The sequence below is a fragment of the Phyllostomus hastatus genome, unplaced genomic scaffold, assembly GCF_019186645.2.
Source record: "Phyllostomus hastatus isolate PE091 unplaced genomic scaffold, TTU_PhHast_1.1 phas_scaffold_46, whole genome shotgun sequence".
Classification (NCBI taxonomy): domain Eukaryota; kingdom Metazoa; phylum Chordata; class Mammalia; order Chiroptera; family Phyllostomidae; genus Phyllostomus; species Phyllostomus hastatus.
Window position 1 is genome coordinate 31,162,001 of NW_025334032.1, and position 142,938 is coordinate 31,304,938.

The window sequence follows — 142,938 nt, forward strand, 5'->3', positions numbered from 1 at the left end:
TGGGAATCAAACCAGTGACCCTTTGGTTTGCAGGCTGGCACTCAGTCCCCTGACCTACACCAGGCAGGGCAGTTTGCTGTATCCTGAAATGTTGTTTTAACACAGCCAAAGATATTTTGAAATTTGAATGTGGAAGTTGATTTGATTTGTGAAAACTTTAATGCTTTTTTAGAAGAGCCTTATAGTATAAATCTGAAGTAGATTCTGGTGAGTTAGGGTGTATGTTGTTAAGACTTAGAGCACTCTTTAAGAAAATAATTCAAAAATGTATTTAAGAAATTGAAGGAATTAAAATGTTAAACTAGAAAATACCTGCTTAATACAAGTGTAGGCAATACAGGAGGAACAGAGAAACAAAAAATGTAGGAGACACGGAGAACAAAAGCCAGTATGGCAGATGTAAATCTAACCGTATCATTAAAAACATTCAATGTGAGTGGGTTGCCCTGGCCCGTGTGGCTTAGTTGGTTGGGTGTCATCCCACAGGGCGAAGAGTGGCCAGTTCAGTCCCTGGTCAGGGCGCATGCCTGGGCTGTGGGTTCAGTCCAAGGTTGGGGTGCATACAGGAGGCAACCAATCAATATTTCTCTTCTCTTTCTCCCACCCTTCCTCTCTCTCTAAAAATAAATAAATAAAATCTTTTAAAAAATGTGAATGGGTTAAACTAAACCAAAAGACCGGGGTTGAGTGATTGGATTAAAAATTACGCTGTCCACGGGAGGCAGATTTTAATCCAATAACACACAGAGATGGGAAGTTACAGGTTGCACAGAGGCACGCCAGGCAAAAATCCCACCGTAATGGAGCGGGAGCGGCTGTGCTAATACTAGACAAAGCAGACATTACAAAGACAAAATGTGACGTGACGAAGAGGGACATGTCATTATGAAAAAGGGCATTCCATCGGGAAGAACAGGGAGTTTAGGACATGCACGAAAACGTACAGATTCAACAGCACACAGAACTCAGTCACCCGTGGGTCAAAGGAGAAAACAAACGGTGGTTAGAAAATACGAGGGGAATGCAAACCAACTCTTCAGTGAAACGCCGCTTCGCGCTCACTGGGGTGGCCACTGTGACAACACAGAGGGGCCATACGAGGGTTGACAAGGACGCAAAGAAATTGGAACTCTTGTATATTGCCGCTAAAATGGTAAAGGTGTTTTGGCAAACAGTTTGGCACTTCTTCAAAATGTTAAACGTTTGACTCCTGCACTCCAAGTCCGTGCCCGAGAGAAATGAAGGTCCCTGTCTATCTCAACAACTTGTCGATGAGTGCTCATGGCAGCACGATTCACAGCGGCTGGAAAGTGGAAACAAACCCCATGTGCCTCTACCAGGGGACGGAGAACTAAAATATCGGTATGTTCATACCGTGGAATGCTATCTGGCCATAAAAAGGATTAAAGTAGTGATACATGCTATCACTTGGAGAAGTCTTAGAACCACTATTGTGGGTGAAAGAAGCCAGTCACAGAAGACCACACAGTGTATGGTTCCACTTCTGTGAAATTTCTGGAGTAAGCAAACCCAGAGCGCTTGCCGAGGCTGGAGGGGAGGGGTTGGGAGTGACTGCTGGTGGGCGCAGGGTTTCTCTCAGGGGAGTGTGTCAGGCTGGGTTCTCCAGAGAACCAGAGCCCATAGCATGCACTGGGGAGAGATTTGTTGTAAGGAGTTGGCTCATTGACTGGGGAGGGTAGCACGTCCAGAATCTGCAGAGCTGATGTCCCGGTTTGAAGGCTGTTTGGCAGGTGAATTCTCTCCTACCAGGGGAAGGGTCAGCCTTTCCTTCTGTTCATGCTTTCAACTGATTGGACGAGGCCCACCTGCAGTTATGGAGCTGAGGGCACAGCTTCTGTTAGAAAGCCTCACAGAACAAGGGCAGAGTGATGTGGCCAAATTGAGAAAGGAGTGATGAGTTTTTCGAGTGAAAAGACTCATCAAGGTATTGATTACCAAACTACAATAAAGGAGACTATTGGGGGCGATGAGGTGTTCGGCTGCTGGCCGATGTCACAGGAGACTCTGAGGACATGGAAGGAGGTAGCACCAGCAGCCCCGATGAAAGCCTGTCGCCATGTGCCTCCTGCATGCAGGCCAATTCCTGGGTCATTTGGCATAAATCTAACTGAAGTCTGTTCCCTCTCCAGGGGTACTTGAGACTGTGCGTGCACCCACACCCAAGTCTAAGGGCGACGCCCTTGCTCCAGCTCCCAGTGCCCTTCTGCCAGCGCCACTTCCCTGGCTAACGTAGGCGTGCGCACCGGGTGACCCGGTGTGCAAAAGTTGTCCCGGCAGCAAGTTCCCCACTCCTAGGAACAGACATGGGAAGGACGGGGGCAACCGACAGCAGAAGTAGGAAGAGCGTGGTGATGCGCAGAGAGGGGTCAGGGTGGCCCTTAGGGCCACTTCAGATGGACAGAACCAAAGTTCAGATGGACAGAAACCTGGATGCAGCCGAGGAAGCTGGGGAGGGGCGGAGGGCTTGACCATGCAGAAAAGTGCCCTGGAGACCTCCCCGCCGTGAGTCTGCCTGGAAACAGATCCCTAGAGCTGCCGCCATTGTTCCAGTCCAAATACTTTCCTAAAGCGACTCAGCTCCCCTGAGCCCCACACACCGCTTGAGGGGCCCTGAAGGGATCCCTGCATTTGCACCAAAAATACCCAACTGAAGCAGCGCCCCTTTCCCAGGAATTCCTTCCCCAGGAATTCCTTCCCTCGATTATTGGGCTCTGGAGATGCGGTAGGAGATGAGATGCAGCACTAGTGGCCGGAGACCATAAAGTGCGCCGCTCCCACGGGATTACTCACCCCCAGCCCGTGCCCTGCCCTTGCACGCCCCTATCTACGTGCCTGTGACTCCATCCGTGCAGAGTTCCCATAGAATTCTCTTTCCCTGCTAAGCATGTTCCTCCTTGCAGGCCCTCTCAGGCAAAACTTCTCTCTCTCCTGTGCAAGTTAGCACTTCACCATTCTGGTACACGTTCCGTGTGGCGCCTCTTTGGTGCATATTGGTTAAGCGGAGCTGAACTCACCCTCTGGGGAGCCAGGGAGGGAGAAATGCGGAGGACACTCACCCCTTACCCTTATTCCCAGCTTCCACACCCAAGTCAAAGGGCATGAGTTTCCCATTATCACCCTGTCTCCTGGAGTAAAGTAGAAATGATGACATACAGCTAAAGGCTTTGGTCCAGCTGCCTTCTTACAAGTCCAAAATGTCAGCAGTTGATGGGCAAGCTAGTTGTTTTTTTCAGCCTTGGCATGTGGTCTGGGTTGTCCTGCTAGGAAGAAGGCAAAATGAAATACTTCCAAGTGCTTTGAAGTGGCAAAACTGTGTTTATACAATTACGTGAAAACCCGCTAATGGGGTGGTTTGATGAGGTTTAATGATGTTGAGGTCAGGAAATTACAGTCCCCTGGTTACATGTTTCACTGCAGACTGGTTTGCGTCTCATCGGGAAAGAATCTTGATTTGGAGTGGTTCCTTCGTGCGTAAGGGGCTTGCTATACATAAGGGGCTGCAAAAATGAGTTCTTAAAGGAATTTTATTTCCTCCTAAGAGATGCAAACGAAGGCAAGTGGATAACCTTCCCTGTCTGGACTGCACCAGAAAATGCCACTACTTACGTACAGGTGGTAGCAACATAGTAAATACAAAGCAATGTCTTCTCACACGTCCAGGCCTCCCACTCCACCAGTTCTGCCAAGCGCCATTGACCTTACCGAGTCTCCGTGGACAGGGCCCGGAGACACTGCTACTGCGGCACTTGAAAGAGCGCTGAGCTTGCCATCGGATGACCTGGGTAGAGACTCAGCCTCTGACTAGCCATGGCATCTTGCCCACGCTGCCAGACTCCAGCAGGCCACAGACTGCTCCTCTGTGTACCCAGCGATGGCTCAAGGTCCCTTCCGCACGCAGTTTGATAGAATGTACGTCGGTTCATACGGCCATTGTCCCACGTCTGCAAAACTGCTGGAGCTGACCTCTCAACATTAGGGTCGTTTTTCTAATTGCACTGGTCCACACGCATGTTCTGACCTGGTTCTCCTTGGGACTAACCCTGTGTCTGTCATGCAGTAATGGGAGATTTGGATGGGGACGGGGCACTGGTTCCTCTTATTCACACGTGAGTCTGGGAGAGCCCCTAGGGGTGGTCTCCTTCGCCACAGAGGCCTGCAGATAATTAGTGAGCCGATCCGTGGGATCACTGGCCTTCAAGGATTTTATCACAGCATTCTTTTTAAAGGCAAGCACAGAGAACTAAATGTTCAAGTTCTCAAGCGGACAAGTTGGGTGATGATGCATTTTCTGTGCAAGGGATGTTGACTCCCTAGGGCGCCTGGAGGGTGCTGCTCTGGGAGCCCACGCTTTTAAACATGGCCCGTGAGGTGTCTCTGAGGCCAAACTCCCCAGATGGACCCAGACGGAACTGTGTTTATTTATCAGCACTAAGAGGGGGCGTGTCAGTAAACCACCTTATTTTTTGACGTCTTGTGCCGTCTAGCACTAGAACCTTCCCAGATAACGCACCCTTCGATTTTGCCTTGTTCACACTCATGTGCTGATACCGAGGCACCACCGGGGCGAGGGACCAGTGAGGAACGGCCACCGAAAGCTGCTGGCATGTCCAGATTTAACCCCACTCCCAGGAGTCTATCCCAGTGTCGCTGAGTCATGGTCAGAGATAAGCATATTTCTCATAAACATGTAAGGCAACAATCAGAAAATCATAAAGTATAAGTCTGTGATAGGAAACATCATTAAAATAATGCTCCTGGAGAATGGTTAATAATAATATACTGGAATCTTTGTTACAATTTTAGGAGAAAAACGAAGTTGCAAGGTGTATAGCTAATGTATTTTCAACACGCGAGGACAAATGCACAGAATGGGAGTGTCACTGAAGCCCCCCCCCCCACCCCGCTCTGCAGGGAGCAGGCAGAGGGCAGGGGAGCAGGCACTGCAGGGACAGGACGGAGGCTTGGACCCCATCACACAGCTCTCTGGAATGCAGCTGCGAGCAAGCCTCTCCAGGTGAGACGGCAGGTCAGCGTCCTCAAGGGCAAACTTCCCAGCCTCCCTGTAAACACTCACATGTGAAAAAAGTGTTCTGTGTAGGAAGACACACGCAAGTGTCCTGCATGAACACTTGGCTGAAAAGACAGCACCAGATGTGAGGTCTGCTCCAAGCAGACCTGTGGCTGCGATTTTTCAAGATTAGGGTAAGATACTTATCTTGGTTTAAATGTGGTTTTAGTTTAGTTTGGATGGGTGACCTCTGTTTCCTCCTCTTTCATGCTACACTCTGCTTTTCAAATCACCTATAATAAGCCTTACTTTGAAGTTACAATGTCATTACAAGAAAACCGAGTGTCCCTTAGATAATCCCCCCTCCCTCACTTGAGATGGCTTTGTCTCCCTGCTCATTACCGCCAGTCACTTCTCCCCGCAGACACTCCGCAAATGAGAAAACCCAGGCACGGAGTGCACTGCTGTGATGGTTGCAGATGTGGTGATATCCACACCATCAGCTCCCGCAGAGCCTTCCACATGCGGGCGTGGGCGGAGGAAGAGGACCAGTAGCCACAGGGCTGGACATGCTAATAAAGCTGGTCACGTGCAGTAGTGCCTTTGTGACAGGGGCAGTGACCCTGTTTGTGACTGTTTTATAAGGGCCTAGTGTAACCAGTGGTTTTCCAAGCCTGTGATCATAAAATGTCATAAAGGGCTCCTATATTATTAAGGCAGTAAGACCACAAACCAAACACTCTCTGGATGAAGGTCAAAAAGATGATCACAGTGTTCCCTGGGGAGACGTTCAACTGTGTGTAGACTACAAGCCAAACAATGACATGAACTTCATTATCTGCATCCTTGAACATGGCATTGGGTCGGCTGGGTCAGAGTTTAAATGTATCAGGAGAACTAACTCTTTGCAAAGATCCTTAGAGTACATAATTTCAGTAGCATACTTACTTCCTGACTTATATTTTAAATAAACCTGAAAGTTTACATTTTAGGTGCTAGAGGTTATAGCTGCAATGTTTAATAAATCTGTAAAGGTCAGTACATCACTACATCATTTAAAAAAATCAAATGTGTGTGTTTAAGGAATAAACAGGAGAATAGTATGCAGAGGGGAAATCGAGTCAAATTCATGCAGGGGAAATCATTCATAGGTTTCTTTTTCAACCTGGTGAATTTTACTACGCACTTCCTTCTGGTGCTCTCCTTGTCTTGCAGCTGACCAGGTGTATCTTCCTCTGCGTCCGATGAATGGTCAGTCCGCCCAGGGCCTGGAAAGGAGAAGAACAAGATGCTCAGGAATGACATCGACAGTGCCACCAGTGCGAACATCGTCCCCAGTGAGCTTCATTTGGCTCCAGATGGATCGCAGATATAGTTGATTTAAGCCCTTGTTGGTACCTTAATTCAGGGCATCGGGGTTTCGTTTCCTCTTCTCCAAATGCTCGGCTTGCCTGTAAGGACTAAGAGCCTGGTAGGACATGGGCTGATGTTTTCCATGTCTGATGCAAGGACGAGATGGTCATCCTTACACCAAGCTTACAGATAGGACAACCAGAACATTATAAATGGGAAGCCTTATTTTTAGTGCCTATTTATTCTTTAGAAATATCACCAAAATGGAAATATGTTTTACTACTTGTGGGGGGGTGTTAGATGATTTCTTCTTAGCATACACTTAAATGAATTCCAGAGGGGAATAAGGAGATTCAATGTAAAAGCTTAAAATTAAACCAACAGTAAGAAAACAGTGAATATTTACTTGATTTCGGAACTGGGTTGGATTTTCTAACAAGGGCCATGAAGGAGATCACCACATTTGATTATATGCATCTTTAAATGTTCTGTCCACCTAAAAATGCCACAGACAAAATAAAAAAGCGAAAGTCAAATTTAAAGAAATATCTACAACACACAAAAATGAAGAGACGACATACTACAAAAAGAAATCTTAAAAGTTAATTAAATTTAGCAAAATGATCAATGAGCTTGGATAATTTACACAAGAAGAGATGCAAGTGGCAAGTTCACCTACAAAAAATGTCAGACTGCATTGTTAATACAGTGCACGTTAGAACGATCTTACGATTGTGCAAACCACACTAGCAATGACCGTGGAAAATCACCTCTACACCCAAACTATACACAGTGCACGGTGGTCCAGCTGGCCTGGTGGGCAATGGCAATAGGTATCAAGGGTCTGCCTGTCCTTTTTTTTTCCCCTCCAGGTCCACTTGGCCTTCTAACTTTTTGGTTTTACAGTTCTATTGAGGGTATCATTAGCATACAGTAAATTGCACATATGTGAAGTGCACAATTTGGTAGGTTTGACACACGTACACACCCATGAAGCCATCAGCACGATCAAGAGGATGACCCCAAAGCCCCCTCGTGTCCCTGCATAAGCTACTCACCTCTCCACCCCCGCCCCCAAGTAACCTCGGCTGGGCTCTCTGTCACTAGAGATCGATTTCTATCTTTAGAATTTTATGTAAGTTAAATCATACAGTATATTCTCTCTCTCTCTTTTTTCAGGGCTCTATTTTTTCACTCGACATAATTATTGTGAGGTTTACCCACGTTGTCGTATGTCTGAGTGCTGCTCCCTGGTGGGGGTGCCATCGCTTCCTGCCCGTTCACCTGTCACGGGCAGGAGCGTGCCTGCTGCCTTCTAGACATGTGTTCTAAGGAAACCATCAGAGACTTGGTCAAAGATTTATGCATAAAGGTGTCACTATAGCATTATTTACGTTAGCAAAACATGAGAAGCTATTCATGTGGATTCCTGTGAATTATAGTCAATCCACTTAAAGAAAAGGCAGTATTTTAAAACCATATTTTAAAGAATTTTTGTTAATACAGGAAAGCCTTCATATATAGTGTTGCCTTTAGAAAACAGGATACAAAATTTATTTTATTTGAATTTTGTAAAAATAAAATCATTGATGTACTATAAGAAAGCTGAGGTAAATTCTATTGTAACATGCATGCAAAGAAAGGTTTTTTTAAGACTCAACATACAAAAGCAAAAAAAAAGAAAAGATTGACAAAGATAAAAAAAAATATTTTGCCAAAAAAATAGAACAAATCAAACTGTACCTGATAAACTGGGAGAAAATATTTGCAACATTTATTACAGATAAAGGGATAATGCCCCTAATGTATAACAACTTTTTAAAAATTAAGGGAGGAAAGATCAAAAACGAAATAAAAAAGATTGATCAAAAAGATTTAATCAAATGATTAAAAGGTCCAAATAGTTTATCAAAAAGCCTTAAAAGAGGCTAAATGTGAAAAATATTCAACCCCCCTCAAAATTAGGGAAATGCAAATTACACTTCACTGGGTTGTCATGTCTCACCTGTGAGAGCAATGGGAAGTAAGAAGTGTGGCCACACATGCTGCTGGAGAACTTGCGGGAAGCGGGCATCCTCATGCCTGGCTGGGCGGGTGGAACAGGCGAAACACCTTTGGAAGGGATCTTGCCAGTAAACACTACCTCCCTCTCTCTGTGTAAAACTATCATTTGACCCAGCAATTCCACTTCTAAGAATTTACCCTGAAGATACAAAACAAAAATACATATGTCCAAGTTTATTCATTGCAGTCTTGTTTGTAATTTCAAAATACTGGAAATCACCTGAATGTCCATGATGGGAGAGACGTTGAATTAATGATGGTACACCCACATGATGGAGTACTATGCAGCTATGAAAAAGATACTCAAAGAATAAATAAAAGCATTAATAAGTAAAATCAATGACAATGTGGCATAAAAACTGCAAATATAAATAAGAAACAAACAATCCTAACACTATTTAAATAAACAACAACCACACAGGGAGCATAGGGAACCAATCATGTAATTTCTGAACACAGTAATTTGGTTTTATATCCTCAGGCTAAAGACAAAAACTATTGGCAATTGTAATTATTAAGTTTGTTTTTTCTGTGTAATTACTGTGGTAATTGCAAATACACGAAGGAGGTGCTGTGTTGGAATTTGAAGCATGAGTATAAAGGCATGGTTTCTAAATATATAGATACAGAAATCAATGTGAATCTCAGGACACAAACATATATTCCTAGCTGTTTGCTGAGAGTGAGTAAAAGCAATGATATCCCAGTAGCAATGAACCAGGTTTTTAAATATTGTGCTCTGCTAAAAAGAGATAGAGTTCTTTGGAGAATTGGCTGATGTCAGGGGCTGGAGCAGCTTCCTATGCAAATAAGTAAGGACGAGCTCAAAGGCTAAAGACATACCCCAAAGACATAGGAGCCCAGATGGATGGGGCCCCCACTGACCAGGTCTGGGACAACTTGAGAATCAAGAAAAAGAGAGAGGCCAATAGCTTATAACTCAAATTAAAACAAGAACCCTTGGATATCAATACTAACATAAGTAAGTGAGTAAATAGACGGAAAAGAGGGGGAGCACTTTCTCACAGTAGAATGCAACCTGATGCACAAGGAATGACGAAATTAGAAAGTCACCCGGTTGGAATTATTATAATAATAATCGATTCCGGCAGACAGCATCAAAGATGGTAAAAGTAATAGGTAAAAATTGGACAATGAATCGGATGCTTCATAGGATTCACATCATCTCCCTGCAGGACAGTTTTAATCAGAAAGGGTAAACCGTCTCATTTACACCAGAGCACGTTGGTGGGCAGGGCTCTAAGCGGCTGGTCACTGGTCAAAGTTAAGGTCACCGGTTGTGGGCTCCTGTGGACGCTGCCTTTCTTCTGCAGAGTGCATGCCAAAGGTGTTCAGCCTGACTCCAGTCGTGGAGAAGCAATGAACTCAAAACTGCCCTACAAGGTAACTGGCCCACTTGCTTCCACAATGTGCAAGACGGATCAGAAGGCTGAAGAGCAGCCAGAATGAAAGGGTGACGGTGCGGCTGAGGAGGGACTGCCTCCTGAGCCAGAACTGTTCTGCTTAGTTAGCTAGAAGAGCAAAGTGAAGTAAGCCAGAGACATGAGCCCGAGAAAAGTGTCCTCATCTGGATGCGGCACCTAAAACAACAAACCCATAAACACAGAGTAGGGGAGGGTTGCCGCGGCTGGCGGTGGGGGGATGGGAGGATGCTGTGGGAAGGCGGAGACTTCCAGTGACCAGGTGAGTAAGTTCTCGGGACCTAGCGCGCAGCAGGGTGACAATAACGAACCAGTATTGTGGACTCGAGAGTCGCTAGGACAGGAGATCGTAAGATGCTCTCACCACCACCACCACCACCACCACCACCACAAAGGGAAGCATGCGAGGCGAGGGCACGTCCACTAACCTGACTTGGTAAACATTTCACAACATACACTTGTATCAAACCGTTCTGTTGTTAAGCACGTACAATGTTCAACGTCAATCACGTCTCCATCAAGCTGGGAGGAAAATTTAAAAATAAAATCAACTCTTATGCTTTTATATTTCACACATACTCAGCCGTGAGCATGTATTTATTTTTATAATATATGTATATTTAAAACCTTAGGAGCACCAGCCGGGCGGTGGCCCCCAGGCGGTTAGGATGGCACCTCGCCAGGGCCAGCTGGCAGGCCCTTATCGCGCCTCTCCCCCTGGGCAGGGTCACGCCCTCCGGGCGGTACCCGCAGCTGCGGCAGAGCCAAAATAGTCCCGAATGGGATGGTGACTGCAGGACAGCTGTAGTCTGGGTGGCTTCGGATGGGAGCTGTTTCCCCCGGAGGCGATGAGGACATCACAGGACAGATGGAATTCTAAAAACGGCCATGTGCACACCCTGTCGTTTTTGGGGGGCATTGGCGTTCCAGAGCGATGAGTTTGGGGAAGTCTGACTGCCTTGTCTAAGTGCCATTGATTATTTTTAAGGCAAATATTATTTGGTACAGATTCATGGGCCATCCTGGGTGCTTGGGGAAGTATTCTTTTCTATGTAGTTATAGTTATTAAAAATAAAATTTGAAACAGCACTTCTCACAGTGCCAGGCATCAATACTAGAGCCAAAAAATACCAGTGTCACGAGCTAATCAAAGACTGGGTCAGAAAGGTGGGAGGGGCCAGTGCGAACAGAAAACCCCGCCCTCCGGGGTTTTTCCAGCTCTGACCTTTGGAGTGTGCAACGGTCTGACAGCCTCCGACCGAGCCACCTCGCAGCCCCTGCCCGAGGGACGTGACCTCCGTGGGTCTCTGGGTTTTCCTCTGGCCTCAGACGGGACGTGCTCGCAGGTCGGGCTCTCGGCTGCGCTCCGACGCGCTCCAAAGGGATTTCTCAACTGCGGGCCCGCAGATGTCCTCAATTTTGTGTCGCTGTGACCCAGATTCCCTGATGGGGCTCATCCTGGCCCAAAACCGAGTGTGTGGTTGTGTGTGTTTATTTAGTCTAGATGCTTCTCATTCCCTCCGGTCACTCGGAGAGAGGAGTCCCTGAATTCACTCCCAAAGCCTGCCACACTCGACTGTGGAGAGAAATTCTTGATCCCTCGTTTAGGGGAATAAGACAAAAAGTGTGCAGTCACCCAGTTTCTGAGCCGCCTTTCTGCTGGACTCAGACAGCGCAAAACAAACGCGTGTCAAATGGCACGCTCTTTGGGAAAGCCCAACCGATTTTCTGATGTTTACAAAATATTTAAGAAAGCAGGTTAAAAGCCTTTTAGAACTGAAACCGTGGGGATTTTGAATTTACTTCCCACCTATTAAAAAGAGAATGTATGATAGCAAGTATTTATTGTTCTGTATTGAAATCTGGCGTTGTCTTTCATCTCTTTCCAGAAAGTAAACTGAAGTTATGATATGAAATGACATCATATGTCATGACATAAATGTAAAAATGTAACACGATTGGTAAGTGGCTTTCAGATCTTCGAATTCAAGCAGCTTGTGTTGTCTGCATCATTTCTTCCATTGCTTTTAGCAGTAATAAGAGCCTTATTAACACGTTTTAAGGTGACTCGTATGTAGCAGGTGCTTTTTAGATCGTTTTCACAAAGAGCCACGCACCAGGAGTCAATGACCCAAGGTCCACAGCACAGAAATGACATAGCACAGACGCAAAACCTCTTTCTGACCACGCAGCAAACGGTTCAGCCATGGCGGGGGTGTCAAACTCATGTTCACCGGGGGTCACATCAGCCTTGCCGTTGCCTTCAAAGGGCCGGATGTAATTTTAGGGCTGTATAAATGTAACTACTCCTTAACGGTTAAGCGAGAACTGGCACTGCCACCGGGGAGAAACAAGGTGCCGGGCGGGATAAAACAAGGTGGAGGGCCGGATTCAGCCCGAGGGCCTGGTGTTTGCCACCTGTGAGCTACAGTGGCATCAGCAACCTGTTGTGTCTGAACTACTATCGGAAGCAACTTGTCGGGCCAAACTGCTTTCCCCTGCTTCCCAGCACTGTCTATGGGTGGCTTCCCTCCCCCTCACTCAGCAGTATTTGATAAACGTTTAACAACCAGCCCCCAAGAGCTGACTCACAGCATTTGGCAATTTCCATGGCCAGGTTTGAAGTGGCCAATTTCAGATTTTCAGCTTGAGGCCCCTGGGTGGGGGGCTGGGAGGTGATAGGCAGTAGCACCCACTACACAGGATTTGTATTGTGTGGCTACGGAGGATGTATAAGTAACCGCAAGAGCACAGGGAATAATAAAACGTAATCAAATGAGTTTCAAGTATTTATTATCTTTGGTTTAGATGTCATAGAGGTCATTATACATGTATATAATCTGATTCTAATTTGAAAAATTTGCTTTAATTCCTGAAAAGACAATAATTGGCTCTCAAGAGCCAGTTCTCTCAGATAATACCTTTCCCGAGAGTACTTGTTAGTGTAAAGTTGAGAGAAGGGTGAAATCAAGGTATTGGGTTACTCTCTCAATGTCGCCTGACTTTGAATTCTTCTGCGGACAAATTTCTGGAGTTACCAAACTTCGAGATTAACAGCCCAGGAAGGGGTTAGCTGGCTACTGCTGAGAATTTTGCGGTCTGCTCCGCCATCTAGTGGTTGCAACTAGAAATAGCTACATCCCCTGCAGCTGTTTGCGCTCAAGTCAAAGGGCTCTTCTCAGGTGGAGAGCATTTTTTACCGACTGGAATTTTCAGCTACTAATTAGGCTTCAGTGGGTAATTTAACTCCTGTAGTACCAAGGCCTTTAGGATAAATTCCCAGGCATTGGGCCAAGGGGCACTCAACTAACAAGTTAGCAAGGTTTTTGTCCTCCACGGAGATCCGTACCCCAACTTTTGACTAGTGGGGAGGATTTCCAGGTTTGGCTTCTAAACGTTCATCAGAATATTGGTGCCCTAACAAGTAGCCCCTTGGTCTCGTGAATACACAATTTTCTATTTCTTGGCTATGCTATAGTTTACTTTTCTCTCATGTAATGTACCCATATTCTAATTTATTATTGTTATTAGATATAAAGTGCCCCACATCTCAACGTTTGGAAAGCCTTTCTATAAACCTTTTTTACTTATTCAAAAACTATTTATTGATGTCTGCCAGGTGGAAGGCAGTGAGTGGCCCAGGTAACTCAGGTCTCCTAAGAATGGATCGCGATGAGGCAGCGCCCTGAGTCTGTGGTTTGTCAGGGAGCCGGTCGGCGGCCTGCGGGTGGGGGCTGTGCTCTATCACCCGGTAACAAGGGCCCAGTGAGCTGGGCAAGGCAGGCGTGGTCTCTCTATGGTCGTCACTGGTGGGAGCCCGGGGCCACACAGCACTGCCCTGAGCCTCACACTTGACTGATTGTTCGGCTGGGCCTTGATTTCTGGTGAAAGGTCACCGTAATTCAGACATTTAATGGCATTGTTCTACTGTTTTCCTGTTTCCAGGGTCTGAGGTTAAGAAGCCTGACACCATTTGGATTCCTGTTTTTTTTCCTTACTGATCGACATCCTGTTGTTTTTTTTTTCTGGAAATATTTAGCTTTTCTTTTTATCCCCAGTTCTGAAATTTACGGGGGATGTGTCCTGTTGTGAGTCTTTATTGTCACAGGGGCTCCGTGGGCCCGAAATCGGGAGAACTGTGTCTTCAGTCTGGGGAGGCTTTCTTCTGTCTGCTGTTGATCATTTTCTTTGCACAGTTTCTCTCTCTCTCTCCCCTTCCTTCTTTCCTTCCTCCCCTCCCCCCACCAATTATTTTGCTGTTGCACCTCCTGCAATGGTCCTCTAATTTATTTATCCATCACCTCCTGTTGTCTTGAAAAAAAAAATCTGAGAATTTTTTTCAACTCTTATAAAAAACATTGGCTGGCAGATTTTTAATTTCTAAAGTTTTCCTTGTTTTTTTTTTCTTTTAACGGACAGTATTCTCGTTTCAGCGAAGCCACGTTTGCTTATCTGTCTCAGCACGTTCATTCCTTTCCCTTCTGCTCCCTGCACAGTCTCCGTTTCTTCTGAATTTCTGGCTCCATGCGTTTGGTTTGGTCTCTTTTGTTCTCCTTTTATGTTAGATCTTCTCAAATACCTGGCCAGCCGTGCCAGGCACTTATGAGCGAGGCCTATGTCTGAGCTGATTGTAAGTTGTGTGTCTTAGGAGGCTGGTGTCGGGTCGGCGTTACTGTAGCTTGATTGACAAGGGACCTCACTGCTTTGTGGGGCGACCCCTTGATGTCACTGCCCCCCAGAGAAGGATGCACGTCTGTGGTTTCCCGCCAGAGGGCGTAGATAAGTCTGCCTGCAGGTGGACAGAGCGGGCAGAGGAAGGGGCGGGGTGACGCGTGTTTCGTGGTTTAATGTATGGATTTTCACTTCCTTTTATTCTTCGACCTGGCACCTCATTCTGCCCATTGCGGGGATCCTGATGATCATCTCTAAAGACGCACGTGGCCGTTCTGAGGGTTTCCTGACGACTTACGAAGATGCCAGCCTGAGCCTGTCTACATCGCTGCCCCGCATCCCCTTGTAGGCGCCGCGCGTGGGAGCGTCAGGGGCAGCCGCGGGCGCTGCGGCCTTCCACCAGGCACCCGCGAGCTCCCGCGCCTTTCAGGCTTCCACTCTGAGCTCCTACCTTTCAGTCATGAGGTTCGCGAGATCAATAAAGCGCCCATCTTACTGACAACTGCTCAAATACTCGTCAATATAAACTGTCAACCGCAATGATTTACAGCTGATGAAATGGAAAGGCTCATAGGACAAGAAAGACAAATTTGTTTATAAATCTGTTTTGGTGATGGGATGTCAGGAATTGGCCGAGTAAGGCCAGGCCCGCGTCTCCAGGTATGGAAAGGAGAGTGTGAAGGGAGACCGCCACTCCCGCTTCAGAAGCCCCCACCCCAGGAGAAGCGTAGGGGGGTGGGGCTGGGCGGGTCTCAGCGCGCCCTGGTCTCCCCTCGCTTATCAGCTCCGTGTCCTCAAACTAAGGCCCAGAGTGGGGAACATGTCGGGCTCCTCTCCCCAATTAAACCTCACCGGCTTTTTACATTACAGGTTGTTTTTTAAGCAGGGTGTCTCTGTGGCCATGACACTTTCGTGTGTCTGGGATCAGCCTTCGGTTATAGGGTGTGACAAGATATCTTTCCAGGAACACTTGCTGAAGCGTAGATTCCTGTGACAGAAGGCACGGGTTTTGCACGGCAAGGCGAAAGGCAAAGCTGGCGGAGCGAGCTTCCTGAGCTCCTTCACCCCCTCCCCTTCCTCTGGCACAAGCCCCCCAGCGGGGCCCCCACTGACAGCTCCAGATCGCCCAGCCTCTTCGCCTGCTCGTGAGGGGATGGTCCAGAGCCCCACCCGGAGCTGCTCTGCAGGTGACACACGGGTCCTCGGGACTCCCGGTGCCGCACCCGTTGGCCAGCGACATCTCTTTCCCCCGAGCCATCTATGTCCTTTCTGGCCCACAGTGGCCCTTACGTCAGGTGGGGGCCTGTGAGGAGTAGACACCGAGCTAGGAGTCGATGTGCAAGAGACTTGGGGGGGGGGGCGGATGTGTGAAGGACGGGCGAGCTGGGGTGGGCGGGGAGCCTGCAGACCAGATGCGGTCCAGACTCCCGGGGAGAGGGAGGGAGGGGGGAGGGCAGGGGAGGAGGGGCCGCCTTTGCCAAGTGCCTTGACATATTATCTCACCTCCTGGGACAGAAAGTCTGTAACATGGACACAGCGGGGCAGAGAGGCGAAGCGGCTGGGTCCCTGCCACACAGTCGGCAGGTGCGGCGCCGGCAGGTGCGGGGCCGGCACTGGAAAGTTCCGGGTGAGGTTTCAGAGCCTGGGCCGCTGCCACCACCTGAGTCCCCCTGGAGTTAACAAGGAGTTACTTTCTGCTTGAGGACAGGCTTTGTTTTCTCAAGTAAGCTTTACGGAGTTTAAGAACAGAGGATCCAGTAAATATTTATTCTGTAAAATGGGTTTTAAAAGGAGTGAGAGAGATGTAGATACAAGAACACATCTTTGTACCTGTCCTAGCAGTCCTGTTCTGTATCTTTACAGAACTATTTTAGATCGCCCAGGGCTGCCACTGCGTCTTTGATCCTGGAGGATCCTTAGGAGGAGAGTGATCTCACCAGAGGCCTTTGTCAGGCTCTTGCCCAGGGGCAGGGGTTAAGGCAGGTGGGGTTTGGACCCTCCCAGCCAATAGTCTTGGATGCGGAGTGTGCAAAGGGTGAAAACAAACGCCAGCCTGAAAACTGTATAGGTACACACACAAAGAAGTTTTTCTCCCCCAAAAGGTGTGTATATGTATATACACCCCCACACGTGACTGTAACAACAGGGGCGCGGAACGCCACATTTGTAATTAACTGGGGCTGTTGGGAAGGACGCGCAGGAGCAGGTGGACAGCGTGAAGCCAAACGAAGGAGAAGACGGAGGAAAGCTGCCGGGAAAAGTCCCTCACCAGTGCATGACGTAATCACATGAACACAGCTACAATTATACAATGTGAATGGAAAAAATAAGGAAACGTGAACTCTGAAACAAAGAGCAATAAAAAGAAAGGTCTGCATCATCACTGATACGTTCTTTGTAGTTTGGGGGAGACGTCAGACAGGTTTGATGAAGGAGGGTCTGAAGAGGGAGGGGCAGCCGCTGACGTCAGACCAGCGGTGTTCGGTTATGACGCATCCCGCTGAGCCTCGGGGCGCCTGTGTCCACGTAGCCTCTGCTCTGTATTGCGTCTGCCCTTGCCGGCTAACAAGGCGCGCGAAAGAGGGAGGGAACGGGGTGTGGAAGGGTGCTGTTCCCAGGCCGAGACTGTAGGGGGCAGCAGAAGCTCAGGAATGAAGGAAAAGCCGGCTCACAAACCCTCTGCAGAACCACCAATCCTTCCGAGGAGCCCTGCGCTAGGGTCTCCTCCGCTTGGTTTCAGCGACTTGCAGAAAGACCTGGAAGATGTTAGCAACCCTAGTGTTAGTGGAGTCAACACACCACTTGAGACCATCCTGTCTGTCTTCAGCACGAAGATATCTGATATCACGAGTACAAACTCTAAAGAATCATACAGGCACGTTTCTTCATGTAAAAAAATACAATGTCCCTCTCAGTATTAGGACACTATTGTTAACACGTAATGAGAGAGAGCTTTGAAATGATAGCCTGTGGCAGCCATCATCAATCATTAATGTTATTTATTCTGGAACAGATTCTCCCCTTTTGACTGTGTTGCCAAGGAAACGGGGTCGACCCCCCTAGAGGGGAACAGAAGCCAGGAGCTGTAAAAGGGCTCCTCGTCACTGCGAACCCGATGGCCCTCCTAGAGATGACAGACACCGAACCCATTGCTTCTGACTCTCATTTCCTCGGATATTATTCGGTTTGCATAGGCCTGATTTATTTCACTATCTCTTCATTTTTAAACTTGCTGTGAGATTTTTAAAACCACGCGCCTTGTAGAGAGCACGCAGCTCGCTAGCTGAGAGTCCTCGCCCTGTGGAGCCGAGCGCAGCTGGGGCACGTTCCTCCTGACAGGTCTGACTTCTGCCTGCCCTCCTGCTTTCTTCCTGCTTGCTGTGTACCGGAGCCATTGATCGGTGCTCGCGCCTTTTCCCTTTCCCAGTTGCTTCCAATTAATCAGGATGTTCCCTTAGAAATTCTTCTCCCTGCCCGCCTTCCTCTCAGCCATACATAGTTTACTATGTCGCCCTTATATTTTCACTCGTGTTTAAAGTTAGAAGCCTGTTTCAGTAAAGATCGTTTAGTCACTTAACTCCCTGAACATTCAATGTCGTTGACCCTCCCTCCCGCCACCCTGAGACTCAGCGATGCTTTCTTTCTGACTCATTTTCCACCCCAATACCTATATTTTCTTCATAAAGTCAGTATTTGTAGTCATGACTATAAACAAAATGTTGAAAACAATTTGACAATTAGAAAAATAAAAATAGTACAAAGAACGTTTGTAATGCCCTTTACTCAGATTTATGTGTTGTTAACATTTCACCCCGATTCCTCCTATCATTTGCTTTCTCTCTCTGTGTGTACACCCGTACACACACACAGATGTAATCTGAAGGTAAGTCGTATATGTACCCTTACACTGACTGATCCCTAAACACTCTAGAGCATGTTTCCTAAGAGGAAGGATATTCTCTTGCATATCCACAGCATAGTGACGTTTAACAAGTGGATGTTGTTACAGCGTTTCAAGCTAATGGGCAGTCCATTGCCCGGTTTTTGTCGTTGACTTAATGTCGTTCACAGCACCCTCCACCCCTCTCCCACTTAGGATGCCGTCTAGGGGTGGGTGTGCCATACGGCTGTGTTTCTCCAGCCTGCTTCAGTCTGCCTGCTCACAGCCTTGCTTGGTATTTTATGACATTAACATTTTTTGAGCAGTAAAGTCCCCCTGACATTTAACAAATAGAACGTCATTTATTTCCTGTTTTCTGATGAGCCTGCTGTGATCAGATTCAGCTCTTGCACGCTCCGCTCACTGCTGTCCACTGAGCCTGCTGCCCTCGGGAGACTGCCCCTGCCCTGGGGCGATGTCCGTGTGCAGCTGGGGGCGATGCTGACTTCGATCCCCCGCACAGGCTGCTGTTGGCCCTCCACCGTGTGACGATGGTTTCCTTCTTCTCCCTTGCAGCTAAGAAGCAACTATAGTGACGCACCTTCCTGTCAAGCAACTGTCCTGCTCCCTATCATCCCCGATAGGTGTACGATATCAGCCACTGATGATTCTCCCCGGATCCGGTCATTACTTATGATGTTTGCAGAACAGTGGTTTCCCTGCTCTTTCACTCCCTACATGTTTGCCAGTCGGCTCCTGGCGTTTTATTGTGAGCAAGAGCCCTCCCTTGTCACCCATATCTATCTGTCCATCATCTATCTTCCTACCTACCATCAATCTGTTGGCTCATTAAGCCCCGTTTGCAGTGGTTTGTACTTCAGTGCAATGTACTGCACTGTAATTCAGTTAATGATGTCGGTGCTCAAACTGTCCCAGACTCGACAGTGAAAGTCACGTTTGCCTGTCCCTGCTTCCACAGTGAGAATGTGGCTGAGACAACATCAGCGTGTTTAGTGATCTGCTCGGGGCTTTGCTATATATAAGATCATTTCAGATTCACTCTGTCTATGCTGCTGCTAAAGTAAGCAAACCAGTAAAAAGTGTTCAGGTTTTGTTTTCAATTCTCCCTAGAAGATCTGAAAGAAGACACATTTTTCTACCTTCTGAGTTTATATGTGAAGTCCAGAGAGCTTAATAAAAAAGCTTATTATTAAAAAGCTTAGTAAATGTTATAGAGCTAATAAGTAGGAAAGCAAGAAAAATAACCCAGATCTCCTCATTTCTAGACTCTGCGTTATTCCCCCCTTCACTGCTCAGGTCTTACCGGGCAGTGACTCTTGTTACTGTTCTATAAACAAATGCGCACTGTGCTCAAATATTACCAGGACACACCTAAACCAGAACAAGTCAAGACAACAAAAATGACCACCACAAAAGAAATAAAGAGAAGGAGAAAAGAAAGGGGGCAGGATAGTGGGAATGAAGGAAGGAAAAATCTGGCAAATAAGTTATCCATCATGCTTTCAAAAGTCGGACAAAATCAGACAGTTCGATCTTCTCTTAGGCACGATCTTGCAGTATTTGGTTAAAAGAAGCAGAGAAAGATTATCACTGAGCAAACTGGGAGGTATCCTTAGAGCAAACCGGGAGGTATCCTCAACTGGGTATGAGGGAATAAAAGACAACTTGCACCCACATCAGAGAGCAGCGGCAGAGAAATGAACGGCTCAGGAACATTTTGCTGCTGAGCCCCAACTGCTGCAGCAGGCGTGTGAGGTCTGAGGGCTGGCGCTGGGGGTGGGGGGTGGGGGGGGGGTGGGCAGCGGGTGGGGGGAGGGGGGCCTGTGAGAGAGAGGAAGCAGGTGGAAAGTGAGATCGCAGGTGAACATCTGATTAAACAAGTGGTAATAAACAGAACACCTGGACACAGACACTGTCCCCAAACATTGGGCTGCGTCTTCCTAGATCTGTTCCTTCTGTGGCCCCTGCTGGTGACGATTTCATGCTGACCTTTGCCCTCCTCTGTTAAAAGTAGGGACTAACCGTGAAACACTAATAAGGTTCTCACTATTTTTTCTGCTCTTTTAATAGAAAAAAAAATAGCAAGATCTTTTACTCCGAATCTCAGATCAGGTCCTGGGACACACTCTTTGGAGAAACACACCAAAAAGAGTTAGATGACTCATTTTAACGGCTCTGGAGAAATGGAAAGTGAAATATTTTAAACTGAAATCGTAAGTGACACAAATTTGAGCAAGGAGCGAAAACAAATGACTCCACGAAGCGGAGACTCCCCAAGACACATGGCTACCGTCATTGGTGACGAAGCGGGTTGTCACTTAGGAGAGGACAAGCCCAGCAGTTTTCTAAATGTCTCCTGTCACACCAGAGGATATTAGCAATCTGTGCACAGGTGGCCCAGACGGACACCAGCAAGGGAGGCCTGGGAAAGGGGCTCTCTGGTATCACACTCACACAGATGGGTCCTCCCAAAGAGATCAGGTTGCCACGTGGTCAGAGCAACAGCGAGGAAAATGAACGCAGAGTTGACTTGCTACCCAAATGATCTTCTGCAGCATTTTTCTTTCCAATTGTTGCTGAAATTCTACCTCTTCTGTGAAATCTTTCCTGGCTAGTATCTCTTGGCATGCCGCCATCCTGCACTGATTCCCTTCAGCACCGCACACGGGCGCCCACACGGTCCTCTGCTATCCTGCCCGACACAGAATGCGTGTTGGTGAATCCGCTCACTCATGGAGACTCGTGATGCTTAAACACACACAAATGAGCAGATTTACAGAGCTAGCAAATAAAGTACATACAACACCAAAAAACAATTTTAGTGTCTATCATTGGCATAAAGCTTTATAGCACTTTACCCCATCGTTTATTAGCTTATCTATTGTGAATTGCAGGGTCTCGAACCTCTGCCCGCACACGGCATCCAGAGGGGCCACAGGATTCATCACTGTTCGATGCATGGACCATGCTGCCTACGCTCTCCTGTGCTCACGAGCCAGTTGTGCACTTCATTAGCCACACTCTGTTTCTTTAGTGCAAATTTGTGTTTATGACCAAGGGGGATGCATTTATCTCAGGAATGCAAGGTTGGTTGTACTGTAAATCCCTGACAATTAACTTTTTTAAAAAATTGTAAGTGCCTGACATGAAGCTTTTGGTTGCCGAGGTATCCATTTCAAAGACATTTATCTAGGGGAAAAAACAAAAACCAACACATTTGCAGCTACACAGTGAGGTAAAGGCCTAGGCTGCCCCACCCACGAAGATCCTCCTTTTAGAAAGCTCCGGCCGAGCTGCACAACTGCCTGCTTTCCCTTCCCATGCTTCAATTCCCACTCTTACGTGCTCAGTTCACCGAGAGAGGCTGGACCCGACGAACCCTAAGAGCTCCACTCACGACTCCAATAGGAGCGGAACTTTCTTTGTTCTTGCCTCCTTTCTCCCTCTCCTCTCTCCCTCTCTCTCATTCTCTCTCTCCCCACCCTGCCCCTGGCCCCCACTCCCTTGTGTGGGCCCCAGTCTGGAAACCGCCTTCCGGCCGAAAGTCTGGCCAATCATAGGGCTCCTCTCATTGGTTCTCTTCTCCTTGTGAATTTGCCTGTTGTCCAGTGTCTCGAATAATTCTTTCTCACATTTCATGCAACTTTCCAGCAGTCTATGGTGGATGGGTGTTTCCAAACTCCGTCATTCCATTATGGTCAAAGTTTTTGTCTTTCTGCTTTAAACCTTCGCTCATGACAGCACTCTAAAATGGTCACTCTTCCCCCGCCCTCACCAGCACCCCATGTTTCTCTTTTCGGCCTTATTTTCCTCCGTGTGAGCCAGTGGTTCATGAGAGTTAGTTACCACTTTGTTACAAACTAGGAGGTATACTAGCTCATGTTGTTGACCATATGTCTTCCCCGACACATTCCCCAACTACCATGACTAGAAGGTTAGCTCTCTGAAGGTACGTAGTTTTGACTGTCTTGTTTTCCGATGTTCCCTCGGTTCCTGGAACAGTGCTTAGAACATAGCCCGTGTTCGATAACTTGTTGAGTGAATTAAAGGAGGTGAATTTTTATGCTTGTCATTGAAGGACCTGTATGGCGACATTCGACTACGAGAATGTAGGAAATACACAGGAGGTATGTGGGGTATATGATACTTGCCACGCTCACGAAGTCTCAGGTGAGAAATTAACAGACCCATTCCTGTTACACCCAGGGTCCAAGGCCCAGTCTCAGTGCTGGGATGTGGGGCGCAGGCAAGGCCTGCGGCGGAGGCTCCAGGGCGGAGGTGAGATGGGCCGGGTCTTGCAAGGACGACAAGGCTTTGTTAGGTGCGGGGGTGGGGGGCCAGGACAAGCACTCTGAACAGGTTTTTTTTTTCCTTTTGACAATCCCGTAAACACACACATTTCCATGACCCTTCTGCTGCTGATGAGTGTGATGGACAGCGGAGGGCACAACAAGCTGGAGAAGGACGTGAACCAGGCCGCAGGGATCCGTACAGTGTCCTGTTGCTGCTGGAACGGTGACCAAAACAGCAGCTTAAAACAACAGGTTCATCACCTTACAGCTCTGGAGCTCGGGCGTCTGAAAGGGGCAGTACGGGGCAAAATCCAGGTGTTTGGGGGCCTCTGTTCTTCCCGGGGGCTGGCTGGAGGGGAGAATTTGTTTCTTTGCTCTTTCCAGCTTCTAGAAGCTCCCCACGGTCTTCAGCTCCTGACCTCCAGCCAACGACTGCATCACTCCGACCTTTGCTTTCACACGACAGTTTCTCCACCGACTCTTGCCTTCCACTTTCCCTCATAAGGATACTTGTGGCCACATTCAGTCCACTTGAACGACCCAGCAGACTCTCCCCAGGTCAAGAGTCTGACTTTACTCATGCCCACGAAGTGCCTTTTGCCCTGTAAGGTAACAACACAGTCACGGGCTCTGGGAATTAGAATGCGACCTCTCGGGTGTGGGGGGGGCGGCATTACCCTGCTTGTCAATGGGCTGACAAAGGCAATTTAAAAGACAAAATGTCAAATGTGGGGAGGGACAGAGAGCACATGTCACTAAGAAAGAATAAAGTCAAACATTATTTGAATTAGTTATTATTTATATAAGTCATGTCTGTAGATTCTTCAGGTGGCATGAGTCATTAAGCACTAACATTGAGCGCCTGGCTGGCGTAGCTCAGTGGATTGAGCGCGGGCTGCGAATCAAAGTGTCACAGGTTTGATTCCCAGTCAGGCCATATACCTGGGTTGCAGGCCACGGCCCCCAGCAACTGCACATTGATGTTTCTCTCTCTTTCTCCCTCCCTTCCCTCTCTAAAAATAAATAAATAAAATCTTTAAAAAAAGAACTGACATTGATAGTTTTTAAAAATTTGTTTTCAATTACAGTCAACGTACAATATTGTATTAGTTTCAGAAGTACGACGCTGTGGTTAGACATACAACATGTGAAGCGATAAATCCCATCTGACACATGCATATTGATGCTGCCTGTGCATGACAGTGTAAAGCTGCCATTGGTATGTCCATATAAAACCTCGCTTTGCTGAGATTTGAACCCAGGTCTCTCATAGCCCACACCCAGGTACGTACCACGGGCTTCCGTGCCTCCCTCTGAGGAAAACCAGCCCATGTTCTTATAACACAGAATCACTCCATCTGTGTCCCTGAGCACCACTGAAGAGCTGAAATGTCGTGGTTCCAAAGCAACGTCATTTCAGCAGAAATCAACATGCTCTCTCGGGAGAGGGCTGCTAGAAGCAGAAGGCCTTCTGCGGCTCGCGCAGAGCAGACGGGGATCTGAAGGCAGCTCCGGAGCATATGGCCTTCCGGCGCCTTCCCAGGGTGGGGAGACGGGACCAGCGGTGAACGCGGAGAGGAGGCACGATTTCAGAGGAAGCTGTTGGAGTCTTGTGTTGCAAATACAGTCTCAGAAGGCACTCGCGATTCCTGTCTCTGTTTCTATTTCCCCCTGGTGTTCTATTGCTGCCTGTCACTCCCAAACACTATAAATGTTCCTTGCCAGATTTACACGCTAAATTCTGACTCCATCATGTTCTCTCCAAGAATCTGACACTTCCTTCTCCTGGTGTACGGGACAGAAGGCATGTCACAGCTCAGCTAAGTGAGGGTGTGGGAGGGTGGCCTGCGCCTGTGCAAATGTGTCACAGGCTCGTTTTCGTCCACCATCTCATCCCTAAACGGCAGCATTTGGACAGCACAACCTCTACATTCTAAGGGTCCCACAAGTCCACAGCCCTGCAGGGGTTATGTGGGATTCCTGTTTGGGCCGGTCAGATTCCCCGCACGTCCAGGTCCAGTTGTTCATTAAAGCAGTCCAGGCCTGGCGGTGATTCGGCCCGAAACGGCAAAGGTGTTTTCAGGGCTTTGGCGACGTTATCCATTGTGGTTGCGGTTTGCGGATCGCCAAGTGAAGAGGACTGATGTCCAGGCGCTGGCGTTGCAGACCCAGGACCAGGAAGGCCGAATTCTGCCGAGGTTGCTGGGAGGGCAGGAGGCAGAGGTCCCGGCGACCTCGCAGGCGCACACAGTGATGCGCTGGGCTTGGGAGCAACTAAGCCCTTGCTTTTCACAGTGAGGCCTGAGGACCAGCACCCAAGGCATCACCTACGAAGTTGCTAGGCGCTCAGACCCTGCCCTAGATCTGCATGGGCGCAGCCTGCCTGTTAAGGTTTCTAGGTGATTCCGAGGCACCTACGTGTTTGAGAAGCCTAAGGGTAAGTGTCGCTGACCACCCCTACCTTGCCCCTAAGTGTGGCAAGGGCCAGCCTCTGAATTACCTGCGAGTCTGCTGTCCCATGGCAGGAGGGACCCGGCGTCCCTGCCCCTCCTCGTCATCGAGAGCCTGGGAGAGACCGACGGGGAATCACAGCGCTGTCCCTGCAGCCCCCGCTCCTTCCCCGGCGACGCTCGCCCGGGAGCTGCGGCGCCAGCAACCCCCCCCGCCCCCACCCAGCGGTCCCCAATGAGCGGCAGGAGCGGTGATAAAGCCCGCCTCGGGCGCCCACGGGCTCCTCCCTGGCTGGGATTTCCTCCAGCGCGCTCGGCTCCTGCCCGGAGGCGCCGGAACCCAGCGAGGGGTCCCCTGCGTCCTGTCCTCTCCCCGGCCATGGGTCGCCGGGCGCTCCTTCTGTTCCTGCCGCCCGTGCTGGCCGCGCTGGGTGGCCTCGAGGGCTCCGGGGCAGGTAAGTGGGGACCTCGCGCTCCGAGGCGCCCTGGAGCGGCACCGCACCCCTCTCTGCAGGGGGCAGGGGCTGCAGGTTGCGGGGCGCAGCAGGGGCGGAGGCAGAGGTGAGCTTGGGGGACCCTCTGTGTGTGTGCGCCCCCGCCCCTATCCGCTGTGACCTTTTATCAAGGAGCCGAGGCTGGCCTTCGGAGGGGCCGCCAGGTGAGTCTCGTGGCCTGTCTCTCAGCTCTCGATTCCTTCGCGGGCCTGCCCCGCGGACGCGAGGCTGGGGTGCTCAGCGCAGGAATTGCGTCTCTCCCCTCCCGCGCTCGAGCGGTGGGAAAGGGCGCTCACGCCACGCCTGAGTGGGGGCGCCCCGTCCCTCGTACGCTCTCCCTGTCCCCAGTGTCCAAGCCCAGTGGGATTCGCTCTCTATCCCTGGTCTCTGAAGGGTCCGCCGCTTGGGGTCTCCCAGGCAGCAAACTGGCCCCTGGGAGCCGGGGACCTCGGGAAGCGGGGCCTCACTCAGGAATACTCTGGGGAGAGGTGCGCTTAGGAAGTCCCTCCCTACGGCGCTTGATCCCTATCAGGTTTAGGCGGAGCCCAAAGCAGAGGGGAGCCGAGCCGGAGTCCCAGGATGGCTGAGACGCCCCCAGTTCCCGAAGGCTGGTGACTTAGCCAAGTGTAGGGGGCACCCGGCACTGGTCACACCGCCTGACCCGCCGCCTTGCCCAGTGCCCCTGGCGGGTGCTCCGGGTTGGCCCCAGGGCTGGAAGGCCGGGTGTAGTGTAGCTTATGCAGGCCCTTTCTTAGCCAAGGTGCTGTGAAGTAGTTTGGAGGAAGGGCCACTTAGCACCCGAGTCCTTTGTTTCCCAGGAGGGGTGCTAACTAACCGTCGTTGGCTGGACGCCCTTGCTCTGGGGGTCCGTCAGCACCATGTCTGAAATCGGATTAAAGTCACTCATGTTTTTTACTAAGCAGTGCATTCCAATGTCTTCTGGTACGAAGACATCTTTATATACTGTCTAATTTGGAACAGCCCATGCTTTGACAGGCTATGAGAAAGCCACCATAAATTTGATACATAAATAACTATGTTCATAACTAAGTGTCTTGTTTATTCACAGCAAGCATCTCCAAATTTGGAATGTAGTATTTGAGACCCATCTGCAGATAATGTATAGAATATATATATGTATTATATATATGCACACTTGGTCTCCGGACTGAGAATCGCCAGGGTGTTCAAGGTGTGGCTCGCCTGCCGAGTGAGTGTTTGAGGGGTGATTGCAATCCTTCTGGAAGGATCTTCTGGAAAAGGAAGCGGCAGAATTAAGGCTTTATGAGCATCTGTGTGGCAGATACTGCGTCCAGTGGCTTTGTGCTCATTTAACCCCCGAACCTTCCTGTTGATGGGATTCATTTACCAGCCTCATTTTATAGACAAGGAAACCGCAGTCCAGAGAGAGGAAGGCAGTACCCGAGGCCATGCTGTTAGTGAAGTGGTCTGGCCAGAAGCCCACCCTGATGGGGGGCCTGGTGACTGGGCCAGCGCCCCCACGTCAGTGGTCGGTAACACCATCAGCTCTCAGTCTAATGGTTTTGGTCACGTTAAGTGAGGTTGCCTGGGTGGTATGTGAGAAGATGTCAGAGTTATTAGGTACCCATGAATAACCCATACATCCTGACTATTTTATTTAAAAGGTTTTTATAAGCCTTTAAAAAGTTAAACATTGAGCCCTGGCTGGTGTGGTTCAGTGGATTAAAGGACTGCCTGTGAACTAAAAGGTCTCTGGTTCAATTCCCAGTCAGGGCACATGCCTGGGTTGCGGGCCAGGTGCCCAGTTGGGGCGCATATAAGAGGCAACTGATTGACATTTTTCTCACACATCTATGTTTTCTCTTCCTCTCTTTCTCCCTCCCCTCCCCTCTCTCTAGAATTGAATAAGTAAAATCTTTCTTAAAAAGTTAAACGTGGAGTACGTATGCTTAAAGCACTATCTTACAGGGATACAGGTAAGACTCAGATGTGGTTTGTTACCCAAGAGAGTATATCTGGTTGACAATAGACTCCCATTGTCAATTCCCACTATGCACCTTTGCAGATGGCTTTGCATTCCCTACACACAAATTATCTCCGGGAGCAGGACTGCCGGGTCTTCACTGCGCCTTGCAGAGACTTCCACTAGTGTGGGCCTCTGCCCTGTGTTTTCTAGGAACCAAGGATTGTTTTTTCCTCTTTGGAAGTGAGGACAGTATAGTAAATTATGTATAATCAGGCTTTCCTGGGGCTTCTCTTAGAGGGTCATATTCCATAACAGGCCTATTTTTGACCATTAATCATTCAAGGTTGATAAACCTAGGTTCACAACCTGAATAAAACTGATAGTGTAAATCAATCCCATGCAAATATCTGGAAACTTACAAATACTGTAACCAGGCTACAAAGATGTACCTACCATCTTATAAAGATGGTATGCAGGACCCAAAACCCTAATCTCCTTTTAAGATGCATCTGCACATGTCTTAAAGTAAGCTAGAGTCAAGTACTTTGAACTTAGGGCCCTAAACTTGCAACTGTTCATACTTGGAGTCTTTAAGACTACATGAGAGCAGGAAGAAGTATGTCTCTTTAAACACAAGTGTAAGTCTGCCCATTCTAGTAGGAAAATGGAGGCAAATGGCCATTCTCAGCAACAACACCAAAGCACCAGAAAACATGGTTCCCAAGGATCCTCACGTGGATTTTAGGGTGCTGAGCCCTCTTATTGCTCTCCTGGGTATTAGCTCAAGGAAGATCCTCCAAAACAACCTTCGACTGCAGAACATCACGAACAGGTGCTTTCCTATACCCAAGCACGCCAGGAGCTCTCACAGCTCTGCTCTTGGTCGCCCCCTGCAGACGAAGCCCAGTGTAACCGGACGAGGCAAGCCGCGTGCGGGGACAGATGCATCCCCGTGGCCTGGCTCTGCAACGGAGAGCGAGAGTGCCCGGACGGGACTGACGAGCAGTGTGGTGAGCACTTCCTCTGCCGCATCAGGGACTCCTTCATGTCTGGCCCCGACTGCCATGCACTTGGCCGACAGGGACACTGTCAGTTCTTGTGGTTTTAGCCTCCTAAGGGAATCCAGAAATAGCGAGTGCTCTGGGTTGTTGCAGGCATTCAGTGGGTGAGGCCAGGATGTCTCTTTAAGTGTCGGTACCACTGTTAAAGAAAGGATTAGAAGGCTGGTTGGGATGGAAAATCCAGCAAAAATGTGCCTGCTTACCTTAAATTCGTGCTCACACGCCTGTGGCAGCTCCTCACACTGGGATATCGTAGACATTGCTTTATAGGAAACCCTTGCCCATCCCAGGGCACACCAGTGCCGTCATGTACGACAAACTAGTTCAGCTTTTATATGCTTAGACATTTTACACCATGAAAACACAACTTTGCAAAATGACTACAAAGAAAGCTACAGCATCATGGGAGACTTGGTAAGTGTCCTGAGGGAATGAGGCTCAAGTACCCCTGTGCAGGAAGCGCTCAGAGCCCCAGGAGGGCCACGTGCACTCCGGCGTACGAGGGCAGCCTCCTACCGGGTGCCTCACAGCCTGTGCCGTGAACATGGAGGGAGAAAACTCCTCATTAAAGGAGGACACCCCCAAAGTGCTTGGTGAGGGTTACATTCCTTTGCTATGCCCCATGTACATATTCCTGATGGTCACTTACCGTAACTAATTGAACACGAAACCTTTGATATTGAAATGAGTAACAGTACCGGTTAGAGTAAAAGTATTTCATACTTGCAGGAATGCCTTGTGCTGTGCCGCCCCATACACTTCACCCCAGTTCCCCAAGTTTATATTTATGTTACTTATTTATATTTATATCCCAGCTTTTGCCAGTAGGCATACTTCGGTAGAAATAGTTGAGGGTCTAATTAACCCAAAAACTAATAGTTCCCAAGTTGTCTTAGATCTTAATATAATCCCAAACATCAAAGGAGTCAAAGAAATCAACCTATATAAGGTGGCCCCTAGCCACACGAGATGACTCAAATTTATGTAACTAAATAAAATCGTACACATTTGGCTCTTTTGTCATCTGAGCCACATTTCAAGGGCTCAGTAGCCCAGTGTGACTAGTGGCCACCACTTTGGACGGCACAGATATAAAATGCTTCCATGGTCACCAAAGATTTCGTTGGACGACGGTGTTCTGGGAGAAGGAGGGGGAGGATGAGCTTTGCTGGACTGCTAGGTGTTCTGACTGTCCCCTGGCACGGTAAGTGTGCTGTGACAGTGTCAGGGGTAACAGGAAAGGGAGAGGCCAGTACGGGGTTGACTCCTGTGGCAAATCGGGAATTAATTACTCCATGGCTGGTGTCATTAATAGCTAATAGCTATTAGACACAGCTATGCTAATAGCTAATGGCCATAGGAAAGAGCTGAGATGAAGCCCAAATCGAAAAGCTGCTGGTGTCCTGACGAGCACCTCTTCTGTTCTCCATTCTGTCCGACAGAGGAGGCGTGTCACGGGCATCCCCGAGCCTGGCGGTGCGACGACGGCGGGTGCATTTCTCTCAGCTGGCTCTGTGATGGCGCTGGCGACTGCCTAGACGGCTCCGACGAGGTCGGCTGTGGTAGGTACAGCGCTTACCTTCGGTCTCGCTCTCTGTTTTCATGAGCGCTGAGTAGTGTCCGCAGCGTTAGGCGAAACAAGCAAGCCACTAAACAGCCTTACGTCACATGTGTGAAACCCAGAGGCTCAACTGTCTCTGGTGTTACAGGCGACTTTTCTGCCCACTTCTCCATTGTTTCAGAATTAGCTAAAATTAAAAAAAGATGATTAGTTTTATTGATTTTTTTCTCTAACTTCTTTGGGGTGAAACGTCAGTATACAAAGTTGGGTCTGTATCTCCAATGACCACCATTGGTTCCAGGTCTTGACTTCCTATCGACAAAGCCCCTGAGCAAACCATAAGTCCCCAGTAAACAGGGCTGTGGTGTGTTGTTCCTGTCTCACCGAGCCAACCCCTGTCTCTCAGAGACAGTGACAGCATGTCCAGACCACAAGGTCCAGTGTCCAGGAAGTCCTGAGTGCTGCGATGGTTGGGAACTCTGTGATGGCTGCGGGGACTGTGAGGACGGGCTGGACAATGCCCGCTGCCCCCAGGACCACTGCCTGGCCGGGCAGTGGCGGTGCGAGAACAAGGTGTGTGTCATGGAGAGCTCGAAGTGCGACGGCATCGATGACTGTGGTGACGCCTCCGACGAGGACCTCTGCGGTGAGTCTTGCCCTCCCCTGAGCATTTAAAGGGAAGGTCGCCAGGCAGTGAAAGACACATACCATATGGTCTCACCTATAAGAGGAACCTAATGGAAAAAAACACTAATGAGCAAAAATAGAACCAGAGGCAGGGAAACAAGGAGCAGACTGACAGCGACCAGAGGGGAGGGAGGAGGAAGATAAGGGTGGAAAGAAGGGGAAGGGTGTAATCAACAAGCAGGTGTAAATGACCATGGACATGGACAACAGGGCGGGGACTGAGTGTGGGAGCTGGGGGGTGGACGGAGCAGGGGAAAGCAATGGTTGGGGGGGAGGGAATTGGGGCGATGTCATAGAACAACAACAAAAAAAGGGAAGGTTGTTCCATGGGAGCTGCTTTCTGCAAGTTGCTATTTAATTCTTGTGCCTGAGACTAACACCCTATGTCTAAAAACAGGGTGTTTCCTAGCAATTGCCAAGAGTTAGTTACCCGTGGAAACATACAGCAGGGCTCAGAGAGGAACTCTGCAGTGGCCACTCGGAGCGGGCCCTGCAGTGCATGGTTTAGTCACGGCCAGTGCCCAGAGCCTCGTAACAGATGCCTCCCATCCTGTGCAGTAGATTAGGGGAGGGGGAAATCCCTCATTAAAGATGGAATCCCCTGAAGAACTTGGCGAGCGCCACATTTCTTCCCATCGCCCACACCCATAATATGGAGGAATCTCCAGCTTCCTGGTGGACCTCACCCCCATCCAGTCTTTCCTTCCTAGAGTTAATTCTGCAATATCAACTACGTCCGGATTCTAACATTTCTATAGTAAAGTATAAACTGGGTTTCTCGAGAGAATACGTATATGTCTTAGGGCCAGTGTTGACTGATTTTAATTCCGTTTTAATTAGATCTATTTAATACTAGCTCCATCGGTGTTAATACCATTTCAATCTGGTGCCTCGAGGTCTCAACATCTTTGTCATTAAGTCTTAAGTCCCAATTCCCTGGAAACTCTGCTTAAAAAAAATAAAACTTTCTTTCCTACCTAGACCGGCTGTGGGTTGCAGAAATTGAGTTGCCCCCTCACCCATTGTAAGGGCTGTCTGTTTCCATGCCCCGCGTAATTTAACAAGAACGAACACGCATGCTTCCTTCCCGCACAGCTCCCTGTCCAGAAGGCACAGTCAGATGTGACGGAGGAAAGTGCGTCCGGGAATCCCTGATGTGTGATGGGGAAGCGGACTGCGCGGATGGAACGGACGAGCCCGGCACCTGTGGTAAGAAGCCAGTGGCTTGGTGGCTTGGCTTTACGAGGGAGGAGGGAGAGTGAGGTTCAATGACTCGGGGCCTTTGTTATCATCCGGGGCCCGCTCTGCGAGAGAACGCTGGGGCTCCTGCACAAGCCATTATCCTTCAGGGATGGGTCCCGGACATGTTACAAGCTCCCCTGTTGGCTTCGGTCTCCTGCGTGTGACCAAATGGCGCCTGAGCTGTAAAACGTTGACAGTTATTCCCATGGTGTAGCTTTAGGGAGACAGACTAGCTAAACACCTCGAATTCTGTTGCTCCTCAAATTCTGGAATAAAGAACAAAGACTTAGCCGCTGAGAAGCAAATGATTTATTCAAGACAAAATGGCAAATGCTCTAAGGAGTTAACAAAGGAAAGACCGAGGGAGACCATTTCCCAGTCAGGAGGCTACTGAGCCAGCGTCTCTGGCTTCTACATGCGTGGTTCCCACTGTAAAAATCACCCCCGCTTCGGGCTGAGGCAAAGGGAGAGTGGGTATTTGTCCCTCTGTCATTGTGTCATTTTTTCCATATATCCCTCAGTCCCCCCAAATTTTGTCTTAGACATGGGTGGTGCAGCCCCGTTAGTGCTCTTGAAGGCTGCAAAGGAAGCTTTTTACTGAAGGAACAAAGACATGCTAGGAACATAACCAATGAAATAGAGTTCAGGTTTTTGGTCCTGCACAGACAGTTCACTGGTCTTAGTAAATGGTCGTAGCCCTTCCCAAGGGAAGGGGTTCCCGTCGCCCATGAACTCTAGAGAAAATAGAGAAGAGCTCGCTGGCCCCTCCGTGGGTGGACAGTATACCAACACTGGACATTGTCCAGACTGTCGGCCTAGGAAGAAAGTCCTCCCTCCTGCTTCATGATTCCCAATGTTCCCTTTCTTGTAGTCTTCCCTCAATGCCTCCACACTCCTGGGTCAGAGGTCAAGGTCAGAAGTTATTCTTAATTGGTCTCTGTTCCTCATACAAGTGTAGAGGGTTATGACACAATAATGTGTATAGAACGTTTGATCCTCACTGCGTTCACCTGTACTGATCGCTGTCCTCTCTCTCCCAGGTAAACACTGCTCTCTGGCCAATGGGGGCTGTGAGGGGCCATGCAGTGACACCCGCTGGGGGGTCCGGTGTTCGTGCGCGGCTGGGTGGCAGCTGCAGCCCGACGGTCGGAGCTGTGGAGGTCCGGTTTCATTGGGCTCATCTAGTTTAATAAAGTCTGTATTGCATGAAATACACTTAACATGAATGAGATTCACCATTTTAATCATTTTTAAGTGTACAATTCCGTGCCATCTTGTACATTCATAATGTTGTGCGACCATCTCCAGTATCCATTTCCAGAGCTTTTTCGTCATCCCCAAGAGAAACTCTGTGCTCACTAACCAATGACTCCCCAGGCCCCGCTTCTCCATCCCCCGATTACCTCCACAGACCACGTCCTGCCTCTGTGAATCTGCTTATATTCTAGGACCACGTATAAGCAGAATCGATATTTGTCCTGTTGTGTCTTGCTTCTTTCCCTTAGCATGTCTTTGAATTCACCCATGTTGTAACATATACCAGAGCTTCCTTTCTCTTTAAGGCCAGATAATATCCCATCGTTTGAACACTTCACGTTTTGCCTACCCATTCACCTTCATGGACTCGTGGGCTGTTGTGGATAATGCTGCTGTGAACCCTGGTGCACAAGTATCTGAGTTCACAGCTCTCGGGAGTATGCCAGAAAGGGAACTGCTGGATTGTGTAGTGAATTCTGTGTTCAGTTGAACTTTTTGAGGGACGACCAGGCTGCTTCCCACAGCGACCCGTACCGTGCGACATTTCTACTAGCAATGCACAAGGGTCTCGATTTTTCCATCCTTGCCGATGCTTGTTATCATTCTCTTTTGGGGGAAATTACAGGAGTTGACTAATGAGAAAATGTTAAATTTAGCACGTTCCTTGTATGGGGCTGAAGGGTTTCTGCCATGGAGTAAATACACCTGTCGGTTCGTGGCCACGCCTGGGTTCCGTGGCAGGGGTGGCAGAACCAGTTCCGAAGTGAGAACCATTTTGTGTTCACCCTTTCTCGTTCCTTCCAGCTGACCTAAGTTACTCAGTCCTTCATGGGTCATTGTTGCCCTTTGTGAGTGGGATTATGATGCCAGAGTGAGTAAAATAAATGTCACGTTATCTTCACGACTCAGTAATAATTTGAAAAGGTTATGATGGTTATTTCATAGCACTTTTCCTTAAAAATATAAGACACTATTTTAGGCTAAAGTGTGATTAGGAGGGTAGACATTAATTGTCTTGATGCTTTGTCCTAAAGAGTAGGATTTCCCTTTGTTAAATCCCTTTCCCTTTTAAATCCCACCACCCTGACCCCTGTTCAATAGCTCCCTCTCCCCTCATGGGTTCCACCTGTGATCCTAGCCACTTAGGCAGAAAGGATACAAGAGGAGAGGCCCAGGCTTATTAGGTAGAATTGGTGTTACATTAAACAATTACTCTTACATTAAGAATTCATCAGGAATTGCAATGAGCCCATTTTAGGTAACACAACTAAATTATTAATTCTTCATTAGAAGTATGAAGCCAGTTATCTGGTCATGACCTTGGGGGGTCTTGGTTTTTCACACACACCCAGGCTCCTACAGCATCCTTCTTGGGTTACAGCTTGTTGTAGTGGTTGATTAGCCACTGAGCTTGACTTATAGTCATAATTGGATTATTCTCCTTCTGGGCTAGCAAATGTGTGCTTCTACTTTAAGATGCTGTGGTTTTGGAGGAACAACATTGGAATGCCTTCAAGGAACCATATTCCTTCCTGATTAAAACAAAAGAAAGCTCTTCTAGTCCCATGACGCATATGCTAGGGGTTCCTGCCATCTGGCTTTGAGGAAGTAGCAGCACCTCGTTTAAATTCTGCCAGTCACACCTGTGAGGCGTAAGCCTTTGTTGTCATCATGCAGGAGATGTCTCATGACACAGGAGGCCCTAACACTTGTCATTCTGAACTAGGTTGTGGCTGGCCTGACCAGTGACACATCCCCAAGAATGTTGCTAGGGTAACATAGATCAGTATTCTGTACTAAGGTCCCTATATTGGCATGTCTGCTGAACTGTATCCATGTGCATGGGGATTCTGTGGAGGCAGGAGCTGAGGGGGTTCTATTCCAGCACATGGCAGAGCTTTCTGCATAAGGAATGTCCAGTGAGCTTCTGAAAAGTGGCCCAAAGGAACAGAAATCCTCAAGTGGGTTTCGGGGCTTTCTCTAACTTTTGGCTCTCTGTCACTAGATGTAGATGAGTGCTCTACGGCGTACAGTCCCTGTGACCAGCTGTGTCATAATACGCCAGGCTCTTACTCCTGCGGGTGTATTCAAGGTTACCAGCTTTTCAACGGCACCAACTGTCGAGTTATAGGTGAGTTCCATTACCCAAAGCAAAGCCTATCCCCTGTGCCATTCTTAGCAGTAATTATAGGTAAAAGTGATGCAGATGGTTCACTTTAAGGTCTAGCGATGGAGATGACTTTATTCTTCCCATAAAAAAGCTGCTCTTATAATATTCCTTGGCCAATCTGAGTGTCCGTTGCTATGAAGTGTCTTTAAAATGACTTAGTTATTGTATCCGCTGTACCCCCAGGCATTCCAGAAACCCAGTCCGTGCAATCTTACTCTGGCCCGTGCTTCTTTAACGATGGGACCTTTACTTACTTTGGTTGTTGTGTATAAAGCTTAGAGCAGACTTCTGTCTAGGTGAGGAGGAGGGCTGAATCTGAAATGAAATAAGGCAGAAGGTTCCAAAGGTTTGTTTTAATGTTCAGAGGAGGGGCTGAGACTTGCGGTGGTCAATGGGACCTCTTCTGGATGTGCCTTAGTCCAGACCTCAGGGATAAATAGATGCTGGCCTGGGAAATGGGGCATCTTTAGCTAAAGAGAACAGTGAGAAAGAGAGTGTCAAGGTAATGTGTCCTTTTCTCTTCTACGTCTACTGCAGATGGCGCTGTTAGAATTCTGATAGCAGCAGATCGAGAGCTGGGTATCCTGGATCGGACAACAGGCACCTATGAGACTCTAATACCTATAAAGTCAAGGCCTACTTCTGTTGCCTATGACCTTGAGCGAAGCATGTACTTTTGGGTAGATGAAGTCTTAAATGTGTTTGTCCCTGGAAAACCAAACTTTGTTCCTCTCTATCCAGGTATATATCTTGATGTTAAGAGCCTTAACTTCTTAAAGCTACTTAAACATAGTGTAAGAAACCTATGTATTCATCTGGATACCTTCCTCTGTGTTTCACTTATCATGAGTCATGGCAGTACCTAAAATCCCAATTTAAGATAAGACTTTGTTGTTTGTATGCTCTCTTTGAGAGCTTTGTAGAATTAAATGCAGTTTTGGAACATGGACTCAGGCCAAGGTTGGGCTCAGGCCAAGGTTAGGCTCAGCCCCATCACTAGTTTGATGACCTTGAGTAAGTGGTTAACCCCTTTGAATCACCCTCATAAGGTGAGGCCGATAGCACTGGCCTCACTGTGTAAGTGTGGGGGTCAAACTAGACAGTGCGTGTGAAGAACTGTTTAGCATAGTCCTGGGCATGTGGAAGTCCTGTGATAGCCATGAGGAGGTAGAGTTTGTGACAATTTACCTGAGACTTTTGTAATAAATATCGCCCCAACCTGAAATCGAATTCTCTTGGGTCCCTTGGTTAGGCTTCTGCTGAGGTCTTTCTCTTTCCCTACTGCCCGGTGTGCACGGGAAGAACTGCAGTCACTCCCTGAGTGTCCTCTGGGCCTCACTGAATAGCTTGAAATCAGAAGCTGTAGAAAAGTCCTGTCCAAGTCTCATTTTTCAAGCTAAGATGGGTGTAGAAGAGTGCAGGCACATAACACTGTCTCCTGTGTCCCCAGAACTTAAAACAGTGAACAGTGTCTCTTTGGACTGGTACACGGGTCAGTTGTACTGGGCTAGCAGCTTTGCAAGGGTCATCTGTGCTGGTTTAAGCGACGGCAGAGGCTACGTCAGGATCTTGGAAAAGGATCTCGTGCCAGAGCAGCTAATTGTGTTTCCTGCAAAGAAGTAAGTAGTGTTTCTTTTGGAATATATCCAAGACCATTGCTTACCTTAGATATTTAAGTTGATAAGAGAACACTTCAACCTTTTCAATCTAGGTCTCATTTGCTCTAAAAACAATTCTCAATTTTGAAGTCTAAATTGAACATACGGAGCCAAACTTTTCAAAGTCTGAGAGCAGAAATCTCCAGCGTTCCCAGCAGGGCAGTGACATGAGGCCGGCGTGAGACAGCTGAGGGGGCCTGGCTGGTTAGAACAGTGTATGCGCACCTGAGGGGCTCTCTAATACCTTGTGCTTTGGCTTTCCTCAGGTACTTGTACTGGGTCAATCGCGGTCAGAGAGGCATGAGGACCATTGAAACTGCGGGGATGGATGGCTCCGATAGGAAGGTGCTTGTGGTTGTGAACACGGAGGAGCCTGTAGGACTGACTCTTGACCACGTGACTGGCAGGCTGTACTGGATCAGTAAACATAAAGAGGTACAATAGAGAGGTCTGGAGGCAAAGGTAAATCCTTTTAGCTGGGGCTTGGAATGACTGCGGGTAAGTACAAATTCTCTTAAGTCTTGTGTCAGCTCTGTGAAGCATCTTGTGGCCATGAAAACTGGGAAGAGCAAGTTATAATTGACCAGCATTTTTGCGCAGATCTAGACTAGATCAACGTAGGCTGGGAGTTGTAGTGTGGCTGTCTTGAACACCCTCCAGTCAAACCTAGCACTGAAGTTTCCTGGTGGTATAGGTCAGGCTCTGCATCGTATCTAGGATACTGGACCTCTTAAGATGGCAGACCACTTCTTGAAAGCATGCAGTTACTCAGGTACTTCAGTACCTTGTACTCATATTTCTAATTCTAAATATTACAGCTCATGTTATTTCATTTTTGGAAGCATCACACTAAAGGACATGGTAGCTAAAGCATAGGCTTGGAAGTCATGTTTTTAAGCCCATTACTGCTGGCTGTGATTTTGCCTACTTACTGTGCTTCATTACCCTCTCTGAGAAGAGAGAGGATCCTACCTCAGAGGGTAGTTGGAGACTGTCGGGAAAGGATGTGGTACAATGTCTGGACATAGACAATAAGTTATAGCAGCTTCTCGTACAACGTACATTTGTACAAGGAGCAGTCCCATGCACTGGCTTCGGCATTCACCTCCATGAGTCCCCCAGATGAGCCCATCCCTATCACGTGAATATCATGTGATATTCAACATGATATTTAGTTAGTGTCCAAGAAACTGAGGAGCACTGACAACATCAGCACTTGCTGCTAATGCTTCCCTGCTCTCATGAGACTCTCCAATCCCTCAGTCCGTAGAGACGGTGAACGTGGATGGCAGCGGGAGGCACACCTTTCCTGAGATCTTCTCGGAAGACGAAGATCCAGCAGGACTAGCTGTATTTGAGAACTCTTTTTTCTGGGCAAATAAAACACAGCTCTTTCAGACTTCACCCCGCATGCCAAAGGAGAGAATGATGCTGCTAAATGCTTCCGTGTCTGCTTTCTCAGTGCTCCACAAATCCCAACAGCCTAAGAGTAAGTCCAAGGCTTGCTTTTGAAATGCTTATGAGTCAGTATGTACCCTAAACAGTAAACAGAAAGTACCTAAGTTTCTATCACGGTCCGTTGTTGGAACTTGCTGTTTTGAGGCAGGGGCAATGCTCTGGGTATGATTCCAGATGTATACAGGACTTCTCAGGAAGACGGACTGAACAAAAACATCTACCAGACATGTGCCTCGTGCTTGCCCAGTGCAATGCCAGGTTTTTAATGTCTGAAATACACAACACAGGGTTACAAGCTGTTCACAGAAGGGCTAGAACAGCTCATTTGCTAACAATGACAACCGATAACAGAAAATGAACCAAGCCCAGCATTCTGCTTAGAGAAGGATGTCAAAGAGTCATTGAGCAGGAGTTAAAAGTCTTTGTCAATTTGAAACTGTATGTCAGGCTCTACTCAGAGAATGCTTCCTAATTGGGTCCAAGAAACTTAACCAAAGTGGGGATCCCAGATCACTGTTTACTTCTAAGGGAATCTTCCTATAAGCAAGCTAGACCGTCCTTTTGCCTTAACTCTGAGAGAGAAGATGTTGTTTGTTGAACCTTTGTTGGCCTAAGCTTACTGTTGACTGCACGAGAGGCAGGAGACCGTGAGTATCAAAAGGTCAGCATGCCTCGCCTGGAGGTAACGAGTATAATGGGATTCCTCCTGCCGTTAAAACAGCTAACCTCCCCTTGAGTATTAACTTTTGAACTTGTATGGATAAATACACCTGAAATCGTATCTAATCTGTTTCTGTTTTAAAATAGGCAGATACTCAGCCTGTGTTCCAGGCTCTTGCAGCCACTTATGTCTCCTGTCCCCTGTCCATCCCAAGGGCTATAAGTGTGTTTGTCCAGAGGGAATGTCCCTTTTGCCTTCAGGCACATGCAGCGGTAAGTCCGCCAGGGGAAGCGGGCCTGGCTGGGGAGGCACGTCCTGTGGTGGTCCTGGGAATGACGTAGCTTCCGTTTTTGGATCAACCATGTTTATACTAACAACCGATTTTGATAATGTTTTGTTATCAAAAGACCTCAGTTAGGTTTTATGGGGGGAGGGGCTAAGATATACATAACGTAAAATGTACCATTGTAACCATTTTAAGTAGACAGTTGACCGACACCAACTACATTCTCATTTGTGTGCAGCCATCTCACCTTCCACTTCCAGAATTCTCCATCTCCCCAAACTGAAATTCTGCACCCACTCTACTATAACTCCCATTTGTCTTTCCCTAACCCCTGGCCACCGGCACCTTAGTTCCTGTTTCCGCATTTGGTGACTCTAGGTACTTTGTATAAGTGGAATCATACAGTACTTTTCCTTTTGTGACTGGCCTATTTCACTCAACATGATGTCTTCAAGGTCAATCCACACTGTAACATGAATTTTCTTTCTTTTTAAGGCTGAATTACATTCCATTATATATACACACATACGTACTGTATTGTGTTTATTCATTTATCCATCAATAGCTATTTTGGGTTTGATTAGTTCTATAACAGGAAAAAAATGGCTTCCACTCCACAGTTTTGCATGAAAAACAACAACCAAGTTGGAAGAAGAAAAAAACCCTATACAGTTTTATGACTACGGTGTGTTCTGACTTATGTTTGAAAACAGAGTGTCCACTTCAATACTGTGAACATAGTCCTACATGTTGCTGCTCCGTCTTTGCAATATTAAAGGCTACACAGTCATTGAATTTCTCTGTCCAAATTGCCTGACATTTTTCTGCAGAACACTGAGACCTGAGGAAGAAGAAATGACATAAACGTGCATGTGCTCTACCTTTAAGCAGCACAGTTCACAGGAAGCCCCGAGAGGCAGTCATGGTGCGATAAGCCGGTGTGCCGAGACTTCAGCCTGGACTGCAGTTTGAACACTGTGTCTGCAGTTCACCACCCAAGCAACTTTTCTTTAAATGGGCAATAGAGTTTTCAGTTCTTTGTACTGAGACTTGCACGCTCCGGGTGGGGACCTGATGGTGTCACCTGGTGGAGTGGAGCAGCCCTCCAGCTGTAATGCTCGGTTTCTGTGTCCACCTCACAGCAGAAATTCAGAGGACTCAGTGCCTTGGGAAGGCTGAGCATCTCTTGCCCAAATGAGTCCTTCTCCGAGGAAGTGAGGGCGTTCTTGTTGTGTGTGTGCTTCCAGAGGGAACCTGGTTCAGGTGGAAAGGGCTCCAGAGGTGCCTCGGCTGGAGAGGGGGATTGCTCAAGGCGGGAGAATGGGGCTCATCTAACAGGTGACCAACAGAAAATCTCTCCTTTTCCCTGGTAGATTTAAAACTAGTGTTTTCCTCTGGCAAACATCTCTACTTGTTGAAAGTTAGTTTTATGGGAACTGCGATAGAGAGAACCCTAGTTCAAGAGCATCCTAGGAACATCTATCTCCTGGATGTGGACTGGAAAAGAGACCTCGTCTACTGGACAAATGCCGAGGGACATCTGTTCTGCTCCACTGGCTACTCGGGAGAGAAGCAGGAGATTTGGACGGAGCAGACAGGTGAGTTGGGGTGGCTGTTCTGGATTTGTCCTTTATTTTCTGGCACCAAAATTTTAAAAAAGCCAAAAAACCCTACCTGTTCATGATCTGAATCAAACTTAATGCCAAACAGTGGTTTTTAACTAATTGAAATATTGTGTCTTGTTCTTACGAGAGGTGTGCAGACTGTAACAGGACTACTGTGATTTGGGAAGTCCTAGGGTCAATAATAAGTTTAAATTTTTTTTTCTGGCCTTAAGTCTGAATAGGATAGATATGGACCTTAAATACTCCAATTTTGCATTGCAGATTTTCTTACACTGATTTAGAAGTAATTTGCAATGCAGATTTCAGAGAAAACTAACAGGATATTCTCTTACTATGGTAATACATACTTTCTCTCCCTTCCCACACTCCTAAATACCACACTCCACCCCGAGGCTCCCTGTTCTCAGGCTACGTGTAAACACCTCCTTTATTTAAACGGAGACCTGAACTCTCGGGTGAGTGATTCGGTCTCTGGGCGGGTGTGCCCCCGGTGCGCTGAGTGCCGAGCACTTGCCTCACCGAGAGAAGCGCTGCGTGGAGGCGCGTGTTACCACGGAGCAGCCAGCCCTGCCCAGAGTCCGGTGAGCAGCGCCGCGCCTGGCGCGTAGGACTTCTGCCCTGGAGAGCTCTCGGGGGAAACTGAAACGTCGGTGGCCCGTGACACAGCTGATGGCTGTTAGGAAACCTCTGCTCACAAATGACTTCCTACCTACTTAAAATGCCACCTTCCCCGGGCTGCGTTACAATGACCATGCCAAGGAATTGTTAAGAGGCTGCTGATTTCATTTGAGCTTCCTCTGGTGTTGAATATTCAGTCCTTGTGGTAGGTGGCTGGGAAATTACTTATATATCTATCTCTGCCTTGGGTTCCTGGAACAGAGCTTCTAAGATCTTTGCTAATTTCTTGAGTCATTGGCGCATCTGACACAGAACTCCAAAATTCCCTGGAATTTGCTGGGTGATGAGATCTTTTGTTACCATGAGCAGTTCTTGTGGCTCCTGGGTGAGCACTGGTCACCCCAAACCCAGGTCATCTTTAGAAGCTTGGAAGTTTCAGCCCCACTCCCCACCCTCTGGAGAGGGAGAAGGGTGGGAAACAGAGTTAATAATCAATCACGCAAATGTGATGAGGCCTCCATAAAAATGGGGATCAAAGAGCCCCTGAGGTGGCAAACTCTTCCAGGTGCGGGGAGGGTGGCACACACCTGCTCCATGGGGACAGAAGTTTCTGAGCTGAGACATGAGGGGTTCCCCTGTGCTTCCCTTCATCTAGCTGTTCATGCGTCTCCTTCATATAATAAACTAGCAAATGTAAATCAGTGTTTTCCTGAGTTCTCTGAGCCAGTGTATCAACTGACTGAACCCAAGGAGGGGGTTGTGGGAGCTGTGATTTACAGCCAGTCGGTCAGAGTGCAGGTGACAAGCTGGGGCTTGTGCCTGGCCCCTGCAGTGGGGGCAGTCTTGTGGGACTGAGCTCTCAGCCTGTCAGACCTGATGCTGCCTCCAGGTAGTGTCAGAACTGAATGGAATGCAGGGCCCCCCGCTGGGGTGTCAGAAGTGTGTGGTGCTGGGGCACGACCTCACACACATGATGTCAGAAGTCCTGTGTGGGAGTAAGGGAGACGCCCAGGGGTGTTTTTCCTGCACAGGCTAAACCGCTTGGCAATGCCAGGCAGCCTTTCTCCAGGTGTCAGTCAGCTCAGCCCCTGCTGCCGTGGCCCATGCACAGAGCTCAGGGCCTCCTGGCAACCACAGAGCACCAGCTTCCAGCTGATCCTCCTCGCAAGTGCACAGGCATCCGCGGTGCCTTCTCTTGGCGTGTTAATCTTGTCCTCGTACGGAAAACTGAGTCTGGAGAATTCAGATGAAATTGGGAGGGCTTCAGAATTCTGTTTTAGACAAGAGTGCATGTCTGTAAGAACCCGTGTAGAATTGCTCAAGGGCCACATTCTGTGACCCTGGGTTTTCAACCTTGAACCTGAGTAGAACCAAGGTTAAGTCTAACTCCAGACAGAGCACCTGTTCTCTGCAGATGCCAGAGCCCAACAAAGAAGAGAGAAGCTGAACCGAGTGTGATCAGTCTGTTCTTACTAATGCACCCCCTTAGGGTCATGTCTTTCCTAGACAACAGTGACGTGAGGAGTATGGGGAGAATTCAGAAGCATGATTCTAGGCAAATCCCTCCACAGGAAAACACGAGGGGTAGTATAGACGTGCTCCCACTCTGAGACCCAGGAGGCAGGAAGAATTTGTAGCACAGCACACCCTGTGTGTACCGGCTTCTCCGGCCTGTCACCCGTGGCCCACTACCACGGCCTGCCTGTCGGTCAGCCTCCCCAGGGGTTCACATTTGAATTCTTAATAGTATGCCGAGTGTGTGCTGGGATATACTCAACAACTGGCTCTCTGCGGGGAAGAGTGTGCATGTATATGCCTACATATGTTTATAATAAAGCTAATTATTATAAAGGGTGTATAGTACAATTGACAAATAATGAGATCTATGACATTCTTTATAGTAATTTTTATTTGGCCAACTCATTTTCATAGCTCGTTTTCTTATTCTGAATTCTTGGATCTTAGCCAGTCTGTAGTTGCAATTCAGTCAAGATTTGACAAGACCCAACTATGGATAAATGCTCGACTTCCAATGCCATTACTGAGTGAATGTTGTCTTAATGTGAATGTTTGACACCTGTGTTTCTAAAAATAAGTGAGATGAAAGTGAAACAATGGAGACTAGTTGGAATTAGTTCATCGAGGACAAGTGACTTATTTGCAGAGCTTGACAATAGTTTTCAAATACTAGACAGATATATTTCCTCATTTTTTTGTGGTATTTAAAATGTAACAGCACATATACCTCTAATCTGAAATACTAACATTTTCTCTGTCATTTTAAGTCTAGACCAGGAGTTGTCAACCTCTTTCTGTAAGAGACCAGAGAGGGAATATTTTAGGCTTGTAGGTTTTGCCGAGTTCTGTGCTGTAAAAACTCCCGCAGGGCCGGACCACACACTACCAATGCGACGCCCCTAAAGGTGGCGATGGGAGGGGGCATGCAGCAGCTGACCTCTGGGTCGTGTTCCCACCGCACGGATGCGGTAGGTGTCAAAAACCCAGAGCATAGGTAAGAGTCAGGTGTAGGAAAATAATTAAGCAGTGGTTTAAGGATTTTAGTTTTGTTTCAAATATGATTTAATTGGATAGAATTTACTTCTTAATAATGGTTGTATTGAACAACAAGCTTACAGAACTGCTGAATTTACCAGTTGGCTGTTGCGAGCTTGTACAAGCCAGCCCAGCTCACTGCTCTAAAAACAATGGACATTATTCTAAACTTTTTGTATGCACTCACTGGAACCCTCATAACTGCATTACGAGAGAAGCACTGTTTCTGTCGTATTAATACATTCGTGGAAAGTGGGGCACAGGGATGAACTGACACCTTACTTTGGAGGTGTCTCCAACAAGGCAGTTTGGCTTGCTAGCCTACTCCCTGTCCTAATCTTTATGCTCTCCTACACCCCAGAGTAGGTGATGTCTCGCTTAGACCTGATTGTACAGCTACCCACATTGGGCAGGATGGGAGTAGGGGGAGTGCTTTGTAGGTCAGTGTTATTCACTCACATCTAAGAAGCCACACTTCATAGCTTTTCTGTCCCTGGTCCCTACCTTATGGGTGCCTTCTGACTGTAGATCTCCTCACCGTCCACCCGTTCTGCTGACGACCTCTCATTCCACTGCGGTGACGTCCCTCTAGCTCCATGCCTGCTTTCCTGTAGCAGCTCCACTCCTGGTCCCTTGTCCTGCAACTGACTAGAGAGGAAGGGCTGTGAATCTGAGGCTGCAGATTTGCATTCAAATGCAGGCCTTGCCACTTACATATGCAATTTATAAAATGCAGTGAGTTTCTGGCCTTGTCAGCTGGTTGTGTGGATTAAATGAGCTCCTATGACAGACAGGGAGCTGGTACCAGTGTAGGCATGATGGGAAATAATCATGCAAACAAGGTGTGTAGGCTGCTCTTTGTTGGAGACTGGTCTTTACATCCCCCAATGATCTTCCTTCTACCCTTGACCCAAAGTTTAAGAAAGGGCATTGGATTGCCCTTTCCAATGGGACTTACTCTCCTCCTTACAGTCTGCTCAGCAAACGTGGACATAGCCACTGGGAACTTGTTCTGGCTGGCCTGCGACCGAAGTGTCATTCAGAGAACTAGGATTGCTGGCCCAGACACACATGCGCTCTACAAAGCGAGCAGCATCATACTTCATCTTCTTCTCGATTGGCCGAAGAGGGTGCTCTACTGGGTAGAAAGTGGAAAACACTTGCAAAGTATGACCCTTGATGGCAAAAACAGGCAGGAAGTCTGGAGAGGCACCTGGACAGCGGACATGCACATGGCCTTGGACCTCGGCTCCTCTAGTATCCTCTGGACCACCAAGGGGCTCGGTAAGCACCACGCAGCCAGTGCAGTCGGAAGGAGCCCGAGGGGATGAGTGAGAGTCTTGCTGATAGTGTAATGATTCTGGTTGTCCTTAGAGCTAGGCAGACATAAGCTCTAATTCTGCTTTCCATAGTTCAAGGCTGGACACGAGTCACAACAAACTCAGTCCTTATCTACAAGTCTAGATTTATGATTTAAAAGAGAAAATGCCAGAAATAATATTATAATGCCAGAAATAATGCCAGAAACTTAATAGCCTTTTGCAGTTTTCAAAATTTGCTTCTGCCTCTATAGAAGTGATAGAACCAAACTTCCATTGCAAATGAAACACAGGTGCTTCGGTTACAGCTTGGTAACAGGTACAAGTTATACTGAGTAGCCCAATTTGATAGTCTTCTCACTGAAAAGCCATCCCCGAGGCCTAGCAGCTGCGTGCTGATGACTGGGTGCTTTAGTGCTTGCATGGAGGATGGTAAGGTCACATCTGATGTGCCCGCACGGCAGACTTCAGCCTCTCCCTTTCCTGGAGCTTTACACGCTTCATCAGACTATCTTGAACTACAAAACTAAACCTACAAAGCTTAACAGGGAGAACCTGTGCTTATTTTCAATTTGGGGTCAGTGCACCTCGATCAAATCGTACCCCACTGTCACCGGTTATGTGTTCTGTATCGGCTTGCAAGAGCTTGACTCTTCCTTAGGGCTGCAAAGTCTAAGTCTGCTAAAAAACAGAACGTATGTTCTGAACAAGACCTGGAGTGACGGCGTGATAGCTGCCCATGCGCCCTACCTGGTGACGACGAGTGGAGCGGCTCTCGTGCTCTGGAACAGGAAGACGCTGGAGTCCTTCTCGGTGTCCAAAGAGCCACACGTGAGGAAAGTGGTCATCCTGGCCGAGAGCCAGGAGGTTCCAGGTGAGTGAGTGCTCCTCTGTGAAGTTATTCGCTGAGATCGACTTTACCTGGCTCTTCTCGGTGTGTTTTTGTAGGATAAAATTCTAGGCATCTTAATGCTTGTGTGGCTGTTGTCCAAACCCACAGTTCAGCAGGCCTTTTCCTTGCCTTGTCCACGCCCCCGGAGAGCAAGACACGAACCTGGTTTTCAAAACCGCTGAGTCACAAAAGCTCTGGAGCAGTGCTTCGAGAGGAGTCAGCTCACTGCAGCCCTTCAACAATCGCCTTTCACATTAGCTCAGTACAGCTCTGAGTCTGGCAGTGCGGAGATCCACTGAATTTGCTCTAAAGCTGTTTCCCAAACTGGTTTCACTAAGGAACCCCCTTTCTCTGTAGCCGTAACATCTTGTGGAGGACCCATGGCGAACCTGCTCTGGGGCCATGGGCACCAAGATCAGCAGTGCTCCGTTTCTGTAGAAGCTGCACCTTGTCATTCAGGTGAACCTGCCTGAGGCTGGTTTACATTTTTTTCCGCCCATGTAAGCCTTTGGCACAGAGCGCAAAAGTCTGATTTTGGACCTTGAGGCAGAAAAGGAAATCCTATCACAGGAGTCAGGGGGGCTTTGTCAGCAGAAGCAGCTAGCAGTCTGAAGGAATAGTGGACATGAAGAGGGACAGAGCTTTTCTCTTTTATGTACCCAACCATTGTGGTCTCTCATCTCCCTCTTCTGTCTAAACTGTCTTACTTTTTTAAAAAAGAAAAAGATTTTATTTATTTGTTAGAGAGTAGAGAAGGGAGGGAGAAAGAGAGGGATAAAAACATCAATGTAGAATAGAAACCTCTTTTGGCTGCCTCTCACACACCCCCAACCTGGGGGCCCTGCCCTGCAACCCAGCATGTGTCCTGGCAGGGAATCGAACCAGCGACCTTTTGGCTCATGGGCTGGCTCTCAACCCAGTGAGCCCCACCAGCCAGGGCTAAATACTCTTACTTTTTGATTCATTGGTTGGTTTAACCTGATCTTAAAGGTTAAGAAATATTAGGCACAGGAACGTATTCCTGCAGTGGTAAAGTGTGTCAATGAACAGGCAACGTCTTGGTAACAAATCCGATTTTGATTATTCTCCTAACAAATCGGCTAGGTTGCTGTGATAGTTGCTAAAGAGTATTAACTGGTAATTTTTCATAGCATAACTTACATATCTCAACAAGTGAGTGTCCACGTGATACCAGCCCCTGTCCCACACCATAGAGCCTATAGCAGGGAACCAAAGAGAGCAAGTCTCTATCTTTAGAACGTACTTTATTTTGTATTCCCAGGATATAGCATTAGGTGGTAAAAAAAATAAGATTAAAGTTAATAGACCTAAAAGGAGAAAACAATTTGCCCAAATTCAAAGCCAATAGATGATGGGTGAAAGCACCACACTCCACGCAAAGATCTCGGCTTGGGGTCGGTTTCACTTCCTCTTCCTGTGAGAGAGAGCCGTAGCTCCGCAGCTCACGGACTGACTTGCTGAAGCAACTGCTTGTTCTAGATCCTGGGGTTGAAGGAGCAGCCACAACCACCCCTCCTGCTCTTCCTCCACCGCGCCCTCTACTTTGCACCCGGTCCTCTGTGCCCTGTCGGGACGGGAAGGGATGCATTTCTCGGGAGAACCTCTGTGACGGTGGGCGTGACTGTCAGGATGGCTCCGATGAAGAGAACTGTCCCCGTTTCTGCAACAGACCAGGTCTGTCACCAACTCTTCTTCTAAGTTTTTGGGCCAGGTACCCTGAGCAACAGTATGGTCTGAATTGCCAGAGTGCTTGTCATACTCATGCTTGCTTTCCCGAGGTAAGTCACCATAATACAAGTCTGTCTGAATACTGGTTCTGTGAGCCTCCCTTGCTTCTTAGCTTCCTCACAGTTGCTTAAGTGTTCCAATATTTGCCTTCATATGGGCTGAGCCACAGAGTGACCCACGTGGATCACTTGGTAGTGTTCTAACAAGTCATTAAAAGAACCCAGCAAATGGGAGGCCATGTTTAAATAGCCTGGGCTGGCTTGCTAACTTAACTGGCCAGAACGCTATGTTAAAGCTTGCTGTGGGTCAGCTGAGGTATGGAGCTCAAGTAAGAGACAGTCTCTTGGCCCCTCAAACTCCAGAATGAGGGTGAGTGCATCTAATTTTGAAGCTTTCGTCTGAGTGTACGGTGCTAGCGTTTGGCCCTCTCCGTTTCAGGGGTCTTCCAGTGTTTGGATGGAAGCAAGTGCATCGAGGCGAAGTACCACTGCGACGGGGCCCAGCAGTGCCTGGACGGGTCGGATGAGTGGGACTGCTGGAAGCCCACTGAGGATTGTTCTCTGCGCTGCGACAACAAGACCCGCTGTGTCCCTAAGAGCTGGCTCTGTGACGGCAACCTGGACTGTTCTGACAAAAAAGATGAACAAGGATGTAGTAAGTGCCATAAAACTTCTTTGGAGTGCTTTAAACTATTTCAGCTTGATTCTCCTTATTCCTGGTAGTGAAGTCCTATGAAGTTGCCATAGAACACTGAATTCGTGGATATTGAATCGTTGCTTCTAGAAAAAACACAGGGTGAGGTTTCTGCAAGTCTGTGGGCACGTGTTTTGAACCAGTCAATACACAACATTGTTTTATATGCTTCTGTTTAAAGACAACTTAACAGACATCGTTGGCTCGTTAATGTTGAAGTCACAGCCAACAGCACTGCATCTTACATTGGGACGAAGCTTATCTGACACACGTAACTTCTCCCTAAGGCCCATCATAGACTTCTTGCACTTAGTAACCCTAGCCTGTGCGTCAGCACTTCGCCTGGGGGACATTTTAAAGAGCAAAATCATGAAAAAGTACAAAAAAGTGAAAAGCGTGGCCCTACAGAGACTGCAAGTGGGGCGCTAGGCGCAGGACGGGAAGTGAGACCAGCAGGCCGAGCGCTGCCGTGTTCAGCCTCAGCTGGGCACACGTGTGTCGGCCAACTCCACCTTTCTCCTGCTTGGTGTGTCTTGGCAAATGACACGAGATTGTAGCAGTATTGACTTCTGGGGTCACAAATAAATTTAAGCAAGAAGGTAAACGCACAAACACTGAATCCACAAGTAATAAAGATCGATTGTCGCTGCTACATAGCTAGCCGACGAAGACGAAAGTTTCCGAGTGGCAGGGACCTTGAAGATCCTGCTGTAACGTCCCCCCCTTGCATGACCAGGGGGTTTCCGTTAGTGGAAAACCAGCCTGCTACCAAAATAAGGTGTTATTTCCCAGCGAGATAAAATCACGCCCCCAAGGGGTTTCACTTTGGTCCCACGTCTTCTCGTGAGCTGGGCCGTCACATTTGCAGGAGCTGTTGCTTTCCCTTCACTTTTATGGGATATGCAGTCTTTATTTTTATTTTTTCCTAATGATATGTTTCAAAGACCATAATCATGTTAAGGGACCAGGGTAGGAGAGAGACTGGGGAGAGCGGGCGAGGCACCGTGATATGTCTAGATGTGGAGGCGACTGGGTAGCCGGAGGATATGCCTGCCCTGGGCTGCGAGGACAGCGGAGGAAACGGACACAGGAAGGAAGCAGGGAGGTGCCCGAGGTATAATTTACTCTTCAATATATATTTATAGCTTTGCCGAGGGCCTCACCCTTTTTCTTGAACCAAGCCAAGCAATTTCTGTCTATAGGAATTGAGTCTAAGAACATAAATTACAGAGTATGTTGGATATTGTGGGGAATCTCTTTTTTTCTTTTCTCACAGGTGACATTAAGGTCCCAGAGGAGAAGCCTGTTTTCCTTCCTATCCCAAGGTCCTTCCACCCCTGTCCCCCTGCCATCATTCCCCAGGACAGAAGGATTTTCTGGGCTAGTTTCGTAGGCCTTGTCTGGACTAACACTCTCCTGGAACCACCTCTCTGCCCCAACGCCTGCTGGGGCTTAGTTCCCAAGATGCCAGCACAAGACCGGGGAGTCTCTGAACCACTTTATTTGCCCTTAAATCGCTTCTACACCTGGCTGAGTTCTTAACCAAAGCTTTATCTTTCAGCCCGTGAAAAGTGCAGCGTGTCGGAATTTAGATGCGAGGATGGCCAGTGCATATCGTATTCTCTGCGTTGTGACGGGAACCGAGACTGCCGCGACCGCTCGGACGAAGACGGCTGTCCAGTGGCCTGGCCCCTGCGGTGCCCGCCGGGGGAGGTGAAGTGCCCGAGGAGCGGGGAGTGTGTGTTGGCGGAGTGGATATGTGACCACGACTTAGACTGCAAAGATGGAAGCGACGAGAAGGTAGTCACGCTTCTTTCAGAAACAGAGAGTTGGTTTCTAATCACGACGGTAACTCATGCTTCCCCATGGAACTCTTGGGAGACACAAGGACAGAAAGGTCCCCCATAATCGCCAGGCAGAAAGCCACTCATAGCTGTATCCAACTGCCAGCAGCCCCCTGTGAAAGTCAAATTTCCAAGAGGTTATTTGTTGTAGGAGACTTGCAAGTGTTAGGCCTCGGTATGACTTGAGCTGTGACTTAGATGTCCCACTCGGAGATGTGCTTTGAAGCTCTGCTTACCTGTCACCGTGGAGCACAACGATGTTCCACATTGTATGCTAGGCAGCTTGGACTTGAATCCTACTATTTGCACTTGACCTTAAGAAAGTACTTACTCTCTCATGTTGTATTTCCTCATCAGTAAAATGGGCATAAGATGTGCCTCGTAGTGTCTGGAGGGTTGAGAGTGGACCTGGGCTGTAGCAGGTACATGGTGTCCCCTTTTTTCCTCTTGTCCATCCTGCGTAAGACCTGAGTTTGCAAGTCCCATTAGGGGCAAAATCACTATTACTGTGCTGGGTGTGCATCAGACAAGGTGGGAAGAACTCTGGAGAAGAGCTGCCAGAGCAGGTCCTTTTGCTTATGCCTCTTAAATTAAGACTTCCTAATTTGACAAAATAAGACATTTCTTCCCATTTCCCACTCCTATTTGTATCACCTAGAACCCCTCACCTAAACTCCAGCTACAGGAAGAATTTCTCATAATTCCTGTCACTTCTGAGTTTCTAGGATGTACCCAGCCTTGCTGCAGAAGGGTCTTGGGGTTGAAAACCCTTCCTGGGTGCTGAACGCTGGTGTCACTGAGCCTCCCACTGTCTCCCCAGAACTGTGACCCTCAGGGGCTTCGCTGTGGCTCCGGCCAGTGGCCCTGTGCCAGTGCGGACCAGTGTGTGCCTGACTCGTGGCGCTGTGATGGACAGAGCGACTGCAGGGACGGCAGCGACGAGGCTGGGTGTAAGTGCGGGGGGAGCCCTCACTGAAGGGGGAGGCAAATAACTTCAAGGGGCTCCTGCCACTGGCTTCTGCTTGGCGTGAGAAAGCAGCTCAGCATGAAAACGCTACAGGACCGGAAACCCGTTCCTCACCAGAATGGCAGCATCTTGCCCACAGGGGAGCCTGGCTGTGCTGGTGGGGGGGGCGCATGTTGTGGGGTGGACTATAAAGGTACAAAGTCACCCTCTCCAGGCCCCCCCGAGAAGTGCCAGAGCTCTGAGTTCCAGTGCCTCTCCTCTGCCTGCCTCAAACTCAGCCTGGTGTGCGACGGGGAGGAGGACTGTGCCGACGGCTCCGACGAGGGTGGACAGTGCTCGTGGTCAGCATGCAGCCAAGCACGGTGTTCCCACACCTGCCACCCAACCCCGAGTGGTCCTGTGAGTGTGTCTCTTACTAGCGTGTCTAGCAACTGTCAACCTGGCCCAGTGCAGGGGGTGGCTTCTTTGCAGGGGCTGCCCCTGGCTGCTTCTCAAGCTCTGAGTCTCACACGGCAGAGCTGCCCTGACCCAGGCACGGGTGTCCCTGTGCCTGCACTGTGGCGGGCTCCTGGTGAGTCCTGTCTTGTCTCTTTCCTGTCTCATGCTTTCTGGAACTGGATCAGCCAGACTCCAGAAACTCTACCTCCAGTGTTCTTCCCACCCCAGCCACAAACTCTGGGTCACACTTAGGGCTCAGCCAGAATTTTTTGTGGTTGTCCCAAGAACCAAATAACCCTCCCTTCATGTTGTAGCTCAGGAAATCAAATACCTACCCACATGGAAGTCTTTTCCATGTGAATTACATGCAATGTGACCTGCCCTAACTTTAAGACCTGCCTATGTTGGAGCCTAGTTGGCTAACCATAGTAGTGACCTTGATTCTGATGGGCAAGTAGAGGAAAACTGTTCTGGTGTCTGGTCCTGGTCGTGTCTCTATTGGTGGACAGCCAGGTCCATAAGTCTGCGTGTCTCTTCACTTACTGGCTGTGTTGGGGTTCCAGGGGTCCTGTGCTGAACTCAGACACCTTTGTCAACTCAGGCCCAGGGTGGTGGCAAGGGTGCAAGGTGTGTGGCGGGGTTGCTAGGAAGAACAGAGTGACTGTATTCAAAATGAAGTTGGTCCCAAGAACCATTGAATGTATTGCCATATGCTTTCTATAGCAAGGTCAAGGTCTTTTTAGAAAAACCAGTGGTGTACTGTCTTCAGAAAGTGTTAATGTTTCTGCCAACCTCTTTCAGATGTGTGCCTGCGAGCGAGGCTTTGAGCTGGAGGGCAGTGGCCGAGTCTGCCAGGATGTGGATGAGTGCCAGGGGCCGGGGGCTCGGCCTTGCAGCCAGACCTGCATCAACACCGAGGGCTCCTACCACTGCGCCTGTCGCCCAGGCTACCTGCTGGAGCCTGATGGCCACACCTGTAAAGCAGCAGGTTAACTGGAGCTGGGAGTGTCTCCTAAGCTGGGTCACGAGCTTCAAGGTGCTAACTCGGCCAGGAATGCCAATGCAAACCTCTCTTTCTCGGGTCTTAAATGCTCCTGCCTGCTTTGTCTGTCTTTAGAGCAAGATTAGCAGAATCCCAAAGCACTCTTTTGATACCTCGTATTTCAGACCAAATTAGAGTTTGAAATTGTCTACCGATAAAGCGGTATTATAACAAAACCATAACTCTGGCCTGTGTACCCATGGGTCAGCCTTACCTGGAGCTAGAAAAGTCTCTGAAGTCCTAACTAGCACATCTTTCCTGCCCACTTACCCCACATATTTAGTTAGAAATGTGATGTTCAATTTAAGCTAATTATGCCTTCATTCTATGTATCCTCACATGTGGGTATTAGCTTGACCATTACACGAGGGAAGAGTGACTTATCTGTCAGAGGGCTGGCATCACAGCCCTGGCCACCCCAAGGCAGAGACTCCTTTGACCTCTAATTCCCTGGCCAGGGCTGGGGGTCACTGCCAGAACTCCCAAAGGCCATACTGAAAGCGGTTCTTGTTCAACAGGGACTGAACCAGTCCTGCTCGTGGCAATTCAGTTTAACCTGCTCCTCTACGGACTGAGGAGCTTGAAAGAAGATATTCTGGCAACGACAGACAAGAACCTGACTATTTTCTCCATTGACTATGACTTGCTGGATCAGAAAGTCTTCTGGACAGATCTCGGTGCAGAAAGCATTCAGTGGCTGAGCATGGACACCAAGAAGAAAGGGACTGTAGTAAAAGGTAGGTCCCTCGCCTTTACCAATACACATGGCATGAAAAAGAAAAGGAGTGGCCATTAACGCTCTAAACATTGCTTTAATTGCATCTCCTTAACTAAAAGGGATCCAGGCTTGCTCGTTGGTTGAAATGGAAAGATATCGATACAGTGTCATCTCAACAGACACAGGAGTTGGCCAAACTGGCAGCCAGTGGCCACAGGAGTAATGGCCGTCTTCCTCTACAAATAGCACTGTGGAGCATTTGAGAGGAGGCTGCTCTGGTGGAAATGCATACACCAGTTTGAAAATGAACCGATGTGGCATCCTAGCCTGATGCACAGTCTGAGCTGAAGGCCAGTAAGAGCTTTGATTTAACTTAAGTGCGCATGCTGAATGGTTTCCTCTCTTCAGGAATAAAGTCAGACTGCATAGCGGTCGACTGGATTGGGAGGAATCTCTACTGGACAGATGGGACAGCTGGCCAGATTTTGGCAATTCCGTTGACTGCTGTCTGGAGAGGAAAACCTGAGTACACGGTTGTCCTGGATGACGGCTTGAATCAACCACGGTCTTTGGCGTTAGACCCCCTAAATGGGTGAGTCTGGGCTTAACAGTGTCCGGTCAGATCCTTGAATTTTGTTATTCTTCCTTAGCCCTTCTTTGGTTCTATTCACTCAACACTGAACAAGTGAAGAGAAACCTTCTATGACTTGACTTTGTATTTTATGGTGACGTAGGTCAACCACACGCGTAGTAAGTTTGAAAGCTTCTGGAAAGAGTCATTTATGTCGGTAAAGTGAGATGTGAGTGTCTCACTTGGTGGTCCACCTATGCTTTCTTTTGACAAAATAAACAAAAATACCCCTGAATGGAGAATTTTTGTGGCTTTCAAATTGCAGGAGGAAGAAGAGTGGGATGAGGGATAGTATTTACTTTACAATAATGTGCTTGGGGGTGGGTGGGTAGAATAATTGTGTCTTGGAGTTGAACTTGGGTTCTTCATCCAGAGTCCTTTCCCCAGGAACCTAGAGATGACATTTCCCACGTGGCAGAGCCACAGGCCCTCATTGGGGTGGCCACATGTATCTTAAATGAAAAAATAAGAAAGAGCAAAACTCAGGACTCAAAATTCAGGATTCAAAGAAAGATAAAACTCAGAATAGCAGATTGGGTATCCTTCCTCTATTTTTCTCACCTTTTGATACCTTCAGCCAGGAGCCTGTTAACACAGAAATCAACTGTGTGTGTGATACATCTCCTGGCTGCGGCTGCGGCCAAGAATAAAGCCTGAGGCACATGACTGCCTGGAGAACTGGCATACTTTCCAGTCCAGAAAAGACTGTCAGCTTCCCTGAATATTTTCTGTGGTTTAAGCACTAATGTATGTCTAGCCTTCGTACACAACTTTTATGATATTTTACTCCCAAATGATGACTAAACAATCGCTATAAAATATCAAGAAAACCTCTTACCACATCATAATTATGCTCAGGGAATAAACCAAGTTTACATTTTTTTACATTTTAATTTAAAGAAAAACTAATTGGGCTGCAGATCACTGTGTTAAGGGATGAATAGATGTCATTTTCTGCGAGATAACGCTTTATCCCAATGCTGACTTCTGTTCATATAGGTTAATGTACTGGTCTGAAAAAGTCGGAGGAGAGTCTCGCATAGAACAAGCTGGAATGGATGGTGGCAACAGAAAAGTGCTCATCGAGCAAGGCCTGGGCTGGCCAACTAGCATCGTTCTGGACCAGCTGAGTTGGAAGATGTTCTGGTCTGACGACAAATTTCACTGTATCGGCTCTGCCAATCTAGACGGTACTGGTGTTAGCGTAAGTGCTGTTTCGATATTAGACTTATCTGAAATGCCATGGGCTTTGTGTAACTCTCATCCCGGAAACCTCAGCTTCACCATTTTGTTTTATTTTATTTTTAAATATTTTGTTGTTGGTGCCATGCCAGTTGTCCTGATGTCACTTCCCCCGTTTTAGATGTTGCAGCTAACGCAAATCAAGAGCCCCTTTTCCGTTGCTGTGTTGGAAGACGAAGTCTTCTGGTCTGAAACAAAGACGAGAACAGTGCAGCGTATGCAGAAGCTGACTGGCAAGAACAGGGCCGTGCTCGTCAAGCGTTTTGAACAGCCTTACGGACTCAAGGTCTATAACATACTCTTCAAAATATCCCCTAATTCTCCCTGATAGGGCCACATGCGTGAGGCTGCCCGGAGTGCAAACTCGAGTGACGTGTTCATCAGCTGTCTCTAAGGATTCCACAATGCCTATTTCTTCCAGGTGATGCACGAAGTCCTGCAGCCCAGGTCCTCCAACCCTTGTCTGGACACTGGGTGTTCTCATTTGTGCCTTCTGAGCCCACGATCCAAGGGAAGCTGTCGTTGCCCAGTCGGACTCCTGCTTGCAGATGACAGTGTCAGCTGTGTCCCCGTCAAGGAGTCTGCATTTCTGTTCCTGGCGTTGCCCACAGTTATCACACAGGTACTGCCCACAGCCTTCCTCGTGCGTCTGTGCGCGGCTGCGTTCTCTTTCACACTGAGGAATCTGAGCTCTTCATGGGCAGTTATACCTAGCAGAGGTTCTTTCCCTTGCATGTTCTTCAAGTGCAGCTTCAATTTTAGTATTCACTGTGTGCTGGGAGCGATCATGACCAAAATAAAGTAGCTATGAAATAAGGGTGACTTCTATGTAAATTCCATTAGGAAATGCTTAGCACATCAGAACATACTGAAATCACTTTAATTCAGTTTAGACACCTTTGTTAAGTTGCCCAAGCACCGAGATAATGATGCAGAGGAATTCCAAACACAAAGAGCTCGGCTCAGTTCTAGCCCGGGGGTCGGGGGCAAGTGCATTTTGTGAGGGCACTTTTCTTAAATCACAGGGGGACAAGAGGCTCTGACAGGCATGTCACCCCTAGCTTCTAACATCTAGAGGACTTGGCATTTTACAAAAAAAAACAAAACAAATTTTGGTCTGGAAGATAAACTCTAGCTTCCTTAAGATCTTAATAGTAGAAGCTCATTTAAAGGGGAGGGCCCTGAAGAGAGGGGTAAATCTTCAAAACACCCAAATTCAAGGAATTTAAAGTGCTTGAAGCCCCAGGAAAGGGGAGAAATAACTGCTATCTGCTTTTCGAAGATAGAACACATAAAAATCTGAACTTAAGTATCTTACCATTAATGCAAAATCAAGGTAATGAATTAGGCTATACTCAACTGGTATCATCCACCTAACTTTTTTTCTGTAGATTTATCTGAAAAACCTAGAAGCTTTACTGGAACAAGCAACTTTACCAGAACATAGGACACTTCCCTTCACCAGTGTGAACCAGCTGGCCTCAGTGGACTACCTGGTCCAGGAAAAGGCCCTCTACCTCTCAGAGTTGGAGAGTGGTGATATCAGGCTACTGAGGCTCAAAGAATCCGGAAAGCTCTCTTGGAGGAAAATCCTATCTGTGGTGGGGACAGTGATCGACCTTGCTGTGGACTGGTTGAGTGGAAACATATACTGGATTGACAGTGAAAATCCTCATATCCATGTAGTTTCATCTAAAGGCCAGTATTCCACTGTCGTGTTCAGCGAAAACCTGCACCGCCCGACCTGTGTGGCGCTCCATCCACCTACTGTGGTCATGTGTTTTGTGGATCTGCGTCCCCAGGGCGACGGTGGGCGTGGCTCCAGCATTGACTGCGCCTTCATGGATGGCAGCAGGAGGAAGGTGCTGTGGCAGAAATCCCAGGTCCCTGTGGGTCTGACCTTTTCAGATTCAGGAACTCGAGTATACTGGGCTGATACTGGTAATTATTGCCTACACCCTAAATGTGAGTCTGAGGGACCTTGGCCAGAGTGAAGTGGAAATGGTCAGCCTCCTGATCTTCAGCCATAATTTCAAATAGCTTTTAAGTCAGAGTTTATATTTTCTGTACCACCTTCCAAATAAATATAATTCCCCATCCTGAGTGGCATGTATCACCCCACAGTGGTGCAATAGCCCCTTTGTGAAGGTGTAACCTGGAGAACGTAAAAATGCATATGAGCAAGTCTTTGTGCAGCATCGTTGGGGAGAGTGAATGAAGAAGAGCTGGCCTTCAGGGAATGCATGGCTGACGGTCTCCTCCTGGAGGGGTGGCAGGGCCAAGCACAGCTGGTTGGGCGAAGTGAAGTAAACCGACCCTCTTTCTCTAGGGAGAGGACTCATAGAAAGTATTCAACAAGACGGCTCTAGATACAGAGTAGATCGCAGAGGAATCCGGGGCCTTAACCTCTTTGCTTATGGCCAAGGCATGCTGTTCTGGACAACGGTTGATGATGGTAGGTCTTCATTCTATATCTGATTGTCTTTGTGATCTGCCTTTACTCCTGGGTATCCAAAGAGATTCTGCTACTGCTTAGCCCTGCTCTTTGTCAATGTCTGGGAAAAATTGCTAAACAACTTCCCTAATCTAACATGTATGTGTAACAGTGATTCTGTGCCCTGGGGGAGCTTTAACTTCTTGGGCTATTTTTTGCATAGTCCATTTCTGCCTGAGATTTCTGGCATTCATGTGAGGCTTCCTGCTTTGGAGGACACCTGATATAGTAGAGAGAGAACTGGACCGGAAAATGAAAGTAGGTTGTACCACGGCTCTGCCAGTTTGTAGTAGCTAGTAGCTGTAACACCTTACCTGTAAAAGGAAGACAGTCCCTGCTTCAGCTGACTAAATGCAGCATGACAATACTAGGTGACTATGGAACATTTTCCACTTGCAGAGCATTTCTAGTATATTCGAAGAGATTGTCCTAAACTCAAATACTCTAGTATAGTGATTTTCCACCTTTTTCATGCCATGACACATAAACCAATTCCTAACATTTTTTAACACATCAAAAAATATATTTTTGTCAGTCTGACAGAAAAAGCTATAATTTGATTCATTCACACCAGATGGCTACTGTTGTTTTGATTGTCATCATTTTTTTTATTTAACAGTCGAAGAGAAAAGAAGCCAGTGCCGCTGACGAAATAGTCAGGGGTTGCATGTTTGGAAAGTTCTTGTGGTGCACCAGTATGCGGTGGCACAGTGGTTGAAAATTGCTGCTCTAGTATATTGTTTCTGGCTAGAACCTAGATTTGCTAAAAAAGGGAAACACACAGCATATGTGTTTAAAATAAACCTGTCTCTTTACATTTCCAAATTCTGGTCCATTGACCAGTTGGGCTTGGCCACATCAGCCTTTCAAAGACAAGTTGTCAGATTCTACCCCAGAGATTCTTCTTCTTCTTACTAGGTCTGTGGGAAGACCTTTGCCATCTATTTTAAGATTTTGTAATGACTCTTGTTGCAAATAAGCCATTTTTTGAAATGGTCTAGAACAATGTTTTAATTTATTATCCATCAGTTGTATGGGCTGGTTGAAGTTGCATATATCCTAATTTCCTATCTTTAGATATCGGGACATACATGAATGACTCAACATAGCTTATTAATACCTGTTTTAATTTTGGAAAAGGGTATAGAATGTTTTGTATTTATCTGAATTTTTTTCTGAGAAACAAGATTTAGGAGAATACATGCCTCATCTCTAAAACTCTTGTTATTCAACTGGAGTTTGTGCAAACAAGTGACAGTTTTCACGTTGAGCAATGTTTTTTGCCCAGGAAGCTGTCTTAAAACCTCACTTTCATTAATGATTGTTCACTGGCTTTTGTTTCAGCCCAAATCACTAAAGTTTGGTACAGTGAGGCCGAACTTTCAGAAAACCGGTGGTTCGAAGTAGACCAGAAGATTGTGGATTTAAAAGTATACAGTAAACTTCGTCAACAGGGTAAGTAGGTAACTCCACAATGATTACAACACTGAAGTCTACTGAATTTCTTCCTGGAGACAATAGTCCATCCTTTGTTATCTCTTCAAAATATCTTTGTGTTTTCCATTAAAATATTTTTCTGGCCAATTCCTATAGATCTTCATAACTCTCTGGTCTCTCTGCAGTTATATGCAGTCTGGTTCTAGTCTCTAACTAGTTCTGTTCTTTAGTAGAAGATGTACTAGTGGTAAGTGTACATCTTCTAGGTGCACGGGACTGAAGTTCGGGCTGGACTGGAGCTTGGTACACTTGAGTCTATTTTTAGTTCTCTTATTATGGATTAATTACAACGGTGGTATAATTGTGGAAAATCCACTTTCAGCTCTAAAGTGGAGCCAGTCTTCATGCTACTCATTGTCACTTGTATCTACTTGTGATGTCATCTAATTATTGAAGTATCAAACGGAGGTGGCGCTCAGATGTTTTTCTCCACCTTACTTATAGACACAAATAAGGCACCTGATTGAGTGTTTGGGGAGGGTGGTGGTGGGCTCGGTTGAAGTCATAATAGAAGAAATCTGTTCCTAGTGGAGATTAGTACCATCAATGTGAGCTCAAACAGTTAATCACGCCTACCTTTCTCATGGTTGTTGAGTATACATATCAGGCTTAAGAGAATGCCGCTCCATTGCTTTGCTCTTGAAAGCTAACTTTTATAGTTGAATTAGTTATGCTCAATCCTAAAGTCTTGGCTTTGTGGGGAGAACCTTTTCAGAATTCTTCAGTGTGACAAATGGTCACATCACAAATTGATCTTCATCTGTTGCTTAATTCTAAGAACCAGAATTAAGGGGGGCCTTTGTCACCCTTAAAGTAGGTTGTATCTATACTATATACACACCTATTCCACAATTCCGGGAATATCTTAAAAAGTAACAACTTGCTAGAATTTAAATCTTAAGATAAAGGCTTTGGAGAACTATGAGCAACTATAAATGGCTGGCTCAGTCAGACTCTTCTCCAACTCCCCCCGCACCTACTGCCCACATTCTCTGGCAAGTGCCAATCTGTTCTCTCTGTACAATTCTCAGAGGGACCATGGGGACCACAGCCCCCATAGTTTCATCTGAGGAGTGATTTATGTGTAAGACCCTTCTAGTTCCAATGTTGGGTGGTTGATGTGAGGGGAGGAGACAATTCACAATGGGGTCTTGAATGAACTGCAGTTCACCTCAGTTTTTCTTAAGCCCGTCCCTAGTCTGAACTCCTTGTTTTCTAAAGCCATGCTTACCCGTGGAGAAGAATCACCAATTGCTTGGTACCCAGTTGACTAAGAGGAATTAAACTGCAGAGCTGTCTCCTCTGGGGAAATATCTGGGTCCTATCACTCTGACAGTGTATCTGCAGAAAATTTGCAAAAGACCCTTCGGGGAAAAAAAAATCTAAATTGGTATATTTGCGGGGCGGGAATCCACAGGTAGTCACAGCTGCTCAAACGACAATGGAGGATGTAGCCACATTTGTTTACCGAAGCCTGACGGACAGACCTGTAAGTGTTCCAGCGGGTACTACTTGGCCGACACAAACAGATGCATTGAAGTTGTCCGCTGCTCTGCGCCATCACAGTCCTGTGAGGACGGCCGGACATGCATTTCCCCGGAGCAAGTGTGTGACGGCCGTGCTGACTGCCTGGATGCGTCCGATGAAATGAGCTGTGAGTAATTCCTGTTCATCGCTGTGAGTGGCTGGCTTTTAGTAACATCGAATTTGTCAATACTCCTTAAGCTTTTATCCTCTCAATTACTACCTCGTTATCACTGTGTCCTCTTTAAACTGAACAATAGGAAACTCCTAGTCTGGGCAACTGGACATGGAGTACGGGAACCCCTTGTGGAAAGCTAACGTGCCCTCTGGTTTGATTTTAGAGCAGGCAGTGTGATAGCGAGCTGCAGTGGGATAGTGAACGGCCAGTCTGTGTGTGGTCCGAGAGAACACACGTTTCTCCTACGTTTGACTCAGCCCGTGTTTGATCACTTGGTAGGCACAGCCCAGGGGAAGCCGGTTAGGCAAACCATTTGACCTCTCTTGGCTCCCCCTTTTCCATGTGGAAATAGCACTTTCTACCTTACAGAGGTGTTAAGGAATGTAAGAGAATGTGTATAAAGCTGTCATGTTAGTACTTAAATGTTAACTGTAAATGGCCGTTATAGCAATACTGTGCCAAACAGTATGTTCATGGGAAGGTGTGTTCACAGCCAGTCATCTGAGCAACTACAGCTCATTCTGCCTGTAGCCACCCTCTCCTAATGCTATAGCTGTATCCCCAATGGTATCCAGGTCCTCTAAGCTACAGAACTGGCGAGGCAGTGGACGTGGTACTGAAACTGGTCATAACTACTAAAGAAAAAAATTTAGAAAAGTCATCTTACAGGAAAGTGTTCTCACTGGCTTCTCAATTTCTCATCTCACCCTCTAAAACCCGACCGGCTGGAAGACAGATGGTGCCCCTACTCAGTTCATCCTAACTAGGACAGAGAACGGATTTTCCAGGGTTGATCTGATGGTCTTGTAAATGAGGGTGGTTTTGTTGAACGCCCTGTGTTGGCAGTGAGTCACGGGTGGGGAGGCAGTGATTGAGGCATTTATCATCCTCATCACCTGGTTTTAAAACTAAACCAGAAAATGGACATACTTGCACTTGCTCTCCCATTCCTGACGACTAGGCCCAATAGTTAACTCCGCTCCTTGATAATGATTTCACCCTGACTTTTGCATCACTTTTTTGGAGAGGATTACTGAGTGTGCAAAGTGACGCTGGCTTCCTCCAGATATGCCTTACTGTGAGGGACCCTAAACTGCCCGGGACGGAAACACTCCAGTGAGCCAGGTGAAGGCGGAGGCAAGACGCAGTTTCATTGCTGATCTGCAGCCTTCCCGCCCTGCAGTTTGGTCTTCAGTGTTCACGTGAGGGTAACGCTCACGCCGACAATAACAGACAGCACAGTGAGATGCCTTAAACAGACTTCGCTGCACACTCCTCTGTGGTCAGAAGCACCTTGTTGCCTACCCCCTGCCTAATGTGCGCCCCTCCTACTACCACCACCGAATCTGGTTCAACATTTGCCACGTGTAGATCTTGCTAAAATTACAGTTTACTTGGACTCAAAAGGCCAGATAGCTCCGGTGGTTAGAGTGTTGTCCCCATTGCCGAAGTCCCCATCGCCGAGGCTGGGGGTTTGGTCCCGGCCAGGGCACATACAAGAATCAAGCAATGAATGCATAAATACGTGGAGCAATAAATTGATGTTCCTCTCTCTAAAAAAATTCTTAATAAAACGTTTTAAATATTTACAGGTAAACTTATATTTGAAAAGTCTTTCCAGTCTCTACATTTACTGTTTAAGTCTGCCACACTGGTGCTCACAGAATAAAACACTGTCAGTGACAGGCTCCGCCTTGGCTAAACCTGCGCGGACTTTCCTCTAAGAGTACACCGCTCTGATCGATAGGCTGGTCCTGAACCAGACGTGTTAAGTGCTGTAAGATAGGCAGTTCTTAATACAAATTTTAATAATTTTTTTTCCTTTGGCCAAAAGTGATGAGAGTGATTTATGATTTTATAAATTCAGCCTCATCTGGTTGAGTCCATTAGAATTCTTGTTCTTTTGAAATAGCTCTTAGCTGTTGAATGTACGTGTGTATACCCATGCCCCCACCTGCTGTTTTTGTAGGCACCTCTCCAGATAAAACCCATTCATCGCCCACACCTGAAAAGCTGGAGGCTGCAGAAAGGGTCACCCCTAAAATTACCCTGCATCCCCAGGCTTCCGAGCCCCCCGAGGCTACTTCCCAGGGCCCAGAAGGGATGACCCATCCTGTGAGAAAAACACTGATCCCTCCCATCCTTGGTCAAGAAAGCAAGACCTCAGAAACCAAGGAAAGAGAGAAGCTTGTTCAGCCCAAGGACTCACAGAGGACAAAACAGCTGCCCTGTAGCAGCGATTTCTGTGACGGGAGGGGCATCTGCACAATGGAAGGGGAGCTGAGAAAATGCAGCTGTCTGGTGGAAAACAATGGAGAGGTCTGTGAAGAGGCAGCGCGTGGGCCAGCCCTGAGCTACATCACCCTCGGCTCAACCATCGGCCTATCAGTTGTCCTGGTGGCTCTGGGAGCGTTTGTGCATTTCAGAAAAGACCGTAAACTAAAAAGGTGAGCAGCTATTAATGTCCTCATGGGGGAGTGTTATTCCAAAGAAGTTGCTTATAAAATAAGATGAATGGGGTTGGAGGTATTTGTCCACTCTAGAAAGGCTGAGAAAGGCTTTATTTAGTCGATGAAGCAGCCTCACCTGTTAGATGACTAGAAAAGTAATAATTGGGATCATCTTTTCAAGTGGTACCTGGGGCAGATACACCTGCCTCAACAGTTGTCAGGGTCCCAATCTCCAGGATGCGGGGAGGTGACTCCCCACTGATGAGGCAGAGTTAGTCCAACAGCTGGAGGAAAAACTTGTTAAGAGAGGTGTGTTAGTTTGCTAGAGTTAGTCCAATGGCTGGAGGAAAAACTTGTTAAGAGAGGTGTGTTAGTTTGCTAGGGCTGCTATAACAAAGACCACAGACGGGGCGTCTTCAACAACAGAAATGTATTTCCCCACAGCTCTGGCGGCTGGAAGTCTGAAATCAGTGTGTCCGTGGGGTTGGTTTCTTCTGAGGCTAAGGGCTGCTTTCTCCTCCAACTGTGGCTACAGACGTCTCTGTGACCCCCCATGGTCTTCCCTCTGTGCGTGTCTGGGGCCCACTTTCTTCTTCTTATAAGGACATCCGTCACATTGGACTAGGGCCCAAACTCATGACCTCCTTTTAACATAATTACCTCTTTCCAAATTCGATTACATTCTAAAGGAATGGGGTTTATGACTGAGACATTTGAATTTAGAAGGGGTATCTCTCATCCCGCAACAGGAGGTAAAATAAACTCAGGAAAGACTTAAAGCAAAAGCATCAAGTTTTGTCAAAGAGCAAGAGAGTCAGTGGATTAAAGAAACAAATACGAACCCTGGCTGGTGTAGCTCAGTGGATTGAGTGCAGGCCTGTAAACCAAAGCATTGCTGGTTTGATTCCCAGTCAGGGCACATGCCTGACTTGCAGGTCAGGTCCCCAGTATGGGGTGTGCTAGAGGCAACTATACATTGATGTTTCACTCCCTCTCTTTCTCCCTCCCTTCCCCATTTCTCTAAAATAAATAAAATCTTAAAAAAGAGAGAAACAAACACAAATAATGAAATGATGATTTAGTGTAGGAATGATGACAAAATAAACCGTAGCATATCAAGATATAGTAACTGAAGACACTGATCAGATAATCAGACATTAAACAGACTATGCATCAAGAAACGTAGAAATGATGAAAGTTTTAAAAGTTCCATCTCTACCCAGCCTTCAGTTTACAGGATGAATGTCAGGGGAAGTGATTTGTCTTTGTCCAAGGTAACACTGGTTAGTTAACAGCTAACTGGTTAATATTAAGATACTGAGATGCTACTCTTGGGAATTCTGATTGTCACCTCAGTTTTTTTTAACTACATTAACTTGCCAGTTACTGTGTTCATTTGCCACTGATCTGTCCTTGGATTCAGTACTTATTGGCCCCAATTACCTAGTTCCCCTCAATTGAGAGATGTATCAACTCAGGAGTTAAATGAATACTTAGTAAGAAATAATAATTGACTTGGGGGTTGCCCATTCTAGGTCGTTTGCTTCATTAAAGAGACAATTAAAACAGGATATAATTAAAAAAAAATCCTGTGGTGGGGACAAGTTGGCCCTTTTTCACCATTCGCCAATCCCAGCTTCTAACTCAAGGGGCAACTCTTTTGACTTTGTTTCTTTGATTTCTAGAAACACGACAGCCTCATCAAGAACCCTGGCCAGCCACAAAGAAGATGACCAAGAAGGAGAGAATCTAATGAACACTGAGACTTTCGTCAATGAAGCCTATGATGAACAGGTATGCCTGCAAGTCTCTGAGGAGAACCAATTCTTGAGAGACAGTTAGAGAAGGACCCTTCTGAAAGCTCCTAGCTGGGTGAAAGCCGGCGGCACGAACTAGAGAATGATGCTATTATGTGTGTCAACGGAATGGCCAGCAACTTTGTTGTCTTTAGACTCTATTCCATCCTTAGTTGTTCAAACCAAAATGAGCCGTGCATGAGAGAGCAATCAAGAAATTTAGCTCTTGGCAGACTTCCACGAGTTCAGTACTGCTGCGGGGTGGGCTGTGGGAGGTGAGCAGGGTTAGTGGGAGTTACCCCTAAAATGTACCACTCCCTGTGGTCTCTTCTAACTTCTGTGCAGTTCAACCAGCTCTGTGCTTTTGCTTTGTTTTAACATAGAGCCTATTCTCTAACTTCATCTCTCTTTCCTGGCAGGTGTTGTTAACCTCTGTGCAAACTGACTAATCTGATGATGAAAAAAGAAAAAGAAGGAGCTGAGAAATCGCAATACAGATTGTTTATACATTTCATTGTGAGCTGTTCTAACTTCTGGAAGAGTTTATGGTCAATGGTCACTCATTATTAAAATAACTGCTCTCTGGATTCGGAGCGGCCATCGGTTTTGTCAGTGGGTGTGGGAAACAGTTCCATCTTCACGTAACGTAGGCCCCGGCTTATCAGCAGAAACTGTCTCATCTCGCTGCTGGCCCAGGACCAGTCAGGAGCTCTGGATTTGAATCTTGGCTCTGACACTCACTTTGAGCCAGTTAATCTCTCTGAACCTGTTTCTCCATCGTACACATGGAAACAAGTTCCCTTGAGTCTTTGCCTTTCACGCTGAAGGCCAGGTTTCTGCAGTGCGGCAAATGTGGATGTGTTCGCTCCCTACCGTTCCCTCGCTCAGATACAGTTTGCCGCCAAGTCGGCACTCACTTTTTCTGAAAAGTCATGGAATCAATGATTTTCTTATGCTCTCAAGTGACTCTAAAACTAAGTACAGGTGGACTACTTTACAGATGTGGAAACTCAGGTGAATGACTGGCCTGCCTTCTTTGCAGTGCAGTGGGTGGGTCCCATGGGCAGCAGCAGACACAGTGGTAGGTGTGGGCCAGGAGGACTCATCCCAGCTGGCTCTTGCCTGAGGGGCAAACATGTAGGCGCTACTGGGAGCCCGAACTCCCTCTGGCTGCTCTCCCTCTGCCTGCCTTCCTGAGTCTGCAGCAGTCACACCCACATAAGCAGTCAGGGGCACTGAATCTGTGATGGGAGACTGGTAACAAAGCAGGAGTGTGGTCTGAAACTCGGTGGTAGCAACCATGGGCAACTCACTCAGTCATGAAACTGTTTCCCCGAGGATAAAAATCAGATTAGCAGAACCCACACCAGGCCGATTGGGCACCAAATGGAAATATGAACAATGCCTGTACACTTTGCATCGTACTTGAATCTGATAATGTGAGTCTCAATTGTAATAAACACAACTTGACTTGGAAGACTTTTCTTGCTTGGATCTTTTCTAGACTATTCCTATTTAGTTTCTTACAGAATGAGTGTACATAGGCTTTCGTGCATAAAGAGAAGCCCTAGGCTTATTACTGTGGGTATAGTACAAAACATAAATGGTGCTTTGCAATCCAGTGTACAATGTCCCAAGTAGGAAGCAACCTCCCCGAGGAGCAATCGCTGGGGGCCCCGCCTTTCTGAGGCTGGGAGCTGCAGCAGCACCCTGACCTTGCGGCTGGGGCTCAGCCGTCTTTGAGAGGAAACCATTTTAGCACCATGTACGCCCCACCCTTCTCATCCACAGGGTAAATCTTGGGTTTATCTCACTATTGTCTCCCAAGAGCCACCCCCACAGCCAAGTTTTCCCTTGGCAAGGCTCTGCCTCCCCCTGGGCAAAAGTGCATTAAAATGACACAGAAGAACCCACGTCAAAGGCACACAGGAATGAGGTACAACAGTACTGCCACCTTCTCCGGACATGCTTACGCCGCTGCTGACATCTCCCTTAGGCCTTGTGTGGGTGTCAGCAGCTCAGCCCATTTCACAGGCTCTGCGGAAAAGTGTCCCTTCCGAACCCACCCTTCTCGTCCGCAGGTCTCGTTTCCTGTTTGGCCCGAGAAACTCCCCCTTGTTTCCTCTCCCTGGGAGAGAGAGAGCCCACTGCTGCCAAGTCTCCCAGAGGATCCTGGACGCACCCCTTCTCCTCACCTGCTGCTTATTTATATCCTTTCCGATCTCTGGTCGCTTATGGATGTATGCCTAAGCATTGTCCTGCGTGAATCTAGTTTAACGTGTCCCATTATGCTGTCCCTGTTGAAGAATTCACACAACATACTTGAATGTCCTTCTCCCCAGAAAGGCTTAATTTCCTAAATGGATACTTAAAATTTTATACTTCATTTCTTTTTTTTTAATTTTATTTTAATCATTGTTCAAATACAGTTTTCTCCTTTTTACTCCCAATCCAGCCCCCGCTCCCTCCCCTCCCCACTTCCCTCCCATTACCACCCTCCCCCTAGTTTTTGTCCATGTGTCCTTTAAGTTTGTTCCCATGAACCCTTCCCACTGTCCCCTGAAATTCCCTCTACTCTCTTCTGTGGGCACTGTCAGCCTGACCTCTATTTCAGTGTCTTTGGTTATATTTTGCTTGTTTCTTTGTTTTGTTATTTAGGTTCCTGAAAAATATGGAACACTTCAGGAATTTGCGTGTCATCCTTGCGCAAGGGCCATGCTAATCTTCTCTGTATCGTTCCAATTTTAGTATATGTGCTGCCGAAGCGAGCACTATACTTCATTTCTAATCATCTCTCTCCTCTACACTGGCGGTAACATGTCATCGTGTCTGTGTGGAGCAGAGGCATGGTTTCAGCCTTAAGAGCCTTCCATTGTGATGGTCCCTGTGTAAGGTATTGATTACCTGCTTAATTTCTCTCCACTCATAGGTGGAGCAGTAAGCCTGTAGCAGACATTAAACGTGAATTTCCTTAGAAGAACTCAACTTCTTTAACCTGGTCATAGGACTGAGTGTCCTTCTGGAAGAACAAGGAGATTTAGAAAAGTTCATTGACTCTTGCCTTAGGCTCAAAAAGCCCTACGCAAAACTTGAACTTTTGTGTCTGTTGTTAGCAATTACGAGTTAAATGAAGCGCTTTATGTGTATGGGGGACAGGCCATGGATGATGAGGGGAGTGCACGAAGTTCCCTAAGGAGTGCACTACTTGAACTCCTGGGAGGTTTATGAAATTTGGATAAACCGGGGACTAGACCATGGAGTTTGTTGCTATTGACCAATCACTAATTTTCCAGATCAGTCCGTTTCCCCAGCCTTTGCTGTTACCATTTCAAGTTTCTCTGCTCAGCCTCATCTAATTCTCAGTCTTCACTCTCGGAATATTAGATTTAAACAGACCCTCTGATAACATCTAATCCAGTCTCCCCAGTTGTGCAGAGGAGGAAATGGAAGTTCAGCAAGAGCAGAGCTGGGCTATTAGGAAGCATATTTTACCCAAATTCTGGAAAATGACAATGACTTGTGCGGTCTCCCTCGGCCTTTCCCTGGCCACTCACCACAGGGCGCAGCCCCGTTCACAGAGTGCTCCTGGGCCCACTCCCCACCTGCAGTCCCGGGTTTGGGCCGGAGGCCTCAGGCCACAGATTGCTTTCTCCACACATGACAATTGTGTATAAGGAGAGAAAGAATCTGGATACAGAAACAGCTTTTAGAGGTAACTTGAACTTATTCAATTGCTAATAGGCACTAGAGAAGCATTAGCACCCATTCTAGGATTACAAAATAAATAGAAACCCTGCCCTTACCTTCAACTTAGAGGTAAAATGGGAAAGTACATGAGGAAAAATCCACATTAGACATGTGTCTCCTATGTGCAAATATGAGTCCTCTAAGCTGGAGCTGGAGAATAGTTTAGGGTTCATGTGTGGGAGAGAGTAATGAGGGCGGAAACCTGGGCCTTGGCCAAATCATGAATGGAATTTAAGCTAAGAGTGGATGATACCTAAGAAAGATCCAGAGGGTTTTGAAGAGACGAATGACAGACTTCATTTCAGGGAGGCCAGTGTGAAGGTGAGGGGTGAGAGAGGGGGTATGTGAGTCAGGCAGGGGTCAGGGATCCTGGTGGTTAACCTTTTAATCTCTGGTGATGTGTGATGAGGCTCAAATTTCTTCTCTGCCAACTGCCTTGTGGGGCTGTTTACACATTGGCAGGATAGAATGTTCCTCAACAGCATGGTTTATATTTTATTCTGAAAACATTCTATTAAACAGATTGAATTTGTTTCAGAGTGTATTCCCTCCTAGAGAAGCTATTAGCCTGATAAAAGGCAAGAAGATGCTCCCCTCCCCCGCCTCGGCACCCCCAGCTTCTTCCTGCCCTTGAGACCTTGCGACCTTGCGACCTTGCTCTATGGAGAAGCAGCAGCCACACCTGCGGGTGCCAAGACCGCTCTGCCTACCTGTTTTCACCACTGCTTCTTGGGTGGATGCTGGAGTTTGCTGTTCTCTCAGGCTGGGATGCTTCCCTCTCTCTCTTTTCCCTCTTTTCTTTTTTTGTTTTAGGTGAAAGAAAAAGCTTATTAGTGAAGCAGTGACACGGAGGGTGGCTACTCCAGGGATAGAGTGTCCCCTCTCCCTCTTTCATTGTCTTGCTCCAGTAGCACTTCCTGACCACCTTCCCTAGAATACCACCCTTTTCTCCAGCCCTGGACTCTGGCTTATTGGTCTTCATCTTCCTTGCACGGATCTCTCACACTAGACTATGTGAGTTCCACACAGCAGGGCCTGGAATACTTTTGTTTTGCAAGGTGCCCACCAGGGTGCTAACACAAGGGCAGGTGTGCCCCACCTTGCTGGATGAATGACGTAGGAAATAAAAAGGGTGGCGGCTGAAGCACCTTTGACAGCTCCTCCCGCAGCCTCCAGCCTCCGCAAGGGACAACAGCGAGTGAGCTCCAAAGCTCACCCCTCCTTAGTGAGGGCGTGGGAGCCAGACTGGCGAAGGGGCGGGGCAGGGGCCGTGCTAAGGCAGCGCCTGCTCTACTTTGAGATTCCTCCATCCTCCAGGCCTGCCCTGAGTAATCCTGAAAAGATCTCATCCATTCAGTGAGAACGCACACTTTGGTGTGTAACGAGGATTATTAAAAGTGAGTGGTGACGGTGTGTGACGGGTGTGAAGGGTTCCAGGCAAGGCGGTTGTGCCCTTTCCCATGAGTGTCTTCACTGTGGTGTGGTTGCTACCTAGTTAGGGTCAAGTTTAGGGTAAGTTTCACTTCCAACAGCAACTTCCGAGGTGCTGGCCTCCTCCAGCCAGTCTGTCTAGAGTGTCAACTGAGAGACAGGGAGGGAAGGAGAAAGAGGGAGAGAAACATGGAGGTGTGAGAGACACATCACATGCACCACCCAACCAGGAACCTGGCCCACAACCCAGGTATGTGCCCTGACCAGGAATAGAACCGATGACCTTTTGGTCTGCAAGCCAGTGCTCAGTCCACTAAACTACACCAGCCAGAGCTGCGGTTTGCTCTTAATCAGCAGAGAGGAAGTGTTTTGAATATAAGCCAGTGGGTAATTTGGGGGGGGGGGGGGCGCGGGGAAATGTAAAACATACAAAACACCACTTGTTTGCTTTTATCAAACCTTCCCTAGAAATACGTGGAATTATGACGCAGAAAAGTTTCGGTAAATTTAGTACTTGCCAGAAATCCAGAGTCTTTGTGCTATCTGCTGGGTCCTGATTCTCAGGGGCCTCATCCCTTTTTAAGGTATTAGCTGTAAACAGCAGCGTTGCCTTCTCTCCACCCTGGCTGTTCCTGGGAAGGGAGCCCCTAACTCAACGAGAGGGCAAGCCCTCAAAGGGCTGATTATGCGCTGCCAGTGGGACTGAAATCTGAGTGAGGCACAGGCCCGGTGAGAGCCTGGCAGCCACAAGTGGGGGCCAGGAGCCCGCAGCCTCAGCATCTCCTGGGAGATCTTAGGGAATCAGCTTCACTCCAGACCAACTGAACCAGAATTTGCATTTGAAAAAGATCCCCAAGCGATATGCCTGCACGCTCAAGTGTGGTCGAGAAAACATAGAAACAGGTAATTCCAGTACCAAATGGCCGAGAAGTGAATCTGTGTTACCCCTTCTGCTGCTATGGAGCAGCCCGTGCTGTTCGGTTAGTTTTATGGCCCTCTGCTATCAGTGGTCCCTCTCTGAACAGAGTGTTCTGCCTCTGAAGTGGCCACCAGTGGCAGGTTTGAAAGGTGAGATGCAGTTCAGTTAAAGGCACCTGGAAATCAATCACTCGGAACGAGAGCCAGCCCTACTCGTGCCATCAAGTCCTTCTCATGAACGCACCGATGCCATGCCTCCTCGTGACTCTGGGCATCACTGTTACAAGAGGAAACGATTCCTGACTGCACTTCCTGTGGAAATGGGCACTTAAAGTTTTTCCAACAATAGACCAGGTGCTGCACAGAAAACAGCATGAACCCACAAACAAAGGAGACAGGAATCTGAGTGGGGCCCCCTCGCCTCTTTCAGCAACGTTACACCAAGAGGTGCGAAGTTCGGAGGGCAAGATTTCTGGAACAGTGCTCAGGCAGCCAGGACATCGTTGGTAATTAAGGCTTAAACTCCAAAAGGTTGTACTGGAGACAAACTGCTTTTGTGGGTATATTGCAAGTCTTAGTTTCACATTTTATGTGTAAACGAGAGATCTGTAAACACGTCCTTTAACCTAGTATGATCAACAGGTTCCCTTGTGCACCAAATATTTAATCGATGGCCTTCTAAGTCTAGGGCAGGGGAGCCAAGGAACAGAACGGCATGCATTACTCCTCTCCTGCTTCTCTGGCTTCTACAAGGGAAACTCTGGCGTGACCTCAACTTTAACATCAAAGAATAAGCAATAAGAAAAGATAAATCCTATTTATACACGAGGAAATGTACACATGAGTTAGTCAGGTTATTTCATTCCAGGAAAGCCAGGAAAGCTGCTATAATTGCATGGCTCTGCGTTTATTTTTGAGAGCTTCATTCAAACACAGCCAGAAATAGACTGGTCTCTCCAGAGTTTGCATGAAAATGAATTATACAGCAGGAAAGAAATTAGTAATATTTAATTACGTTGATGCAAAGTTCATCAGCATTTCAGAATATTGTTTCAAGGTGTTAAGTCGATTTTTGGCCTCCACAGCCGAGGCTGACTTTTTTGTTGTTATTGTCCCTTGTCAATAAGATGCAAAGTCGCTCTCTGTCCTTCAGCTGAAAGAGGGATAAGCCTGTCACCCTATAAGGACCCTGATTCCTCTGGAGAGAACAACAGCAGCTCTATATAAAGAAAAACAAACCCAACCTGAAGTAAACGTCCAAGGAGTCTAGTTTGGCCACAGGAAAGGAAGACCGCCCTCCAAACCAGGCGCAGTTACAGGAACGGTGTCCAAGGTTCCGACTCCAGGCCCCAAGGGAACAGACACGTTTAAGGTTAGACGGTGGTGGCGAGAGTCCTCCGTCCGGGCAGCGCAAGCTGCGGGGCGCGGTCTACAGATCGGAGTCGCAGGGCAGGGAGCTGTGGCAGGGGCGGGTGCTGCGCGAGGAGGCGCCCTGGGAGTGGGGCCCCGTCTCCCCGTCGAGCACGTCCACCGAGTTGGTGTAGGTCTTGGGTGGCGGCCGCGGCATGGGGAAGCCCACCTTGGGCTTGTCAGCGAGGCCCACGTCCACGGGGCCCGCCTCCGCGGGCCGCGGCCGGTGCTGACCGTCGCTGTAGTACTTGATGGCGGGCGTGAGCGCGGGCTGCGGCCAGTCGACGTACACGGTGCTGATGCTGGGGCGGCGAGGGCCGCCGGAGGGTGCTTTGCTGCGGCGTCCACAGCACTCCTGGCACCAGGGCGCGAAGCTGAGCGCCAGCGAGAAGCCGCCCAGCAGAAGCAGGCAGCTGCCCAGGTAGCCCAGCACCAGGCTGTAGCTGACTTCCACCGTAACCGGGCTCTCCGGGGCGGGCAGGACGGTGCGATCCGCCAGGACGTGATTGTACCAGGACACCGGGATGAGGCTGAAGAGGCCCGCGGCAAAGAGCACCAAGCCGGAGAAGCCGGCCGGTGCAAAGCGGGGCTCGTCCTCCCAGCAGCGCACGCCGAGCGACGCCAGCAGCAGCCCCAGCACGGTGACCGCCAGGGACGTCACCATGAGTCCCCGCGCCACGAGCACAGGCTCAGCCTTGAAGTACCCCAGCTCATCCGGCTGGCCGCACTCGCGCTCGCGGCTGCTCTGCTCGCGGCAGATGTCCCAAAGGCCTTGGTACAGCACCACGTCCACCGGCTGGTTGAGGAAGCCCTTCACCTGCCGCCAGCCGGGCGCCAGCGTGCCCGTCAGGTTGAGCAGCAGCCCGCAGGGCGCGAGCACCATGCCCACCGTCATCGCCGCCGGCGTCCGCATGCCCGGGGGCCGCGCGGCTCTGCCGCGGGACGGCGCACCTGCTGCCTTCTCCGCCGACGCCTTCTCGGCCGGCGCGGCCTGGCGATCTCGGGCCCGCGCGCGCACGGAGAGCTCCGGCTCCGAGCCCCGAAGTGGGCACGGGCGCCGCCGCGGGCCAGGGGCCTGCGCCCCACTCTCTCCCGGACGCCCTAAGTTTGCGACCCGGGACCGTCCCCACTCGACGGCTCGCCCCTAATTCCCTCCGACGCGGCTGCCTTCCCCAGTCGAAACCTCTCGCGGGTGAGTCCCACCGATACCGCGGTCCGAGGTGCGGGCGTCCAGAAATGAACCCCGCGACCAAACCCCTCGGGTGGGAGGGACGAGCAGGGAGCAGCGGCCCCCAGCCCGCCCCAGGCTCCTGTGAGCGCCGACACCCCTCTCAGGAGCCAGGCTTCTCCCGGACGGAGCAAAGGTTGCCCCGCCCTGGTTTCTCCCGAGGCTCCGCCGGCCGAGGGCGGGGAAGGCGGTGGGCGGGGAAGGAAAGAGGCGGTGCCGCTCCGGGGGCCCCGCCCGGTTTGCTGTCCTTCAGTTTCCCTGCCTTCCCCGATCTCTGTTGCCACAGTTTTTCTCCGCTCCCGCTTGGGGTCCTGCGGTGTAGCCTCTCCTCCTCCCACTCCAGCGCGCACCCGGTGGTCCCTCCAAGTTTTACGCTGTTCACCTGCAGCCACTTGTCGCCCAGTGGGCGGCACCTCCGCTCTCCGCGCTACCTGCGTGCGCGCCGGGCTGGTGTGCACCGCGGTCCTGAACCGCGTCCCAGAGCATTGCACTGGGCCGATTCGTTTAATAGAGCTGTTTACTGTGCTTAATATAGTCTTCATAGTCCAGGCTAAACTTGACTCAAAAGTATCAAAGCGAGTGTGTTTCTGGGACGAAGGATTATTATTATTTTTTCAGCCTTGTAAAGATTTTGAAAAGCTCACACAAAGAGTTGTTACTGGATTGCACACTTTTCAGGTTTATCTAACTATAGAATGTCCTGCTTTGAGCCGCTTTACAGCTCTGTAAACTGTGGAACACTTGTAGCTGTGCAACTGACTTTTGTCCATAGAAACGCAGACGGGTTTTTCAGGAGAGCGTAAAGGGTGATTGCCCGATTGCTGACCAGTCTGGCCTTGCTTTCTACATTTGCTTTAGCACACCTGTTGGCCTATGCATCTGTGCTTCTTGAATTCTTCTTGGAACTGGCTGTAAACCACAGTTTCCATTATTAATAATGAGTGAAATAAAAATTTTACACGTCTTCATTTTTATATTGAGTCGTGATTTTATATTTTTCTAAAAATTATCTTTTAACAGTATTTTCCTCTTGGTCCATATTTCTTTAAATGGAAGTATATTGTGCTTGTAATTAGTTAAAATTAAAACATTCTAAAAATCCAAGTTAATTCAGCATCGGTTTGAAATAACTTTGAGCATTTTAGTTTTTTTAAAAGATTTTATCTATTTATTTTTAGAGAGGGAAGGGAGGGAGAAAGAGAGAGAGAGAAACATCAATGTGCAGTTGCTGGGGGTCATGGCCTACAACCCAGGCATGTACCCTGACTGGGAATCGAACCTGCGACACTTTGGTTTGCAGCTCGAGCTCAATCCACTGAGCTCCGCCAGCCAGGGAGCATTTTAGTTTTTAATTTTATTTTTCAATTACAGTTCACGTTCAATATTATTTGTATTAGTTTCAGGTCTATAGCTAATTTGGAACATTTTAGGGTGGATGATAGGAATTACTACCTTTCTTTTCAGAAAATGGTGTAATTTTAAAAACTGTGGTAAAACAGGCGTAACAGAATTTATTGTCTTAACCATTTTTAAGTGTACAGCTCATTGGCATTGAGTAAATTCATAATGTTGTGCTACCTTCACTGCCGTTCATCTCCAGAACTTTTTCATCTTCCCAAACTGACACTCTACCTGTTTATCAATAACTCCCCATTCCCATCACCATCCTCCTATCCCCAAAGCCCTTGACAACCACCCTCTACTTTCTTTTCTTTCCTTCCTTCCTTCCTTCCTTCTTCCTTCCTTCCTAATATTTAATACATCACAGATTTGTGTGTCATCCTTGCTCAGGGGCCATCCTCATCTTTTCTGTATTGTTCCGGTTTTAGTATTGGTACTGCCGAAGCAAGTACCACCATTCTACTTTCTGTCTCTGTGAACCTAAATACTCTAGATACTTCATGTAAATGCAATCATTCAGTATTTATGATGGGCTTATTTCACTGGGCATAATGTCATCAAGATTCACTCATATGGTGGCGTGTGTCAGAGTTTCCTTTTTAAGGCTGAATAATATTCCTTTGTAGGTATATACCACGTTTTATTCATCCAGTCATCCTTTGGTGGATACCTGGTTTGTCTCCACCTTTTGGCTACTGCAAATAATCCCGCTACAAACATGGGTGCATGAATATTTCTTGGAATCTCTGCTTTCAGTTCTCCAGAAGTGGAACTGCTGGGTCATATGGTGTTCTATTTTTAACTTTTTAAAGAAATGACCTATTGTTTCCCAGAGCAGCTGCATGGGCACTAGGCTGTAAGTGAGTGTGCTAGTTTTTGTCTGTACTCTTGCTAAAAAAACAAAATTTAACTGAGCAAGTTGGAAGATCTAGTTGGCTTCATTGAGTGATCATTAAGTGGGCAACATTCTATCTAGCAATTAGAAGGAGCCTCTGACGAGTTGTACGAAATGGAAGGTTCTTATGAGCGGAAAGAGGGTGAAATGAAGAAGCTAAAAGAGTGGATTATTCCAGGCAAAGTCACCTTCCACTAGGGGAAGGCAGGAGCCAAATCAGGAAGGTTTTTACAGGACGATGAGTGGGGTGAGGTAGCCCTTCGGGGTGGGGAGGGCAAAAAGGATTATTTCTGAACCAGTACACCTTTACTTTGGGGGAAGAGAAATTGCATCTTCTCTCTGTGGTTGGGGAGAGAGGGCAGAGAGGCCTACATCACAGATTACCTTACCGGTGCTTGACCCAAAAGTTCCTTACTGGTTGAATAAGATTCTGTTTCTCTGAAAGGTTGAAGCTGCAATTAGATCAGGTATTAAATGTACATTTTGTATCATGGGCTTTTAGCACAATTGACACTATTTTGGGCCTGTAGTTATTTTCTTTTAATACAATGAGCCCTACACAGACGATGCATAATTAACATACAATACACTGCACGTAGGGCACTGCTGTTTTGACGTATCAGTACACCCGTGGAACCTGCCCTGGGCACTCTCTCCACCTCTCCCTGCCTCTCCTATTCCCAGGCAACTACTGATCTGATTTCTGTCACTGTCGATTAGTTTGTACTTCTAGAATTTTGTATAAATGGAGTTATATAATATAGATGGCAACTCTCCCATGGCCTATCAACACCCCAATTTGTCTGAACATAAGGATTTATTCCCTTGGGTGACCACTTTGGAAAAAACTGAAATCCCCATCAGCTCTGAGAAAGCATGTTTACTTTGAATACACTTTACAGTTTGTCTCTACATTTAGAACCTAAACAGCAAGGAGCCTTCATAAAGACTTCATGGGCTCTGAATCCTCTCCCAAAAGTCGTTTCCTTCTCACTTAGATTCCTCTCTGGAGCGAATGAGGCCCGGGTACTATTTACCTGTGAGAAAGTAGGGCTCTTGTATGTTCTGCCTCCTAAACCTCTCTGGTCATCCATTTCTCGTTCTTTCCCTTTGCCTCTGCCTAAGCCCAAACCATCTCCTAGCCTTTTCTTTAGACCGACTCCTAGATGGCCCTGACCAGTGTGGCGCAGTTGGTTGGGTGTCATCCTGCAAAGTGAAAGGTCCTTGGTTCGATACCTGGTCAGAACACATACACAGGTTCCAGGTTTGATCCCTGGTCAGGGTACGTCCAAGAGGGCAGCTGATCGACGTTTCTCTTCCACCCCTCTCTCTTTTCTGAAAGCAAAAAAAAAGTTGTCAGGTGAGGATAGAAATAATAATAATAATAATAAGAAGAAGAAGAATGAACAATAAATAAACTGACTCTTAGTTGGTGTCTTACACTGAGGCCTTCTCTCCCCATTCCCCACATGGGCCCTCAGAGTTGATGTTTCAAATTTCAACCAAGTCTTGCACCTGATTTAACCTGTCACAAGACCTTCCGCAGGTCAGCCCCAAGCAGGTAGGTGCCCCTGCCCATGACCCTCTCCACCAACCCAGCGCCATCTCCTCACCCCGTAACCCAGGAAATCCAGACTTTTTCTGGATTTCCTTTTGCCTCTAGATCCTTGCATATGCTGTTCCCCGCCCCCAGAGTTTTGCCTGCTACTTCCCAACCCCAGCGCGTGCTTCAGATGGTCACTTTTCCTGGTGTGAACTCCCATAACTCCCTCTTCCATCATAACACCTGCCTCGATTCCTTACTTCTTGAATCATCTAGCTTTGTAGTTAGTCTGCACATTCTCTGTGGCAGGAGGCATCAGGTTCACCTTGTTCTGTTTTGCTCTGAAATCCGTCTTCCTGCCTGGCCCACAGTAGCCACTCAACGAATCGATTTTATCTCCTTCTGCTCTATATTCATTCATTCATGTAGCATTCCCAGAACTCTCCTACAGGCGACTGCTTGACCAAGAAGCACTGTGATGTGCATCTCAGTGAACAGGTTTGCTTGAGTGTTTGTTTTTCCTCAGCCTAGAAAATAATGAGATAATGATTAGCTCCAGATATTTGCAACCAAGTATATGTCCACGGGGGGGAACTTTCTATGGTAATTTAAAAAAGCGTGATTGAGCTAAGTATAGCATCTGATGAAGGATCTGGGCTCTTTGTTCCATGCACTTCCGAGTTCATTGTGAGGCTGAGTGAGAAACAAAGCATGAATCATAGTGTGTCAGGAATGAATTATTGCTGAGATTAGTACCTGTCTGTGTAAGGTGATCCCCAGCTCAGTAACAGCTTTCTTTTTGGAAGAGGGGCCCTGAGGTAACACAAGGATCTGTTTACTATGCCCCGGGTTTCCTGATGAATAGGGGGCTCCCGGTGGCTAATTGTAAAGGGGCTAATGCTGGGTCCCATTAGTCTGCAAAGGCTGGGTCTAGATACCACCTGGTGCAAAATTCCATACTTCTACAGCAATGTTATCTTGGAAGTCGGATTATAAACTTTGAGGGGCAAAGAGGGGCCCACCACGGCAGTGTGCAGTTATGAGAAGTCCTCAGATTCCCTATACCTGGTCTTTCTATTGTCGGTGTAAGAAACATCCAAACCTGTAGAAAACTTTTATGAGAGTTTACCTGAGCCAAACTGGTAATGCACGCCAGGGAGCAACAGCTCCAATGCTCCAGGGAGTAACAGTTTTGCAGCTTTTATGCCTTTGAAATTAAGGAGGAAATGCAAGGAAGCTTACGTGGAGGTGAGGGAAAGCAAGGTAGGGATTGAAATAGAGGATAGTTAACAAAATTATGTGCTCTCTGAGGGTGGTAACAGTTTATTTCAAAGGTATATACAGACCTAGATGCACAGAAACAATGGACAGGACTGGCTTAAGGCAAAGATAAACCTTTCACTAAAAATTATATGCCTGAGGCATGACAATTCACCATGGCCTGCCCAATTATGAATTTATGATAAGATCACCTGGTGAGGTTACCTTCAATTGAACCCCTTTTCTTGTCCACATTACTTTACTCTTTCCACAGAATAAGGCCTTAAATAAACACTGTCACTAGCTTTCCAATGGCAAATCCAGTCCAGTAGGTTATAGAATAAAAATTAAACTGTGATCATTCTTTATTTTTTAATTAATTTTAGAGTGAGAGAGGGAGGGAGAGAGGAAAAAAACCAATTTGTTGTTGCATTTATTTATGCATTTATTGGTTGTTTCTGGTATTTGCCCTGATTGGGGATCAGACCCACAACCTTGATATACTGGGGCAACGTGGCAGAGAATATTCTATTTTAAAGGGCATTGAAACGGTTTGAATTGAACTATGCCCCCTCAACATGTCATTAGCTTTCCTTGCTGGCCTGTGGCCTGAGAGCCTGGTGTGTCTAATACTGTAGCAAATAAACATATGACTTTAGACATCTAATTTAAAGCCGCCCCGTGTTAGCTCTGTATCACATCATTCTAATTTATTTTCTTTATAAAACTTACTACTACCACATATTTTCTTATTAACTATGTATTAACTTATTGTCATTCTGTTTCTCTCACTGCTTCATGACTTCTAAATTCTAGGGACTTTCCTGGGCCTTGATTATGGCTACATACCAGCTTTTGGAATAATGTCTATATCAAAGTAAGTATGCAGTAAAGACTTATTAAATACATGAAAGAAGTTTTGCAAAATTCTTGCACAGCAACACAAAAAGGAAGATATAACATGCATCATTTTAAAAAATGATAGTAAGATGTTAATAGCATAAAATGTATGGTCCTAATCATGTTTAAGCGTATAGTTCAGTGGTGCTAAGTACACTCACATTGTTGTGCAGCCGGCCTGCAGAACTCCTTCATCTCGCAGAATGGGAACTCTCTACCAAGTTCACCAGCTCCCATCCTCTTCTCACCTCGGTCTTCGGCAACCACCAGTCTACTTTCTGTCTCTATAGATTTGACTTCTCAATGCAGCTTCTATAAGCGGACTCACACAGTAGTTGTCCTTTTGTGACTTTTCTGTTAGCATAATGTCCTCAAGTTCCATCCATGTTGTAGCACGGGAAGAGAATTTTCTGCCTTTATACGGCTGAACGACATCTCATTCTCTGTGTATACCACGTTTGGTGTGTGTGGTCCTCTGTCAATGGACACTTGGGCTGTTTCCCAAGTGTGGGAAACTTTTGGCTATTGTGAATAATGCTGCTGTCATAGTCTTACAGTATTTTTAATTTATTCTATTTCATTTCTTTATGGTGATTGGCCATCTAAAACAAAGATGTATTTGCCGTCTTTCTCAACCATATCAGAAAGTATCATGTGATATAATCCCACTTAAAAAACTTGCTTAAATTTTATCTTGTAGAGGCTTCACGCCCTTCTTACCTTAGCATCCTGGCTATCCCCTTTGCAAGGGTGGGAAAGCAGGGTGAGGTGGGGTTGCTCCTAGGAATCGCTGCTGCTGCTGCTGCTGCTGATTATATACTGTATTTTTCAGACCACAAGATGCACCCAGGTTTTAGAGGAGGAAAGTTAGAAAAAAATTTTGAAGCACAAAATGTGGTAAAATATTTAATAACATAAATAACAAAATATTTCACCAATGTAAATGTAAACAGAACTCAACAGCAGCACTAACAACCATTATTCCTCCTAAATTTTGGGGGGAAAAGTGCATCTTATAGTCCAAAAAATACAGTAACTAGCCTGCTTCTCTCCAAACCTGTCCATTCCATCTGCTTCAGGGCAAAAATATCTACTACTCATGGACTTGGTTCATTAGGATCTTTGAGATAGTTTTCTGTCTGAGTATGGTATTTTTTTAACCTACAAGCATTTTTGTTTGTTTGTTTTGCCAAAATTTACACTATCTGACAACCAGGGCAAATTCTTGCATAAAAAAACCAAGTGTTATAATAATAGTAATTCTTTCTAAATTAATGTGAAGATTCAATCCAATTCCAATAAAAAGTCACACTAGGATTGAATAGGTAATTTTAAAGTTCATCTGGAAAGCTAGATGAGAAAACACAGCAAGAAACTTTTGGAAAGAGCAGTAATAAAAAGGCATGCACCCTCCGGCTGTTACATGTAGTGTGAAGCTGTAATAATTTAAAGTGAGATATTAGCACTAGAAGAAAAAGGGAGATCAATAAAACATAGTTGAGATTGTTGGGGAAGAAATATGATTATTCTCCTACCCTTCTACCTTCTTCTGGCTGGTCTAATAATCAAAATGACATGAGACAGGTTAATAGATGAAAATAACCAAACTCATTATGTATGTACATACAGGGGTTTCATAAGCATATGGAACCCACCCTGGCTGGTGTGGCTCAGTGGACTGAGTGCCAGCCTGTGAACCAAAGGGTCACTGGTTCGATTCCCAGTCAGGGCACATGCCTGGGTTGCAGGCCAGGTCCCTGCTGTGTGTGTGTGTGTGTGTGTGGTGGCACTCGAGAGGCAATCACACTTTGATGTTTCTCTCCCTCTCTTTCTCCCTCCCCCTCCATCTAAAAATAAATAAATAAAATCTTAAAAATAAAAAGAATATGGGACCCAAGGACAAGCTGGGCAATTGAGGCTTATTTGCCAATCTAGACTAAGGTGAGGGAGTCAGGGGTCTGGGACTTCACAGGGAAAGTAGGCAGGTCACGAATACAGGAGAAGGAGCAAACGCGTAGGAAACAAGTTCTCTCTGTGCCCCAGAAACAACAGGACACAGAGAGCAGTCCAGCAGACAGACTCTGCAGGTTCTGCCCTGTCTGCCACACTGAGTTCATAGTATGACGTTAAGGTGACAGCTCACTTTCTGGGAGCAGGTTCTTCTGTCTGAATTCCTTTAGGCAGGTAAGGGGGAAGGCCAAAGTTTCTTTGAGTCTTTTGTTTCTTAAAAATAACCAGCTTCAAATAATATCCCAAAAGGCATTTTAGGGGTGGTAAACTGCTTTCCTTCAAGGCCAAAAGGTAGACCTTGGTTATGTACAAATGTACAGTACAATAAAAGGAGAATTACAGCTCCCAGAGAAAGGCATGAACATTCAGTGATGTGGTAGTTGTTTTGCTTTGGGAGAGGAAAACAATGTAAGACCTACATCAAAAAATATGTTAAAAACCAGTCTAGGTAGACTGCGTAGTTACATATAAAAAGAAATCCAATAAGTATAAGAAGGAAGTAGAGGCAAAGATAAAAACACAGGATGAGAAAAGGTTTTCTAAGAAAAATGTCAAAGATGATGATTATAGAGAAAATGTCCAATAGACTTAAGATTAAAATTTTTTATTTCATTGCCTCTTTCAAAATTAGGACAAATCCTTTTTGTTTTTGTGCAAAAAAGATTAATAATTTATATCTAGCAAGAAAATCAATATGAACACAATGTCACAGTGAAAAATGGGCAAAGAAAACATATAACCACAAAAGAAAATAAACATCTAATAAGCATATTCAACAGTGATCAATTAAAAGAACCTTTTATTTACATAAATAGAAATACAACATAGAAGATCAGTCTTTTCTGTTCTTACATTGGAAAAAATAAGGGGAAAATGTTACCTAATTTTGGTTAGAGTTGGGGGGAAAGTCACTACTGGGGAGAGAGTAAGTAGTGTATTTAATAGATAATATAGCAATTTGTTTTTAAAAGCCTCAATTATGTTTTCTTTCCTTTAATTTCTCAATTAATTTTTTAAGTGTTTGCTCCAAGGAAATAATCAGAATATGTGGAAAGTTTTCTATAAGTATATTCATTTTAGTGCATTTTATAACAAGAAAATTATAAATTTGTATTGCAGCATGAAACCAATTAGTTTAAAAACTATGTATATGGAAAAATCCTAGAAGGAGATAGAGCAAAATACAACTGTTCTTAAAGTGATAGATTGTACAGTTGACTTCAATTTCCTTTCAACTTTTATACATTTTCCAAATTTTGTATGTCTAAAATTTTTTAAATTTGAAAAAATATTACTTTTGAAGTTTCATGGCCTGTTAAGTTTCTTTATGTCTCTGACTTTACAGTCAAGTTCCACATTCTTATATTACCATAGGTAGTTAACTAGTTATTAATAAGAAAGAGAGCAGAGGGAATTAGACATTGGGCTTCATAAACTGGGAGCAAAAGTCTGTTTGCTTCACCAGGAAGCTACAGCTTCCCACCCCAGGGGATCACAGCATTGTTCCATCGAGAAGATTAACACTCCTCACTTCCCCCTCCCATACCAGATTGCGGTTGGGGGGGGGGCTAGGAGGAGGTGCTTGATCGTACAGGTCTGTCAGTCTAACTAGGGTATGGACCCATCCAAAAGCCCAGGAAAAGTTGGGAAGTTGACTGGCCATTTTGAAAAAGCTCCTGGTTATAACCCCGGGGGAACGAAGAAGCTTTCTCAGCCACCCTGTCCTGCACTTGCCCAAGCATTCACGCATTCTCTCTGGTCCAGGAGCACATGACCCTGTATGTCTAGCAGCTAGCAGGGCTGCAGCGGATGGCATGGGCTCCAAAGAACTAAGCTCTAATATGAAGCAGAAACTGTGGACTTTTTGTCTTGCTGAGGACAAGGCTGGATTTTTTCCATGGTTGACAGGCATGGGACGTTGGAAACCCAGAGGCAGATTTCCACCCAAACAAACTGGCCATATCACAACCTTCCATGTGTGAGTCGTTGGGATGCTTTCCCCACAATCCCGAGCGAGAGTCTGATTTCTACCAACAACATTAGGACACCAGTTTTCCTTCCATATTTGTGAATGTACAATTTTTACAGCCATAACTGGGCCTGGTCTCCTGTGAAGTGTAAAAGAGCTGAATCCTATTTGGATGTAACATCAAGTGATTCACAGAAATGCATGCACTACAAATAATATACATATATTCCAGGAAGAAAATTGGGTGGCGATTTTTCTATATTTTCAAGTATTTTTCATGTTCATGCATGATATGGAAACATTCTTCAGAAAGCCACAAATAGCAAGGGCAAAATTCAACAGATAATCAGTCACAAGCCTCAAAATTCACATTTCACATTGACTTTGGACTTCAAGAAATATTTGCAAATATGTTGCAGACTGATACACAGAATAGCAGTACATCTCATTTTCTCATATATATTTTTCTTTTTATATTTTTAAAAATATAAAAATGTTTAAAAAATATTTTTTAAAGTATAAAAATATGTATGAGAAAATACCTTTAATATCTTTTTATATTTTTCTGAAGGTCATTAAAAATATCATGTCATAATCACAGTAACTGCTGTATTCTTAGAAATGTTTAGAATCACATTTTCTCTTTTTCTTCCTGGAACTTCAAATATACTTTCTTGTGGTTGCTTCCAGCTAAGACAATTCTATGAATGCCCTGATGTTTACAGTGTTATGCTTTGTGAATTCTTAGTACCTGGAAGAAATGTGCATTGAATCTTATAACACAGGCAGAAATTGTATACTGCTTAGTCTATCAACTTCAATTAGAAAGTTTAAATTACATTAAGGGAGGTATTGTAGCTTAAAGATGGGGCTACGGTGGCTTTAAAGGGAAGTTTTACTTCATCCATACAGTAAATTCAAAAGGGCATTAGTTGTTTTAACCAAACTATCCTCTGGACTTGGGAATGAGAAAAGTATTAAAAATAGTATCTCCTTCCTTATTTCCAGAGCAAGACAATCCCTGTTGCCTGGACTATTGCAGGACATGCCAGTTCTCGGCCATTCGCTGGTAAGAGCAGAAAACAGCATGGAGCTGCGCTGGGAAGTGTTTGCCTTGTCTGCTCTGTTCATGGTTATGTTTCCTAGCAGCACAAAGAAATGGGATGCATTTCACTGAAACCACTACAATGTGAGAAACACCGGAGTCATACATACATCACTACCCCCTTAGTGATTTCACAAGCACATCATATGGAAACATGTAAAAATGCAGATTGCTCCCCTTATGGTTGGCATGAGATTTGTTGAGTCTGGTAGCTGGAAAATGAGCATCATAAAATAGAGACATTTCTAAGCACGCATTGTTAAGAAAGACCATTTTCTCATCCACTCCACATTCTCCACCTCCAGCTTGTATTCAAAACAGAACCTGTTAAACTTGTAAAACTTGTCGGTGGCTGGTGAGGTTTGATGCCATCGGTCAGGCATTTAATCAGGTTTTTGGCTTGCCTGGATCAATAGCAACACGTAGTGTTAACAATTCAGTCCCTGACCCTGCTGCACGTCAGAGAGACAGAACCAAACCCAGCGACGGAGGAATGGGCAAAGCTGCGAGTAAACAAATGTTGGGGCTGGGAGCACCACGAGAACGTGGACTTCAATCTCCTTATTTCCCCAGTGTGGACTCAGAGATGCAGAGAGGAGAAGCCACTTTCAGACTGGAGGTGTTTTGACATGGACTAGGCCTGTGTGTAACCCTGGCTCTCCCGAGCATTGTTTGCCTTTGGAGGGTTGAGGTTTTAAGAATCTTAACTTTTTCTCCAAATGTAAAATGGAGCAGTTAGTTTTTACTCAATAGGACTCCTATCGGGATGGCTGAGATCATCTTTATAGAATATGCAACATATAGTAGCTACTTGGAACTAGTTTTTTATTAGTGAATACATTTGAGTGCTACTGAGTTTAAATCTCATTGTACTCTTTATCTAGAGTTTCTAAAATTTGCAATAAAAATTGGAGCCTACAAGTCCACAAGGACAGTGGACAGTATTGTGTTCATATTGATGATGTGGAAGTGACTTGAAATAAAAGGCAATATTTAGTGGATCTAGTTTTCTGTAGCAGGGGGGCATGCATATAGAACCCACATACAATGTGGTGGCATTAGAACAAGTGTGTCCATTTCATAAACCGACGTAGAGCATGGAGCACGAACACAAACCTGGGCCCTGAGCTCTTGCTCCGTTTACCTTTAGACCTGAGTTATTCATTCTGTAAATCAAATCCAAGTGTTGAGAACCTGAACACTTTTAGAATTAAGTTAGCATTGCAGAAGGAGGTATATAAAAATCTATAGAAGTTGGTTCTGGCCAATTTTGATACAGAAGTTTAAAGCTAATTAAAACTACTTTCTCCCAGTCATTGAAAATGTAATGGACATTTCTGAAAGGAGGTGTTTCAATCTAATTGGACAATCTGAATGTAAAATTCCAAATTAGAGTAACTTCGTGAGGAGGACACAAAGGACAGTCAGTACAACAAGGAAGACACGGAGAATCAAGAGTGAACGCCCTGGGGTTGCAATCTTCCTTTAAGAAATCTGAAAGGATAGCTAGTCCGTGCCCTAAGCTATCATCAGACTCCAGGAACATGCCATTTTTGCTTTAAATATAGTTTAAACTTTTTTGACTATTGAATTTATTAGTAGAATGCAAAATGAGCAATTTTTCTCATCATGTACTTGGCTGCTGGCTCTACTCTAAATCACAGATTGAATTTGCTGGCAGATGGGTTCTCGCTTTTGCCTGGAAAGTACCTGCAGATCCCACTGGGTGGAGGCTGGCTTTAGGGGACTCATCAGCTGCAAGACTCCTGGGAGAAGTAACAACTTAGGATGCAGGAGACCTGGCTCTGCCGCTCCTTAGTCACGTCACCTGTGAAGAGTTGTTCATTGTCAGGGCAATAAAACCGACCTCAAGGAAGCAAGAGTGCTTATCTCTGAATACGTAGGAGACAGGAAACTTGTATGTGAAGTTTGAACTGCATGATAAGGCAGGTAGCAGTGGAAGAGGACGTTGATAAGAAGTGACATCCTGGTGAAATATTTGGCTAATTTAAAATCCACATGTAGACTAATTTAAAATCCTTCAGAGACTTTAGCAATGTGTTTTACATTACATATAATTAAATTGAATTTTGACCAAACCTTATGGGGAAGATGATTTCTATCTTAAAGACTGAAAATATTGAATCAGATGGCCTTTACTGCATAAAAATTACATCAAAATTCCATGGCTTAAAACAACAATATATTTTTTGTGTGTGGCTTAGCTGGGTGATACTTCTGCTGGTCTTGCCTGGGCTTAGTCAAGTAGCTGTGGCTGGGGCTCGGGGCTCTGCTGAAAGAGTTGGGGGGCCTAACACAGGATGTCCCTTGTTTCCTTAAGAGTCTCCCATCCTCTGGGAGGCTGCCTGGGAAGCAGCACACGTGGTTTCGGGGAAAGGGAGGGCGGTTCCAGGGCGCGAGCCCTGTTACCACCTCTGCTCACGTAGCTAAGTCACGTGGCCAAGCCCAAGTGAGCGTGGGAAGGGCTCATCCGGGGTGTGAATAAAGACATGAGAACAAACCAGGGCCATTACTGCAACTGTTTATCAAGAGTATGTTCAACTATCTTTGAATACCAAAATATCTTAGGAATATTTACAACCGAAGAGTAGGATTCATCTGGAATAGTGCTATCCAACTGAGATATATGTAATTATGTATGTAGATAGATATTTATACATGTAAAAATAATTTATAATGTTTCAGTAGCCACATTAAAAAGCAGTAAAAAAAGTGAAATTAACTTTAGTACTATATTTTATTTAACCTCATATTTCCACAATAGCATCATTTCAACATGTACTCAATATAAACATTATTAACGAGTGATTTTACTTTCTGTGCACTACATCTTTAAAACGTTATATGCATTTTACACGACTCAGTTCAGACTTGCGGTAGCTCTGTGTGACTAGTGGCCATTGGACAGCGAGGATCTGCACGTTAACAGACAGGCCAGGGGGGCAGAGTGGGGCTGGGAGGCTGAGAGCCACCGTTTGCGTGCAGAGCAGCAAGCCCCGCCCCGCAACCATGAACACCCGCCGGCAGCAGCGGATGTGGATGGGGGAGGGAGGTTGTGTATAAGAAATCGAACAATGCTCCGCGGTAGGAAATCCATTCCTACAGCCCATCATAATGATAAATCAACAGAAAACAAATAGTCATACTAAAAAAGTCCTTTTTTGTTAATGTTTGACATGAATTACTAATGAAAACAAATAAGAAAACAACAAAAACTGTTAGGGAAATAAAAGAGAAATCTTTCTTAGTGGTAAAAAATATTTCCTTAAATCAGTGGCCAACATGAGAAGCGGTGAAATCGCAGAAATGTTCCTGGTAAGTTCAGAGCCGTTTTCCAACATGACCTGGAAGGGCTAACCAATGCAATTGGATGAGAACCGAAATCTAAGGGTAGAAGTATTAAAGGAAGAGCAAAATATATTTTTAAAACCCCGTCTGTTCAGAACAGTGGCAACAACAAAATTAACTTATTAGTATTTCTATGACATTGCAGTGGGTTAAAAACGACTACAAATTCTTTGCCACTTTGCCCATCCAAAGCTAAGTCTCAGTTCCCCTCCATTTGACCAGGTGTGGCCATCTGACTCGCCTTGGCCAATGGGGCACCAGCCCATACGATATGAGCAGAGCTTGACGAGCACCTATTCAGTGGAGCCTGGCCATGTTAGCAAGCTGGTTTAGAGGATGGAGGATGACAGGAAGCTTGGAAGAGAGCCAAGGTCCCCAGCTGACAGCCCGCACAAGGCCCCTGTCACGTGCGTGAGTCCATCACAAACCTTCCATCCCAGTTCGCTGAGTGCAGTTGCCTGAGTGAGCCTGCACATGGCTAGCAGAGAAACTACCAATCAAAGCGCAGGGAAATGATAAATATAGTAAATCATTAATTCTTAGGGTGATTTGTTATACAGCAACAATCAACCGGAACAGAAGAACACTGCCATAGAATCCTAGAGTTGTAATTGTTTTAGAAATCTTCTGATTGCATTTCCTTATGATGAAGGGATACTGGGAAGTGGGAATGGTGAGGTCAAGTGAGGGGTGTCATGGGCTGGCTCGTGTGCAGAAATCTGGTTTGCATTAATGCAGCAAGTTACCCATTCTTTCACCGAGCCTCCACTGAGTGCTCACGGAGGGAGCCTGGGGCTGGGACAGGAAGATGACACTGGCTCAGCTGAGAGGGAGAGAAAGAATTATAAGTAAACAGCCATGATACAGAGAGATACACACTGTAAGAAAGGTGTGTACAGAGTGCTGTTTCTAGGGACACAGGGTGAGGGTGGGAGGGTCACAGAAGTGACATTTGCACTGGGTCGTAAAGTCTTAGTGAGATGTTCTGAGTCATCCAGGCTGGTCAAGGACACTCCAGGCAGAGACCAGAGGAGCCAAGGCCCAGAGATGACTAGGTACAAGCCTGGGAAGTGGAGAGCGCCCTCCACTGGTGGAGGGCAGTGAGGGTGAGGGCAGGACTGGGTTTGGTTTGACTTGGGCTCTTTGTGAACTTAGTGCTGCACACGCATTTTGGATTGTCTCCCCCCAAGGTCTCTAATTGCAGTGAACTCTTCACCATCATTTTTGCAAAAAGTTCCAGCTAGGGTCTGTAAAGTTAGAAGGGTGCCTCTTGTAATATTTGCAAAAGGATTCAAAATGTATACTTTGTCTCCTTCCAGCTGTTCTTTCTTTAACTATGACATAAGTTTCACTGCTGATTAATTTTATCTCAGTGGACAGGTCAACGTAATTCTCACATGACTTTTGGAGATGATCTGCATAATTTGAAATGAGTTGATGTATTTCTTCTGGAGGAGGAAATGAAAGAGAAAAACCCAGCTAATTCACACCCAGGCTCTTCATTCACCACATGCCCCTTTGTCACTGAGACACACCCTTGAACTTCTTGCAGTGTGTCCTGAGTATCATTTATTAGAACCTGGCCCAGAGTCAAGTATTTCTGACCGTCTACGTATGTAACTATGGAAATGTGTTTTCTGGGAGTTTTAAAATTCCATTCTATAGCCCAGTTAATCTTTTTAACCCTATAGATAATAGAAGAAATGTAACAAACCTTGTTTCTATTTTTACTAACTCACATCCTCATTCAGAGGTTGTACTGTTGACAATACTAAGGAAATCAGGTTCTTTTCTAAACACCTGACAAATTAATTGTTCCTGGTAAATATAGAAATACATGGCTGTCTTTTTTCTAAAGGCTGAATTGCACCCTTCCAGTGCTTAAAGTAAAGTTGGAGAGAATGCCACATCAAGCCACCCGAAAACAAAGACTTGGAATAGTCTTGTCTCCTCACTTTGTGAGTTGAAGGTGTGTACACATTGTCGCACGTGCTTCATTCTTCTGATTTCAATGACTTCTTGTTTATTTAGTTTGCTTCTATTTGCGTCATTTTAAAAAGGTGTCCTCTAGTTTCTTCAGTTTTCTTGAGTAGCACAACGCATGCCCTAGCCGTCCTAGACACGCACCATCGTTTTGTCAAGACTTGAGCTGGGTGCTCAGGTGAGCCCCCTTCCTGGGAGTGAGGGAGCAGGGACACCTGCGGAAGTTACCGGAAGGACACAGAGTGAGCTGGTCCTCGAAGGAGGGAAGGGAGCCAGGCAGGGGAAATAGCAGGAGCAAGGCCACGGAGGGGTGATGCTGGAGACTCGTCAAGTGTGTGTTTGTGTGAGTGTGTGTATGTGTGTGTGAGATGTCATCATCGCCATCGTCATCATCATCGTCACTGTCACTGTCATCCTATAGTCATCATCCCCACTATGAGACTGGTAAGGTTCTGTTACAATGGCAGTGCTGAGTAACAAAAAGAAGTCACTTGTAGAATCAAGAATTCTTTTAAAAAATAATTTAGATTAGAATTCATTCAACAAATATTCGTTGAGACCGAATGTGCTACCACAGGTAGGTGCTGCAATGAAAAGCAGAACCGTTTGGGGCTCCAGCCCTGGTCTGTGTCCTGAAAATTCACGATGACTCACACCAGGATTGCCTCTCCTCAGCAGCCCAGCCGCTCACTGAAAAAGCTAAAGGACCCTCGATTAGGTAGAAAGAGGCTGCACAGAGGGATTTTCACCCCAGAAAACAAGTGCTCTTTAAGACGGGTTTCCAGTACTGATGGTGCACGCATCCAGGGGACGACCTTGTGCTACAGAAATCCAGGGGTCTCATTCTAGTCAGTGTCCATTAAATGGTCAGAATATGGAGACTGGGCTTCTTCCACATGATGACACGGACGTCAGCTATTTCTTACCATGTGGCAATAATATTTTCAGCATTGTTTTAGTGAGATTCGGCTGAATGGAGTTACTCGTCCATAGTCAGGCACCAAATCAACACATCGGAGGCAGATATAAAGCTCCTTCACAATATGTCCCTTTATTGAAATTTTCTTTTCCTCCCCCCAGGTGCAAGAGTGCCCCCTAGGGGCAAAGAGTGGGAGGTGAATCCTTTACTGAAATTTTCAAACTCTGTCTAGGTCATGGCCTGGTCCTGACAACTGTGTCTTTCCGGATCAATGACATCGGTTCAGACAACAAGCCAGTGGGTCAGAGCATACTCTGGGAGCCTCGTGCACATGCCGCAAAAACCCGTGCAGCTGGGAGTGATGGGTGGCCACTGGGGTGGGACTCCAGTTTATCATTAGCACTTCTATATAGTCCCATCGTGTAAAACAACTTTCTAAAAGACGACTTTATTTTTCAGAGAGTGGAATTTCAGTTTTTAAAAGATGGAGTTTATTTTATTTTTAGAGAGGGTGAAGAAAAGGAGAAAGAGAAGGAGAGAAACATCAATGTGTGGTTGTCTCTCACACACCCCCTACTGGGGACCTGGCCCACAACCCAGGCATGTGCCCTGACTGGGAATTGAACCGGCAACGCTTTGATTTGCAGGTCCATGCTTAATCCCCTGAGCCACGCCAGCCAGAGTGAGAGTGGAATTTCAGATGACAGTTACAGAGTTAAAGATTTTAATGAGTGTTAGCAATGATTCTGCTCTTTTAAACTTGAGAAGATTCATCTTTCATAAGGAAACGGCAATGGCTGTCATTTCCTGGGTGCCAACTCTGTGCCAGGCGTGGTGCAACAAACTGAGATCACACCAACTCGTTCTCTCCTTCTGTAACAGGATGTTCAGTCTGACTTACCCAGTGTTCTGCAGGGACCTGGCAGAGGCTTCAAAGCTTGAGAACAACAGGTGCCAGACTATATGCAAAGCCAGTTCTGCCAGCACCATCACCCATCACATCACCCACCCCCGAGCCACGCAGGAGAAAGTGAAAAACTCCAGCAGGAAGAGCTGGGTGGAGAGCGGAGCGTGAGGAGCGGTCCTTAGAGCGGGCTCGGTGCTGTGCTGCTTGCTCCCCTTTCCCCCCGCCCACTCCCACAGCGCCTCGGACCATCTGGGCTCCACAGGTGCGGAGAGGAAGCTGACGTGCACCATTCTCAGTGCTGCGTCGTTATACTTTTATGCAGAACTGGTCTTTGCTGCCCTTGGATGAATTTCCGAATCCATAGCCTCTCCCCTCCCTTTCGGATATGAAGCAGCCCAATATCAAAATACCAACCAGATGCTAAATGTACAGTCTTTCGGCGTTTTAGGTTCTCCCACCTCAGGCTGGGAGGCCCGCTTGGAGGCTGGGCCGGGGCTTGCCTCCTTCTGTGCTCCTCTGGGGCCAAGGGGAGAGAGAGAGAGGAGCAGAGGGGCTGGAAAGTTTGGATCTGATTGGGACCGTGACAATCTGCCCCCTGAAGTGTGGCGGATGGCCAAGTACTGCTGACTCATTGTCTCCTGGGGTCCTTTGGTGGGGATCTCGGAGACCCCCACTGGGCACAACCAGTTATGTGTGGTTCCCTGGTCTGGCTCCTCAGACTTCTTACACAGTCTGACCCCCTGTGGGTCGGGATTGCTGCCCTCTGCCCCGTCCTCCCCAGATGGCCTCTCTCTCTCTCTCAACACAGATCAAGGCTGTTCCCTCCACAGGGTGCCCCTCTGGCTCATGGGGGCCACCACCCCAATCTCTCCTCCCTCTGCCTTCAGGGAAGCTGAGCCACAGCCTAGGGCTCTTAGACCTTTCATAGAACAGGCCTAAGTCACACACCACTGCACGTGTCCTCTCTGAGCTTCAGGTTTTCCAGTGTTTTCCGGACACCGTCTCCATTTGGCCCGAAGCAGGTGAGTGTGGAAGGGGGGCCTCTTTTTCTGCCCTCGGGGGGACATGGCACCCAAGGTGCCTTCTTCAGGGTACTCTCTCTACCAGCCTCTCTAGTGAACTATAGTCTTCTCTTCTATATCTTTTTAAAAAAGACTTTATCTTTTTAGAGCAGTTTTAAGTTCACAGCAAAATTGAGAAGGAGGTACAGAGAGTTCCCATGAACCCACTGCCCCCACACACGCGTAGTCCCCCCGATTACCAACATCCCTCCCTGGGCCCAAGGTTGCTACAAGGATGGACCTACCTTCGCACATCAGTATCCCCCACGTCCGTATGCTACAGAAGGGCTCACTCTCGGTGGTGTGCATTCTGTGGGTTTGGACAAATGTATGATGACATGCATCCAACCATGACAGCATCATACAGAGTAGTTTCACAGCTCTAAAGATCCTCTCTTTAGAGGATCAGTGCTTCACTGATTCATCCGCTCCTCTCCCGACCCCCGGCGACCACTGATCTTGGTGCTTTGTCCACCGTTTTCCTTTCCCAGAAGGTCATTTAGTGGGAATCATACAGGTGTGTGGCCTTTCAGATCGCTTCTTTCACTTAGTGACATGCATTTAAGGCTTCTCCAGGTCTTTTCATGACTTGGTAGCTCATTTCCTTTTAGCCTGAACAATATTCCATTGTCTGGATGGACCACAGTTTATTTACCCACTCACCTCCTGAAGAACATCTTGGTTGCCTCCGAGTTTTGGTAATTACGGATAAAGCTGCTATAAACACCCATATGCAGGTTTTTGATGGGGACATAAGTTTTCATCTCCTTTGGATGCACACCAGCGAGTGCGACTGCTGGAATGTATGGCGAGAGTATATTTAGTTCCGCGAGAAACTGCCAACCTGTCTCCCAAAGCCGCCGTGGCATTTGTGTTCTTCTCACCAGGGGTGCATGTTGCTCTACCTCCCCTGCAGCATGAGGTGGTATTCGTGTTCTAGTTCTCGGCCGTTGTCATTGGCGTCTCCGTGCTGTTTTAAGTCTTCTGTATCTTGAGGCAGGAGTGGGGTGGTGGGGTCATGGTGGCAAAGAGGTTTGGGGATAACTCTCTGCAAGTCTCGTGGAAATGGCCAACAGCCAGAGTGAGAGTGGGGGCGAACTGAACACCTGTTGTTCTCGGGTTGGGGCTCTTGGTCCACATTCTCATGGCCCTTAAACTCACCTGTGGGGTAGGAGCCGGTTTTAAACATCGTGAAACTAAGACTCAGAAAAGATAAGTTGCCCAAGTGTGTATGGCCAAGAAAGGATGAGATGAAGTTTTGCTGGATGCGTTCTCTTGATTTCCCAGACGCAGACAGAGTGGTTTGGGGGGAGGCGGCGGGAATCGTGACCGGGGCTTGCCCTCTAGAGTTTTTATTACTGTAAGGGAAAGACGCACTCTAAAGGACAGCTTTATAAGCGTGTCAGACTTGATCTGGTGTATAGGTCAGGGTTTAGCTGAAGTTTTGCTCTTTGACTTTAAGTAATTTTTTGTTTTTCAATTACAGTTGATATGTAATATTATATGAGTTCCAGGTGTACAAACCAGCGATTAGACATTTATTAACTTACTAAGTGATCATCCTGATAAATACAGTACCAGTCTGACATCGTGCAGTTATTACAATGTTACTGACTGTGTTCCCTGTGCTGTATTTTACACCCACGTGACTGTTCTGTACTTCCTAATCTCTTCACCGCTTCCACCCGTCCCCTCAACCCCCTCCCCTCTGACAGCCTTCAGAATGTTCTCTGTATCTACGAGTCTGTCTCTGTTCTGCTTGTTGGTTTATTGTTTTTTTTTAGATTCAATCACTGATACATATGTATTTATTGTCATTTTATTATTCACAAAGTTTTTTATTATAAAAACCAACGCCATATGGACTCTAGGTGTGTCTTTTTCATTTCCAGAGTTTGGAACAAGGGGTCAGGACACCTCCCAATCTTGAAAGTCTATTTTCCTATGTGAACTGGTGAGTGGGGACATTAAGAAACTGTAAAAAAGTCTATTAATAACATCTGCCCAGAACAAGAAATACAAAGATTTTGTTAAGCTAGTTTATGACTTTTTCCCCTTTTATTTCTTGCATGGCTTTTGTGTAATATTGGCACTTGTAGTTTATTTATTTTATGTTATTTTTTACCTTTTTGCCTCACCTGAAGACATACATATTCACTGATTTTAGAGAGCGGGGAGGGAGGAAGAGAGAAAGGGAGAGAAACATCAATGGAGAGAGAAACATTGATCCATAACCTAGGATCAAACCCACAACCTAGGCGTGTGCCCTGACCAGAAATCGAACCCGTCACCCTTTGATCTACAGAACAACACTCCAACTAATTGAGCCACACTGGCCGGGGCATGGGATGTGTTTATTTTTTGATTAACACTTACATTAGTTTCCTAGGGCTGCGATATCAAAGTAGCACAAACTGGGTGGCTCAACACAACAGCAACTTATTCTCTTACAGATCTGGAGGCCAGAGTCTGACCCCAAAGGGTTGGCGGGGCTGTGTGTTCTCTGCAGCCTGTGGGGAGGGGGTGCCCCCCCTGCCTCTCCCAGCTGCTGGTGGCCCAGGCACACCCTGTCTTGTGGCAGCATCACACCAGCGTCTGGCCCCGTCCTCACGTGGCCTTTTCCCTGTGTGCCTGTGTCTGAGTTTCCTTCTGCGTGTAAGGACACAGTTATGGACTCCAGTATAACTTCATCTTAACTGAGTTAATTATATCTGCAAGGGTCCTATTTCTAAATAAGGTCTCATTTGGAGGTTCTGGGGGTTAACACTTTAACATAACCTCTTAGAGGACACAATTCAACCCATAACAACACTCCGTCCGTGCTTCCGATCCCCATGGTAACCGAAGCCCCAAAGGGCACTTTGTAAAGAAAGCAAAGGTTGTCCCCGACATCTGCCTCTCTTTCTGCTGGGAGTTGGAGTCTGTTCCAGCCCTGGGCAGCCTGCTTATCTCACGCATGTCCCTCCACTGGGACAAGAGCGACCTCATCCATTGCTGGCCCAGAGTTACTGGGTTGGCCAAAAAGTTTGTTTCCCCCATAAGCTGGCTCTATTAGTGTCTTTAACGTCATTGTATTGTAACAGCTGGCACATCAGCATGCATTTAAAAAAGCTTATCAAAATTGGTGAATTTTTATGTAGCTATTTTAATATTGACGATGCAAGAAAATAAGCAACATTCTCAGCATTTTATGCTTATTACTTTGAGAAAGGTAAAAACACTACTGAAATGCAAAAAACAGATGTGTGCAGTGTGTGGAGAAGCTCCTGTGTCTGATCGAACGTGTCGGAAGCGGTTTGCCAAGTGCCGTGCTGCAGGTTTCTCGCCGGGTGTTGCTTCATGGTGGAAGTTGAGGGTAATCAAATCGAGACATTGATTGCGAACAATCAACATCATACCATGCAAGAGATAGCCAACATACTCAAAATATCCAAATCAATAGAGTTATTGATGAAAATGAAAAATGTATGTTTTACAGAAAAAAAACCATATGGACTCTCTGGTCCACCCAATATCTTAGTTATCCCTCTTTGAATCCTTGCTTTTTAAATATTGACGACTTGAGCCACAAGAAAACAATTTCAGAATAGAGAAGAGGCAGAGACAGGAGCAGGGATAGGAGGAAGCTGCTTAGGATGCTCCAAGGCACCAGGTACCTCGGACACACGGTGCTGACCACGCCGGCTCTCCATACGCTGCGCAGTGGAGAGCCGGCAAAGTGGATGTTGTTGGTCACAGCCACTCTTCAAGTGCCAATTGCGTAGCGTACAGCCCCTCTTGGAGGTCACACTGTTGAGCTACATGCCGGCAAGCTGTCCAGACCCTGAGGCCAGCCGCTGACAGGAGCCCGAGTTTGGCGGTCAGCTGGAATTCCAGCGCCGACGGCTTGTAGCATTGGGCTTTTCTCAAGAATGACTGATGAACTTCACTGTCTGAAGTGGAAATTATTTCTTATAAATACAGTAATATAAGAATATAATGATAAAGAATATGTTTATATAGTTGTATTTATGTAATATTTAATATAAAATAGGTATAAACAAAAACTAACTAAATTCTGAAAACAGTAATGATAGGACATTTCCAAACAAACGAAAATGCGTGTAATAAATCTGGGGTTTGGCCCTGGTCAGGTAGCTGAGTTGGTTAGAGCATCATCCCAAGGTTTCGGGTTCCATCCCCGGTCAGGGCACACACGAGAGGCAACCAACGAATGCATCGATAAGTAGAACAACAAAATCAATGTCTCTCTCTCCCCCTTTCTTCTCTCTCTCTCTAAAATTTTTTTTAAAAATCTGTAGTTTTGCATAGGAATTCAAGAACAAGTTCTTCTCAGTTCATACCAAATAGGCCACTATTTATGCCACTGCAGCCTTGGCCGAGTGTCATTGTCACAGGTGCCCCCAGCAGGCCCTGCACACCACTGCTCGTGCGCTGGGAACGCAGTCTTCTCTGTCTTCCTCCAGCGCATACAACGCGTGTTCTAGGGCATGTTTCATGTATGTGTGCATATACATACACATGTATAGGACATGTTTCATGTATGTGTGCATATACATACACACGTGTGTATTTATCTCAGCAGAATAGCTGACTGAGTTTATGCTTTTTAAGGGAACTATGTCACAGTGAGAGACAAAATTTGACTTCACAAGCCTTGATAAATGATGAAGTCTTGAGTATTACTGAGAGTTAAAACAGCGATACAACAAGGAACTTTTTGATGACTTAAGAATTGGTGTTATTTCCTCTAAGTATGTGAGAGGGATAGCTAGGAAAAGGCTATAAAAGTTGACTAAAGCAAACACTGAATAATGATGAAAATGTGACAAAAACATTTCTGTATTTAACGAAAGGGTTTAAGTCAACAAGTAACATGATAAAAAATAAGGCTATTTATATGGCTTGGCACTTGGCTCGGTCATTGTGTTGAGTCGGAAAACACAAGTATTTAACTTTTGGTTTTCATAATTTGATAGGAGGTGTCAGGATCTAGGGGAAATAATTTAGGTCTTATGTAATATGAGCATTTTTGTTGCTAATTTTTAAAAATGTTGATATGTGGAAAATTAATGTTTCAGTTTCCTCATGGATGAACCAAGGACAATATTTGCACCACAGTGATGTGATAAGAATCGAGAAAGTACAAAGCAAAATGCCATCTTTAAAAAACGTGTCCTTTGGTGTCACAGCCCCCTTCCAATACTGCCTCAGGTCTTGGCTTCCTACCAGGTAACTCGAAAGAGTTGACCTCACCTACCATGTTCTCACCCACTTTTTAAAAAAAAAGTTTTATTGATTGATTGATTTTAGAGAGAGAGGAAGGGAGAGAGAGAGAACTGTTGACTTTCTGTTTCACTTATTTAGGCATTCACTGCTTGATTCTTGCATGTGCCTTGATGGGGGGTTGAACTCGCGACCTCGTCCTATCAAGATGGCGCTCTAACCAACTGAGCTGCGAGCCAGGGCTTCACCCACTTTTTTCTGTTCACCCAGTTCAATCAGTGCTCTAGGATTCCACAGAAATGGCTCCTATCAAGTTCACCAATGACTTCCATCTGTCATCGCATGATCAATTTTCTGTCCACAGAGTGACATTTTCACAGCGGAACACGCTGTCTTTCTGGAAACACATTTTTTAAAAATATATTTTATTGATTATGCTATTACAGTTGTCCCATTTACCCCCTTCACTCCCCTCCACCCTGCACACCCTCTCCCACCCACATCCCCCCCTTTAGTTTATGTCCATGGGTCATAAGTTCTTTGCCTTCTATAATGTTTCCCATTATATTCTTACCCTCCCCCTGTCTATTTTCTACCTATTATCTATGCTACTTGTTCTCTGTACCTTTTTCCCCTCTCTCTTCCTCCCACTCCTCTGTTGCTAACCCTCATGTGATCTCCATTTCTGTGATTCTGTTCCTGTTCTAGTTGTTTGTTTAGTTTGCTTTTGTTTTTGTTTTAGGTGTGGTTGTTAATAACTGTGAGTTTGCTGTCATTTTACTGTTCATATTTTTATCTTCTTTTTCTTAGATAAATCCCTTTAACATTTCATATAATAAGGGCTTGGTGGTGATGAACTTCTTTAACTTGATCTTATCTGAGAAGCATTTTATCTGCCCTTCCATTCTAAATGAAAGCTTTGCTGGACAGAGCAATCTTGGATGTAGGCCCTTGCCTTTCATGGCTTGGAATACTTCTCTCTAGCCCCTTCTTGCCTGTAAGGTCTCTTGAGAAATCAGCTGACAGTCTGATGGGAACTCCTTTGTAGGTTTCTGTCTCTTTTTCTCTTGATGCTTCTAGGATTCTCTCCTTCATTTTAATCTTGGCTAATATAATTATGATGTGCCTTGGTGTGTTCCTTCTTGGGTCCAACTTCTTTGGGACTCTCTGAACTTCCTGGACTTCCTGGAAGCCTATTTCCTTTGCCAGAATGGGGAAGTTATCCTTTACTATTTGTTCAAATAACTTTTCCACTTGTTGCTTTTCCTCTTCTCATTCTGGCACCCCTATAATTTGGATGTTGGAACGTTTAAAGATGTTCTGGAGGTTCCTAAGCCTCTCTTCGTTTTTTTAAAATTATTTCTTCATTCTTTTCTGGTTGGATGTTTCTTCCTTCTGGTCCACTCCATTGACGTGTGTCCCAGTTTCCTTCCCATCACTATTGGTTCCTTGTATATTTTCCTTTATTTCCCTTAGCATAGCCTTCATTTTTTCATTAATTTGTGACCACATTCAACCAATTCTGTGAGCATCCTGATTACCAGTGTTTTGAACTCTGCATCTGATAGGTTGGTTATCTCTTTGTTGCTTAGTTGTGTTTTTTTTCTGGAGCTTTGATCTGTTCTTTTGTTTGGGCCATTTTTTTTGTCTTTGTGCACCTGTTATGTAGTGAGGAGTGGAGCCTTAGGTGTTCACCCGGGAGGGGCAACCCAGTGGCTGGGCTGTGATGCTGTATGTGGGGCAGGGGTCTGAGAGGGAACAATGGCACTTGCTCCGCTCTCTGCCAGTTTTCAGTCACTTCCCCTGCTTCCCACAAGCAAAGTGGTCCTTCCTGGTGCTGATTCCCAGGTGTTTGTGGTCACAGCAAGGGAAGCCCTGGTCAGGGTGAGAGACCCTGGCTGTGAGATGGAGGGGCTCACAGATCTACCTGAAACCCAATCTGTGTGAATCCCATCTTGTGTTTGCTAGCCTCTCTGAATTTTAGTTTCTAGAGCTATGAAGTGGGAATAAGGAGAACATTTCACAGTGATCTTCAGAGAATTAAATGAGATGATGTATGCGAGCACTCAGGATGGTACTTGGAGCACGTAAGTGTCCAACCAAGAGTAGCTGTTAGGATTATTTCTTCTATCATTGGGGTCAAATGATGCGTGACAATGCCTGAAACACAGCAGGTACTCAGTAGACCTCAGTTCCTCTTGTTTCCTTTTCTTTTCTACTGTCAGCACAGCCGATTGAGTGGAAAAGTAAAGTGGCATCTGTAACGTGGATTTTGAATTTTTATATTGGTTTTCCAGGGTTTTAGTCCTGAGAGAGAGAGGAACAGGGCAGGCCCGAGGGAGGCGCGGGGCGGGAGCGCTGAGGCCTCATCTGCACACAGCGAGGTGGTTTTGGTGGAGGAGCAAGTTGTGAATGAAAGGATGGCTGCTGTGGTGGGAATAGGAATGAAGAGGGTGGCTGTGGGCCTCCATCCACCTTATTCACTCATCCCAACAAATTTAAAGCGTGTCAAATGCTGCAACATACTGTAAAATAGTTGTCAAGGCCCGAATGCAGAAACACAATCCACTTCAGCTGATTACTTGTCTCCATCTATTGGGATGAAGTGGGACTACATGCTCTTAAAAGCTCAGACGTCGTGGTCTTCCTGACCAGTAAAAGGCACGGCGTTTGTGTGCGTGCGTGTGCGTGCGAGCATGAATGTATATGTTCACTATTAACCTAAATATCAACCTAATATCGATGAAAACTTAGTTAGGATGACTCTAGAATCTGTCGCATAGTAGCACTACAGGAAGGCAGAGGCAAGGATTTGGGGCAATTTGCTCAGTTAGCGAGTGAGGTCTATTACTTGCATTGTCAGAGATAAATCACCTGTTACAAGCTCCTCAGAGCACAGACCACGCGAGGCCTGGCATCAGACCACCCCGGCGGCGGCGGGTGATAGAGTTTATGTGGCATGGTCGGGAGTCCCATGGCTCCAGCTGCCTGGCCTGACACCTCCGAGGGTTCAGACCTCCTGGCGTTTTCTCTAGTGCTCTGGGCTCTAACCTTCACTGTCTCCTTGCGGCCAAGTTCCCGAGGAGCCCCCTTGGCGTGCACCTTCGCGCAGTAGCCAGATGGCCTTTGAGAAAAACTTCTTGACTCGGTGCTATCCTTCCACTTGTCAGCAGGTGTCAGCAAATCCCAGGAAGTAAAATACACTGCAAGGAGGAGGGGGTCCTTTGTCACAAAATTGGGGCGGGGGAGAGGGAGGAAGTCAACAGACAGTGATTTACACGCAGTGCCCACATCACACTTTGCTAGGGCCTCCTTGAGGGAGGCGGAGCGCTGTCCTGGGGAAACCGGGGTCTGAATATCAGGATACTCTTTCAGGGCCTCTGCTACTTTTGGTACAGAAGCGACTTATGCTCTCTGGGGTACTGCCTACTGATCTGTCAAAGAAGGAGCACAAAGCCCTGCCTGCCTCTCAGGATGGAGTGCAGCACGGCGTTCGCTTCCTTTTGCCTGTAGATGTAGTGCACCCCAGGAGCAGGGTGCAACAGTCTCCCCTCATCCGCGGTCACAGGTACCCGCGGTCAACTGCGGCTTGAAAACACTTGGTAGAAAATTCCAGAAATAAACAATTCATGCGTTCTAAATTGCACGCCGTTCGAGTACTGTAACGAAATCTCGCGAGGTCCTGTCCCTCCCGCCCTGAGTGTGTCTCATCCCTTTGTCCAGTTCTTCTCACCGTGGCTGCTCCCCACCATGAGTCACTGAGTAGCTGCCTGGGTTATCAGCTCGACTGCCCTGCTATCACAGTGCTTGTGTTCAGGTCACCCACACTTTAGTTAACGGTGATCCCAAAGCACAAGAGCAGTGATGCTGGCAATTCAGGTATGCCAACGAGAAACTGTGAAAAGGTGAGTACGGTCCAGTAAGACATTTTGAGAGACCACATTCATATAACTTTCATGACAGTGTATTGTAATAATTGTTCTATTTTTAGTTGTTGTTAACCTCTTACTGTGCCTAATTTATAAGTTAACTTTATCATAGGTATATATGTACAGAAAAGAAAAGTATACATAGGTTTGGTACTAGCTGAGTTTCTGGGAATCCACTGGGGGTCTTGGGACATATCCCTGCCCTGTGGATAAGGGAGGACGACCGCTTGAGAAAACAGTTTTTTGGTGAGAGACGTGACTGACAGCCGCAGTCCAGAGAACCTCCAACAAGGTCATGGGCGAAAGCTGCCCTGACTCATTGCTTCTTCTTCAGCTGACACCAGCTCGATGTGCACTAAACACTTGATTTATAGCCTCTGCACAGATGGAATTGATCATTTGGAGTTAAGAGAAGGTGTGTAGGGAGACAACTTCTTGGTTTGCAAGCAGGTTCCCGGAGCCTCTGTGAATAGGGTCTTCGGGAGTATCTCGGGACATTCACTTTGTCCCAGTTCCATGAGATGCAGCTCATCCCTCAGCCACCCCTTGTCCCAGGTGATGGAAGCGGGAGAACTGAGTAGAGGTTTACTCTTTCCAGTCTGCATCTTGACGGAGGTTGGGGAGTTCTTGGGAAGGTGTCTGGCTCGGCCAGAGTCTGAGTAACTTAGATGGGCATCCCTTGCAAGTACTTCGGTAAGTCAGTGTAACTGAGCTCTGCTTTGTGTGCTCTAAAGTGGGGGGCTCAGATGTTAATGTCTGCACAGCGACCTGGGGGTTTTGCTAGAATACAGACCCTGACTCAGTAGGCGTAAGGTGGAGTCTGGGATTCTACACGTCTGCCATTCTCCCAGGTGATGGTGACTGGTCCATGGACCACACGTTGAGTAGCACGTGGAAAACACATGGTGTGTTTTTCAAGAGGTAATGGAATTGCAATCATCTCCCCTCTGATGGACATGCACTTCACCAGTAACAAATACATGCCCCCCTGCTCTGTGCCCTCGCCTTTCTGAATACATTGTAAGTTTTCCTTTCAGTACTGAATCATGGTGTAATCTTCCTGAAGGCATGTTACACAGCAATTAAACCCGGCACGTGCAGTACCAACACAGCACATAATCCTCTTGAAGTGATGACAAGAGCAACAGCTGTGAACGAGTTTGCACATGCACGCAGTGACAACCAGGTCACGTTGATGCCAGAGGACAGCAACTGGAAGGCATTCTGGATTCAATAGCAGAGAGTTAGGAGATGTTAAAATATGAAAAAAAAATGTGCATGTTTGAATCAATGCAAAATAGAAAGTAAATTATTCTTTCTTTTTCTTACGCTTCCTTCTTCCCTGCTCCTTCTTTGTTCTTGAAGACATTTCTGTCAGGGGTGGATTTGACCTAACATCTGCTGCAAATTGACTTTGTCTTTTGGGAATGAGTTCTCTACCCTGACCAGGGCCATCCAAAGCCCTGCCTGAGCGGTCAAGGCAGCTCTCACCCCAAGACCTTGTTTGAGGTTCTCTGTGCTGGGGCTGATGGTCATCACCAGCCTGGCCACTCAGTCTCTTTCCCAGAAGCCTCTGGGAGTTTCATAAGCTATCATCCCTCCTAGATACCTCCTCTGGGGCCACACATTCTGTGAGCTGGAAAACCAGTGTGTTTGGGCTTGAATAAACTGAGCCTAGCGCACAGTAGGTGTTTCCAAGATGTCAGTTGAATGCTTTAGATGATGAGCCAGGACTGCTCAGTGCTGCCTGACATTCCTGAGTTGGGGGGATGCATTCTATCTCAGGAGATTGGACTGCGTTAGTGCTTCCCATCAGCTTGCGGTGAGATTGGATGGCCATTCCTGTTTGAGAGCAAGTACGCTAGGAATTGTCTCACCAGTTCACATGTGATCAACCCTGGACCTGGAGTGGAATATCATCGGAAAGAGGGGACAGGATAAATAAACACACAATGAATATGAATCTCTAGGTCCACATTTCACGAAATATTTTCCATGCGAAAACATTTGAGTTTCCAGGGGTACGTAGCTTTGCCAAAGGAATGACCCTGCCTGCCATGTGGAGTAAACACACATCTCCGTTTTCCTCCCACTGAAATCAGCTGCAAAACCTGGACAGAATAGCTGATAATTTGGGGAAGTTCTGGCATAAGCCAAGTTCAATAGATTTCCTCACTGCAGACACATGAGTTGTGTTTATTAAGTGGTATGCTTCTCTAAGAGGGACCCCTTTGTATTTAGGGTTCCCCAAACAATTTAATTAGTTTTTTTTTCTCAAAGAGCATCCTAAGAGATAGGCTGCCTGATTTCTGTGTGCCCTGTGCCCTCACATGTGGATTGGATGGGGAGACACCTCTCCTATCTCCCCGGGAAACCACACTTCCTTTTGGCAACTTCATGGTGCGGGAGCGGGGCAACCTCTCTGTTGCTGACGGGGGCTTTAATTTGGCTTATCTGAGGGGGGCTATAATGGTCACTTCTTCTCATTTACCAATGACACCACACTTGCTATTTGTCCCAGCTGAGTGATTCCTGTAGCAATAATTAATGCAATGGCATAATATAAAAAGGACTTTTCTTCCCTAAAACTCAGCTTGATAAACCAAGAAGGGCGAAGGAAATAGACGTAAAGACGCAGCTTGCAAAGAACTGCACAGAGATGGGTTGCTATATTCAGCACTTGGGGAAGTGGATGTTGAGCAGGTTTGAAATGCTGAGATATTTCTCTGCTAACTATATTGGGAATTCAGAGGAAGGGAAACCAACCAAGAGATTTGTTAGAAAACATTCTGAGAAATAATCAACACTCCCAGGATAGCATTTATTCAGATATAGAATACCTAGACTTTCTTTGTTTTAAATACTCTTCCAGGTAGGATAAGGTATATCAGGTTTCTGCGGTGTAACACGTCATCACAAACAGAGAGGCTTAAAGCAAAACCATTGTGTCCTAGTTTCAGTAAGTCAGAACTGCAGGCAGGGCTCAAATGCATCTTCAGCTGAGGGTTTCGCAAGACTGCAATCAAGGGTCAGCTGGGACTGGGGGCTCATCTGAGGCCTGGGTTCTCCTTCCAAGTTCCTGCGGCCGTGGGAAGGACTCATTTGCTGTCGCTGTGGAATTCACGGAGGCTGCACCTTCAGGGCCAGCTGGAGAGCCTACCCGGCTCTGAATCTCTCTGACTTCTTTTAAGGGATCATCTGATTAGATCAAGTGTATCTAGGATTATCTTTCTTTTGATTAATTCAAAGTTAATTAGGGAACTCATTACAGCTGCAGGATCCCTTCTGCCCTAAGAAGTAATCGTGGGAGTGATACTCTATCAGAGTCACAAATCCTTCTCCCAAGCAAGGAGAGGTGATTATAGAGGCCCATCAACGTGTGGGGGCAAGGCTCTTGGAACCTGTCTTAGAATCCTGCCGTGGGAAGTACAATACATTCACGTCTCTTTTTATTCCCCACTGAAATCAACGATAAAACCTGAACAGACTACAATGTCCGTGATGTCGAGTTGATTTTCTACATGCTTGCTGATTTTCTTTCTGCTTGTGCCATTAGTGATGGAGAATTATTGAAATTGCTGAGTATAATTTTGGGTTTGTTTATGTCTCTTTGTAATTCTGTCAATTTGAGCTTCATGTAGTTTACAGCCCTGTGATTATGTGCCCCTGTTATTAATACTGCCACTCCAGTTTTCTTCTGATTAGTGTTAGCACAGTGTATCATTTTCTGTCCTTTTCCTTTTGACCTGTCTGTGTTTTTATATTTCAAGCACATTTCTTGTAGACATCATTCTTTGTCATTTTTTTATCCAATCTGACAACCTCTACCCTTTAATCAGAGGCGGTTAGAGAATTTACATGTAATGTGATTATTGATTGATACAGTTGAGTTTAAGTTTCCCATATTGCTGCTGGTGTTCTATCTGTTCCATCTGTGCTTTACTGGCTTTCCCCTGTTTTCTTTTCTTTTTTTTTTTTTTGCCATCTTTTGGAGTAACTGATCTTTTTTTGATTCTGTTTATTCTCCTTTGTTGGCTTATTAGCCACACATCTTTGTTTTGTTATTTTAAAGGCTTATAAACTATAATGTATAGAGTGTGTCATATGTAATGTGTCGTATACAGCTCTAGGTTACCACCGTCTTTTTGTCAGTGATAATCAACCACCGCACACACAGTGTGAGAACCTGGAGCCCAACACTTCTATTCCCCCTCCACGGGGGGCTCCTCCTCCCATTTGTTTCCTGTCTTTCAGAGATCGCTATCCTTCACTGCCCGAGAGCCAGTGTCTTCAAAACCGTCGGGTCACACAGTTTGCTGTTATTGTGTGTGTGTGTGTGTGTGTGTGTGTGTCAGGAAGCAGGCAACCATCTCCCTTGATATTTTCATCTCACGCACAAGCGCCATTCCTCAGCAAGCGCGCCTCTCCCGTGCACGCGGGATAATCACCCTGTTCTGCGATCGGGAGAGACCCCGAGAGGTCCCAGGCCGCAGCGCCGGTCCACCCCCTCATCTCGATGCTGCCTCCTGGTGGAGGGGCGTGTGCTTTTCATGTCTTCACAAGAGAAATTTCAATGGCATCTTCAACATAGCCCAATATGGGACTTTCATTATATTTATAAATGCTGATAGGAGTTACAATCACAATTATGCTGACCTCCGTGTTTAGGGCCCACTGTGGCAAGCAAGTGAGGTCGATGAGCTAAATTTCCTAAACTGGATTTATTTAATCTTGCCACTTGGATACATTTCTGTTTTAGGCAGGCAGACTTTAAGATTTACGACTAAAACTATTTACTGTAAAAGTGTCTTAATAAGACACAAGTACTTACAAAAAGACTTTTCATCTTTATTTTCCTTGGATACAACAGAAAAGGAAAACATGGTCAAAGTCAGATTTTTGGCCTATCTGTTAGATAACAAGAACCCTGTGAAGCTCTTCAAAAATATTTCAGGGAATGTTTGCTGAAGAAACGGCCTAACTCCCACTCCGAGCCCACATGAGAACTGCAGAGGCCTCCGTCCGGAGCCACCCCACGCCCTGGACGGCAGCAGAGAGGAGAGCTAGCTGCGTGAACAGGCCACGGGAGTCGGTTAGGACAGGCAACCAGCGTGCGTGAGGCGTCTGTAGGTTGGCTTTTCACCCATGGATTCGGGCATCCACAAAGGGCAGGTGTGTTCCACAGAGCTGGACCTGGATTGAGGCCAGGTTCTGACGTGTAGGTAACTTTCATCAGTAAAGTGAGCGCGGAACGGAGGTGGTCCGGAAGGCAGCGGCGTCTTCCCGGGGTTTGTGATTCTCCGATCCCCACGCCCAGGCCTTCGGGGGCTCCAGAACCTCAGGGACCCACCTCAGCTCGTAGCCAGAACCCACCTGGGTGCTCAGCAAGACTGACCCCACGGGAGGTGGGCTTCTGCCAGGGTGAGCTTCTCTCCCAGTGGCCAACGTTTACCTTTTCTGTGGCCATTTCTTCAGCGCCCGATCTCCGCTGGCTGATCTGATAACCTGTATTAGGGATGCAAGCCGGCGGTGCCTCAGGTATTCACTGGGGTGAGGGAAGGAAATAACAGAACTCTCATTTACATTTATTTTAACTCATCCTTCCCTTATGTATATTTTATAATATGTATACGGTATTAGTTATAATACTACATATATGCAATTTAAATATATACTCATACAACAGTATACATGTCATATATGAACAAAGACCACATATGTGTCTCATATATACATATATATAGTCCCAAACTTAACTCTAATCATGTAAATCTCCTCTCTATATAGTCCATCAATTTGCCTTTTTGAAGACACCTCTTTCAGAGCCTCTGTCCTCTGTCACGCTGGGTTGCTGGCTCTCTAGGCTTTCTGCGTACCTGTCACTTCAGGTTACCCTTGTCTGTCATCTTCAAGAGCTCCATTGCTTCCATCTTTCAGTGGTTCATCTGTTTCCTGGGTCTTATCTCCCCTTTTCTGGGTCTACTCCCAGTTTTTCTAGCTTTTGAGAGCTTCCAGTTGCTCCCTGAGAAAAAGTATTGTGAAAGGAAGGTAAAGCTTTAAAGACCTTGTATCTAAAAACACCTGTAGTGTATTTTAACAATTAACACCTGTAATGCCTCTTAACAATGAACAGATTATTTGGCTGGATATGAAAGTCACTTTTCTTCAGAAATTTGAAAACACTGCTTCATTATCTTTTAGCTACGGTTGCTGTTGAGAAATTTGATATTATTCTGATTCTTGAGCCTTTGTATGAAGCCTCTTTTATTTTTATTTCTGTATTGGAAACTTATAAGATTTTCTCCATTCCCTGCAAAGAGTAGAGGCTAAACACATTTATTTTAACTCATCCTTCCCTTATGTATATTCTATAATATGTATACAGTATTAGTTATAATATTACATATATGCAATTTAAATATATACTCATACAACAGTATACATGTCATATATGAACAAAGACCACATATGTGTCTCATATATACATATATATACAGTTAGTGTGGTTACCACCACGCTAACTTCCAACACTTTACTTTTAAAAGATAAAGAAAATTTGCTGTTGCGGTGATACATATTTTCTTCCTCCCCTTTCTTTCCTTTTTTGCCCACATTGTCGTTCTGTTCCCAGAGTTCACCCAAAGACGAAACTGAACACTTTCTCCCAACCCTGCCATACGTTTCCTTCCTTGCTGCTCTCACCCCGTGAGCTATTTTAGAGTTTGGACACAATTGGTGCTTTAAAGGTGATTTCTGATGATGGAAATTCCCCTTAATTTCACAGGAACTCCTGCCATTTACAACAACATGGCTGAACCTGAGGGTATGAAGCTGAGTGAGGTAAGTCAGGAGGAGGAAAGACAAGTACTGTATGATTTCACTTTTATATGGGCCTAAAAGAGCTGAACTCATAAAACCAGAGTAGAGTCCTGGTTAGCAGGGCCTTGGGGGGGAAGCCACTTGGGAAGACGTTGTTCAATGGCACGAGCTTACAACTAGTAGATAAACGAGCCCCGGAGATCTGATGCCCAGCGCAGTGGTTATAGTCAACAATGCTGTATTGTAAACTTCCCCGTTGCTAAGAGACTATCTTTATTGTTTCCACCACAGAAAGGAATGATAATTATGTGACCTCACAGAGGTGTTAGTTAACCTACAGCAGTAATCCTATTGCAATATATAAATATATCAAATGTACCTTACACTTACACCATGTTACATGCCCACTATATCTCAATAACAATATTACGTAGTTCAGGGTGGAGAGAGAAAAGCTGGGTATGCATGTGTTAACTCTCTCCGGTCCTCCAGCATCAGTATGGTGCACAAGATAGTTGGTTTTTTTCCAATTCGGTTGGCCAAAAATGAGTGCAAGTGAAAAAGCACCCCCCCAGGAGTGCCGAAGGAATCCACGATCAGACACTTCCCGTGAGAACATCACGGGGAAATGGGAGGGTCCTGACCAAACACAGTGAGAAGAGTCGGGCCGTGTGAGCGGCACCTGTGTTCCCACCTCACACTCACAACCGCTGCCAGTCAGCCCTCCCGTTTCCACGTTTCCACGGCTGGGAGCTGGCCGCTTCTGCCTGGAATGTTGTCACTGCAGATGTGGAATGCTTTGGGTTTTTTTTTTACAGATCAAGCGACATTTCAGAGCTTAACAAGTTTCTGACACCGTTTAGGGACACCCCTGGCTGACGCACATTCCAGAAGACTGAAGTCAAGTTGTCTTTGTCCAAGCACACAACCAAGGGGACGATCCCCAGCAACCGAAGTCACATCATGAATGGGACTCAGCTCTTTTTGTGGTAAATAAAATAAAATAAAATAAAATAAAATAAAGTTGAATCTGGGCCAGTTAATTATGCAGTCCACGGGTTTGTGCCCAAGACACTGAATCTGAGAGCGGTGGCCGTTTCCCAAAGACAACGTGGCCCTGAAGGAAACGCGTAGCCTTTGTCCCAGTTTGCCTTTTAAGGCTCGGTTGCTTTGGAGTCATCTCTTTCCACTGGGGGCAACACCCAAAATTAGTCTCCATTCACAAATTATCTCCAGTGCAGCCTCCCTGGGAAAACTTAAAAGCCTCTTTAACTAGGGGGGAGAGTGCTGCCAAGCAGTTGGCCTGGGAGAACGGCAGTAATTAAATGATGATAATATTTAGGATCCTGCAGGTATAACAAAGGCTCCTTTCTTTGTCTCAGGTGGCGACACGTTCACACGTTGCCTCCGTCTGGGAAAGGAGGTAGGCGAGGGAGGAGTGACACCGCGGTGGGGGTGTGGGAAAGGGGAATTGCAGAGCGGAGCTGGAGGGGAAGCAAGGCTGACTTCTGAGGTCTGGAGGAGGGGCTGATGCTGGAAGGGAGACAAATCTAATATTAATATTCATCGGAGGTGGGCCCTGTGGCATTTCAGCCTGCATTAGAACAGGTGAGAGAGGAAAGGAAACCACCGTTCTTTGTTAAACGGTTCATTGTCTATGGGAGTGGGGTGAGGGGTGCGCGGTTCGGAGGGGTCAAGGAAAGAAGAACATGAGGAACTGCTGTTGAGATGGTTTATTTTAACGAGCCTCGCACCGTGCACTTGGCTGGCGATGTGAGGCTGTTACAGCTCTCAGCACGGCCTTGTGTCACCGTGTCGCAGTGGTGGGAAGGCGGGAATCGGAGTCCTCATCACCAGCCTTTCCTCTCCCGGGTTGTGTCCTGTCGCGGACGTCGTTTGATCCATACCAACGCGAACGCCCACACCGCTGTGTGTGCTCGAGCGTGTGCCTGCCTCATGATGCGAGCTGATCCAGACGTCAGTGTGATGGATGCAGCCTGCGAATCTCATAAATAAGTAAATTCACGACACTTCCTTCAGCTAAAGCAATTTCTTTTCATACGTTCAGCCCACAAAGAGGATAAATGGACCCCACAGCTCGGGGCTCAGGGCCAGGGTTCCAAACACGGGGAAGGGGCCTGCATTCTGCATTCATAGCTGCCCGACCCACGCACTTTCCATCCCGGAAGCCCGAATCCCGGCTCACCTGGGTGCTCCCCCCGCCCCCCACCTCTTGCTCTTGCTCTTGCTCCCACGCTCTTTCAACTCCGGCTGAGAGAGTCCCAGCCTTAGAGAGCCAGGATGCAAGACCACGGTACAGCTGGCAGCATTGGCCAAGATTCCCTGCGCTGGGTGGAGTTAGGAGTGTGAAGGGCAGTGGGAGGAGACAGGAGGGGAGGAATTAAGCCAGAGTACCTTCTCGTATTGAGTAAAAGCAGGTTTGACCTGACCTAAGGATCAGATAGACAAAGGCTCGTGTTTAGGTAGGTATAAGAAAAAGAAATTGTGAAATGCCACCCCCGGAGGCCTGAGGGGAGATGAGAAGGCCTAAGGGAAAGAACAAGATACGGGCTCTTCCTTCTGCCTCCAGTGTTACTGTCTTTTCTCTGCTTATAACAGAACATATTCATTGTAGACACCTTAGAAAATGCAGAGGAGTCTAAAGAAGGAAGTTAAAACACTCATAATACTATAACTCAAGGTTAACACCATTAACCTTTTGGAGAATTTCATCACTCTAGCATAGCCTTATAGCCTACTTCTTTCTTCTAGTAATTATGTTGTGGGCATTTTCCAGAGACATTGCAAAATTCCCCCAAATGTGTTTTGAAATTGGCAGATTCATTTCATTGTGTGGATAAATATGAATTTTTAAAAACTCTTAGTGCTAGCACTTAGGTTTTTTATTTTTTCTGTTATAAAGGAAAAACATCAATGAACAACTTTGTGCATTTGTGTGTACCATGTGTGTGTGTATAAAATTATTTCCTGAAAGTGTATTCTTAAGGGTAGAATTATTAAATTAACCCTATATTCTTCCAAATCCTAGTAAGCAAAAACTTTTTGGAGAGGTTGCCTTTTTTTACATACCTCAACTGGGGACTGAACGCAAAATCCAGGCATGTGCCCTGACTGGGAATTGAACCAGTGACTTTTCCCTTTGTGGAATGACACCCAACTGACTGAGCCACACCCATCAGGGTGATACATTTCCGTTGTTTAAGCTGCCCAGTTTGTGGTCCTTTGCTATGGCAACCCAAAGACACTAATGCACACACCATCACTCAGGAGCTCAGAAGCCTTCTGACCTTGGAAGAACTCTTTGTCCTCTTCATACGTCTGTTTTACACAGAAAAGCCAACCAGAGATGAGTATTTTATAGATTGGGAGACTGTGTCCCAGAGAGATGAAATGATTTGTTTGAAATTACTTTCTTATGAAAAATTTTAAAGAACAAAGCATAGAAAAGTTAACTCTGGCAATATGTTCATCTCACATCCAATGCTCTTGACCCCTTTAAATTTTATCCTTTCTGGGATGCCCTGGCTCTGGAGGTGGAGTGGCTACACGTGAGTCAGAGCAGGGCATGTTCCAAAGTGACGCCAAGCCAAGGCCCCTGAGAATGTGAAGGACCCATTTATGTACATCCTGCCAATGGAGAAGGGTGTGTACACCCAAAGTGTTTCTTTTCATGTCATGCAATGCCAAAGGATGCTATGACTTGGGGGGGTGGGTATTTTTCACCCCAAAGATGGAACTCCCCGGTCTCTAAAGTCTTTTGCAAATACCGGGGCACATCTCCAGGGCCCAGTCATGAGGGACTGTACGCAGACAACTGTAAAACAAGCTGCAAGGTGTGGAGGACGGAGCAGGGCTCCGGGGGCCAGGTGCAACTGGAGTTCCAGCTCTGCTCCCACTGGGGCTATGACCTCAGACAGGACACAGTAACACCACTGGCTCTCCTCTGTAAATGGATGACCGACCACACCAAGTTCCAGAGGCTTCCCTTGGAATAATGTATATGGAAATGCTTTATGATGGGCAAATTCACCAAGAAGCACAATCGGCTGGTCATAGATGTGAAAATGGGCCACGTCAGAGTCCCCAGGCAGCACTGGGCCTGGGCACACTGCATGTCAACCGCAGAGTTTACTTGGGAAAGGGGCTGGATGGCAACCCCTTGTCAGGAGCTCTGACGTGGATTCCTGGCTCAGAGACGCAGACTGTTGAAAGGGTTCAGGGAGAGGCGTGCACGCTCCTTTTCTGCGGATAGAACTCATGGCTGGAGGAGTATGTGACCACTCCATTATTCCTCCCTCTTCCCTTAGAACAAGTGTGCACATAGCCGGGGCTCAGGTGGAGTGTAGGGAGGAAAGGAGCAGGGGATCCTTGAAAGGAGTGAACAAACAAACACTGAAACCCGTATCCATCAAATCAATGATTCCCTCTTCTAGCCTTTTTACCCAGGACAACCACCCCACCCCAGCAGGCCCTTCCCTCTAGCAGGCAGCTTCTCTGTGACTTCTATGTCCCCTCAAAGCTGCATCTGTGGTTTTCTTTGCGGGGGGTGGTGACACTAGAGTATGTAGTGTCATATGCCTCTTACATCCCCCACCCCCTTGCTGGGACTGGATGTCCCCCGTACACCTGTATGAGTTTCCGATGTCTGAGTGACACTGTGAGGGAGTCAGGCTGCTGTCACCACTGCCCCATCCCCTTCCTGCAGGAAGATGTTCAAGAAAATGCCCGAACAGAGGGGTGATCCTGTGGAGTGGAGTGTGTCTGTGGGAGGGCCAGAAGGGTGCAGGCTGGAGGTGGGGTGGGCAGCGGGAGGGAGTGGGGAAGGAAGGCGAGAGGTCTGTGAGTCCCTCTGAAAGAACTGGGTTGTCCGACTATGAATTCTCAGGGGCTGGGGAAGCAAACGCAAATGACCTCAAATTTAGCTAATAGAGAACATTGATTTCCTTTGTGCAGCGCAGCCAAATGCACTTAGCTCCGACTTAAATACTGCCAGCAACTCTTTCTCAGTTCTTACATCGAAACCCTCTCTTTAGGTGACCTTTAAAATCTCCTCGCTGTCCCTTTGAGGAGCCGCATTCGCAGACGATATCTTACTTCAGCAGGACATCTGACTGTTAATTATTCTGCCATATGCATTGCTTCCTTCCTTTTTCTGGGATGTAGAGAGAAAGACAGACACTCCTTCTTCTGGTGCTGATTTGTTGTCCGGTGTCTATAGCTCTACTGTATAGATAGGACCCCCTCCAGCCGTCTGCCTGTAGGCCTCCCTGCCCACCAGCCATTCACCCAAGCCCAGTAATGGGATTAGTCCTCAGCAGGAAGACAGTAGCCTAATAACAGTAACCAAAAGGATCAAGAAGAAAGTATACTTTTCTTCATTAACTTCCTTAACTGTACTTCATTATAATGACCATTTCACACTGTCTCTATATTATTTTCATTTGACTTGAGGTGATGGTATAGAAAGCAAATGTTATTTTACTCTCATATGTCTTAATGGTAAAATACATATACGACCTTGTAGAGTTTTGGAAGCAACAATGATCAGGAACTGAAGAATACAGTATTTTATTATCTAAACTAGTCATCACTGTCATATCTAGTCTTGCAAGAGGAAAATTTCAACATCCCTCTACCATGGGAGCTATCTAGGAAACACTCTCTACAGTTCCAGAAATTCGAATGCTTCTGTGTTCCTGGCTTCCTGCTCTTTCCTCAACGCACCTCCTCCTCCCCCATCCTAATGAATATTCAGCCTGCATCCTTCCCCCAAGATTTTGAATAGGATGCTTCCTGTTTTTCCTATTAAAGATTAATTGTGTTGTCCTGGGTAAAAGGGATTGTTTGGTAAGAACTTGCAGCTGGTAATTCCTGTTTATTTTTTATTTTGACCCTAGTTCTGGGACAACATATATCCCACAATTTCAAGTAGTGCCTTGTGCAAGAAACATTCAGACCTGTGGGAATTCTTAAGAGTTTATTTGAGCCAAACTGATGACAATTGCAGGAAAGCCAAACCTCAAGGAGTTGGGGAAATGCTTTGGAAAATGGCAATTTTGCATCTTATCTTACACGTTACCAACAAAGGAGCAGGCATAAAGGGGTTACATGAAATCCATTGGTGATAGATTAGGGAGGTGGAGAAAGCAAAGCGAGGTGGTGGTGGGGACCTCCAGGATTGCATTCAAAGTAAAATGATGGACACATGCTTCTTTTACACAGGTGGGTGCAGGATAGTTAATAGTCAGCAATGAACACAATGATGTTAATAACAGTGAGGGGATTTGTGGTCTATGCTCTGGTGTGGTTGCTGTGCTGGGTCCAGAAAAAGGGAAGTTACCTTGACATTCCAAAGGCATGTTATCTTAGATGCAAAGACACAGACAGGCTTGATTAAGGTAAAGGCTGACTTCTGTGAGGGAAGATTCCAGCCTAGGACATAACTACTAGCCATAATTGCTTTCAGTTAGTACATTTTCCTTTCCGACCATCCTTTGTAGTTACTTTGGTCTCTGAGTTTGCAAGCCCCCCATGCAGGCCTCCCCTGAACTTGTCAGGTTTCACCTGTGGCCCCTTTTTCATCCACACATGCTTACTTTATTGTTCTGCATTGCAAATACATAAACAAACCTGTGTACCTCTTCCATCTCCCTGCAAACAATTCAAAAGGCAGGAACTAGGTCATACTCTTTTCTGGTACCCAACATAGTGCCCAGGACAGAGCAGAAGTGCAATAAAATTTGTTGAATGGATATAAAGGCATAGTGATTATAAGTTCCAGAGAGACATGGTCAAAAAAAAATCCGTAATTGTCCATAATCTGGAGAAGAATAAAGAGAGATGAAGATTCACTTGTGCCTGTTACGGGCACTATTGAGCAAAGCAGTGATTACATAGGCATGTTTCGGCATCACCCCTTGTGTCCTGGAATTGGGTTTTGTTCTTCCGGCCTTTCCAACGGTTGATTTTTCCATGTTGCCCTCAAGTATTCCTGGTTTCAAGTGCTCCACGGGCCACGGTCACGGCTCCTTGTTTCTCCTGCATCCCGAAAGTCAGTCACTGAGGCTGTCTTAGGAATCCTTGGTGATTGTTACCTTGGTAAACTGGAAATGTTCTATAAAAACGAATTCACAGGCAGGTGATGGTTTTGTAATTCTACAGAGAATTGTGAGCAAAAGCATGTTTGCAAGTATGATTCTACCAAAGCTGTGTATAAATGTGTGGATGCTTTCCACTGAAAGCATGTCAGTTTTTATCTATGACTTGAGCTTCATGGCATTAGCTGTGGGAATGTCTTTGAAGTCCTTCACAGTTAGGAGATCCACGAGGTTCTTGCCTGAGACTTCATGATGTTTTGCATTTGCCATCTGGGGGAAGATATATAAACACTTCAGTATTTCCTTCATCTTTATTTTTAAAGGCTGTAAATGTACTTTACAAACCCTATTTCAAGAAACTTTAAACCAAGCCTGGGAAATAGTAAGTGCACTTAGTATTTACTGAAAACTGTCAATAGCTTCTTCTCGCCCCAAGGGATACATTGCTCCCCAGCCCACCTTTACTCTCTGAGCTCTTTCTCCAGCACTAACACCCAATTACACTAAATTTCTAGCCTCCCGTGTACCCACTCGCCTTCAGCCCCTTGTGGCGTGTTCCTTCTTCCAGGAATACCCCTCTCCGCTCTTCCCTGTCTCATTCCTAGTTCCGCTTTGAGTTTAGAAACTTCAGTGTCACCTCCTCGAGACAGCTTCCTGATTCCTGCCCCTGGTTGGGTCCCCTTGCTGTTCACTTTCTCATAGGAGCTGCGAAAAGAAATTAGGAGCCTACAGTGTACACATTTTCAAAGAGTAATCACAATTGTTTTAGTGGCTTTGGACATAAATAGGAAATATTTGAGCTCAGGGCTGTCCTCGTGGCGATAATCCATGTTTTTCTATTTATGTACCAAATGGATGTCCTGTCAAAAGTCGCTGCCAAAATTGCATTTAAGAAGAGCCAGGAAGAGCTTGTCAAACATTTTGACTTGTGTTTGGATGGTTGGGTTTTGTCAGATTTCCTTGGCTGTCCAAGGAAAAAAGTAAATCTCACCTCAATCCTTGACTTCTTCCTCTGGATAGTAAAACATGTTATAATAGTCCGACCATGATTCAAATTCTGTAATTAGGAACATTCGAAGATTATATGACTTTTCTGATTATGTTAGAACATTCTTTTATTTGATATAACTTAAAATAAGTAGATAGTACCCAGAAGCTTCGAAGCCCTTTGGTTATATAAGCGGCTGTGTGATGTTATCATTTTAATCACATTAGGTACTTGCAGTTCTTTGTAACAGGCAGAGCAGCAGAAGAGTCAAGAGAGCAGATTCTAAAGGAGACCACACCACTTGTGATACATAAATTAATATCTCTGTGGCTTGGATGTCTCATCTATACAATGGAAGTGGCAATGGCACCAACCTCATAGGAGTACCATGGGGGTTAAATGACATAATGTCTATGAAGAGTTTAGGGTTGTATACGGCATGAGGTAAGCTCTCAATAGGTGCTACCTATTTTATTATAACTGTATACTAGCTCATGTCCCTTTGCACTTCTTGATGAGTTAGTTCTGCCATTTCCTTTCTCAAACTGACCACCTGTGGGTGCCATAAAAGTTACAGCAGTTATGGGACAGTGACTTATGTCTACTTTTCTTTTTCTGTGGTACTAGGAAGCTGATCAAAATTCTCATGAGCTCTTTGAGGGTAAGAAGTGTGGCTTCCTCATTTTGAACCCTGGCAGCCCATTGTGCAGTGTGGGCCAAGCCTGCCTCTACCATTTTCCTCCATTATGGTGTCTCCCTTCTGTTTCCTCGTCAGTATTTGGATGGCAAACTCTCTTGCCCACTGGGCCATAACCTGATTCACCTAATATTCTTAGACCAGTTATGTCTAGCCCATAAGTGCTTAATAAATGATGTGAGGGGAATGCAGATTTGGAAAATTATTTTCCAAAGTGAATAAGTGAGAAAATAACTGCATATTTTAATCACAATTGACTACTCCCCACCCCCCACATTTTACTACCATGGCAAAAAGTCTGAGGAGGAATGACCACATTTTTTTAAACCAACTAACTTACTAACTAATAAACCAACTAATCAATCAACCAACCAACTAACCAACCCTTCAGGATCCACACAAGCACCCAACTCCTATTTCAAGGAATAACTTAAGTCCTGCGATCATTATTTTATCAATGAGCTAGCTATTGGCTAGCAAGTGTATCAGGCTGGTATTTAAGGTAGGTCTGTTGACTGGAATCACAAAAGGAAAGATGGTTTTAAAAGTTCTATTAGGGTTTTTCAAGTAGATTTTATTAGACATCGTTGGTCTTCATTGATTCGGGGCACAGTAGACACATTTTTCAAAGAAACTCCTGTATATACAGGTGAAAGATAAGCTTCATATTTCTACCTGTCCTTCAAGGACAAACATCCTATAAAACAAACAAACAAACAGAAAAACTAAACAAGATCAGCATCTTTTTTGCCACTTGTTCATTAAATATAGTTTCTTATTCTGAATGGTTGGATCTTCTGAAGTTCTTCCCAGGTCCAAGCCTACAGCCCCCACACCCCATCCCATTAGCTGCCCCTTGGTTACTGTGGGGTCACAGAGGGGCATGGCTCTGGAAGTCACAGATTCTACTTCTCCTCTGTCATTTACTGTTTTGTGAGGAGAGTCAATAAATTTGGTCAGCAGTTTCCACAGCAGCCTGACTCCTGCAGTCCTGGGTCTCAATTTTCTAGTTGCTAAAGAACTTGTACTTGGCTGGACACACTTAAGCACCCTCAGAGAGGTGCTATTTCTTTTTTAAATTTACCTGCGAAAAAAATTAAGGGAGTTCTCAAGAGTTTGTAATACTTTTTAGAAAATGGGTTTCTATTCCTTAAAAATTCTATCCTGTAAGGACTATTAAAATCCATCCCAGAGAAATACTTGACTTGAATACCATTACGTACAGGGTGGAGCAAAAGTAGGTTGTTCATATGGAACAATAATTAATAAAAATAATACAAGAATAAACATTGTGTTTCATACACCCACGACTGTAAACCTACTTTTGCCCCAGCCTGTATTTAGATGGCAGAGTTGTGGGCGTTATGGTTTCCTATGTGACAGCCTCTTCCTTTGCCAAACTCTGAGTTTGTTTATTAATCCTGGGAACCATTATAATCAAGTTAATAGAAAAAAAAGGAGCTCTCTGAGCTCAGTGCATGTGGTAGTTCCCGAAAATAGCCAGGAGTTAGTGACTGGATGGGCCCCGGGCAAAACTGGTGCGAACAGGAGCGGCGAGGACCCTTCCGGAATGCCTTACCGCTCCTCCTTCACTTAGTTATTTATGTCCAAGTCACTTCCTCAGGACCGCGTTCTTTGAAGACGTATCACTGTAGAAATATTTTTATTACAACACCTTTGGGGACAGAAGGTCTACAAATATGTAAAGATGCAATTAATTCATCCCAAGCCTAGTACATGTTTGCCATGTATAAGTGCTTAACTAAGAGTCAGTGAATTCTGATAATTTAAGGAGAACCCATGATGTTTAAACAGAAGATTTGAGCCAACATGCAACTAAGTCACTTCTTTAGAAACTGCTTCCTGCATCACAGTATGTCTGATTTTGTTTCCAGGAGGTGTCAAATGACTAATGAAAATAGTTAGCACAAATGGAGTTTTCACAATTAGCTATTGGTAAAATAAGGAGTACACAATTTTTCTGGAAGTGAAAAAGTTTTCTGCCTTGCATGGTTGGTATAATGGTTAATGGGAGTAATCTGTGTAAAGAGTTTTAAAGAGTGCCTGACATATAGATGGCTCTCAAAAAATATTAGATAGTATTATTGTCACCAATAGTAAATACATAAGCTTGAATTGGTGATCAGTGCTAGATATATTTAGCAGTCAATATAAGCTTGTGTCTCAAGAAGTTACAACTGCCCACTATACTCTGAAGTTTTGATAGAATCTGCAGAAACACTTACCTTCTACCCTTTCCTTTCCTAGCACCTTAGTTTAAGGAAGCCATGTGGATTAAATATCTAACAGGGCCTATGAGCAAGATCAAAATCATGGTTTTCTATCATTACAGAAGCAGATTTATATGGGCTATTTTATTCTAAAAATAAGCCTTGTGTTATATAAGCACGCAATGATATGCATTGGATTTTAGAGGATTACTAGGAGAGAAGCAAGGACTTTAAAAAAAGCATGTTTTTGGTAAAATGACACATAAAGGACAAAAACATATATATGCACACATTAGAAAATGAAAACTGTCTAGAATGTCTGTGTTAGGAGACTTCAGGAAGGTGGGGAAAGCTGATTCCATGATCAGTGGTCTCTGAAGAAAGAGTGCGGCCATTCCTCTCACACCCTTGCTCTGTGTTTCAGACGTGCCTTCCCTCTCTCCAGCCTGCTGGGCTGGGCAGCAGGGGCCTTTGCTTTAATCCTGCAGTTTCAGCTCAATCCGTAGCCTTTCCTGTGACCCTCACCTCTGACCTGGATGTGATCGCCCCTCCTTTGTGCCCCCACGAGTGCTCTTCTGCTCCCCTATTTGTCCTTATTTGACGAAGGTCAAGCCTCCTTATAGTTTTCTTCACGATAAAGACACTGTTTACGCATCCTTTTATGACGTGTTTAAAACAGTGTCTTGTATTTAGAAGGTGCTCAAAGATGTATTAAATGAATGAATAAAATAAAAGGTAAATTAGATTAAATGGTTGTAATGTAAGTGCCCGACATGGAGCTTTAGAGTGCTCAGGCGTTTTTCTTGAAGATGTTCCCCTTTGAATCCCTCTAGCAAAACAACTGGATAAGAAACCAGGTTGCCCCCACCCATGAAGTTCCCCATTTATTTATTTGTTTATCCTCACTTGAGGATATATTCATTGATTTTAGAAAAAGGGAAAGGGGGAGAGAGAGAGAAACATTGATGCCAGAGAGAAACATTGTTGGTCGCCTCCCACATGTACCCCAACTGGGGATCAAACCCACAACCTTCCGGTGTGTGAGACGATGCTCCAACTAACTGAGCCACCCAGCCAGGTTTGACGTTCCCCTTTTAGAAACCTCTGGGCAACCTAGGTAACTGATCACTTGAGTGACCCTATTTGTCCCTTCCTGCATCCTAATTTGGCTCTTATGCTTTAAATTCACCAATAAAGAGTGAACCATTCAAACCCTAGATAACCCATTCTCAGACCCTAATAAAGACAGAGCCACAAGGCCACATTCCCTCCTACCCATGACCTTGCCGTATGGTCCTTGGTCACGCCCTACGTCCTCCAGAAACTGTGAGAAAGAAATCTTGTTCTTCAAAGTTCCAGTATGGTTTTTGCTGAGGTGTCTGTTGCAATCCTAAGAACCAGAAGGGTTGGTCCAGCCACAGCATTGGCTCTGGTTGGGCGAGTGTCTGTTGGGGGCTCACCACAAGCAGCGTGGGGCTGGCCGAGGGCCTCAGGCACTTGCACTATCAGTAGACTGAGACCCACAGCTCAACAATGCTATGAAATATTATCTTGGCACCTGATATAGATTAGGTACTTACTAATGGGCAGCTGTGACTATGATCATAAACAATATTTTCCTTTCATGCATGACATTTAGCCACTCATATCTGAAATACTGTTTTAGTTGAAAAAGTTTAACCTTCTACGCCACATTTTTAAAAAGGTATCAAACAATGAAAACCTAAATATACAGTTCAGTTTCTCTTGTTAAATTCTCCAGAAATGCTCCTGAATGTATTTCCTTTACAAGATAAATTTTATTTTTCCTCTTATGAAAATGTTGTGTTAACTATAATTTTTTAAATACAGAAAAACTTCAGGCCAGTTCCATTGTCCAGAGGAAACCATATCAATATATAAATATCATTTCAGCCTCTTTTTCTATGCAAGAGTCTTTTCTTTATAACATAGTGGCAATTCATCCATTTATTTATTTAACAAATACATAATGTGCCAGGACTGTGCTAGTATTCTGTATGCTGTGATTATATCGAAAATATGATTTTGCATCTATTTTTTCAGTGAGTAGAATAACAAACATGTGCCATTATTATTAAAAACCCTTTGTAAGCGTAATAGTGCTTTCTTTGATTAGCACCTTCCTGTTGGACATTTAGGTCCTTCTCAATATTTTAATGCTATAGTAATGTTTTGGACATTTAGGATGTTTTGTTTAGGAAAGATTTCCAGGGGGGTATAGATTTATTGGGAGGAAAGCTAGGAACAGTTTAAGACTCTTGATATATTTACCCTTTTGCTTTACAAAATGATCTACAAATTGAAGGTGTAGTCCACTAATAAATAATACTATAAAATATAGAAGTATATAGAAATGTTTTCTATGTCTAGAATATACAGAAATAGAGTAGAAAACATTAAAATCAACATCAAGTTTTGAGTAAGAAAGTGGCCTTCAACCCAAGTTAGTTCCTCAAATACTTGAAATTCATTTGGAGTTGCCAGATTGTCTGGAGGTTGTGACCATTCTGTGAGAGAGCAGGAAGGGTCTGGTTCAGGCGCCTTGTTCTTAATCCAGTGTCTCCTAGAAGCACATAACCTTGGTAACTTAAGCAAGCAGTCCCTTTGTTATGCCTAGAAGTGCCTAAAACCACGACGAAGTGAGGACAAATATAGCAGATTGCATGCTCACAAGAGTTTCATGTAACAAGTAAAACCAAGATTTTTTTTGAAGGCTTAGGATTGCTTTCATGTTAAATATACTTACTTATTTTTGGATAGGAAAAGCTTCAGGCAGAAGCAAGCAGCATAATGTCATCTTGTATTGTCTTGTCTTAAAGGAAATTAGCCAGGAATTTGATTCATTTTTAGCCATGACATTCCAGGAAGCCTTTAAACTGACTATACTTTCTGAAAGTAATTTTGGCCCGAAGAGACACAGACTTCTGAGGCCTAAGATGCAGACACTGCATGTTTTAATTCAATTATATTCCTCTTTCTTTTCTTTTTTTTCTTTTCTTTCTTTCTTTCTTTCTTTCTTTCTTTCTTTCTTTCTTTCTTCTCTCTCTCTCTCTTTCTTTCTTTGTTTCTTCTTCCTCCCACCCTCCCTCCCTCCCTTCTTTCCTTCCTTCTCTCCTTTCCTTCTTTCTTTCTGCCTTCATTCCTCTCTCCCTCTCTCTTCTGATATATGATACAGGCATTTGGGAAATTTAGTCTATTTCAGTGACATTTCAAGATTTTCCTTTCAACTGATAACTGACTACAAAGCTTAGAAATTTGGCTATGAGTAAAAAGAGTATTTATCTGTCTAGTTCTTGGATCCCTTTCCCAAGGCATGTTCAGAAAGGTTGAGTGTTTAGATCATTCTTATACATGCAAAGATTTATCATCTCTTCACTGGTTACCAGTGTTATACATATGAGGTCATGATTTTAATCATCATATGACAGTTAATTGGACTATTTTCTGTCCTAAGCAGACAGCCCCTCCTCCGTGGAGTAGGTGTGAGCAGAGCGAGAGGAGGAGTCCCTAGGGGGGAAGGAGCAGGGAGGTAGAACCAGTGGGGGCCACGTGGGAGACAAGCACACATTCGTGTTTCTCTCCCTGTCTTCCCTTCTCTAAAAATAAATAAATAAAATCTTTGAAAAGAAAAAAGGAAATCGATGGAGAAGTTCCTCCTGTGGAAGAACAGCTTCACTAAATCGGAGATTCGCCTTTTCCTGGGGACCCTGACCCTAGAAATCAGTGTGTCTCTTCTGCTGTCTCAGGGAGACTTTCCTCCCCCTGCAGGACTATGGTTCGCTTGTGGACATCTGACACGTTAGTTCCTGCAGCGTGGCTGAGACGAGGCTGCTGCACTTCCAAATGGCTGAGACGAGGCTGCTGCACTTCCAAATGACATTTCTAATTTGAAGGGCAGCTTCTTTCAATCTCTCCCTTCACCTAGAGTAATGAGCACAGTGGAGGAAATGCAATCACAGGCTCACTCAGGACATGTGGGTGAAATGCAATCACAAGTACACAGAATGAAATAGGTGATAAAACCTGGTGACATATTAAAATTTCTTTTTCAACTGAATTTATTGGGGTGGCACTGAGTAATAAAATTATATGGGTTTTACAATTCAGGCATACAATTCTAAATTCTATCATACATGGAAAGAAAAAAATTTTAAATAAATTAATTTTTTTCAGGTTAATGGGAGTAAAATATGCTCATTAGAACAAAGTTCAGGCAAATTTCAAGATTTCTGAAACAAAGATGAGATTCCAAATACACACTCAGCTTTTTTTGTCTCCCACATATTTAGTAAAATGATGAAACAATGCAACTATACGTATTCTACAGATTACTAAAGACGAGAGGAGGAACCCACCCTGTTGAGAGACAAGTCTCCATGAGCTTCTTGCATTTCTGTGCACCTTATGCGCAGAGGCACTGACTACATATATTCTGGACTGTCTTTTCCAGGATGTTTGTGTAGCAAACAGTCTTGAAAGACAGAGATATCATCTCCCCACAGAACAAAGGACACACATGTTTACTGCCCATCACAGAGGATCTGAATTCCCTAAACTCAGGGTTCCTCTCTTGTAACTCAAGCCACTGATCGAAGGAGACACCTGGCCCTCTTCCTGTCACTCTGGGATTTGAGAACTGGAGAGTGCTAACGCGCAAGCCACTGCTAGTGCTGTGATCAAGTTCTTTGTTCCTGACCCAGGAGTTTCACGTCTTCTGTCAACATCCGTGAAACTGTCATGGGTTAACTTGTTGACTTATGAGAAGAGAAAGTCTCAGGCACTTTATCGTTCTTGACAGTACTGTTGACACGGCTGGGCTGCCAGCGGAGACATGGCTTTCTGGAGGAGGAAGGAGTAGGCCTGCAGGGCTAATGCAAGGGATCTGAGAGAAGTTCATAGGAATTGGCACTGAATAGATTGATTGCTTTTTTATTTTTACTTATTTTTTATTTTTTTAAAGATTTTCTTTATTTTTTAGAGAGGGAAGGGAGGGAGAAAGAGAGAGAGAGAGACATCAATGTGTGGTTGCTGGGGGCTGTGGCCTGCAACCCAGGCATGTGCCCTGACTGGGAATCAAACCTGCAACACTTTGGTTCACAGCCCGCACTCAATCCACTGAGCTACGCCAGCCAGGGCCTTTTTTAAAAAACTAATTCCTATTTCCAACCCAATTTGAATTTATTAAGTTATTTCTGTTCTAGATTCTTAAGCAGCATTTATGGTCACTTTCAATATTCTTAAATAATAGAAGCATTAAAACTCTGAGTACCTCTTCCCCCAAATCCGAAGAGCAGCGCCTGCCCCACTGGGAATGGCCGTGAACTTCTCACAGCTGGCCCAATGGGAAGAATGGAAGGAAAATGGAGCTTAGTTGCTAGAGATTACCTGAGAAGGGGTTTCCCCATACTCTGTTGACTTTCTGGGGGAGCATCAGAACCCCAGGAAATTTTAAGGGATTCCAGGCTGAAGGGGCCATTGGTTGTCTAACCAGGAGTTAGCTGGGGACTCTAGAAGCCTTAAAGAGAACTTCTGTGTGTATACGTGCAGTGACAGCTGGGCAGTGGCAGGAGGAGTGGTGATTAGGTGGGTGGGCCCGATAGCAGCCCCTCATCAGGATGTGTGGGAGGTGAGTGTCCTTACCTTCTGCCAGGATGTGACTGAGCATGGAAGTCCCAGTGGGATCCAGTCGAGGAGAATGAAGAATAGATGGAGTCTGAGGCCTGAAATCCTGGTAGGACCACAGACGTGGGCAGCAGGTGGCATGATGATGCCGCGGCCAGGTGCTCCACCTGCACTGCAGCAGAAGCCCCGGGGCCGGGACAGCAGACGAACCTCTGGGAAACTCAGATCCTTCCTGGGGAAGAGTGAAGAAGAGGGAGGACCATTCAATTGCTTGAGTTTAAGTCTTGAACTTACCCTACTTTACACCCAAAGTTGCAGAGATACCCAGTTGAAATGGCACCATTGAGTTAAATGCAGTTCCATTACCGATAGTTACACAGTTAAACACCTGAGCTGTAAATGTTAAACCTGCTGCATGTTAAACACATTCTGAATCCTTTGTCTTCCTTTCTGCTTGAGGACCACATTCTGCCCCGTCTCTCTCTGGCACCTGCAATCTCTGTTTCCTGGCTGCTCTGGGGTAGGCATGCTTCTGCAATTCATTCCGCTCCTCACCAGAGAAGTCCTTTCCCTGACCTCTCTTGCCCCTCAAGCCACATCTGCATTTCTTATCTCTCCCATGTAAATTCTCTATAAACACTGTCTTTATTTATTCAATTCCTTTTCATCCCTAAAGCTGTCCTCTTGACCTCAGTCACCATTATTTTGCTGCACTGAGCGTATAGAGTTCACCACGAAATAATTGCTTCTTTCCAGGTCTCCCATTCTCCCATCTCTCTGTGATATTTATCCCCGTTGACCAACCTTTCCCTCTTCTTTTTTCAAACCCTTCCCTTGGAAATGCATTTTTATTCTACTTTCTCTTCTGTTAACATTTTCCTGATTCTAACTTTCTGCAGGTCTGGTTAGTTCCAGAAAGTGAAGCTCCCTCTGTGGGTTTAGTTGTTCAAGTTGGACGTTAGATCGAATTGTGCCTGTTTATTTTTAAAGGTAGAGGAATGAATGACTGTGCGAATCCTGGTTGGTGGCCCAGGTGCACTGCCAGTGAACTAAAGAGCTGGCGTCTGGGGCCCTCCCTGTGCGGAGTAGGAAAGGAATAAATCACCCCAGCAATTTGTGCTACCTGGCAGACACAATCTGATTTATGTTGCATACATTTACATAAATTAGTCTCATTTTCCTTCTTCCTGCTCAACGCTCTCAAAGACAGACCTCCCAGCCTTTGTGAAGATGGGAGCCAGAAGGTTGAGCTGGGCCACCGGCTGACGGACACGGGGGAGTGCTGGCCTGTGATTAACCATGGCAATGACTGCGAGGGGATGTGCTGAGCTGTGGACGTGCTTGCTCCCGAGAAAGGCCGTGTCTCCGGACCCCCACTTCCCTGTCCGGGAGGGCACACACTCGGGGGTGCGGGGCACTGAACCCTCGGCAGACCTCTGCTCTCTGATTTGGAAAGGGCGTTCGATGTCATGTCCTTTCTCTTTGCTCTTCGTGTGTGTTTTTAAATATTTTAAAATCAAATTGCAGTGAATGTGTGTGCTTCCTGAAATGCCTTCAGATGATGTTTCCTTAAAATGCAGCTGCTGAAGCTGGAGGGACTGTTTGGAGGTGAGGCTTATCAAATCGAGGACATGTTTCCTTGCTGGATCCAATTTCTGGTTTTTATCCATCTTTGAGTATTTTGAACGAGACGCTCTCCCCAGTCCCTTTTGTGGTTTGTACAAATCTCCTTAAACTCCAGTTGTGGTGTTTTCCTTTTGACAGAGAAAAGGCCAAGTGACTGATAAAGAATAAGGCACTGAGAGAAAGATTTAAACTGTAGAGGATCCAGCAGGATCCCAGAACTACTATCTCTTATCTGCCATCTTCTCTGTCACTTTGGGTTTTGTTAGAAGAAGTACTCAGTGATAATATTAGGTGTCGCCGTGTAACAAACCACCCACCATGTCAGTAACCTAGAAGGTGCGTTCGCCATTTCTCATGAGGCTATGGGCCAAGCAGGCAGTTCTGTTGGTCTGCGCCGGGTCCGCTCATACATCTGTGGTTTGCAGGTAGGGTGGCTGGAGGCTGGGTTAGCTAGAAGGGCTTTCGGGACATGTGTGGCTGCTGGCTGGCTGCTGGCTGGCTGTTGGCTGGCTGTGAGCTGGGACAACAAGGTGATGAAACCACTTGTCTCTCATGAAAAGTCAGACTAGTCCAGGCTTGTTTTCGCTGTGACTGGAAACATGAGAGCAGAAATGTGGTTCAGAACTGGCCCAATACCATATATACCTCATTATACCCATCAAAGAAAATCACAAGATCAGCTCAGATTCAAGGATGGAAAAACAGACTCCATTTCTTCTATTGATTGATTGATTGATTGATTTTAGAGAGAATGAGGGAGAGAGAGAGAGAGAGAGAGAGAGAGAGAGAGAGGGAGAAACAGCAAGTTGTAGCTCTACCCATTTGTGATTCTTGTATGTGCCCTGACCAGGGATCAAACCTGCAACCTTGGCTTATCAGGACTGCGCTCCAACCAACTGAGCTTACCAGTCAGAGACAGTCACCATTTCTTGATGTGAGGAGCCACTAAGTCACATTGCAAGGGGCGGGGGAGTGAATACAGAGAGGGGAGAAGAAATTAAGGAAAATTCTGCAAACCATGTACCATAGGGATAGTTCTAATTGCTTATTAACTTTATAAAGTTGGCAGACAAACTTACCCAATGTGGTGCACAAAAGGATATGCTGAGCATTCAGATTCACTGCAAGATCTGATGGCACATGACTGAGACAAAATCTTCACAGTGTCTCAGAAAAATATGGCATAAATATGACTTATGTGTTAAACCAAAGTGTGTTCCTAGAAGTGGATATCACAGTAAATCTTCTGAAAATAAGTGTTAATGAAAGTCCATTTACTTTGAATAGCTTTCCCTTTATTCACATTGGTAGCTTTTCACATGAACACACCCAGTCCTCTGGGAGCCAACCTAGAGGTGACTGAGTCTAGTGGCTTCCAAGCCTTCTCAGCTCTGTGAGCCCTGAGGTTGGCGAGGAGATGTCCCAGAGGTCTCCTCCTGCCAGGGGGCAGTGGAGGGGGTGGGGGGTAAAGGGACAGAGGGCACAGAAGCCCTTGGGAAGGTTCCAGTCAGATCTCTGGGCCTTCCACGTGAATAATTCAACCAGAGCTGTGCTGCCTTTTCCCATTCTGTATATTGGGTTTTGATATACAATTTCACTAAAAGTAGGTGTTTCCACAGCTATTAAAATGGCAGGAACTCAACAATAACCAAAAAACCCTATACAGCAAAATTAAAATATGGGCAAAGGACTTGAATAGACATCTCCCCAAAGGAGACATACAAACGGCCAGTAAGCACATGAAAGATGCTCGACATCACTAATCGTGAGGGAAACGCAAATCAGAACCACTATGAGCACATCCATCAGGACGGCTGTTACAGAAAAACAAACAGGGAAAATAGTAAGTGCTGGCAAGGACACGGAGAAAAGGGGACCCAGAGGCACTGTGGGCGGAGATGTCAGATGGCGCTGCCACTGTGGACAACAGTGCAGCTGTTCCTCACGTAGTTAAACATTGAGCTACCATGTCATCCAGTAATTCCACTTCTGAGTATGTAACTGAAGGAATTGAAAGGAGAGATCTGAAGAGATATTTGTACCCTGGTGTTCACAGCGGCATGATTCACAAGAGCTGAGAGGTGGAAGCAACCCAGTGTCTGTCATCAGAGGAAGGGGCCATCAAATGTGGTGTATACATGCAATGGAATATTACTTGGCACAAAAAAGACTAAAATCCTGACACAGGCTACAGCATTAGGAGCCTTAGGAGACAGGATGCGAAGTGAAATAAACCTGCCACAAGAGGACGAATACTGGATGACCCCGCGTATAAGAGCCACCTAAAGTAGTCCAGGCCACTGGGACAGAGACTGGGCTGGTGGTCGCCAGAGGCTGTGAGGCAGGGGGTGGGGAGCTAGCATTTAATAGGCACAGTTTCAGTTTGGAGAAAGGAAAAAAGTTCTGGATATGCATAGTGGTGATGGTTGCACAATAATGTGAATATACTCAATAATGTGAATTGTACACTTAAGATGGTTAAAACAGTGAATGTTATATATATTTTATCATAATTATTTTTTAAAAATTGGAAAACCACTGATCAAATCTAAACCCCTGATTTTACATACTTGGCTTCTTTTGCACAGTCAAACAACTTGGAGATCTTTCCATGTCAGGCTGCACATCTGCCTAGGACTGTTTATATTTTCATGTTTACATTTAACTTTATTTTTATCCTCACCCAAGAATATACTTAGAGAACAATGTTACAAAGAGGGGAAGAGAGGGAGAGACAGGGAAAGAAAACATTTATGGGGGAGAGAAACATCAATTGGTTACCTCTGCACACACCTGGACAGGGGCCCAAACCCACAACCTCAGTATGTGCCCTGACTGGGAATCGAACCATGACCCTTCAGTTTATAGGACGACGCTCCAACCACTGAGCCACACCAGCCAGCGCCCTAGGACGGTTTTAACAACTGCTTGCCTCTCCACACTATGGATGCACCGCAATTTATTTAACCAGCTCCCTGATGACAGGCACTGAGGTTGTTCAATCTTTTGCCATCATACCTTTTGCTTCTGCCCCTCCTTCTGGATGTTGAGAGCCTTCTGAGGGCATAGATTTTACCTTATTTATTCTTATCCCTTTGAAACCCTGCACAGGGCTCCACCCTTAGTGTTTTTACTTACTAAGGAAATGAATGAATATAGACAATATGTGGAGATACAGATTCTGAGTCTGATTCACTATGAATGAATGGGCTTTCCAACCTTGGGCAAGTCCATCATCTTTCCAGGCTTCAGGTTCCCTGTGGATAGGAGTAGATGAAACGAGATGGTGTTTCCAGCGCGGAAATCCCACGATTCCTAGTGTCGGGTGGACCCAGGACCTGACCCACTTCCCAGCCTCGGGAACGGAGACAGGGAGGAGTCCCTCTCTGGCTGTTGGTGGCACCTGGGCCACCCCTGAGAGTGCCAACATGCAGTGTCAACCCTTTCATGTCCCAAGGGCCATGTGAGGTGACCGCGCTGGGATGAAAACCCTTCTGTGAGGGCCATTTGCTGGGCTGCAGTGACGGACGGAGCGGTTTCACACAGTTTAGCTGCTATTTGCATAAAATGTTCCCATAATGCAGGGCATTGTGCCTTTCTTGCACAGAGAAAAAACCGCTTCCACAAAAGGCCTCACAGTGATGGGAAAATGGATGTTAACATTTCTGCCTGACTGATAATCTCTGATGTTACCCTTGGGAAGCCCCAGCTTTCAGAATGATTTATTTGTCAGGCTTTGGAGGGTTTTGCTCCTGTAATGGCTTCTCTGGCGAACACAGCGATGGGCAGCGGAGGGAGGCCCGGTGTGCAGAGCCCACGGAGGGGAGTTTTACATGTTGCCTTTGGATTTTATTTGGTTTTGATTTCTGAGGTGAAATTTTCATTTCAAACAAAGGAAGAACAAAAGGGGACAAAGAAGCAGTGGGCTGTTTTTGTTTGTTTTGTGTTTCTTTACATGCCCTTTTTTTTTAGTGCCAAACTCTGGGATTGAATGTTTGGCCCTCAGGGGTGAAGCTGAGGGTGGTTTTTTTTTTCTTTTTTTTTGAATTTCCCTGTGATATCTTTGGTTTTATATTTCTTTGGTGTGCAGAAACCTTGTAGAGACATTATGAGAGAATTCACAAGAAGCGACCGTGCCAGGGGGCCAGCACAGTGCACACAGCGGGCTTTGTGAGAGGGAGACGCCGAAAGGCCAGAAAGCCTCCCTTGGAGGGGACACAGGAGACTCTCTGTGGCGGCGATCTGCTTTTCCTTCACTCTTGCATCTGAAAATCATCCAACCGTGGTCCAGGCCGCCATGGGCTTCTCTATAACATCCGTGTGTAGGATGACTCTCTTTCCAATGGCTTCTCAGAATCCCCCATTGTTCTGAGGACACTATCAAAGCTATTGCCTGGAATTTGATGCCAGGGTTCAACTCAGTGCCTTTTGGGATCAGTGCTAACTTTTCAAATCAATGCTAACTTTCTGGATCAGTGCTAACTTGTGGTTCTGGGCGTCGTATGGAGTCATGGTTGTGTAGATGAAGGTCTCCTTACTTCTCAACCCACATGTATTTATGGCCAACCTCGAAATAGGCGTTTTGGTGTAGAGCACGTGGTTTTGAGACAGGGTAGAAAGAAGCCAGGAAAATTCTTCAGCAAGTGGAATAGGGAAACTGAGAGCACTGCACACAAGGCCAAGAGCAATTCACAGCCAGATACAAAAGGTCATCTTGCTGGAGGTAACATCTAGGCCTCAGGTGTGTTGCAGCTCCCCATCCAGAAAGACAGCAAGACCAGGTGGGCATTGCAGCCAGAACCAACTGCAGTGACTAAACAACCGCCTGCCCTGCCACTGACCAATCAGTGGAGACCACGACCCTGGAAGGCACACCTGGGGAACATCCTACTGAAGTCTCCCCTGAGACCTCCCCCAAGGTTCCTGCCTGCAAATAAGAAAAGCCCCAGACGCAGGACCCAGCACCCTCCCTCTGCAGAGCAGCTGGTGCCGTTCCCTTTCCCTTCTCCCCCCACTTCTTTCTTCACAGTCACGAGTCTCCTCCACCCTAAGGCAGTGGGCAGCTGGCAGCCTGTCCCAGGCTAATCCCCCGAGCCTGTCCCCAAGGCCCCCTTTTGTCTGACTTCCCAGTGAGCTCAGGCAGCCCAGCCCAGGCTCTCCTGGTGCTTTTTCTATGCTAAGTCCATCCCTCTTTCACTGTCCCCAGCTTTAATGAACACACCCTCATAGTCACTCGAACTCACGTTGTGAAATCCTTCCCACACGAAGTCAGGAACCCACACACTGCAGCTGGCCCCAGGCAGACCTGCTCTGGGCCGGGCCCTGTCCTGTAACAGTTTCTTCTCTCACTGGATTTATGGTGTAGGAGAAAGAGGAAAAATTAAGATAGATCAAAAGGCTGCTTTTGATGAAATACCAAGGGAGCGGAAGAAATAGTAATCTATGCTAAGTGTGATGTCTAAGACAAGCTGAGTCAAGGCGAATCTAAATTATTAAGCTATATCAGTACATATGGCCTATAACCTCGGCAGTGTGATGTAACCTGGACGGCAGTTCAGAGTCTGGACTTCAGTAACTCCCCTGGCAGCGCTCTCTGACCTTGAACTTGCCCCACACATGAAAAGTTTTCACTCCAGTAAGAAAGAAATATGACTAAGATGACCTCCGTCAGAAGGATATAGTATCTCATTCATTAATTAAAGGAAAGTTAAAGTTCTTTGGGGAGCCTTACACATTCCTTGTGATACCAGTTGCTGCAGCCTCCCTTCCGATTTACCATGGAACCAGGTTTAGGGACAAAGCTTTGGCATAGAAATACAATTAGAATCTCTCTGGCAAGCTGTATAATTACCGGGGGCTTTAAATGGACAGTGGCTGACTGGATTCCCACCAGTACATTAGAAATCAAAGGCAAACACCCTTGCCAAACCAGGGGCCGAGACAGCTGCCCCTCAATGGACAGCCAGGGAGAGGCCAGCGACTACTGAGGTTTCCCTAGTGTTGGCTCACGTTCCTCTGGAGAGGCTCCCGACACAGTTTCTAACCTCCCCCTGCCATCCCTCTGCCAACTTGCTGCAGAGAAGATTAAATTTAATTTTATTCATTAGCACTCCATTGTGAAGGAGAATTCAAATGCGTCACTTTGAGGTCCAGGAAAAGGTCCCTACTTAAGAGAAGATAAATGGAAGAAGTAAGTAAGGTATGGTTCATAAAATTGTTCCCAGGTAATGGTTACAACTCTCTGCTGAATTGAGAGAGACATGATTAAAAGTTTTTCCCTCCATACTTGATTAGTCTTTAATAGATTTTCTTTTAATTTTTTAAATTTATTGATTTTAGAGGGAGAGAAAGAGAGGCAGGCAGAGAGAGAGAGAGAGAGAGAGAGAGGGAGAGGAGCATAGCTTAATGCTGTTCTCCTTCTCTTTGCATTCATTGGTTGTTTCTTGCATGTGCCCTCACCAGGGACTGAACCCCACAACCTTAGCATTTCAGCACGATGCTCTAATCAACCGAGCCACCCAGCCAGGGCCCCTCCACACCTCACCATTGTGTGTGTGGGCAGGGGGTACTGAATAAAAATGAGAATTTAGAGTGGGCCTTATGACTTTTTTAAGTGTTTCTTAGTCACCTGCTGGTTCCTAGAAGTCAAACTCATGACACTAGTTTGTTTTGGTTAAACCCTGTATTACAGCCATTTGGTGGGACAAAAACTGAATATAGGCAGTTTCATAAAGGTCAACCTAACACGTGAGCTACAAGCCTGATGGCTGCTTGTGTGTTGTAATTTTGGGTGTTCTGCAAAGGACGTGTAACCTTAATATTAGATGAAGCTCCTGGTGTCATGATTCAATAAAAATAACAAGGCGAGCAAGCAGCAGGACCAGGCGGTTAAAGTGGGGTGGTGGGCAGAGGTGGAGGGACATGGAGACAGAAAGCCTGTCTGTCCTCTGCAGCGTCTCGAGAACAACATTGCCAACGTCTGGCGCTGACCATTTGGAAAGGTCACCTCCCCAGTTACAATTGGTGGGTATTGGCCGAGGAAGGGTGTTCTCTGATTGACGTAGATCCACGGGGTCCTCACTGGTCTCTGCTGGAGAGAGACTGGATTGTGTCTCATCGACACTCATGACCACTAGCCAAGACAAGGCTGGCCCTATGTGGCCATGTGGGCTGAGGCTGAGGGATCGAACACACAAACAGTGGGCAGACTGTATATAACACAACTGACCCACCCCTACCACACCTGCCTGTCTCGGGCTGCCCAGTGCAAATGAGAAAGCACGTGAATGTGTTGAAATCAAATCCCCCTCTGCAAGCAGAGCTCCCTTTCAAGCCCCTAGCAAACTGCCCATGGGGTGAGGTGAGGAGGGTGTGAGTCTTCCTTCCCTCCTGCCCAGCACATGGCGTGGCCATCGAGGCCCACCTCTGGCTCTGCTGCTGACTCCGGGCTGGCCTGCCTGAGCTCCACCGTCCTGACCTGCAGGGCTGAGTTCAGGGAGCACGCGCAGAGCACTGCGGGGACTGCAGGAGGTACTGTTCCAGACACAGCACGGTGCCTGATGCAGAGAGAGTAGCAGTTACTGGTATTCTTTTTTGAAACATAAGTTTTTCCAGATTTAAAAAAATTTAACAGAATCCCCTAAGTTCTGGTGTAGGTACATGAGAATCACACCAACTCTGTGGATTTGGGTTTAATGGCAGATGATAGGGGTGTGCCTCTCAAAGTTCATGGTGGCAAATACGAGAGACTGACTCTGGCCCACGCAGCAGAAGGGGATTGGACTGCATGCCTTCTCAGTAGGGGTGACCTTGCCCAGAAAACAGGTGGACGTTGTTTTTAGAGGAACAAACACAAGCTCAGATATCTGTACTATAGAAACGGGTACCCTGAGTATCTGTGGTATTGAAGTTTCATGGATGGGGAGGGGGTGATCAGAAAAAAACTGTGAAAAGGCACTTTAGAGGCGATGGGAGAGCAGTGAAAGGCCGAGAAGCACTGGTTTATTGCAAGGAAGCAAGCAGCTCTCAGACTGGACGCCTGGGAGCAGGTGAGATCCCAGCGCAGAGGAGAGGACAGCTGGCGGCCTGCAGCTCGGCACAGGCCACACCCCACAGATAGGCTGGTTCAGATGTGCCGTGATGGCCACTCGCCATCGGATTCCCGACACTGGTGCAGGGAGTAGAATTCCTGCCTCTAGGAACAAATTCTTAGGGCCTCTGATCCTACCAAGCCTCATTCAGTGGTAGATTTGCCTGAGGTATTTGGGTGGCAGGCAGGCAGAAATGACAGTGCCCACATCCGGGACTCTGCCCACCCTGTGATTTCAGGTGAGGTTCGAGCCCCAGGACGGCACTGGTTTTGTGGTGATTTGTTTCCTTATGGCTCTCTGATGTGCGTTCCCATCCACCCTAGCTCGTTGTTGCTCTGGCTGGTAGTCACCCATCTTTACATTTCCAGGCAAGTGTCTTTTTTATCCTCCAATTTTGGACTTGTCTTCCTGAGGCAAAGGGAGATGCCATTCATTCCTCGCATGGTTTCCCTTCTCCTCCAGGGAGTCGGGTCCTCGGAGCCTGAGCCCTTTACAACTTCTGACCAGTCCTTGGGTTTTTCCGGACTCGCCCTTCCCATTCGGTTTTCTTTTATTGCCAGGCCCTCCCGTCACCAGCTGCACCCAGCTGCCCCAGGTGGGCAGACTGGTGTTTAAACCCAGACTTGGGTGGGGTGGGGAAGGGGGAGCAGGGCAGTGCAGAGGTCAGCTGGGTGGCTTTGGAAAATTTGCTCCTGTGGCGGGCTGCTGTCACCATCGTGGGGACTGCCTGGCATGCTTCTTGGAGAGAGTACATTGTCATCTTGCTTTGCATAATTAGTAAAATCGTGTATTTTGTACAGTGCTTTCCTGTTTAGAATTTCACACACATTCTCTTATGTGACAGTAACATCAGTGCGATGAGACCCTAATTATATCTGTTTTCTAACAGGATATGCATGCACAGGAAATATATACTTTATTAAGACTTAAAATGCAGAGTGTTAGGAAGAATCTGATCTTATAGCACACTCCGAGCCTAATCAGGATCCTCTCTGATTTCAGCCCCACAGACAACTGGGTATCTCTGTTTTGTAAGTCGAATGTTCTGTGGCTACAGAGCAGCTCTAGGCATTTCTCCGCTCTGGTCTCAGCCTGCCGGCTCCAACACAGCATTGTTTATGTTCCCAGAGTCCTGACACAGAAGGGCCTCTGTCCGCCCAGTGCGAGCCATCTCTCCTCTCCCTGGTGCGGTCGCTGAGCTGCATGCGACCTCGCACGCCTGGCTTGCTGAGTGTCAGTCCCAGCGGCTGGGCTAAGTGGCTTTAAATGGAAGGCTCCACGGAGCTCGTGCAACAACCCTGCGACCTAGGTTCTGCTCTCATCCAGATTTTACAGGTGTGGAGACTGAGGCTGTAAATAACTTAAATCACAATGCTAAGAAAGGGGCAGAGCGGGGACTCAAAGAGCCATCTGTCTGATTCCTGTCCCGTGTTCTTCAGTCCTGCACCACGTTGCCCTTTGTTTGGGAGCTGGCATCTATCAATGAACCAGCGCCTGGTGGGCTGGTTGTTGAGAAGAGGGCCATGACTTCTATATTTTCATCAAAGAATAGTGCCTGGAATGTACAAGGCCCTTGATAAATATTGGTTGAATACATGAATGTGATCTTGGGGCATTCCTGAAAACGTGATGCTTTCTTTTTTTTTAGTTATCAAATGAATATCATTGCTGGAGATGATCAGTGGGCTGAGCAATGTGTTGGTTCCGAACTGTGAACTCCCTCTAATTGCCTGGAGGGAAGGCTCTTTCTTTGGCTCGGGTGTGGTGGTTTCCTATTAGTATCTTGGGTTTTTTCCCAGTTAAGCAGGAACAAGAGTACTAGCTATCTATATCATGAGGACTTTATGAGAAAAAAAAAAACCCTAGAGGACCGTAGCAATATAAAGTTTTAAACAGATCACAGAATTTAATGTGTGTATCACATCTGGGCTGACTTGTAGAAAGGACTTCTCTTTTTACTCCTGCAAGCAGTCATAAAACCACAATCCTTTAAAAGATGGATGGAAAACTAGAATACTGTGATGAGTATCATGTTTTATATTTCTTTAAGCTCTTCTTTATCTCAAGTTTGCTTTTAAAATAATGTGGTTTGAGCTGTTTTAGTTTGCTCAGATGAGCCAACTTCAGAGAAAAAAAGGCTTTTCTTAATGGTTCATCTATTTGAAACCTAGTTTCGGCTCCCTGGGTACTTGTAAGGGTTGTGATTATTTAATTACCTGGATGTTTAATTGGATTTTTGTATTAAAGTACCTTCTTGAAGGAAAAAAAATCATTCATTTTTTCACAAAATGATTCAGAGAACAGGTCTGTAAGATAGAGAAATGAAAGACAACATCCTGAATGAATTTATGCTGAACGTCCAGCTCAGAGAAATCAAGGAAACACTTAATTCTCTAGCCCTTGTATAGACTTTCCTCCACTGGAGTCTCCCTGAAATGACCTTCTTCTCTGTTTCCAGAGAAGGTGACTTGTCTTTGCAAATGGGATTCTAAGGAAATCATTTCAGCCAGCCATCAGGTTAGCATTGAAGTCCTGGACTTCAACACGTCAGCAGCATAGATTGGAGCCAGACTGACGGACTCTTCTCCACCTTCCTCCTCCTCTCAGTGAGTGGCCCTCATTACAACCGCCAGGCATAAACATCCCTCTCACACCCCAGAGACGCTGATTTAGTTTTACTGATGTGTGACATGGGAACAATTTTATTTTAAAGCTTCCCGGGTAATTATACTGTAGAGCCAGGATGGAAAGTCGCTCTGAGAATGACTACAAAGGAATTCCACATTACAGAGCAATGGCTAACAAAGGGACCAAGAGACAAACGTTATCACTGACTTAGCTACAAAAAAGCAATGCACAGAACAAGAGTCAGGTGTAATCTCTGTCCCAACCCACCAGGCGCTGGTTCTGCAGACACTACTATATAAAGTTTGGTCCAGATCAGCAGCAACATCACCTGGGAATTTGCTAGAAAGGCAAAATCTCAGTCCCCACCCCAGACCTACTGAACCAGCCTGCCTTTCAACAAGACCCCCGAGGGATTCATCTACACCATGAAGTTTAAAAAGCTTGACCTATTTAGCCACAGGGCAAAATAGAGTAACTATGGAGGGGAAAATGCCTCCTATGGGTCTCATACAGAGGCCAAGGTCAGCTTTTGTTTATTTCTCTTTTGGCTGTCACACCTTCATAACGGCTCTTGATTCTCACTGCTCTCTTAGAAACTCTGACCTCAGGGAAGCGCCTTTAAATGGTGCTTTGCCTTTCACCCATCTTGCTTTTCCTTAGAAAGTTGGTTGCTTTGCAAAGTGTTTGCTGCTGGTGGTTGTGGGTTCTGTCAGGCTCACCCTTACCATACCTTCTGTCTAACTGTGCATTCTCGTTATCTGACTGTCCTCTATGCATTGACACGGAATGGCAGTTTTAGAACAAATACTGTCAACTATGTAAACAATGCATTTTCTCAGGAGGCAGTACACAAAGGAAATAGAAATGCATTCCAAAAGCGATTGAAGGTGTTTATGAATCCCATGTCTGGAGGAAATGGATAATCAGAAGGAGTGGAGGTTGATGGCAAAGCCGGGCACCCTGGCACTTGTCCACTGAGCAGCTTCGTAGCCTTCATTTCATCATCTACAAAGTGAAGATAATTCTGCGCAGCCAGGCTCAGAGGACTGTTTTGAGCATCCAGAGAGACAATATATCTGGAACTTTGTGTAAACCGTAAAGAACTTCGCATGAATAAGAAGGTGTTAGTGCTGATGTTATGAAACCTAAACTGTTTGAGAAACATTTGTTAAGGAAGACTGTGCTGCCCTCAAAGCGTGGCCTGGAGCCTCGCTGGGCTTTTGAACTTACATCTGACCCGTAGATCTGGGTCCCTAAAAAATACAGCCACAATGTTGGTTCCAGATACACTTCTGTATATTGGTTTAGTAAATCGGCATAATGTACATGGAGTTTCGTATCCCTGCTTTTTCACACAGCACTTCTGTTCTCACCGGTCAGTAACATCTTTCTATGTCATGAAGTAATATTTGAAAACATGATTCTCATTACTGTATAGTATTTCCATATAAATATTCTATACTTTGTTTATTCTTCTGAGACATACTACACCTCTAATTTTGACTCTCATAAGTAATCTCGTAGGGCTTACCTTCAAACCTAGATATTAACATGCATCTCTGTTGTTTCCCCCGGTATACATTTCTAGAAGTGGATTTATTGGGTCAAAGGGCTTAAAAATTTCTTAAGACTTTTAATATATATCATGAAAATTCCAATGAGAAACAGGTAGAAAGCATATGAGAATGTTCATTTTACCAGGATGAAAAATATTTTCATCAGGTGAAATATGTATTTCTTGCATCTGTGTTTGAAAGGTAAAAAAATGATACATTTAAATTATAATTTTCATTGCATGACTTTGATGATGAAGTTTACATTTTTCACATGTGGAATTGACCATATACATTTTTTCTTTTTTTAACACTTTTTTATTGTTGTTCAAGTACAGTTTTCTGCCTTTCCCCTCACCTCTCCCCACCACCCCGCCCTCCCCACCCCCTCTCCTGTTGCCACCCCTCCTTGTTATTGTCCAGGACATTTTTTCTTTTGTTGGTTCTTACTGTTATTCCATTTTCTATCAAAGTATTTGTACATATTCATAATTTTATTATCACCCAGAACACTGTTCCCAAAAGGTAACACTTAAAAATTTTAAGCCAAGTGGAACAGAAGAGACGTCTCCCTCCTATTCCGACAGGGCCTTGTACTGCTCATAAAATCAGCCACTCATTCTGCCACTTACAAAGGTTACAGTCAAGGATAAAAGCCACGTTTTGAAACATCATAATGTTATTTATTTTAACATTTAATGATAATTTAAACTTCTTCCTCTTTCAAAATCAAACTAAATTAATAAAAAATCTAAGCTTTATTAATCAAAAAATCTAATATTTATTACCTAAGTGGATCTGGCTATAATATAATCTGTAATAATAATATATTATATAATAATATAATATGAGTAAATAATAGAGATGTATATGAACCTATATGATACAATCTAACATTCTATAATTCTAACATGCATTTATCCATGTAATGTCTAGATTCTGGTGTAGATATTACAAGATAAATATATGTGATTACTAAAATGTTAGCAATATAAAGATTTAGATTTATACCTATGCTTATACTGCTATACACTTCTTTTTTAATTTTACTCATTGTTCAAGTATAGTTTTCTGTCTTTTACTCCCATCCCAACCCACCTACCCATCCTTCCCCACCTCCCACCCATTTCCACCCCCCCTAGTTTTTGTCCATGTGTCCTTCATACTTGTTCCTGCAAACCCTTCCCACTTTCCCCTGAAATTCCCTCCCCTCTCCCCTCTGGTCACTGCCAGCCTGTTCTCTATTTCAGTGTCTTTGGTTCTATTTTGCTTGTTTGTTGCTATACGCTTCTTATCCATTTGTATTATCATCATCTAAAACCCCAAGTTGCTAATTCCAAAGTGAGGGAAAGGTAAATATTTAAGCTAGGGGAATCTTGCTCTCTCCTTATACACTGGTCTTCACAGAGTCCACCCTCGCTTCCCGGGGCCCCAGAGTCAAGGGCAATGCAGAGACGTGGTCAGACATGGGATCTTGCACGCAGGTGTTGGCGTGGGCGGCCAGTGCAGTGACACTGGGTCACCACCTGAGTTCGTGCCAGGAACCACTCCAGAATGGCAAGTCTTCGTCCAGAAGAGTTGTTCCCTCCTGGACGTCGGGGAAGCGCTGCCGTGGCTCGTCCACGTGGGGTGAGCACACGCAGTGGAGAGCAAAGATGGGCCCACGAGGTAATCAAGCCAGTTTTCCCATCAGAATCAACTTCCTATTATCATGGACATCGTAATAAATGCTAGTAACCCACAAAGTATTATTAAAAATTGGTACTTTGAAAGAAATTATACAACTTGTAACAAAATTCAGATATAACATATGTCCAAACTGCATTTAATTTTACAATTTTTACATCAACATAATAGTCTAAGACATACCATCAATTGAAGGGGATAGGTCAGAAGAAGTAAAACTCTAAATTACATGTAGAAATTGATTAGAAGCAAAATTGATTAAAAGCAATATGGATAAAGGCAAATTGATTTATAAAATGCTAAAAATTTGTTTAAGTATACCTTAGAATTGAGTACCAACTAAGCTTTAACTGTGAAAGATTACTGCTTAACGTATGTCTAGTTCTCTTTATTAGGACTCAGTAGAAAGTTCATCTTGAATCATTTTAAAAGTGATGAAATCTATTGGAAGCTTTTTGTACTTCAGTCCTGTGGGGCTTTAGAGCACTTCTGGAATAAAAGCCTGTGACCCTCAATTCAAGGAACATGATATGACTTGGGTCACATAGCAGGTGACACTTAGAGATGGAGGAAGGGACTCTATTCAGAGACTGTAACTGTCCTGTCCTCATTTAAAAAAATAATAGCTAATCTTGATTGAGCACTTACCGTGTGCCCAGCATAAGCGTTCTCCTATTGAATCCTCACAGTAAA

At 46.0% G+C, this 142,938-nt stretch overlaps 4 protein-coding genes and 2 non-coding genes across 6 annotated transcripts; 3 read left to right on the plus strand and 3 right to left on the minus strand.

The window, feature by feature from the left end:
- Window positions 1–25,541: 25,541 nt before the first annotated feature.
- LOC123807772 (low-density lipoprotein receptor-related protein 8-like) lies at window positions 25,542–37,875 on the plus strand. The gene is made up of 10 exons (XM_045821807.1): window positions 25,542–25,657; window positions 28,541–28,654; window positions 30,148–30,267; window positions 30,673–30,912; window positions 32,049–32,162; window positions 33,236–33,355; window positions 35,458–35,583; window positions 36,160–36,363; window positions 37,073–37,241; window positions 37,547–37,875. Exons 1-10 carry the CDS (start codon window positions 25,582–25,584, stop codon window positions 37,722–37,724), a joined length of 1,461 nt encoding a protein of 486 aa, XP_045677763.1. The 5' UTR covers window positions 25,542–25,581; the 3' UTR covers window positions 37,725–37,875.
- Window positions 37,876–45,571: 7,696 nt separating this feature from the next.
- Window positions 45,572–60,474, plus strand: LOC123807773 (very low-density lipoprotein receptor-like). Its single transcript, XM_045821808.1, has 17 exons — window positions 45,572–45,765; window positions 46,462–46,674; window positions 48,193–48,387; window positions 48,880–49,095; window positions 50,696–50,934; window positions 51,799–51,928; window positions 52,160–52,344; window positions 53,185–53,371; window positions 53,944–54,162; window positions 54,552–54,735; window positions 55,774–55,978; window positions 56,138–56,302; window positions 56,438–56,638; window positions 57,408–57,957; window positions 58,346–58,471; window positions 59,855–59,965; window positions 60,452–60,474. The coding sequence occupies exons 1-17, from the start codon at window positions 45,651–45,653 to the stop codon at window positions 60,472–60,474; spliced, it is 3,264 nt and encodes a 1,087-aa protein (XP_045677764.1). The 5' UTR covers window positions 45,572–45,650.
- A 1,018-nt stretch (window positions 60,475–61,492) lies between these two features.
- Window positions 61,493–66,412, plus strand: LOC123807687. The gene is made up of 4 exons (XM_045821729.1): window positions 61,493–61,661; window positions 63,679–64,156; window positions 65,845–65,953; window positions 66,375–66,412. Exons 1-4 carry the CDS (start codon window positions 61,655–61,657, stop codon window positions 66,402–66,404), a joined length of 624 nt encoding a protein of 207 aa, XP_045677685.1. The 5' UTR covers window positions 61,493–61,654; the 3' UTR covers window positions 66,405–66,412.
- A 2,208-nt stretch (window positions 66,413–68,620) lies between these two features.
- LOC123807829 lies at window positions 68,621–68,727 on the minus strand. The gene has a single exon (XR_006783706.1). It is a non-coding gene; the product is annotated as a U6 spliceosomal RNA (small nuclear RNA).
- Window positions 68,728–72,939: 4,212 nt separating this feature from the next.
- Window positions 72,940–74,829, minus strand: CLDN23 (claudin 23). Its single transcript, XM_045821423.1, has one exon. It carries the CDS (start codon window positions 74,372–74,374, stop codon window positions 73,481–73,483), a length of 894 nt encoding a protein of 297 aa, XP_045677379.1. The 5' UTR covers window positions 74,375–74,829; the 3' UTR covers window positions 72,940–73,480.
- A 1,606-nt stretch (window positions 74,830–76,435) lies between these two features.
- On the minus strand, window positions 76,436–76,542 carry LOC123807837. The gene has a single exon (XR_006783714.1). It is a non-coding gene; the product is annotated as a U6 spliceosomal RNA (small nuclear RNA).
- Between the last annotated feature and the right edge of the window lie 66,396 nt (window positions 76,543–142,938).

Excerpts from the sequence above, each read along its gene's own strand:
- LOC123807772 (XM_045821807.1), top strand. The coding sequence starts at position 25,582 with ATGGGTCGCCGGGCGCTCCTTCTGTTCCTGCCGCCCGTGCTGGCCGCG. Across the intron at positions 25,658-28,540 it reads CCTCGAGGGCTCCGGGGCAG|ACGAAGCCCAGTGTAACCGG; the intron begins GTAAGTGGGGAC and ends CGCCCCCTGCAG. Across the intron at positions 32,163-33,235 it reads GGACGAGCCCGGCACCTGTG|GTAAACACTGCTCTCTGGCC; the intron begins GTAAGAAGCCAG and ends TCTCTCTCCCAG.
- LOC123807773 (XM_045821808.1), top strand. The coding sequence starts at position 45,651 with ATGACCCTTGATGGCAAAAACAGGCAGGAAGTCTGGAGAGGCACCTGG. Across the intron at positions 54,736-55,773 it reads GCGTTAGACCCCCTAAATGG|GTTAATGTACTGGTCTGAAA; the intron begins GTGAGTCTGGGC and ends CTGTTCATATAG. Across the intron at positions 57,958-58,345 it reads AGTATACTGGGCTGATACTG|GGAGAGGACTCATAGAAAGT; the intron begins GTAATTATTGCC and ends CTCTTTCTCTAG.
- LOC123807687 (XM_045821729.1), top strand. Across the intron at positions 64,157-65,844 it reads AAAGACCGTAAACTAAAAAG|AAACACGACAGCCTCATCAA; the intron begins GTGAGCAGCTAT and ends TTTGATTTCTAG. Across the intron at positions 65,954-66,374 it reads ATGAAGCCTATGATGAACAG|GTGTTGTTAACCTCTGTGCA; the intron begins GTATGCCTGCAA and ends CTTTCCTGGCAG.
- CLDN23 (XM_045821423.1), bottom strand. The coding sequence starts at position 74,374 with ATGCGGACGCCGGCGGCGATGACGGTGGGCATGGTGCTCGCGCCCTGC.